The sequence below is a fragment of the Schistocerca serialis genome, chromosome 9, assembly GCF_023864345.2.
Source record: "Schistocerca serialis cubense isolate TAMUIC-IGC-003099 chromosome 9, iqSchSeri2.2, whole genome shotgun sequence".
NCBI lineage: Eukaryota > Metazoa > Arthropoda > Insecta > Orthoptera > Acrididae > Schistocerca > Schistocerca serialis.
Window position 1 is genome coordinate 151,586,182 of NC_064646.1, and position 144,179 is coordinate 151,730,360.

Sequence of the window (144,179 nt, forward strand, 5' to 3'; positions counted from 1 at the left end):
TCACAACGAATGTATCTACGTAAAGGGGATCACAGCATGTGTAATATGTTTTTTGATAAGAAACAGCTCGATGTTCAAATTGTTTTCATTATGCTATACAATACAGATAAAATTACACATTGTGGCGACTTTGGATTGCGCTAATGATTGCATTTTCTTTCGTTAGCAGGTTGACAAGAGATGTGTGGGAGCGGCGACATATTCTAGAAGAAAATCGCTAGTGCTGTGCACATAGCATTCTTCACACCGAATGTATCTACGTACAGGGGATCACTGCATGAGTAATAAGTTTTTTGGTAAAAAACAGCTCGATGTTTAAATTGTTTTCATTATGCTTTAGAATACAGATAAAATTACACATTGTGGCGACTTTGGATTGCGCTAATGAATGCATTTTCTTTCGTTAGCAGGTTGACAAGAGATGTGTGGGAGCGGCGACATATTCTAGAAGAAAATCGCTAGTGCTGTGCACATAGCATTCTTCACACCGAATGTATCTACGTACAGGGGATCACTGCATGAGTAATAAGTTTTTTGGTAAGAAACAGCTCGATGTTTAAATTGTTTTCATTATGCTTTAGAATACAGATAAAATTACACATTGTGGCGACTTTGGATTGCGCTAATGATTGCATTTTCTTTCGTTAGCAGGTTGACAAGAGATGTGTGGGAGCGGCGACATATTCTAGAAGAAAATCGCTAGTGCTGTGCACATAGCATTCTTCACACCGAATGTATCTACGTACAGGGGATCACTGCATGAGTAATAAGTTTTTTGGTAAGAAACAGCTCGATGTTTAAATTGTTTTCATTATGCTTTAGAATACAGATAAAATTACACATTGTGGCGACTTTGGGTAGCGCTATTGAATGCATTTTCTTTCTTTAGCAGGTTGACAAGAGATGTGTGGGAGCGGCGACATAATCTAGAAGAAAATCGCTAGTGCTGTGCACATAGCATTCTTCACAACGAATGTATCTACGTAAAGGGGATCACAGCATGTGTAATATGTTTTTTGGTAAGAAACAACTCGATGTTCAAATTGTTTTCTTTATGCTATACAATGCAGATAAAATTACACATTGTGGCGACTTTGGATTGCGCAAATGAATGCATTTTCTTTCGTTAGCAGGTTGACAATAGATGTGTGGGAGGGGCGACATATTCTAGAAGGAAATCGCTAGTGCCGTGCACATAGCATTCTTCACACCGAATGTATCTACGTACAGGGGATCACTGCATGAGTAATAAGTTTTTTGGTTAGAAACAGCTCGATGTTTAAATTTTTTTCATTATGCTTTAGAATACAGATAAAATTACACATTGTGCCGACTTTGGATTGCGCTAATGAATGCATTTTCTTTCGTTAGCAGGTTGACAAGAGATGTGTGGGAGCGGCGACATATTCTAGAAGAAAATCGCTAGTGCTGTGCACATAGCATTCTTCACACCGAAAGTATCTACGCACAGGGGATCACTGCATGAGTAATAAGATTTTTTTGGAAGAAACAGCTCGATGTTTAAACTGTTTTCATTATGCTTTAGAATACAGATAAAATTACACATTGTGGCGACTTTGGATTGCGCTAATGAATGCATTTTCTTTCGTTAGCAGGTTGACAAGAGATGTGTGGGAGAGGCGACATATTCTAGAAGAAAATCGCTAGTGCTGTGCACATTGCATTCTTCACACAGAATGTATCTACGTAAAGGGGATCACAGCATGTGTAATAAGTTTTTTGGTAAGAAACAGCTCGATGTTTAAATTGTTTTCATTATGCTTTAGAATACAGATAAAATTACAGATTGTGGCGACTTTGGATTGCGCTAATGAATGCATTTTCTTTCGTTAGCAGGTTGACAAGAGATGTGTGGGAGCGGCGACATATTCTAGCAGAAAATCGCTAGTGCTGTGCAGATAGCATTCTTCACACCGAATGTATCTACGTACAGGGGATCACTGCATGAGTAATACGTTTTTTGGTAAGAAACAGCTCGATGTTTAAATTGCTTTCATTATACTTTAGAATACAGATAAAATTACACATTGTGGCGACTTTGGATTGCGCTAATGAATGCATTTTCTTTCGTTAGCAGGTTTACAAGAGATGTGTGGGAGCGGCGACATATTCTAGGAGAAAATCGCTAGTGCTGTGCACATAGCATTCTTCACACCGAATGTATCTACGTACAGGGGATCACTGCATGAGTAATAAGTTTTTTGGTAAGAAACAGCTCGATGTTTAAATTGTTTTCATTATGCTTTAGAATACAGATAAAATTACACATTGTGGTGACTTTGGATTGCGCTAATGAATGCATTTTCTCTCGTTAGCAGGTTGACAAGAGATGTGTGGGAGCGGCGACATATTCTAGAAGAAAATCGCTAGTGCTGTGCACATAGCCTTCTTCACACCGAATGTATCTACGTACAGGGGATCAATGCGTGAGTAATAAGTTTTTTGGTAAGAATAAACTCGATGTTTAAATTGTTTTCATTATGCTTTAGAATACAGATATAATTACACATTGTGGCGACTCTGGATTGCGCTAATGAATGCATTTTCTTTCGTTACCAGGTTGACAAGAGATGTGTGGGAGCGGCGACATATACTAGCAGAAAATCGCTAGTGCTGTGCACATAGCATTCTTCACACTGAATGTATCTACGTACAATGGATCACTGCATGAGTAATAAGTTTTTTGGTAAGAAACAGCTCGATGTTTAAATTGTTTTCATTATGCTTTGGAATACAAATTAAATTACACATTGTGGCGACTTTGGATTGCGCTAATGAATGCATTTTCTTTCGTTAGCAGGTTGACAAGAGATGTGTGGGAGAGGCGACATATTCTAGAAGAAAATCGCTAGTGCTGTGCACATAGCATTCTTCACACCGAATGTATCTACGTAAAGGGGTTCACAGCATGTGTAATAAGTTTTTTGGTAAGAAACAGCTCGATGTTTAAATTGTATTCATTATGCTTTAGAATACAGATAAAATTACAGAATGTGGCGACTTTAGATTGCGCTAATGAATGCATTTTCTTTCGTTAGCAGGTTGACAAGAGATGTGTGGGAGCGGCGACATATTCTAGCAGAAAATCGCTAGTGCTGTGCAGATAGCATTCTTCACACCGAAGGTATCTACGTACAGGGGATCACTGCATGAGTAATACGTTTTTTGGTAAGAAACAGCTCGATGTTTAAATTGCTTTCATTATACTTTAGAATACAGATAAAATTACACATTGTGGCGACTTTGGATTGCGCTAATGAATGCATTTTCTTTCGTTAGCAGGTTTACAAGAGATGTGTGGGAGCGGCGACATATTCTAGGAGAAAATCGCTAGTGCTGTGCACATAGCATTCTTCACACCGAATGTATCTACGTACAGGGGATCACTGCATGAGTAATAATTTTTTTGGTAAGTAACTGCGCGATGTTTAAATTGTTTTCATTATGCTTTAGAAAACAGATAACATGACACATTGCGGCGACTTTGGATTGCGCTTATGATTGCAATTCCTTTCGTTAGCAGGTTGACAAGAGATGTGTGGGAGCGGCGACATAATCTAGAAGAAAATCGCTAGTGCTGTGCACATAGCATTCTTCACACCGAATGTATCTACGTACAGGGGATCAATGCATGAGTAATAAGTTTTTTGGTAAGAAACAGCTCGATGTTTAAATTGTTTTCATTATGCATTAGAATACAGACAAAATTACACATTGTGGCGAATTTGGATTGCGCTAATGAATGCATTTTCTTTCGTTAGCAGGTTGACAAGAGATGTGTAGGAGCGGCGACATATTCTAGGGGAAAATCGCTAGTGCTGTGCAGATAGCATTCTTCACACCGAATGTACCTACGTACAGGGGATCACTGCATGAGTAATACGTTTTTTGGTAAGAAACAGCTCGATGTTTAAATTGCTTTCATTATACTTTAGAATACAGATAAAATTACACATTGTGGCGACTTTGGATTGCGCTAATGAATGCATTTTCTTTCGTTAGCAGGTTTACAAGAGATGTGTGGGAGCGGCGACATATTCTAGGAGAAAATCGTTAGTGCTGTGCACATTGCATTCTTCACACCGAATGTATCTACGTACAGGGGATCACTGCATGAGTAATAATTTTTTTGGTAAGAAACTGCTCGATGTTTAAATTGTTTTCATTATGCTTTAGAAAACAGATAACATGACACATTGCGGCGACTTTGGATTGCGCTAATGATTGCAATTCCTTTCGTTAGCAGGTTGACAAGAGATGTGTGGGAGCGGCGACATAATCTAGAAGAAAATCGCTAGTGCTGTGCACATAGCATTCTTCACACCGAATGTATCTACGTACAGGGGATCACTGCATGAGTAATAAGTTTTTTGGTAAGAAACAGCTCGATGTTTAAATTGTTTTCATTATGCATTAGAATCCAGACAAAATTACACATTGTGGCGAATTTGAATTGCGCTAATGAATGCATTTTCTTTCGTTAGCAGGTTGACAAGAGATGTGTGGGAGCGGCGACATATTCTAGGAGAAAATCGCTAGTGCTGTGCACATAGCATTCTTCACACCGAATGTATCTACGTACAGGGGATCACTGCATGAGTAATAAGTTTGTTGGAAAGAAACAGCTTGATGTTTAAATTGATTTCTTTAAGCTTTAGAATACAGATAAAATTACACATTGTGGCGACTTTGGATTGCGCTAATGAATGCATTTTCTTTCGTTAGCAGGTTGACAAGAGATGTGTAGGAGCGGCGACATATTCTAGGAGAAAATCGCTAGTGCTGTGCACATAGCATTCTTCACACCGAATGTATCTACGTACAGGGGATCACTGCATGTGTAATAAGTTTTTTGGTAAGAAACAGCTCGATGTTTAAATTGTTTTCATTATGCATTAGAATACAGACAAAATTACACATTGTGGCTAATTTGGATTGCGCTAATGAATGCATTTTCTTTCGTTAGCAGGTTGACAAGTGATGTGTAGGAGCGGCGACATATTCTAGGAGAAAATCGCTAGTGCTGTGCAGATAGCATTCTTCACACCGAATGTATCTACGTACAGGGGATCACTGCATGAGTAATACGTTTTTTGGTAAGAAACAGCTCGATGTTTAAATTGCTTTCATTATACTTTAGAATACAGATAAAATTACACATTGTGGCGACTTTGGATTGCGCTAATGAATGCATTTTCTTTCGTTAGCAGGTTTACAAGAGATGTGTGGGAGCGGCGACATATTCTAGGAGAAAATCGCTAGTGCTGTGCACATTGCATTCTTCACACCGAATGTATCTACGTACAGGGGATCACTGCATGAGTAATAAGATTTTTGGTATGAAACAGCTCGCTGTTTAAATTGTTTTCATTATACTTTAGAATACAGATAAAATTACACATTGTGGCGACTTTGGATTGCGCTAATGAATGCATTTTCTTTCGTTAGCAGGTTGACAAGAGATGTGTGGGAGCGGCGACATATTCTAGGAGAAAATCGCTAGTGCTGTGCACATAGCATTCTTCACACCGAATGTATCTACGTACAGGGGATCACTGCATGAGTAATAAGTTTTTTGGTAAGAAACAGCTCGATGTTTAAATTGTTTTCATTATGCTTTAGAATACAGATAAAATTACACATTGTGGCGACTTTGGATTGCGCTAATGAATGCATTTTCTTTCGTTAGCAGGTTGACAAGAGATGTATGGGAGCGGCGACATGTTCTAAAAGAAAATCGCTAGTGCTGTGCACATAGCATTCTTCACACAGAATGTATCTACGTACAGGGGATCAGTGCATGAGTAATAAGGTTTTTGGTAAGAAACAGCTCGATGTTTAGATTGTTTTCATTATGCTTTAGAATAGAGATAAAATTACACATTGTGGCGACTTTGGATTGCGCTAATGATTGCATTTTCTTTCGTTAGCAGGTTGACAAGAGATGTGTGGGAGCGGCGACATATTCTAGAAGAAAATCGCCAGTGCTGTGCACATAGCATTCTTCACACCGAATGTATCTACGTACAGGGGATCACTGCATGAGTAATAAGTTTTTTGGTAAGAAACAGCTCGATGTTTAAATTGTTTTCATTATGCTTTAGAAAACAGATAACATGACACATTGCGGCGACTTTGGGTTGCGCTAATGATTGCAATTCCTTTCGTTAGCAGATTGACAAGAGATGTGTGGGAGCGGCGACATAATCTAGAAGAAAATCGCTAGTACTGTGCACATAGCATTCTTCACACCGAATGTATCTACGTACAGGGGATCACTGCATGAGTAATAAGTTTTTTGGTAAGAAACAGCTCGATGTTTAAATTGTTTTCATTATGCATTAGAATACAGACAAAATTACACATTGTGGCGAATTTGGATTGCGCTAATGAATGCATTTTCTTTCGTTAGCAGGTTGACAAGAGATGTGTGGGAGCGGCGACATATTCTAGAAGAAAATCGCAAGTGCTGTGCACATAGCATTCTTCACACCGAGTGTATCTACGTACAGGGGATCACTGCATGAGTAATAAGTTTGTTGGAAAGAAACAGCTTGATGTTTAAATTGTTTTCATTAAGCTTTAGAATACAGATAAAATTACACATTGTGGCGACTTTGGATTCCGCTAATGAATGCATTTTCTTTCGTTAGCAGGTTGACAAGTGATGTGTAGGAGCGGCGACATATTCTAGGAGAAAATCGCTAGTGCTGTGCACATAGCATTCTTCACACCGAATGTATCTACGTACAGGTGATCACTGCATGAGTAATAAGGTTTTTGGTAAGAAACAGCTCGATGTTTAGATTGTTTTCATTATGCTTTAGAATACAGATAAAATTACACATTGTGGCGACTTTGGATTGCGCTAATGAATGCATTTTCTTTCGTTAGCGGGTTGACAAGAGATGTGTGGGAGCGGCGACATATTCTAGAAGAAAATCGCTAGTGCTGTGCACATAGCATTCTTCACAGCGAATGTATCTACGTAAAGAGGATCTCAGCATGAGTAATAAGTTTTTGGTAAGAAACAGCTCGATGTTTAAATTGTTTTCATTATGCTTTAGAATAGAGATAAAATTACACATTGTGGCGACTTTGGATTGCGCTAATGATTCCATTTTCTTTCGTTAGCAGGTTGACAAGAGATGTGTGGGAGCGGCGACATATTCTAGAAGAAAATCGCCAGTGCTGTGCACATAGCATTCTTCACACCGAATGTATCTACGTACAGGGGATCACTGCATGAGTAATAAGTTTTTTGGTAAGAAACAGCTCGATGTTTAAATTGTTTTCATTATGCTTTAGAATACAGATAAAATTACACATTGTGGCGACTTTGGATTGTGCTAATGAATGCATTTTCTTTCGTTAGCAGGTTGACAATAGATTTGTGGGAGCGGCGACATATTCTAGAAGAAAATCGCTAGTGCAATGCACATAGCATTCTTCACACCGAATGTATCTACGTACAGGGGATCACTGCATGAGTAATAATTTCTTTGGTAAGAAACAGCTCGATGTTTAAATTTTTTTCATTATACTTTAGAAAACAGATAAAATTACACATTGAGGTGATTTTTGGATTGCGCTAATGAATGCATTTCCTTTCGTTAGCAGGTTGACAAGAGATGTGTGGGAGCGGCGACTTTTCTAGAAGAAAATCGCTAGTGCTGTGCACATAGCATTCTTCATACCGAATGTGTCTACGTACAGGGGATCACTGCATGAGTAATAAGTTTTTTGGTAAGAAACAGCTCGATGTTTAAATTTATTTCATTATACTTTAGAAAACAGATAAAATTACACATTGTGGTGATTTTTGGATTGCGCTAATGAACGCATTTTCTTTCGTTAGCAGGTTGACAAGAGATGTGTGGGAGCGGCGACATATTCTAGAAGAAAATCGCTAGTGCTGTGCACATAGCATTCTTCACACCGAATGTATCTACGTACAGGGGATCACTGCATGAGTAATATGTTTTTTGGTCAAAAACAGCTCGATGTTTAAATTGTTTTCATTATGCTTTAGCATACAGATAAAATTACACATTGTGGCGACTTTGGATTGCGCTAATGAATGCATTTTCTTTCGTTAGCAGGTTGACATGAGTTGTGTGGGAGCGGCGACATGTTCTAGAAGAAAATCGCTAGTGCTGTGCATATAGCATTCTTCACACCGAATGTATCTACGTACAGGGGATCACTGCATGAGTAATAAGTTTTTTGGTAAGAAACAGCTCGATGTTTTTTAATTGTTTTCATTATGCTTTAGAATAGAGATAAAATTACACATTGTGGCGACTTTGGATTGCGCTAATGAATGCATTTTCTTTCGTTAGCAGGTTGACAACAGATGTGTGGGAGCGGCGACATATTCTAGAAGAAAATCGCTAGTGCTGTGCACGTAGCATTCTTCACATCGAATGTATTTACGTACAGGGGATCACTGCATGAGTAATAAGTTTTTTGGTAAAAAACAGTTCGATGTTTAAATTGTTTTCATTATGCTTTAGAATACAGATAAAATTACACATTGTTGCGACTTTGGATTGCGCTAATGAATGCATTTTCTTTCGTTAGCAGGTTGACAAGAGATGTGTGGGAGCGGCGACATATTCTAGAAGAAAGTCGCTAGTGCTGTGCACATAGCATTCTTCACACCGAATGTATCTACGTACAGGGGATCACTGCATGAGTAATAAGTTTTTTGGTAAGAAACAGCTCGATGTTTAAATTGTTTTCATTATGCTTTAGAATACAGATAATATTACACATTGTGGCGACTTTGGATTGCGCTAATGAATGCATTTTCTTTCGTTAGCAGGTTGACAAGAGATGTGTGGGAGCGGCGACATATTCTAGAAGAAAATCGCTAGTGCTGTGCACATAGCATTCTTCACACCGAATGTATCTACGTACAGGGGATCACTGCATGAGTAATAAGTTTTTTGGTAAGAAACAGCTCGATGTTTAAATTGTTTCCATTATGCTGTAGAATACAGATAAAATTACACATTGTGGCGACTTTGGATTGCGCTAATGATTGCATTTTCTTTCGTTAGCAGGTTCACAAGAGATGTGTGGGAGCGGCGACATATTCTAGAAGAAAATCGCTAGTGCTGTGCACATAGCATTCTTCACACCGAATGTATCTACGTACAGGGGATCACTGCATGAGTAATAAGTTTTTTGGTAAAAAACAGCTCGATGTTTAAATTGTTTTCATTATGCTTTAGAATACAGATAAAATTACACATTGTGGCGACTTTGGATTGCGCTAATGAATGCATTTTCTTTCGTTAGCAGGTTGACAAGAGATGTGTGGGAGCGGCGACATATTCTAGAAGAAAATCGCTAGTGCTGTGCACATAGCATTCTTCACACCGAATGTATCTACGTACAGGGGATCACTGCATGAGTAATAAGTTTTTTGGTAAGAAACAGCTCGATGTTTAAATTGTTTTCATTATGCTTTAGAATACAGACAAAATTACACATTGCGGCGACTTTGGATTGCGCAAATGATTGCATTTTCTTTCGTTAGCAGGTTGACAGGAGATGTGTGGGAGCGGCGACATATTCTAGAAGAAAATCGCTGGTGCTGTGCACATAGCATTCTTCACACCGAATGTATCTACGTACAGGGGATCACTGCATGAGTAATAAGTTTTTTAATAAGAAACAGCTCGTTGTTTAAATTGTTTTCAGTATGCTTTAGAATACACATAAAATTACACATTGTGACGACTTTGGATTGCGCTAATGAATGCATTTCTTTAGTTAGCAGGTTGAAAAGTAATGTGTGGGAGCGGCGACATATTGTAGAAGATAATCGCTAGTGCTGTGCACATAGCATTCTTCACACCGAATGTATCTACGTACAGGGGATCACTGCATGAGTAATAAGTTTTTTGGTAAGAACAGCTCGATGTTTAAATTGTTTTCATTATGCTTTAGAATACAGTCAAAATTACACATTGTGGCGATTTTGGATTGCGCTAATGATTGCATTTTCTTTCGTTAGCAGGTTAACAAGAGATGTGTGGGAGCGGCGACATATTCTAGAAGAAAATCGATAGTGCTGTGCACATAGCATTCTTCACACCGAATGTATCTACGTACAGGGGATCACTGCATGAGTAATAAGTGTTTTGGTAAGAACAGCTCGATGTTTAAATTGTTTTCATTATGCTTTAGAATACAGATAAAATTACACATTGTGGCGACTTTGGATTGCGATAATGATTGCATTTACTTTCGTTAGCAGGTTGACAAGAGATGTGTGGGAGCGGCGACATATTCTAGAAGAAAATCGCTAGTGCTGTGCACATAGCATTCTTCACACCGAATGTATCTACGTACAGGGGATCACTACATGAGTAATAAGTTTTTTGGTAAGAAACAGCTCGATGTTTAAATTGTTTTCATTATACTTTAGAATACAGATAAAATTACACATTGTGGCGACTTTGGATTGCGCTAATGATTGCATTTTCTTTCGTTAGCAGGTTGACAGGATATGTGTGGGAGCGGCGACATATTCTAGAAGAAAATCGCTAGTGCTGTGCACACAGCATTCTTCACACCGAATGTATCTACGTACAGGGGATCACTGCATGAGTAATAAGTTTTTTGGTAAGAAACAGCTCGATGTTTAAATTGTTTTCATTATGCTTTAGAATACAGATAAAATTACACATTGCGGCGACTTTGGATTGCGCAAATGATTGCATTTTCTTTCGTTAGCAGGTTGACAGGAGATGTGTGGGAGCGGCGACATATTCTAGAAGAAAATCGCTAGTGCTGTGCACATAGCATTCTACACACCGAATGTATCTACGTACAGGGGATCACTGCATGAGTAATAAGTTTTTTAATAAGAAACAGCTCGTTGTTTAAATTGTTTTCATTATGCTTTAGAATACACATAAAATTACACATTGTGACGACTTTGGATTGCGCTAATGAATGCATTTCTTTAGTTAGCAGGTTGACAAGAAATGTGTGGGAGCGGCGACATATTGTAGAAGATAATCGCTAGTGCTGTGCACATAGCATTCTTCACACCGAATGTATCTACGTACAGGGGATCACTGCATGAGTAATAAGTTTTTTGGTAAGAACAGCTCGATGTTTAAATTGTTTTCATTATGCTTTAGAATACAGATAAAATTACACATTGTGGCGACTTTGGATTGCGCTAATGATTGCATTTTCTTTCGTTAGCAGGTTAACAAGAGATGTGTGGGAGCGGCGACATATTCTAGAAGAAAATCGATAGTGCTGTGCATATAGCATTCTTCACACCGAATGTATCTACGTACAGGGGATCACTGCATGAGTAATAAGTTTTTTGGTAAGAACAGCTCGATGTTTAAATTGTTTTCATTATGCTTTAGAATACAGATAAAATTACACATTGTGGCGACTTTGGATTGCGCTAATGATTGCATTTACTTTCGTTAGCAGGTTGACAAGAGATGTGTGGGAACGGCGACATATTCTAGAAGAAAATCGCTAGTGCTGTGCACATAGCATTCTTCACACCGAATGTATCTACGTACAGGGGATCACTACATGAGTAATAAGTTTTTTGGTAAGAACAGCTTAATGTTTAAATTGTTTTCCTTATGCTTTAGAATACAGGTTAAATTACACATTGTGGCGACTTTGGATTGCGCTAATGATTGCATTTTCTTTCGTTAGCAGGTTGACAAGAGATGTGTGGGAACGGCGACATATGCTAGAAGAAAATCGCTAGTGCTGTGCACATAGCATTCTTCACACCGAATGTATCTACGTACAGGGGTCACTGTATGAGTAATAAGTTTTTTGGTAAGAAACAGCTCGATGTTTAAATTGTTTACATTATGCTTTAGAATACTGATAAAACTACACATTGTGGCGACTTTGGATTGCGCTAATGATTGCATTTTCTTTCGTTAGCAGGTTGACAGGATATGTGTGGGAGCGGCGACATATTCGAGAAGAAAATCGCTAGTGCTGTGCACATGGCATTCTCCACACCGAATGTATCTACGTACAGGGGATCGCTGCATGAGTAATAATTTTTTTGGTAAGAAACCGCTCGATGTTTAAATTGTTTTCATTATGCTATAGAATACAGATGAAATTACACATTGTGGCGACTTTGGATTGCGCTAATGATTGCATTTTCTTTCGTTAGCAGGTTGACAAGAGATGTGTGGGAGCGGCGACATATTCTAGAAGAAAATCGCTAGTGCTGTGCACATAGCATTGTTCACACCGAATGTATCTACGTACAGGGGATTACTGGATGAGCAATAAGTTTTTTGGTAAGAACAGCTCGATGTTTAAATTGTTTTCATTATGCTTTAGAATACATATAAAATTACACATTGTGGCGACTTTGGATTGCGCTAATGATTGCATTTTCTATCATTAGCAGGTTGACAGGATATATGTGGGAGCGGCGACATATTCTAGAAGAAAATCGCTAGTGCTGTGCACATAGCATTCTTCACACCGAATGTATCTACGTACAGGGGATCACTGCATGAGTAATAAGTTTTTTGGTAAGAACAGCTCGATGTTTAAATTGTTTTCATTATGCTTTAGAATTCAGATAAAATTACACATTGTGGCGACTTTGGATTGCGCTAATGAATGCATTTTCTTTCGTTAGCAGGTTGACAGGATATGTGTGATAGCGGCGACATATTCTAGAAGAAAATCGCTAGTGCTGTGCACATAGCATTCTTCACACCGAATGTATCTACGTACAGGGGATCACTGCATGAGTAATAAGTTTTTTGGTAAGAACAGCTCGATGTTTATATTGTTTTCATTATGCTTTAGAATACATATAATATTACACATTGTGGCGACTTTGGATTGCGCTAATGATTGCATTTTCTTTCATTAGCAGGTTGACAGAATATGTGTGGGAGCGGCGACATATTCTAGAAGAAAATCGCTAGTGCTGTGCACATAGCATTCTTCACACCGAATGTATCTACGTACAGGGGATCACTGCATTAGTAATAAGTTTTTTGGTAAGGAACAGCTCGATGTTTAAATTGTTTTCATTATGTTTTAGAATACAGATAAAATTACACATTGTGGCGACTTTGGATTGCGCTAATGATTGCTTTTTCTTTCGTTAGCAGGTTGACAGGATATGTGTGATAGCGTCGACATATTCTAGAAGAAAATCGCTAGTGCTGTGCACATAGCATTCTTCACACCGAATGTATCTACGTACAGGGGATCACTGCATGAGTAATAAGTTTTTTGGTAAGAACAGCTCGATGTTTAAATTGTTTTCATTATGCTTTAGAATACATATAAAATTACACATTGTGGCGACTTTGGATTGCGCTAATGATTGCATTTTCTTTCATTAGCAGGTTGACAGGATATGTGTGGGAGCGGCGACATATTCTAGATGAAAATCGCTAGTGCTGTGCACATAGCATTCTTCACACCGAATGTATCTACGTACAGGGGATCACTGCATGAGTAATAAGTTTTTTGGTAAGAACAGCTCGATGTTTAAATTGTTTTCATTATGCTTTAGAATACAGATAAAATTACACATTGTGGCGACTTTGGATTGCGCTAATGAATGCATTTTCTTTCGTTAGCAGGTTGACAGGATATGTGTGATAGCGGCGACATATTCTAGAAGAAAATCGCTAGTGCTGTGCACATAGCATTCTTCACACCGAATGTATCTACGTACAGGGGATCACTGCATGAGTAATAAGTTTTTTGGTAAGAACAGCTCGATGCTTAAATTGTTTTCATTATGCTTTAGAATACATATAAAATTACACATTGTGGCGACTTTGGATTGCGCTAATGATTGCATTTTCTTTCATTAGCAGGTTGACAGGATATGTGTGGGAGCGGCGACATATTCTAGATGAAAATCGCTAGTGCTGTGCACATAGCAATCTTCACACCGAATGTATCTACGTACAGGGGATCACTACATGAGTAATAAGTTTTTTGGTAAGAAACAGCTCGATGTTTAAATTGTTTTCATTATGCTTTAGAATACAGATAAAATTACACATTGTGGCGACTTTGGATTGCGCTAATGATTGCATTTTCTTTCATTAGTAGGTTAACAGGATATGTGTGGGAGCGGCGACATATTCTAGAAGAAAATCGCTAGTGCTGTGCACATAGCATTCTTCACACCGAATGTATCTACGTACAGGGGATCACTGCATGAGTAATAAGTTTTTTGGTAAGAACAGCTCGATGTTTAAATTGTTTTCATTATGCTTTAGAATACAGATAAAATTACACATTGTGGCGACTTTGGATTGCGCTAATGATTGCATTTTCTTTCGTTAGCAGTTTGACAAGAGATGTGTGGGAGCGGCGACATATTCTAGGAGAAAATCGCTAGTGCTGTGCACATAGCTTTCTTCACACCGAATGTGTCTACGTACAGGGGATCACTGCATGAGTAATATGTTTTTTGGTAAGAAACAGCTCGATGTTTAAATTGTTTTCATTATGCTTTAGGATACAGATAAAATTACACATTGTGGCAACTTTGGATTGCGCTAATGAATGCATTTTCTTTCGTTAGCAGATTGACAAGGGATGTGTGAGAGCGGCGACATATTCTAGAAGAAAATCGCTAGTGCTGTGCACATAGCATCCTTCACACCGTATGTATCTACGTACAAGGGATCACTGCTTGAGTAATGATTTATTGGTAAGAAACAGCTCGATGTTTAAATTGTTTTCATTATTGTTTAGAATACAGATAAAATTACAGATTGTGGCGACTTTGGATTGCCCTAATGATTGCATTTTCTTTCGTTAGCAGGTTGACAAGAGATGTGTGGGAGCGGCGACATATTCTAGAAGAAAATCGCTAGTGCTGTGAACATAGCATTCTTCACACCGAATGTATCTACGTACAGGGGATCACTGCATGAGTAATATGTTTTTTGGTAAGAAACAGCTCGATGTTTAAATTGTTTTCATTATGCTTTAGAATACAGAAAAAATTACACATTGTGGCAACTTTGGATTGCGCTAATGAATGCATTTTCTTTCGTTAGCAGATTGACAAGGGATGTGTGGGAGCGGCGACATATTCTAAAAGAAAATCGCTAGTGCTGTGCACATAGCATTCTTCACACCGAATGTATCTTCGTACAGGGGATTCACTGCATGAGTAATAAGTTTTTTGGTAAGAAACAGCTCGATGTTTAAATTGTTTTCATTATGCTTTAGAATACAGATAAAATTACACATTGTGGCGACTTTGGATTGCGCTAATGATAGCATTTTCTTTCGTTAGCAGGTTGACAAGAGATGTGTGGGAGCGGCGACATATTCTAGAAGAAAATCGCTAGTGCTCTGCACATAGCATTCTTCACACCGAATGTATCTACGTACAGGGGATCACTGTATGAGTAATAAGTATTTTGGTAAGAAACAGCTCGAGGTTTAAATTGTTTTCATTATTCTTTAGAATACAGATATAATTACACATTGTGGCGTCTTTGATTTGCGTTAATGATTGCATTTTCTTTCGTTAAGAGGTTGACAAGAGATGTGTGGGAGCGGCCACATATTCTAGAAGAAAATCGCTAGTGCTGTGCACATAGCATTCTTCACACCGAATGTATCTACGTACAGGGGATCACTGCATGTGTAATAAGTGTTTGGTAAGAAACAGCTCGATGTTTAAATTGTATTCATTACGTTTTAGAATACAGATATAATTACACATTGTGGCGACTTTGGATTGCGCTAATGATTGCATTTTCTTTTGTTAGCAGGTTGACAAGAGATGTGTGGGAGCGGCGACATATTCTAGAAGAAAATCGCTAGTGCTGTGCACATAGCATTCTTCACACCGAATGTATCTACGTACACGGGTCACTGCATGAGTAATACGTTTTTTGGTAAGAAACAGCGCGATGTTTAAATTGTTTCCATTATGCTTTAGAATACAGATAGAACTACACATTGTGGCGACTTTGGATTGCGCTAATGAATGCATTTTCTTTCGTGAGCAGGTTGACAAGGGATGTGTGGGAGCGGCGACATATTCTAGAAGAAAATCGCTAGTGCTGTGCACATAGCATTCTTCACACCGAATGTATCTACGTACAGGGGATTCACTGCATGAGTAATGAGTTTTTTGGTAAGAAACAGCTCGATGTTTAAATTGTTTTCATTATGCTTTAGAATACAGATAAAATTACACATTGTGGCGACTTTAGATTACGCTAATGAATGCATTTTCTTTCGTTAGCAGGTTGACAAGTGATGTGTGGGAGCGGCGACATATTCTAGAAGAAAATCGCTAGTGCTGTCCACATAGCATTCTTCACACCGATTGTATCTACGTACAGGGGATCACTGCATGAGTAATAAGTTTTTTGGTAAGAAACAGCTCGTTGTTTAAATTGTTTTCATTATGCTTTAGAATACAGGTTACATTACACATTGTGGCGACTTTGGATTGCGCTAATGATTGCATTTTCTTCGTTAGCAGGTTGACAAGAGATGTGTGGGAGCGGCGACATATTCTAGAAGAAAATCGCTAGTGCTGTCCACATGGCATTCTTCAAACCGATTGTATCTACGTACAGGGGATCACTGCATGAGTAATAAGGTTTTTGGTAAGAAACAGCTAGATGTTTGCATTGTTTTCATTATGCTTTAGAATACAGATAAAATTACACATTGTGGCGACTTTGGATTGCGATAATGATTGCATTTCCTTTCGTTAGCAGGTTGACAAGAGATGTGTGGGAGCGGCGACATATTCTAGAAGAAAATCGCTAGTGCTGTGCACATAGCATTCTTCACACCGAATGTATCTACGTACAGGGGATCACAGCATGAGTAATAATTTTTTTGGAAAGAAGCGGCTCGATGTTTAAATTGTTTTCATTATGCTTTAGAATACAGATAAAATTAACACATTGTGGCGACTTTGGATTGCGCTAATGAATGCATTTTCTTTCGTTAGCAGGTTGCCAAGAGATGTGTGGGAGCGGCGACATATTCTAGAAGAAAATCGCTAGTGCTGTGCACGTAGCATTCTTCACACCGAATGTATCTACGTACAGGGGATCACTGCACGAGTAATAAGTTTTTTGGTAAGAAACAGCTCGATGTTTAAATTGTTTTCATTATACTTTAGAATACAGATAAAATTATACATTGTGGCGACTTTGGATTGCGCTAATGAATGCATTTTCTTTCGTTAGCTGGTTGACGAGAGATGTGTGGGAGCGGCGACATATTCTAGGAGAAAATCGCTAGTGCTGTGCACATAGCATTCTTCACACCGAATCTATCTACGTACAGGGGATCACTGCATGAGTAATAAGTTTTTTGGTAAGAAACAGCTCGATGTTTAAATTGTTTTCATTATACTTTAGAATATAGATAAAATTACACATTGTGTCGTCTTTGATTTGCGCTAATGATTGCATTTTCTTTCGTTAAGAGGTTGACAAGAGATGTGTGGGAGCGGCGACATATTCTAGAAGAAAATCGCTAGTGCTGTGCACATAGCATTCTTCACACCGAATGTATCTACGTACATGGGTCACTGCATGAGTAATAAGTTTTTTGGTAAGAAACAGCTCGATGTTTAAATTGTTTTCATTATGCTTTAGAATACAGATAAAATTACAGATTGTGGCGACTTTGGATTGCGCTAATGATTGCATTTTCTTTCGTTAGCAGGTTGACAAGAGATGTGTGGGAGCGGCGACATATTCTAGAAGAAAATCGCTAGTGCTGTGCACATAGCATTCTTCACACCGAATGTATCTACGTACAGGGGTCACTGCATGAGTAATAAGTTTTTTGGTAAGAAACAGCTCAATGTTTAAATTGTTTTCATTATGCTTTAGAATACAGATAAAACTACACATTGTGGCGAGTTTGGATTGCGCTAATGATTGCATTTTTTTTCGTTAGCAGGTTGACAGGATATGTTTGGGAGCGGCGACATGTTCTAGAAGAAAATCGCTAGTGCTGTGCACATAGCATTCTTCACACCGAATGTATCTACGTACAGGGGATCACTGCATGAGTAATAAGTTTTTTGGTAAGAACAGCTCGATGTTAAATTGTTTTCATTATGCTTTAGAATACAGATAAAATTATACATTGTGGCGACTTTGGATTGCGCTAATGATTGCATTTTCTTTCGTTAGCAGGTTAACAAGAGATGTGTGGGAGCGGCGACATATTCTAGGAGACAATCGCTAGTGCTGTTCACATAGCATTCTTCACACCGAATGTATCTACGTACAGTGGCTCACAGCATGAGTAATAAGTTTTTTGGTAAGAAACCTCTCGATGTTTAAATTGTTTTCATTATGGTTTAGAATACAGATAAAATTACACATTGTGGCGACTTTCGATTGCGCTAATGAATGCACTTTCTTTCGTTAGCAGGTTGACAAGATATGTATGGAAGCGGCGACATATTCTAGAAGAAAATCACTAGTCCTGTGCAAGTAGCATTCTTCACACCGAAAGTATCTACGTACAGGGGATCACTGCATGAGTAATAATTTTTTGGTAAGAACATCTAGATATTTAAATTGTTTTCATTATGCTTTAGAATACAGATAAAATTACACATTGTGGCGACTTTGGATTGCGCTAATGATTGCATCTTCTTTCGTTAGCAGGTTGACAGGATATGTGTGGGAGCGGCGACATATTCTAGAAGAAAATCGCTAGTGCTGTGCACATAGCATTCTTCACACCGAATGTATCTACGTACAGGGGATCACTGCATGAGTTATAAGTTTTTTGGTAAGAAACAGCTCGATGTTTGAATTGTTTTCATTGTTGTTGTTGTGGTCTTCAGTCCTGAGACTGGTTTGATGCAGCTCTCCATGCTACTCTATCCTGTGCAAGCTTTTTCATCTCCCAGTACCTCCTGCAACCTACATCCTTCTGAATCTGCTTAGTGTATTCATCTCTTGGTCTCCCTCTACGATTTTTACCCTCCACGCTGCCCTCCAATACTAAATTGGTGATCCCTTGATGCCTCAGAACATGTCCTACCAACCGATCCCTTCTTCTGGTCAAGTTGTGCTACAAACTTCTCTTCTCCCCAATCCTATTCAATACTTCCTCATTAGTTACGTGATCTACCCATCTAATCTTCAGCATTCTTCTGTAGCACCACATTTCGAAAGCTTCTATTCTCTTCTTGTCCAAACCATTTATCGTCCATGTTTCACTTCCACACATGGCTACACTCCATACGAATACTTTCAGAAATGACTTCCTGACACTTAAATCAATACTGGATGTTAACAAATTTCTCTTCTTCAGAAACGCTTTCCTTGCCATTGCCAGTCTACATTTTATATCCTCTCTACTTCGACCATCATCAGTTATTTTGCTCCCCAAATAGCAAAACTCCTTTACTACTTTAAGTGCCTCATTTCCTAATCTAATTCCCTCAGCATCACACGACTTAATTAGACTACATTCCATTATCCTTGTTTTGCTTTTGTTGATGTTCATCTTATATCCTCCTTTCAAGACACTGTCCATTCCATTCAACTGCTCTTCCAAGTCCTTTGCTGTCTCTGACAGAATTACAATGTCATCGGCGAAACTCAAAGTTTTTACTTCTTCTCCATGAATTTTTATACCTACTCCGAATTTTTCTTTTGTTTCCTTTACTGCTTGCTCAATATACAGATTGAACAACATCGGGGAGAGGCTACAACCCTGTCTTACTCCCTTCCCAACCACTGCTTCCCTTTCATGTCCCTCGACTCTTATAACTGCCATCTGGTTTCTGTACAAATTGTAAATAGCCTTTCGCTCCCTGTATTTTACCCCTGCCACCTTTAGAATTTGAAAGAGAGTATTCCAGTCAACATTGTCAAAAGCTTTCTCTAAGTCTACAAATGCTAGAAACGTAGGTTTGCCTTTCCTTAATCTAGCTTCTAAGATAAGCCGTAGGGTCAGTATTGCCTCACGTGTTTCAATATTTCTACGGAATCCAAACTGATCTTCCCCAAGGTCAGCTTCTACTAATTTTTCCATTCATCTGTAAAGAATTCGTGTTAGTATTTTGCAGCTGTGACTTATTAAGCTGATAGTTCGGTAATTTTCACATCTGTCAACACCTGCTTTCTTTGGGATTGGAATTATTATATTCTTCTTGAAGTCTGAGGGTATTTCGCCTGTTTCATACATCTTGCTCACCAGATGGTAGATTTTTGTTATGACTGGCTCTCCCACGGCCGTCAGTAGTTCCAATGGAATATTGTCTACTCCGGGGGCCTTGTTTCGACTCAGGTCTTTCAGTGCTCTGTCAAACTCTTCACGCAGTATCATATCTCCCATTTCATCTTCATCTACATCCTCTTCCATTTCCATAATATTGTCCTCAAGTACATCGCCCTTGTATAAACCCTCTATATACTCCTTCCACCTTTCTGCCTTCCCTTCTTTGCTTAGAACTGGGTTGCCATCTGAGCTCTTGATATTCATACAAGTGGTTCTCTTATCTCCAAAGGTCTCTTTAATTTTCCTGTAGGCGGTATCTATCTTACCCCTAGTGAGATAGGCCGCTACATCCTTACATTTGTCCTCTAGCCATCCCTGCTTAGCCATTTTGCACTTCCTGTCGATCTCATTTTTGAGACGTTTGTATTCCTTTTTGCCTCTTTCACTTACTGCATTTTTATATTTCCTCCTTTCATCAATTAAATTCAATATTTCTTCTGTTACCCAAGGATTTGTACTAGCCCTCGTCTTTTTACCTACTTGATCCTCTGCTGCCTTCGCTACTTCATCCCTCAAAGCTACCCATTCTTCTTCTACTGTATTTATTTCCCCCATTCCTGTCAATTGCTCCCTTATGCTCTCCCTGAATCTCTGTATAACCTCCGGTTCTTTTAGTTTATCCAGGTCCCATCTCCTTAAATTCCCACCTTTTTGCAGCTTCTTCAGTTTTAATCTACAGGTCATAACCAATAGATTGTGGTCAGAGTCCACATCTGCCACTGGAAATGTCTTACAATTTAATACCTGGTTCCTAAATCTCTGTCTTACCACTATATAATCTATCTGATACCTTTTAGTATCTCCAGGGTTCTTCCATGTATACAACCTTCTTTCATGATTCTTAAACCAAGTGTTAGTTATGATTATGTTGTGCTCTGTGCAAAATTCTACCAGGCGGCTTCCTCTTTCATTTCTGTCCCCCAATCCATATTCACCTACTATGTTTCCTTCTCTCCCTTTTCCTACACTCGAATTCCAGTCACCCATGACTATTAAATTTTCGTCTCCCTTCACAATCTGAATAATTTCTTTTATTTCATCATACATTTCTTCAATTTCTTCGTCATCTGCAGAGCTAGTTGGCATATAAACTTGTACTACTGTAGTAGGTGTGGGCTTCGTATCTATCTTGGCCACAATAATGCGTTCACTATGCTGTTTGTAGTAGCTTACCCGCATTCCTATTTTCCTATTCATTATTATACCTACTCCTGCATTACCCCGATTTGATTTTGTGTTTATAACCCAGTAGTCACCTGACCAGAAGTCTTGTTCCTCCTGCCACCGAACTTCACTAATTCCCACTATATCTAACTTCAACCTATCCATTTCCCTTTTTAAATTTTCTAACCTACCTGCCCGATTAAGGGATCTGACATTCCACGCTCCGATCCGTAGAACGCCGTTTTCCTTTCTCCTGATAACGACATCCTCTTGAGTAGTCCCCGCCCGGAGATCCGAATGGGGGACTATTTTACCACCGGAATATTTTACCCAAGAGGACGCCATCATCATGTAATCATACAGTAAAGCTGCATGCCCTCGGGAAAAATTACGGCTGTAGTTTCCCCTTGCTTTCAGCCGTTCGCAGTACCAGCACAGCAAGGCCGCTTTGGTTATTGTTACAAGGCCAGATCAGTCAATCATCCAGACTGTTGCCCTTGCAACTACTGAAAAGGCTGCTGCCCCTCTTCAGGAACCACACGTTTGTCTGGCCTCTCAACAGATACCCCTCCGTTGTGGTTGCACCTACGGTACGGCTATCTGTATCGCTGAGGCACGCAAGCCTCCCCACCAACGGCAAGGTCCATGGTTCATTATGCTTTAGAATACAGATAAAATTACACATTGTGGCGACTTTGGATTGCGCCAATGATTGCATTTCCTTTCGTTAGCGGGTTGACAAGAGATGTGTGGGAGCGGCGACATATTCTAGAAGAAAATCGATAGTGCTGTGCACATAGCATTCTTCACACCGAATGTATCTACGTACAGGGGATCACAGCATCAGTAATAAGTTTTTTGGAAAGAAACCGCTCGATGTTTAAAATGTTTTCATTATGCTTTAGAATACAGATAATATTACACATTGTGGCGACTTTGTATTGCGCTAATGAATGCATTTTCTTTCGTTAGCAGGTTGACAAGAGATGTGTGGGAGTGGCGACATATTCTAGAAGAAAATCGCTAGTGCTGTGCACGTAGCATTCTTCACACCGAATGTATCAACGTACAGGGGATCACTGCATGAGTAATAAGTTTTTTGGTAAGAAACAGCTCGTTGTTTAAATTGTTTTCATTATACTTTAGAATACAGATAAAATTATAGATTGTGGCGACTTTGGATTGCGCTAATGAATGCAATTTCTTTCGTTAGCAGGTTGACAAGAGATGTGTGGGAGCGGCGACATATTCTAGGAGAAAGTCGCTAGTGCTGTGCACATAGCATTCTTTACACCGAATGTATCTACGTACAGAGGATCACTGCATGAGTAATATGTTTTTGGTAAGAAACAGCTCGATGTTTAAATTGTTTTCATTATGCTTTAGAATACAGATAAAATTACACATTGTGGCGACTTTGTATTGCGCTAATGATTGCATTTTCTTTCGTTAGCAGATTGACAAGAGATGTGTGGGAGCGGCGACATACCCTAGAAGAAAATCGCTAGTGCTGTGCACATAGCATTCTTCACAACGAATGTATCTACGTACAGGGGTCACTGCATGAGTAATAAGATTTTTGGTAAGAAACAATTCGATGTTTAAATTGTTTTCATTATGCTTTAGAATACAGATGAAATTACACATTGTGGCGACTTTGTATTGCGCTAATGATTGCATTTTCTTTCGTTAGCAGGTTCACTAGAGATGTGTGGGAGCGGCGACATATTCTAGAAGAAAATCGCTAGTGCTGTGCACATAGCATTCTTCACACCGAATGTATCAACGTACAGGAGATCACTGCATGGGTAATAAGTTTTTTGGTAAGAAACAGCTCGATGTTTAAATTGTTTTCATTATGCTTTAGAATACAGATAAAATTACACATTGTGGCGACTTTGTATTGCGCTAATGATTGCATTTTCTTTCGTTAGCAGGTTGACAAGAGATGTGTGGGAGCGGCGACATTTTCTAGAAGAAAATCGCTAGTGCTGTGCCCATAGCATTCTGCACACCGAATGTATCTACGTACAGGGGATCACTGCATGAGTAATAAGAATTTTGGTAAGAAACAGCTCGATGTTTAAATTGTTTTCATTATGGCTTTGAATACAGACAAAATTACAGATTGCGGCGACCTTGGATTGCGCTAATGATTGCATTTGCTTTCGTTAGCAGGTTGACAAGAGATGTGTGGGAGCGGCGACATATTCTAGAAGAAAATCGCTAGTGCTGTGCACGTAGCATTCCTCACACCGAATGTATCTACGTACAGGGGATCACTGCATGAGTAATAAGTTTTTTGGTAAGAAACAGCTCGATGTTTAAATTGTTTTCTTTATACTTTAGAATACAGATAAAATTATACATTGTGGCGACTTTGGATTGCGCTAATGAATGCATTTTCTTTCGTTAGCAGGTTGACAAGAGATGTGTGGGAGCGGCGACATATTCTAGAAGAAAATCGCTAGTGCTGTGCACATAGCATTCTTCACACGGAATGTATCTACGTACAGGGGATCACTGCATGAGTAATAAGTTTTTTGGGAAGAAACAGCTCGTTGTTTAAATTGTTTTCATTATGCTTTAGAATACACAAAAAATTACACATTGTGGCGACTTTGGATTGCGCTAATGAATGCATTTTCTTTCGTTAAGAGGTTGACAAGAGATGTGTGGGAGCGTCGACATATTCTAGAAGAAAATCGCTAGTGCTGTGCACATAGCATTCTGCACACCGAATGTATCTACCTACAGGGGATCACTGCATGAGTAATAAGATTTATGGTAAGAAACAGCTCGATGTTTAAATTGTTTCATTACGCTTTAGAACACAGATGAAATTACACATTGTGGCATCTTTAAATTGCGCTAATGATTGCATTTTCTTTTGTTAGCAGGTTGACAAGAGATGTGTAGGAGCGGCGACATATTCTAGAAGAAAATTGCTAATGCTGTGCACATAGCATTCTTCACACCGAATGTATCTACGTACAGGGGATCACTGCATGAGTAATAAGTCTTTTGGGAAGAAACAGCTCGTTGTTTAAATTGTTTTCATTATGCTTTAGAATACACATAAAATTACACATTGTGGCGACTATGGATTGCGCTAATGAATGCATTTTCTTTAGTTAGCAGGTTGACAAGAGATGTGTGGGAGCGGCGCCATATTGTAGAAGATAATCGCTAGTGCTGTGCACATAGCATTCTTCACACCGAATGTATCTACATACAGGGGTCACTGCATGAGTAATAAGATTTTTGGTAAGAAACAATTCGATGTTTAAATTGTTTTCATTATGCTTTAGAATACAGATGAAATTACACATTGTGGCGACTTTGTATTGCGCTAATGATTGCATTTTCTTTCGTTAGCAGGTTCACTAGAGATGTGTGGGAGCGGCGACATATTCTAGAAGAAAATCGCTAGTGCTGTGCACATAGCATTCTTCACACCGAATGTATCAACGTACAGGAGATCACTGCATGGGTAATAAGTTTTTTGGTAAGAAACAGCTCGATGTTTAAATTGTTTTCATTATGCTTTAGAATACAGATAAAATTACACATTGTGGCGACTTTGTATTGCGCTAATGATTGCATTTTCTTTCGTTAGCAGGTTGACAAGAGATGTGTGGGAGCGGCGACATTTTCTAGAAGAAAATCGCTAGTGCTGTGCCCATAGCATTCTGCACACCGAATGTATCTACGTACAGGGGATCACTGCATGAGTAATAAGAATTTTGGTAAGAAACAGCTCGATGTTTAAATTGTTTTCATTATGGCTTTGAATACAGACAAAATTACAGATTGCGGCGACCTTGGATTGCGCTAATGATTGCATTTCCTTTCGTTAGCAGGTTGACAGGAGATGTGTGGGAGCGGCGACATATTCTAGAAGAAAATCGCTAGTGCTGTGCACGTAGCATTCCTCACACCGAATGTATCTACGTACAGGGGATCACTGCATGAGTAATAAGTTTTTTGGTAAGAAACAGCTCGATGTTTAAATTGTTTTCTTTATACTTTAGAATACAGATAAAATTATACATTGTGGCGACTTTGGATTGCGCTAATGAATGCATTTTCTTTCGTTAGCAGGTTGACAAGAGATGTGTGGGAGCGGCGACATATTCTAGAAGAAAATCGCTAGTGCTGTGCACATAGCATTCTTCACACGGAATGTATCTACGTACAGGGGATCACTGCATGAGTAATAAGTTTTTTGGGAAGAAACAGCTCGTTGTTTAAATTGTTTTCATTATGCTTTAGAATACACAAAAAATTACTCATTGTGGCGACTTTGGATTGCGCTAATGAATGCATTTTCTTTCGTTAAGAGGTTGACAAGAGATGTGTGGGAGCGTCGACATATTCTAGAAGAAAATCGCTAGTGCTGTGCACATAGCATTCTGCACACCGAATGTATCTACCTACAGGGGATCACTGCATGAGTAATAAGATTTATGGTAAGAAACAGCTCGATGTTTAAATTGTTTCATTATGCTTTAGAACACAGATGAAATTACACATTGTGGCATCTTTAAATTGCGCTAATGATTGCATTTTCTTTTGTTAGCAGGTTGACAAGAGATGTGTAGGAGCGGCGACATATTCTAGAAGAAAATTGCTAATGCTGTGCACATAGCATTCTTCACACCGAATGTATCTACGTACAGGGGATCACTGCATGAGTAACAAGTTTTATGGTAAGAAACAGCTCGATGTTTTAATTGTTTTCATTATGCTTTAGAATACAGATAAAATTACACATTCTGGCGACTTTGGATTGCGCTAATGATTGCATTTCCTTTCGTTAGCAGGTTGACAAGAGATGTGTGGGAGCGGCGACATATTCTAGAAGAAAATCGCTAGTGCTGTGCACATAGCATTCTTCACACCGAATGTATCTACGTACAGGGGATCACTGCATGAGTAATAAGTTTTTTGGTAAGAAACAGCTCAATGTTTAAATTGTTTTCATTATGCTTTAGAATACAGATAAAATTGTACATTGTGGCGACTTTGGATTGCGCTAATGATTGCATTTTCTTTCGTTAGCAGGTTGACAAGAGATGTGTGGGAGCGGCGACATATTCTAGAAGAAAATCGCTAGTGCTGTGCACATAGCATTCTTCACACCGAATGTATCTACGTACAGGGGATCACTGCATGAGTAATAAGATTTTTGGTAGGAAACAGCTCGATGTTTAAATTGTTTTCATTATGCTTTAGAATACAGATAAAATTATACATTGTGGCGACTTTGGATTGCGCTAATGAATGCATTTTCTTTCGTTAGCAGGTTGACAGGAGATGTGTAGGAGCGGCGACATTTTCTAGAAGAAAATCGCTAGTGCTGTGCACATAGCATTCTTCACACCGAATGTATCTACGTACAGGGGATCACTGATGAGTAATAAGATTTTTGGTAAGAAACAGCTCGATGTTTAAATTGTTTTCATTATGCTTTAGAATACAGCACTAGCGATTTTCTTCTTGAATATGTCGCCGCTCCCACACGTCTCTTGTCAACCTGCTAACGAAAGAAAATGCAAACATTAGCGCAATCCAAAGTCGCCACAATGTGTAATTTTATCTGTATTCTAAAGCATAATGAAAACAATTTAAACATCGAGCTCTTTCTTACCAAAAAACTTATTACTCATGCAGTGATCCCCTGTACGTAGATACATTCGGTGTGCAGAATGCTATGAGCACAGAACTAGCGATTTTCTTCTAGAATCCGTCGCAGCTCCCACACATCTCTTGTCAACCTGCTAACGAAAGAAAATGCAATCATTAGCGCAATCCAAAGTCGCCACAATGTGTAATTTTATGTGTATTCTAAAGCATAATGAAAACAATTTAAACATCGAGCTGTTTCTTACCAAAATTCTTATTACTCATGCAGTGATCCCCTGTACGTAGATACATTCGGTGTGCAGAATGCTATGTGCACAGCACTAGCGATTTTCTTCTAGAATATGTCGCTGCTCCCACACATCTCTTGTCAACCTGCTAACGAAAGAAAATGCAATCATTAGCGCAATACAAAGTCGCCACAATGTGTAATTTTATCTGTATTCTAAAGCATAATGAAAACAATTTAAACATCGAGCTGTTTCTTACCAAAATTCTTATTACTCACGCAGTGATCCTCTGTACGTAGATACATTCGGTGTGCAGAATGCTATGTGCACAGCACTAGCGATTTTCTTCTAGAAAATGTCGCCGCTCCCACACATCTCTTGTCAACCTGCTAACGAAAGAAAATGCATTCATTAGCGCAATCCAAAAATCACCACAATGTGTAATTTTATGTGTATTCTAAATCATAATGAAAACAATTTAAACATCGAGCTGTTTCTTACCAAAATTCTTATTACTCATACAGTGATCCCCTGTACGTAGATACATTCGGTGTGAAGAATGCTATGTGCACAGCACTATCGATTTTCTTCTAGAATATGTCGCCGCTCCCACACATCTCTTGTCAACCTGCTAACGAAAGAAAATGCAATCATTAGCGCAATCCAAAGTCGCCACAATGTTTAATTTTAACTGTATTCTAAAGCATAATGAAAACAATTTAAACATCGAGCTGTTTCTTACCAAAAAACTTATTACTCATGCAGTGATCTCCTGTACGTAGATACATTCGGTGTGAAGAATGCTATGTGCACAGCACTAGCGATTTTCTTCTAGAATATGTCGCCGCTCCCACACATCTCTAGTGAACCTGCTAACGAAAGAAAGTGCAATCATTAGCGCAATACAAAGTCGCCACAATGTGTAATTTTATCTGTATTCTAAAGTAGAATGAAAACAATTTAAACATCGAGCTGTTTCTTACCAAAAATCTTATTACTCATGCAGTGACCCCTGTACGTAGATACATTCGGTGTGAAGAATGCTATGTGCACAGCACTAGCGATTTTCTTCTACAATATGTCGCCGCTCCCACACATCTGTCAACCTGCTAACTAAAGAAAATGCATTCATTAGCGCAATACAAAGTCGCCACAATGTGTAATTTTATCTGTATTCTAAAGCGTAATGAAAACAATTTAAACAGCGAGCTGTTTCTTACCAAAAACTTATTACTCATGCAGTGATCCCCTGTACGTAGATACATTCGGTGTGAAGAATGCTATGTGCACAGCACTAGCGATTTTCTTCTACAATATGTCGCCGCTCCCACACATCTCTTGTCAACCTGCTAACGAAAGAAAATGCAATCATTAGCGCAATCCAAAGTCGCCAGAATGTGTAATTTTATCTGTATTCTAAAGCATAATGAAAACAATTTAAACATCGAGCTGTTTCTTACCAAAAAACTTATTACTCATGCAGTGATCCCCTGTACGTAGATACATTCGGTGTGAAGAATGCTATGTGCACAGCACTAGCGATTTTCTTATACAATATGTCGCCGCTCCCACACATCTCTTGTCAACCTGCTAACGAAAGAAAATGCAATCATTAGCGCAATACAAAGTCGCCACAATGTGTAATTTTATCTGTATTCTAAAGCATAATGAAAACAATTTAAACATCGAGCTGTTTCATACCAAAAAACTTATTACTCATGCAGTGATCCCCTGTACGTTGATACATTCCGTGTGAAGAATGCTATGTGCACAGCACTAGCGATTTTCTTCTACAATATGTCGCCGCTCCCACACATCTCTTGTCAACCTGCTAACGAAAGAAAATGCAATCATTAGCGCAATACAAAGTCGCCAGAATGTGTAATTTTATCTGTATTCTAAAGCATAATGAAAACAATTTAAACATCGAGCTGTTTCTTACCAAAAAACTTATTACTCATGCAGTGATCCCCTGTACGTAGATACATTCGGTGTGAAGAATGCTATGTGCACAGCACTATCGATTTTCTTCTACAATATGTCGCCGCTCCCACACATCTCTTGTCAACCTGCTAACGAAAGAAAATGCAATCATTAGCGCAATACAAAGTCGCCAGAATGTGTATTATTATCTGTATTCTAAAGCATAATGAAAACAATTTAAACATCGAGCTGTTTCTTACCGAAAAACTTATTACTCATGCAGTGATCCCCTGTACGTAGATACATTCGGTGTGAAGAATGCTATGTGCACAGCACTAGCAATTTTCTCCTAGAATATGTCGCCGCTCCCACACATCTCTTGTCAACCCGCTAACTAAAGAAAATGCAATCATTAGCGCAATCCAAAGTCGCCACAATGTGTAATTTAACCTGTATTCTAAAGCATAATGAAAACAAATTAAACAACGAGCTGTTTCTTACCAAAAAACTTATTACTCATGCAGTGATCCCCTGTACGTAGATACAATTGGTGTGAAGAATGCTATGTGCACAGCACTAGCGATTTTCTTCTAGAATATGTCGCCGCTCTCACACATCTCTTGTCAACCAGCTAACGAAAGAAAATGCAATCATTAGCGCAATCCAAAGTCGCCACAATCTGTAATTTTATCTGTATTCTAAACCATAATGAAAACAATTTAAACATCGAGCTTTTTCTTACCAAAAAATTATTACTCAAGCAGTGATCCCCTGTACGTAGATACATTCGGTGTGAAGAATGCTATGTGCACAGCACTAGCGATTTTCTTCTAGAATATGTCGCCGCTCCCACACATCTCTTGTCAACCCGCTAACGAAAGAAAATGCAATCATTAGCGCAATACAAAGTCGCCACAATGTGTCAATTTATTTGTTTGCTAAAGCATAATGAAAACAATTTAAACATCGAGCTGTTTCTTACCATAAAACTTATTACTCATGCAGTGAACCCTGTACGTAGATACATTCGGTGTGAAGAATGCTATGTGCACAGCACTAGCGATTTTCTTCTAGAATATGTCGCCGCTCCCACACATCTCTTGTCAACCTGCTAACGAAAGAAAATGCAATCATTAGCGCAATCCAAAGTCGCCACAATGTGTAATTTAATCTGTATTCTAAAGCATAATGAAAACAATTTAAACATCGAGCTGTTTCTTACCAAAAAACTTATTACTCATGCAGTGACCCCTGTACGTAGATACATTCGGTGTGAAGAATGCTATGTGCACAGCACTAGCGATTTTCTTCTAGAATATGTCGCCGCTCCCACACATCTCTTGTCAACCTGCTAACGAAAGAAAATGCAATCATTAGCGCAATACAAAGTCGCCACAATGTGTAATTTTATCTGGATTCTAAAGCACAATGAAAACAATTTAAATATCGAGCAGTTTCTTACCAAAAAACTTATTACTCTTGCAGTGACCCCTGTACGTAGATACATTCGGTGTGAAGAATGCTATGTGCACAGCACTAGCGATTTTCTTCTAGAATATGTCGCCGCTCCCACACATCTCTTGTCAACCTGCTAACGAAAGAAAATGCAATCATTAGCGCAATCCAAAGTCGCCAGAATGTGTAATTTTATCTGTATTCTAAAGCATAATGAAAACAATTTAAACATCGAGCTGTTTCTTACCATAAAACTTATTACTCATGCAGTGATCCCCTGTACGTAGATACATTCGGTGTGAAGAATGCTATGTGCACAGCACTAGCGATTTTCTTCTACAATATGTCGCCGCTCCCACACATCTCTTGTCAACCTGCTAACTAAAGAAAATGCATTCTTTAGCGCAATCCAAAGTCGCCACAATGTGTAATTTTATCTGTATTCTAAAGCGTAATGAAAACAATTTAAACATCGAGCTGTTTCTTACCAAAAAACTTATTACTCATGCAGTGATCCCCTGTACGTAGATACATTCGGTTGTGAAGAATGCTATGTGCACAGCACTATCGATTTTTTTCTACAATATGTCGCCGCTCCCACACATCTCTTGTCAACCTGCTAACGAAAGAAAATGCAATCATTAGCGCAATCCAAAGTCGCCAGAATGTGTAATTTTATCTGTATTCTAAAGCATAATGAAAACAATTTAAACATCGAGCTGTTTCTTACCAAAAAACTTATTACTCATGCAGTGATCCCCTGTACGTAGATACATTCGGTGTGAAGAATGCTATGTGCACAGCACTAGCGATTTTCTTATACAATATGTCGCCGCTCCCACACATCTCTTGTCAACCTGCTAACGAAAGAAAATGCAATCATTAGCGCAATACAAAGTCGCCACAATGTGTAATTTTATCTGTATTCTAAAGCATAATGAAAACAATTTAAACATCGAGCTGTTTCATACCAAAAAACTTATTACTCATGCAGTGATCCCCTGTACGTTGATACATTCCGTGTGAAGAATGCTATGTGCACAGCACTAGCGATTTTCTTCTACAATATGTCGCCGCTCCCACACATCTCTTGTCAACCTGCTAACGAAAGAAAATGCAATCATTAGCGCAATACAAAGTCGCCAGAATGTGTAATTTTATCTGTATTCTAAAGCATAATGAAAACAATTTAAACATCGAGCTGTTTCTTACCAAAAAACTTATTACTCATGCAGTGATCCCCTGTACGTAGATACATTCGGTGTGAAGAATGCTATGTGCACAGCACTATCGATTTTCTTCTACAATATGTCGCCGCTCCCACACATCTCTTGTCAACCTGCTAACGAAAGAAAATGCAATCATTAGCGCAATACAAAGTCGCCAGAATGTGTATTATTATCTGTATTCTAAAGCATAATGAAAACAATTTAAACATCGAGCTGTTTCTTACCGAAAAACTTATTACTCATGCAGTGATCCCCTGTACGTAGATACATTCGGTGTGAAGAATGCTATGTGCACAGCACTAGCAATTTTCTCCTAGAATATGTCGCCGCTCCCACACATCTCTTGTCAACCCGCTAACTAAAGAAAATGCAATCATTAGCGCAATCCAAAGTCGCCACAATGTGTAATTTAACCTGTATTCTAAAGCATAATGAAAACAAATTAAACAACGAGCTGTTTCTTACCAAAAAACTTATTACTCATGCAGTGATCCCCTGTACGTAGATACAATTGGTGTGAAGAATGCTATGTGCACAGCACTAGCGATTTTCTTCTAGAATATGTCGCCGCTCTCACACATCTCTTGTCAACCAGCTAACGAAAGAAAATGCAATCATTAGCGCAATCCAAAGTCGCCACAATCTGTAATTTTATCTGTATTCTAAACCATAATGAAAACAATTTAAACATCGAGCTTTTTCTTACCAAAAAATTATTACTCAAGCAGTGATCCCCTGTACGTAGATACATTCGGTGTGAAGAATGCTATGTGCACAGCACTAGCGATTTTCTTCTAGAATATGTCGCCGCTCCCACACATCTCTTGTCAACCCGCTAACGAAAGAAAATGCAATCATTAGCGCAATACAAAGTCGCCACAATGTGTCAATTTATTTGTTTGCTAAAGCATAATGAAAACAATTTAAACATCGAGCTGTTTCTTACCATAAAACTTATTACTCATGCAGTGAACCCTGTACGTAGATACATTCGGTGTGAAGAATGCTATGTGCACAGCACTAGCGATTTTCTTCTAGAATATGTCGCCGCTCCCACACATCTCTTGTCAACCTGCTAACGAAAGAAAATGCAATCATTAGCGCAATCCAAAGTCGCCACAATGTGTAATTTAATCTGTATTCTAAAGCATAATGAAAACAATTTAAACATCGAGCTGTTTCTTACCAAAAAACTTATTACTCATGCAGTGACCCCTGTACGTAGATACATTCGGTGTGAAGAATGCTATGTGCACAGCACTAGCGATTTTCTTCTAGAATATGTCGCCGCTCCCACACATCTCTTGTCAACCTGCTAACGAAAGAAAATGCAATCATTAGCGCAATACAAAGTCGCCACAATGTGTAATTTTATCTGGATTCTAAAGCACAATGAAAACAATTTAAATATCGAGCAGTTTCTTACCAAAAAACTTATTACTCTTGCAGTGACCCCTGTACGTAGATACATTCGGTGTGAAGAATGCTATGTGCACAGCACTAGCGATTTTCTTCTAGAATATGTCGCCGCTCCCACACATCTCTTGTCAACCTGCTAACGAAAGAAAATGCAATCATTAGCGCAATCCAAAGTCGCCAGAATGTGTAATTTTATCTGTATTCTAAAGCATAATGAAAACAATTTAAACATCGAGCTGTTTCTTACCATAAAACTTATTACTCATGCAGTGATCCCCTGTACGTAGATACATTCGGTGTGAAGAATGCTATGTGCACAGCACTAGCGATTTTCTTCTACAATATGTCGCCGCTCCCACACATCTCTTGTCAACCTGCTAACTAAAGAAAATGCATTCTTTAGCGCAATCCAAAGTCGCCACAATGTGTAATTTTATCTGTATTCTAAAGCGTAATGAAAACAATTTAAACATCGAGCTGTTTCTTACCAAAAAACTTATTACTCATGCAGTGATCCCCTGTACGTAGATACATTCGGTTGTGAAGAATGCTATGTGCACAGCACTATCGATTTTTTTCTACAATATGTCGCCGCTCCCACACATCTCTTGTCAACCTGCTAACGAAAGAAAATGCAATCATTAGCGCAATCCAAAGTCGCCAGAATGTGTAATTTTATCTGTATTCTAAAGCATAATGAAAACAATTTAAACATCGAGCTGTTTCTTACCAAAAAACTTATTACTCATGCAGTGACCCCTGTACGTAGATACATTCGGTGTGAAGAATGCTATGTGCACAGCACTAGCGATTTTCGTCTAGAATATGTCGCCGCCCCCACACATCACTTGTCAACCTGCTAACGAAAGAAAATGCAATCATTAGCGCAATACAAAGTCGCCACAATGTGTAATTTTATCTGTATTCTAAAACATAATGAAAACAATTTAAACATCGAGCTGTTTCTTACCAAAAAACTTATTACTCTTGCAGTGACCCCTGTACGTAGATACATTCGGTGTGAAGAATGCTATGTGCACAGCACTAGCGATTTTCTTCTAGAATATGTCGCCGCTCCCACACATCTCTTGTCAACCTGCTAACGAAAGAAAATGCAATCTTTAGCGCAATACAAAGTCGCCACAATGTGTAATTTTATCTGGATTCTATAGCACAATGAAAACAATTTAAATATCGAGCAGTTTCTTACCAAAAAACTTATTCCTCTTGCAGTGACCCCTGTACGTAGATACATTCGGTGTGAAGAATGCTATGTGCACAGCACTAGCGACTTTCTTCTAGAATATGTCGCCGCTCCCACACATCTTTTGTCAACCTGCTACCGAAAGAAAATGCAATCATTAGCGCAATCCAAAGTCGCCACAATGTGTAATTTTATCTGTATTCTAAAGCATAATGAAAACAATTTAAACATCGAGCTGTTTCTTACCATAAAACTTATTACTCATGCAGTGATCCCCTGTACGTAGATACATTCGGTGTGAAGAATGCTATGTGCACAGCACTAGCGATTTTCTTCTACAATATGTCGCCGCTCCCACACATCTGTCAACCTGCTAACTAAAGAAAATGCATTCATTAGCGCAATACAAAGTCGCCACAATGTGTAATTTTATCTGTATTCTAAAGCGTAATGAAAACAATTTAAACATCGAGCTGTTTCTTACCAAAAAACTTATTACTCATGCAGTGATCCCCTGTACGTAGATACATTCGGTGTGAAGAATGCTATGTGCACAGCACTAGCGATTTTCTTCTACAATATGTCGCCGCTCCCACACATCTCTTGTCAACCTGCTAACGAAAGAAAATGCAATCATTAGCGCAATACAAAGTCGCCACAATGTGTAATTTTATCTGTATTCTAAAGCATAATGAAAACAATTTAAACATCGAGCTGTTTCTTACCATAAAACTTATTACTCATGCAGTGATCCCCTGTACGTAGATACATTCGGTGTGAAGAATGCTATGTGCACAGCACTAGCGATTTTCTTCTACAATATGTCGCCGCTCCCACACATCTGTCAACCTGCTAACTAAAGAAAATGCATTCATTAGCGCAATACAAAGTCGCCACAATGTGTAATTTTATCTGTATTCTAAAGCGTAATGAAAACAATTTAAACATCGAGCTGTTTCTTACCAAAAAACTTATTACTCATGCAGTGATCCCCTGTACGTAGACACATTCGGTGTGAAGAATGCTATGTGCACAGCACTAGCGATTTTCTTCTACAATATGTCGCCGCTCCCACACATCTCTTGTCAACCTGCTAACGAAAGAAAATGCAATCATTAGCGCAATCCAAAGTCGCCAGAATGTGTAATTTTATCTGTATTCTAAAGCATAATGAAAACAATTTAAACATCAAGCTGTTTCTTACCAAAAAACTTATTACTCATGCAGTGATCCCATGTACGTAGATACATTCGGTGTGAAGAATGCTATGTGCACAGCACTAGCGATTTTCTTCTACAATATGTCGCCGCTCCCACACATCTCTTGTCAACCTGCTAACGAAAGAAAATGCAATCATTAGCGCAATCCAAAGTCGCCAGAATGTGTAATTTTATCTGTATTCTAAAGCATAATGAAAACAATTTAAACATCAAGCTGTTTCTTACCAAAAAACTTATTACTCATGCAGTGATCCCATGTACGTAGATACATTCGGTGTGAAGAATGCTATGTGCACAGCACTAGCGATTTTCTTCTACAATATGTCGCCGCTCCCACACATCTCTTGTCAACCTGCTAACGAAAGAAAATGCAATCATTAGTGCAATCCAAAGTCGCCAGAATGTGTAATTTTATCTGTATTCTAAAGCATAATGAAAACAATTTAAACATCGAGCTGTTTCATACCAAAAAACTTATTACTCATGCAGTGATCCCCTGTACGTAGATACATTCGGTGTGAAGAATGCTATGTGCACAGCACTAGCGATTTTCTTCTACAATATGTCGCCGCTCCCACACATCTGTCAACCTGCTAACTAAAGAAAATGCATTCATTAGCGCAATACAAAGTCGCCACAATGTGTAATTTTATCTGTATTCTAAAGCGTAATGAAAACAATTTAAACATCGAGCTGTTTCTTACCAAAAAACTTATTACTCATGCAGTGATCCCCTGTACGTAGACACATTCGGTGTGAAGAATGCTATGTGCACAGCACTAGCGATTTTCTTCTACAATATGTCGCCGCTCCCACACATCTCTTGTCAACCTGCTAACGAAAGAAAATGCAATCATTAGCGCAATCCAAAGTCGCCAGAATGTGTAATTTTATCTGTATTCTAAAGCATAATGAAAACAATTTAAACATCAAGCTGTTTCTTACCAAAAAACTTATTACTCATGCAGTGATCCCATGTACGTAGATACATTCGGTGTGAAGAAGGCTATGTGCACAGCACTATCGATTTTCTTCTACAATATGTCGCCGCTCCCACACATCTCTTGTCAACCTGCTAACGAAAGAAAATGCAATCATTAGCGCAATACAAAGTCGCCAGAATGTGTATTATTATCTGTATTCTAAAGCATAATGAAAACAATTTAAACATCGAGCTGTTTCTTACCGAAAAACTTATTACTCATGCAGTGATCCCCTGTACGTAGATACATTCGGTGTGAAGAATGCTATGTGCACAGCACTAGCAATTTTCTCCTAGAATATGTCGCCGCTCCCACACATCTCTTGTCAACCCGCTAACTAAAGAAAATGCAATCATTAGCGCAATCCAAAGTCGCCACAATGTGTAATTTAACCTGTATTCTAAAGCATAATGAAAACAAATTAAACAACGAGCTGTTTCTTACCAAAAAACTTATTACTCATGCAGTGATCCCCTGTACGTAGATACAATTGGTGTGAAGAATGCTATGTGCACAGCACTAGCGATTTTCTTCTAGAATATGTCGCCGCTCTCACACATCTCTTGTCAACCAGCTAACGAAAGAAAATGCAATCATTAGCGCAATCCAAAGTCGCCACAATCTGTAATTTTATCTGTATTCTACACCATAATGAAAACAATTTAAACATCGAGCTTTTTCTTACCAAAAAATTATTACTCAAGCAGTGATCCCCTGTACGTAGATACATTCGGTGTGAAGAATGCTATGTGCACAGCACTAGCGATTTTCTTCTAGAATATGTCGCCGCTCCCACACATCTCTTGTCAACCCGCTAACGAAAGAAAATGCAATCATTAGCGCAATACAAAGTCGCCACAATGTGTCAATTTATTTGTTTGCTAAAGCATAATGAAAACAATTTAAACATCGAGCTGTTTCTTACCATAAAACTTATTACTCATGCAGTGAACCCTGTACGTAGATACATTCGGTGTGAAGAATGCTATGTGCACAGCACTAGCGATTTTCTTCTAGAATATGTCGCCGCTCCCACACATCTCTTGTCAACCTGCTAACGAAAAAAAATGCAATCATTAGCGCAATCCAAAGTCGCCACAATGTGTAATTTAATCTGTATTCTAAAGCATAATGAAAACAATTTAAACATCGAGCTGTTTCTTACCAAAAAACTTATTACTCATGCAGTGACCCCTGTACGTAGATACATTCGGTGTGAAGAATGCTATGTGCACAGCACTAGCGATTTTCTTCTAGAATATGTCGCCGCTCCCACACATCTCTTGTCAACCTGCTAACGAAAGAAAATGCAATCATTAGCGCAATACAAAGTCGCCACAATGTGTAATTTTATCTGGATTCTAAAGCACAATGAAAACAATTTAAATATCGAGCAGTTTCTTACCAAAAAACTTATTACTCTTGCAGTGACCCCTGTACGTAGATACATTCGGTGTGAAGAATGCTATGTGCACAGCACTAGCGATTTTCTTCTAGAATATGTCGCCGCTCCCACACATCTCTTGTCAACCTGCTAACGAAAGAAAATGCAATCATTAGCGCAATCCAAAGTCGCCAGAATGTGTAATTTTATCTGTATTCTAAAGCATAATGAAAACAATTTAAACATCGAGCTGTTTCTTACCATAAAACTTATTACTCATGCAGTGATCCCCTGTACGTAGATACATTCGGTGTGAAGAATGCTATGTGCACAGCACTAGCGATTTTCTTCTACAATATGTCGCCGCTCCCACACATCTCTTGTCAACCTGCTAACTAAAGAAAATGCATTCATTAGCGCAATCCAAAGTCGCCACAATGTGTAATTTTATCTGTATTCTAAAGCGTAATGAAAACAATTTAAACATCGAGCTGTTTCTTACCAAAAAACTTATTACTCATGCAGTGATCCCCTGTACGTAGATACATTCGGTTGTGAAGAATGCTATGTGCACAGCACTATCGATTTTTTTCTACAATATGTCGCCGCTCCCACACATCTCTTGTCAACCTGCTAACGAAAGAAAATGCAATCATTAGCGCAATCCAAAGTCGCCAGAATGTGTAATTTTATCTGTATTCTAAAGCATAATGAAAACAATTTAAACATCGAGCTGTTTCTTACCAAAAAACTTATTACTCATGCAGTGACCCCTGTACGTAGATACATTCGGTGTGAAGAATGCTATGTGCACAGCACTAGCGATTTTCGTCTAGAATATGTCGCCGCCCCCACACATCACTTGTCAACCTGCTAACGAAAGAAAATGCAATCATTAGCGCAATACAAAGTCGCCACAATGTGTAATTTTATCTGTATTCTAAAACATAATGAAAACAATTTAAACATCGAGCTGTTTCTTACCAAAAAACTTATTACTCTTGCAGTGACCCCTGTACGTAGATACATTCGGTGTGAAGAATGCTATGTGCACAGCACTAGCGATTTTCTTCTAGAATATGTCGCCGCTCCCACACATCTCTTGTCAACCTGCTAACGAAAGAAAATGCAATCATTAGCGCAATACAAAGTCGCCACAATGTGTAATTTTATCTGGATTCTAAAGCACAATGAAAACAATTTAAATATCGAGCAGTTTCTTACCAAAAAACTTATTCCTCTTGCAGTGACCCCTGTACGTAGATACATTCGGTGTGAAGAATGCTATGTGCACAGCACTAGCGACTTTCTTCTAGAATATGTCGCCGCTCCCACACATCTCTTGTCAACCTGCTACCGAAAGAAAATGCAATCATTAGCGCAATCCAAAGTCGCCACAATGTGTAATTTTATCTGTATTCTAAAGCATAATGAAAACAACTTAAACATCGAGCTGTTTCTTACCATAAAACTTATTACTCATGCAGTGATCCCCTGTACGTAGATACATTCGGTGTGAAGAATGCTATGTGCACAGCACTAGCGATTTTCTTCTACAATATGTCGCCGCTCCCACACATCTGTCAACCTGCTAACTAAAGAAAATGCATTCATTAGCGCAATACAAAGTCGCCACAATGTGTAATTTTATCTGTATTCTAAAGCGTAATGAAAACAATTTAAACATCGAGCTGTTTCTTACCAAAAAACTTATTACTCATGCAGTGATCCCCTGTACGTAGATACATTCGGTGTGAAGAATGCTATGTGCACAGCACTAGCGATTTTCTTCTACAATATGTCGCCGCTCCCACACATCTCTTGTCAACCTGCTAACGAAAGAAAATGCAATCATTAGCGCAATACAAAGTCGCCACAATGTGTAATTTTATCTGTATTCTAAAGCATAATGAAAACAATTTAAACATCGAGCTGTTTCTTACCATAAAACTTATTACTCATGCAGTGATCCCCTGTACGTAGATACATTCGGTGTGAAGAATGCTATGTGCACAGCACTAGCGATTTTCTTCTACAATATGTCGCCGCTCCCACACATCTGTCAACCTGCTAACTAAAGAAAATGCATTCATTAGCGCAATACAAAGTCGCCACAATGTGTAATTTTATCTGTATTCTAAAGCGTAATGAAAACAATTTAAACATCGAGCTGTTTCTTACCAAAAAACTTATTACTCATGCAGTGATCCCCTGTACGTAGATACATTCGGTGTGAAGAATGCTATGTGCACAGCACTAGCGATTTTCTTCTACAATATGTCGCCGCTCCCACACATCTCTTGTCAACCTGCTAACGAAAGAAAATGCAATCATTAGCGCAATCCAAAGTCGCCAGAATGTGTAATTTTATCTGTATTCTAAAGCATAATGAAAACAATTTAAACATCAAGCTGTTTCTTACCAAAAAACTTATTACTCATGCAGTGATCCCATGTACGTAGATACATTCGGTGTGAAGAATGCTATGTGCACAGCACTAGCGATTTTCTTCTACAATATGTCGCCGCTCCCACACATCTCTTGTCAACCTGCTAACGAAAGAAAATGCAATCATTAGCGCAATACAAAGTCGCCACAATGTGTAATTTTATCTGTATTCTAAAGCATAATGAAAACAATTTAAACATCGAGCTGTTTCATACCAAAAAACTTATTACTCATGCAGTGATCCCCTGTACGTTGATACATTCCGTGTGAAGAATGCTATGTGCACAGCACTAGCGATTTTCTTCTACAATATGTCGCCGCTCCCACACATCTCTTGTCAACCTGCTAACGAAAGAAAATGCAATCATTAGCGCAATACAAAGTCGCCAGAATGTGTATTATTATCTGTATTCTAAAGCATAATGAAAACAATTTAAACATCGAGCTGTTTCTTACCAAAAAACTTATTACTCATGCAGTGATCCCCTGTACGTAGATACATTCGGTGTGAAGAATGCTATGTGCACAGCACTAGCAATTTTCTCCTAGAATATGTCGCCGCTCCCACACATCTCTTGTCAACCCGCTAACTAAAGAAAATGCAATCATTAGCGCAATCCAAAGTCGCCACAATGTGTAATTTAACCTGTATTCTAAAGCATAATGAAAACAAATTAAACAACGAGCTGTTTCTTACCAAAAAACTTATTACTCATGCAGTGATCCCCTGTATGTAGATACAATTGGTGTGAAGAATGCTATGTGCACAGCACTAGCGATTTTCTTCTAGAATATGTCGCCGCTCTCACACATCTCTTGTCAACCAGCTAACGAAAGAAAATGCAATCATTAGCGCAATTCAAAGTCGCCACAATCTGTAATTTTATCTGTATTCTAAACCATAATGAAAACAATTTAAACATCGAGCTTTTTCTTACCAAAAAATTATTACTCAAGCAGTGATCCCCTGTACGTAGATACATTCGGTGTGAAGAATGCTATGTGCACAGCACTAGCAATTTTCTCCTAGAATATGTCGCCGCTCCCACACATCTCTTGTCAACCCGCTAACTAAAGAAAATGCAATCATTAGCGCAATCCAAAGTCGTCACAATGTGTAATTTAACCTGTATTCTAAAGCATAATGAAAACAAATTAAACAACGAGCTGTTTCTTACCAAAAAACTTATTACTCATGCAGTGATCCCCTGTACGTAGTTACAATTGGTGTGAAGAATGCTATGTGCACAGCACTAGCGATTTTCTTCAAGAATATGTCGCCGCTCTCACACATCTCTTGTCAACCAGCTAACGAAAGAAAATGCAATCATTAGCGCAATCCAAAGTCGCCACAATGTGTCATTTTATTTGTTTGCTAAAGCATAATGAAAAAAATTTAAACATCGAGCTGTTTCTTACCAAAAAAACTTATTACTCATGCAGTGAATCCCCTGTACGTAGATACATTCGGTGTGAAGAATGCTATGTGCACAGCACTAGCGATTTTCTCCTAGAATATGTCGCCGCTTCCACACAGCTCTTGTCAACCTGCTAACGAAAGAAGATGCATTCATTAGCGCAATCCAAAGTCGCCACAATGTGTAAATTTATCTGTATTTTAAAGTATAATGAAAACAATTTAAACATCGAGCGGTTTCTTACCAAAAAACTTATTACTCATGCTGTGATCCCCTGTACGTAGATACATTCGGTGTGAAGAATGCTATGTGCACAGCACTAGCGATTTTCTTCTAGAATATGTCGCCGCTCCCACACATCTCTTGTCAAACCGCTAACTAAAGAAAATGCAATCATTAGCGCAATCCAAAGTCGCCAGAATGTGTATTATTATCTGTATTCTAAAGCATAATGAAAACAATTTAAACATCGAGCTGTTTCTTACCGAAAAACTTATTACTCATGCAGTGATCCCCTGTACGTATATACATTCGGTGTGAAGAATACTATGTGCACAGCACTATCGATTTTCTTCTAGAATATGTCGCCGCTCCCACACATCTCTTGTCAACCTGCTAACTAAAGAAAATGCAATCATTAGCGCAATCCAAAGTCGCCACAATCTGTAATTTTATCTGTATTCTAAACCATAATGAAAACAATTTAAACATCGAGCTTTTTCTTACCAAAAAATTATTACTCAAGCAGTGATCCCCTGCACGTAGATACATTCGGTGTGAAGAATGCTATAAGCACAGCACTAGCAATTTTCTCCTAGAATATGTCGCCGCTCCCACACATCACTTGTCAACCCGCTAACTAAAGAAAATGCAATCATTAGCGCAATCCAAAGTCGCCACAATGTGTAATTTAACCTGTATTCTAAAGCATAATGAAAACAATTTAAACAACGAGCTGTCTCTTACCAAAAAACTTATTACTCATGCAGTGATCCCCTGTACGTAGATACAATCGGTGTGAAGAATGCTATGTGCACAGCACTAGCGATTTTCTTCTAGAATATGTCGCCGCTCTCACACATCTCTTGTCAACCAGCTAACGAAAGATAATGCAATCATTAGCGCAATCCAAAGTCGCCACAATGAGTCATTTTATTTGTTTGCTAAAGCATAACGAAAACAATTTAAACATCGAGCTGTTTCTTACCAAAAAACTTATTACTCATGCAGTGAATCCCCTGTAGGTAGATACATTCGGTGTGAAGAATGCTATGTGCACAGCACTAGCGATTTTCTCCTAGAATATGTCGCCGCTTCCACACATCTCTTGTCAACCTGCTAACGAAAGAAGATGCATTCATTAGCGCAATCCAAAGTCGCCACAATGTGTAAATTTATCTGTATTCTAAAGTATAATGAAAACAATTTAAACATCGAGCGATTTCTTACCAAAAAACTTATTACTCATGCTGTGATCCCCTGTACGTAGATACATTCGGTGTGAAGAATGCTATGTGCACAGCACTAGCGATTTTCATCTAGAATATGTCGCCGCTCCCACACATCTCTTGTCAACCCGCTAACTAAAGAAAATGCAATCATTAGCGCAATCCAAAGTCGCCACAATGTGTAATTTAACCTGTTTTCTAAAGCATAATGAAAACAATTTAAACAACGACCTGTTTCTTACCAAAATACTTATTACTCATGCAGTGATCCCCTGTACGTAGATACAATCGGTGTGAAGAATGCTATGTGCACAGCACTAGCGATTTTCTTCTAGAATATGTCGCCGCTCCCACACATCTCTTGTCAACCTGCTAACGAAAGAAAATGCAATCATTAGCGCAATCCAAAGTCGCCACAATGTGTAATTTTATTTGTTTCCAAAGCATAATGAAAACAATTTAAACATCGAGCAGTTTCTTACCAAAAAACTTATTACTCATGCAGTGAATCCCCTGTACGTAGATACATTCGGTTTGAAGAATGCTATGTGCACAGCACTAGCGATTTTCTTCTAGAATATGTCGCAGCTCCCACACATCTATTGTCAACCTGCTAACGAAAGAAAATGTAATCATTAGCGCAATCCAAAGTCGCCACATTGTGTAATTTAACCTGTATTCTAAAGCATAATGAAAACAATTTAAACATCGAGCTTATTCTTACCAAAAAACTTATTACTCATGCAGTGAATCCCCTGTACGTAGATACATTCGGTGTGAAGAATGCTATGTGCAGAGCACTAGCGATTTTCTCCTAGAATATGTCGCCGCTCCCACACATCTCTTGTCAACCTGCTAACGAAAGAAGATGCATTCATTAGCGCAATCCAAAGTCGCCACAATGTGCAATTTTATCTGTATTCTAAAGCATAATGAAAACAATTTAAACATCGAGCGGTTTCTTACCAAAAAACTTATTACTCATGCTGTGATCCCCTGTACGTAGATACATTCGGTGAGAAGAATGCTATGTGCACAGCACTAGCGATTTTCTTCTAGAATATGTCGCCGCTCCCACACATCTCTTGTCAACCCGCTAACTAAAGAAAATTCAATCATTAGCGCAATCCAAAGTCGCCACAATGTGTAATTTAACCTGTATTCTAAAGCATAATGAAAACAATCTAAACAACGAGCTGTTTCTTACCAAAAAACTTATTACTCATGCAGTGATCCCCTGTACGTAGATACAATCGGTGTGAAGAATGCTATGTGCATAGAACTAGCGATTTTCTTCTAGAATATGTCGCCGCTCCCACACATCTCTTGTCAACCTGCGAACGAAAGAAAATGCAATCATTAGCGCAATCCAAAGTCGCCACAATCTGTAATTTAATCTGTATTCTAAACCATAATGAAAACAATTTAAACATCGACCTTTTTCTTACCAAAAAATTATTACTCAAGCAGTGATCCCCTGTACGTAGATACATTCGGTGTGAAGAATGCTATGTGCACAGCACTAGCGATTTTCTTCTAGAATATGTCGCCGCTCCCACACATCTCTTGTCAACCTGCTAACTAAAGAAAATGCAATCATTAGCGCAATCCAAAGTCGACACAATGTGTAATTTAACCTGTTTCTAAAGCATAATGAAAACATTTTAAACAACGAGCTGTTTCTTACCAAAAAACTTATTACTCATGAGTGATCCCCTGTACGTAGATACATTCGGTGTGAAGAATGCTATGTGCACAGCACTAGCAATTTTCTCCTAGAATATGTCGCCGCTCCCACACATCTCTTGTCAACCTGCTAACGAAAGAAAATGCATTCATTAGCGCAATCCAAAGTCGCCACAATGTGTAATTTTATCTGTATTCTAAAGTATAATGAAAACAATTTAAACTTCGAGCTGTTTCTTACCAAAAAACTTATTACTCATGCAGTGATCCCCTGTACGTAGATACATTCGGTGTGAAGAATGCTATGTGCACAGCACTAGCGATTTTCTTCTAGAATATGTCGCCGCTCCCACACATCTCTTGTCAACCCGCTAACTAAAGAAAATGCAATCATTAGCGCAATCCAAAGTCGCCACAATGTGTAATTTAACCTGTATTCTAAAGCATAATGAAAACAAATTAAACAACGAGCTGTTTCTTACCAAAAAACTTATTACTCATGCAGTGATCCCCTGTACGTAGATACATTCGGTGTGAAGAATGCTATGTGCACAGCACTAGCGATTTTCTTCTAGAATATGTCGCCGCTCACACACATCTCTTGTCAACCTGCTAACGAACGAAAATGCAATCATTAGCGCAATCCAAAGTCGCCACAATGTGTAATTTTATTTGTTTGCTAAAGCATAATGAAAACAATTTAAACATCGAGCTGTTTCTTACCAGAAAAACTTATTACTCATGCAGTGAATCCCCTGTACGTAGATACATTCGGTGTGAAGAATGCTATGTGCACAGGACTAGCGATTTTCTCCTAGAATATGTCGCCGCTTCCACACATCTCTTGTCAACCTGCTAACGAAAGAAGATGCATTAATTAGCGCAATCCAAAGTCGCCACAATGTGTAAATTTATCTGTATTCTAAAGTAGAATGAAAACAATTTAAACATCGAGCGGTTTCTTACCAAAAAACTTATTACTCATGCTGTGATCCCCTGTACGTAGATACATTCGGTGTGAAGAATGCTATGTGCACAGCACTAGCGATTTTCTTCTAGAATATGTCGCCGCTCCCACACATCTCTTGTCAACCCGCTAACTAAAGAAAATGCAATCATTAGCGCAATCCAAAGTCGCCACAATGTGTAATTTAACCTGTATTCTAAAGCATAATGAAAACAATTTAAACAACGAGCTGTTTCTTACCAAAAAACTTATTACTCATGCAGTGATCCCCTGTACGTAGATACAATCGGTGTGAAGAATGCTATGTGCACAGCACTAGCGATTTTCTTCTAGAATATGTCGCCGCTCCCACACATCTCTTGTGAACCTGCTAACGAAAGAAAATGCAATCATTAGCGCAATCCAAAGTCGCCACAATGTGTAATTTTATTTGTTTCCAAAGCATAATGAAAACAATTTAAACATCGAGCAGTTTCTTACCAAAAAACTTATTACTCATGCAGTGAATCCCCTGTACGTAGATACATTCGATTTGAAGAATGCTATGTGCACAGCACTAGCGATTTTCTTCTAGAATATGTCTCAGCTCCCACACATCTATTGTCAACCTGCTAACGAAAGAAAATGCAATCATTAGCGCAATCCAAAGTCGCCACAATGTGTAATTTAACCTGTATTCTAAAGCATAATGAAAACAATTTAAACATCGAGCTTATTCTTACCAAAAAACTTATTACTCATGCAGTGAATCCCCTGTACGTAGATACATTCGGTGTGAAGAATGCTATGTGCAGAGCACTAGCGATTTTCTCCTAGAATATGTCGCCGCTTCCACACATCTCTTGTCAACCTGCTAACGAAAGAAGATGCATTCATTAGCGCAATCCAAAGTCGCCACAATGTGTAATTTTATCTGTATTCTAAAGCATAATGAAAACAATTTAAACATCGAGCGGTTTCTTACCAAAAAACTTATTACTCATGCTGTGATCCCCTGTACGTAGATACATTCGGTGTGAAGAATGCTATGTGCAGAGCACTAGCGATTTTCTTCTAGAATCTGTCGCCGCTCCCACACATCTCTTGTCAACCCGCTAACTAAAGACAATGCAATCATTAGCGCAATCCAAAGTCGCCACAATGTGTAATTTAACCTGTATTCTAAAGCATAATGAAAACAATTTAAACAACGAGCTGTTTCTTACCAAAAAACTTATTACTCATGCAGTGATCCCCTGTACGTAGATACAATCGGTGTGAAGAATGCTATGAGCATAGAACTAGCGATTTTCTTCTAGAATATGTCGCCGCTCCCACACATCTCTTGTCAACCTGCGAACGAAAGAAAATGCAATCATTAGCGCAATCCAAAGTCGCCACAATCTGTAATTTTATCTGTATTCTAAACCATAATGAAAACAATTTAAACATCGACCTTTTTCTTACCAAAAAATTATTACTCAAGCAGTGATCCCCTGTACGTAGATACATTCGGTGTGAAGAATGCTATGTGCACAGCACTACGATTTTCTTCTAGAATATGTCGCCGCTCCCACACATCTCTTGTCAACCTGCTAACTAAAGAAAATGCAATCATTAGCGCAATCCAAAGTCGCCACAATGTGTAATTTAACCTGTATTCTAAAGCATAATGAAAACATTTTAAACAACGAGCTGTTTCATACCAAAAAACTTATTACTCATGAGTGATCCCCTGTACGTAGATACATTCGGTGTGAAGAATGCTATGTGCACAGCACTAGCAATTTTCTCCTAGAATATGTCGCCGCTCCCACACATCTCTTGTCAACCTGCTAACGAAAGAAAATGCAATCATTAGCGCAATCCAAAGTCGCCACAATGTGTAATTTTATCTGTATTCTAAAGTATAATGAAAACAATTTAAACTTCGAGCTGTTTCTTACCAAAAAACTTATTACTCATGCAGTGATCCCCTGTACGTAGATACATTCGGTGTGAAGAATGCTATGTGCACAGCATTAGCGATTTTCTTCTAGAATATGTCGCCGCTCCCACACATCTCTTGTCAACCCGCTAACTAAAGAAAATGCAATCATTAGCGCAATCCAAAGTCGCCACAATGTGTAATTTAACCTGTATTCTAAAGCATAATGAAAACAATTTAAACAACGAGCTGTTTCTTACCAAAAAACTTATTACTCATGCAGCGATCCCCTATACGTAGATACAATCGGTGTGAAGAATGCTATGTGCACAGCACTAGCGATTTTCTTCTAGAATATGTCGCTGCTCCCACACATCTCTTGTCAACCTGCTAACGAAAGAAAATGCATTCATTAGCGCAATCCAAAGTCGCCACAATGTGTAATTTTATCTGTATTGTAAAGCATAATGAAAACAATTTAAACATCTAGCGGTTTCTTATAAAAAAACTTATTACTCATGCTGTGATCCCCTGTACGTAGATACATTCGGTGTGAAGAATGCTATGTGCACAGCACTAGCGATTTTCTTCTAGAATATGTCGCCGCTCCCACACATCTCTTGTCAACCTGCTAACGAAAGAAAATGCAATCATTAGCGCAATCCAAAGTCGCCACAATGTGTCATTTTATCTGTATTCTAAAGCATAATGTAAACAATTTAAACACCGAGCTGTTTCTTACCAAAAAACTTATTACTCATGCAGTGATCCCCTGTACGTAGATACATTCGGTGTGAAGAATGCTATGTGCACAGCACTAGCGATTTTCTTCTAGAATATGTCGCCGCTCCCACACATCTCTTGTCAACCTGCTAACGAAAGAAAATGCAATCATTAGCGCAATCCAAAGTCGCCAGAATCAGTAATTTTATCTGTATTCTAAAGCATAATGAAAACAATTTAAACATCGAACTGTTTCTTACCAAAAAATTATCACTCATGCCGTGATCCCCTGTACGCAGATACATTCGGTGTGAAGAATGCTATGTGCACAGCACTAGCGATTTTCTTCTACAATATGTGCCGCTCCCACACATCCCTTGTCAACCTGCTAACTAAAGAAAATGTAATCATTAGCGCAATCCAAAGTCGCCACAATCTGTAATTTTACCTGTATTCTAAAGCATAATGAAAACAATTTAAACAACGAGCTGTTTCTTACCAAAAAACTTATTACACATGCAGTGATCCCCTGTAAATAGATACATTCGGTGTGAAGAATGCTATGTGCACAGCACTAGCGATTTTCTTCTAGCATATGTCGCCGCTCCCACACATCTCTTGTCAAGCTGCTAACGAAAGAAAATGCATTCATTAGCGCAATGCAAAGACGCCACGATGTGTAATTTTATCTGTATTCTAAAGCATAATGAAAACAATTTAAACATCGTGCTGTTTTTTACCAAAAAACTTATTACTCATGCAGTGATCCCCTGTACGTAGATACATTCGGTGTGAAGAATGCTATGTGCAGAGCACTAGCGATTTTCTTCTAGAATATGTCGCCGCTCCCACACATCTCTTGTCAACCTGATAACGAAAGAAAATGCATTCATTAGCGCAATCCAAAGTCGCCACAATTTGTAATTTTATCTGTATTCTAAGGCATAATGAAAACAATTTAAACATCGAGCTGTTTCTTACCAAAAAACTTATTACTCATGCAGTGATCCCCTGTACGTAGACACATTCGGTGTGAAGAATGCTATGTGCACAGCACTAGCTATTTTCTCCTAGAATATGTCGCCGCTTCAGCACATCTCTTGTCAACCTGCTAACGAAAGAAAATTCATTCATTAGCGCAATCCAAAGTCGCCACAATGTGTAATTTTATCTGTATTCTAAAGCTTAATGAAAACAATTTAAACATCAAGCTGTTTCTTTCCAAAAAACTTATTACTCATGCAGTGATCCCCTGTACGTAGATACATTCGGTGTGAAGAATGCTATGTGCACAGCACTAGCGATTTTCTCCTAGAATATATCGCCGCTCCCACACATCTCTTGTCAACATGCTAACGAAAGAAAATGCATTCGTTAGCGCAATCCAAAGTCGCCACAATGTGTAAATTTATCTGTATTCTAAAGTATAATGAAAACAATTTAAACTTCGAGCTGTTTCTTACCAAAAAACATATTACTAATGCAGTGATCCCGTGTACGTAGATACATTCGGAGTGAAGAATGCTATGTGCACAGCACTAGCGATTTTTTTATAGAATATGTCGCCGCTCCCACACATCTCTTGTCAACCTGATAACGAAAGAAAATGCATTCATTAGCGCAATCCAAAGTCGCAACAATGTGTAATTTCATCTGTAATCTAAAGCATAATGAAAACAATTTAAACATCGAGTTGTTTCTTACCAAAAAACTTATTACTCACGCAGTGATCCCCTGTACGTAGATACATTCGGTGTGAAGAATGCTATGTGCACAGCACTAGCGATTTTCTTCTAGAATATGTCGCCGCTCCCACACATCTCTTGTCAACCTGCTAACGAAAGAACATAAATTCATTAGCGCAATCCAAAGTCGCCACAATGTGTAATTTTACCTGTATTCTAAAGCATAATGAAAACAATTTAAACATCGAGCTGTCTCTTATCAAAAACTTATTACTCATGCAGTGATCCCCTGTACGTAGATACATTCGGTGTGAAGAACGCTATGTGCACAGTACTGGCGATTTTCTCCTAGAATATGTCGCCGCTCCCACACATCTCTTGTAAACCTGCTAACGAAAGAAAATGCATTCATTAGCGCAATCCAAAGTCGCCACAATGTGTAATTTTATCTGTATTCTAAAGCATAATGAAAAAAATTTAAACATCGAGCTGTTTCTTACCAAAAAACTTATTACTCATGCAGTGATCCCCTGTACGTAGATACATTCGGTGTGAAGAATGCTATGTGCACAGCACTTGCGATTTTCTTCTAGAATATGTCGCCGCTCCCACACATCTCTTGTCAACCCGCTAACGAAGGAAAATGCATTCATTAGCGCAATCCAAAGTCGCCACAATGTGTAATTTTATCTGTATTCTAAAGCATAATGAAAACAATTTAAACATCAAGCTGTTTCTTACCAAAAACCTTATTACTCATGCAGTGATCCCCTGTACGTAGATACATTCGGTGTGAAGAATGTTAAGTGCACAGCACTGGCGATTTTCTTCTAGAATAAGTCGCCGCTCCCACACATCTCTTGTCAACCTGCTAACGAAAGAAAATGCAATCATTAGCGCAATCCAAAGTCGCCACAATGTGTAATTCTATCTGTAATCTAAAGCATAATGAAAACAATTTAAACATCAAGCTGTTTCTTACCAAAAAACTTATTACTCATGCAGTGATCCCCTGTACGTAGATACATTCGGTGTGAAGAATGCTATGTGCACAGCACTAGCTATTTTCTCCTAGAATATGTCGCCGCTTCAGCACATCTCTTGTCAACCTGCTAACGAAAGAAAATGCCTTCATTAGCGCAATCCAAAGTCGCCACAATGTGTAATTTTATCTGTATTCTAAAGCTTAATGAAAACAATTTAAACATCAAGCTGTTTCTTTCCAAAAAACTTATTACTCATGCAGTGATCCCCTGTACGTAGATACATTCGGTGTGAAGAATGCTATGTGCACAGCACTAGCGATTTTCTTCTAGAATATATCGCCGCTCCCACACATCTCTTGTCAACCTGCTAACGAAAGAAAATGCATTCGTTAGCGCAATCCAAAGTCGCCACAATGTGTAATTTTATCTGTATTCTAAAGCTTAGTGAAAACAATTTAAACATCAAGCTGTTTCTTTCCAAAAAACTTATTACTCATGCCGTGATCCCCTGTACGCAGATACATTCGGTGTGAAGAATGCTATGTGCACAGCACTAGCGATTTTCTTCTACAATATGTGCCGCTCCCACACATCCCTTGTCAACCTGCTAACTAAAGAAAATGTAATCATTAGCGCAATCCAAAGTCGCCACAATCTGTAATTTTACCTGTATTCTAAAGCATAATGAAAACAATTTAAACAACGAGCTGTTTCTCACCAAAAAACTTATTACACATGCAGTGATCCCCTGTAAATAGATACATTCGGTGTGAAGAATGCTATGTGCACAGCACTAGCGATTTTCTTCTAGCATATGTCGCCGCTCCCACACATCTCTTGTCAAGCTGCTAACGAAAGAAAATGCATTCATTAGCGCAATGCAAAGACGCCACGATGTGTAATTTTATCTGTATTCTAAAGCATAATGAAAACAATTTAAACATCGTGCTGTTTTTTACCAAAAAACTTATTACTCATGCAGTGATCCCCTGTACGTAGATACATTCGGTGTGAAGAACGCTATGTGCAGAGCACTAGCGATTTTCTTCTAGAATATGTCGCCGCTCCCACACATCTCTTGTCAACCTGATAACGAAAGAAAATGCATTCATTAGCGCAATCCAAAGTCGCCACAATGTGTAATTTTATCTGTATTCTAAGGCATAATGAAAACAATTTAAACATCGAGCTGTTTCTTACCAAAAAACTTATTACTCATGCAGTGATCCCCTGTACGTAGACACATTCGGTGTGAAGAATGCTATGTGCACAGCACTAGCGATTTTCTCCTAGAATATGTCGCCGCTCCCACACATCTCTTGTCAGCCTGCTAACGAAAGAAAATGCATTCATTAGCGCAATCCAAAAATCACCACAATGTGTAATTTTATCTGTATTCTAAAGCATAATGAAACCATTTTAAACATCGAGCTGTTTCTACCCAAAAAACTTATTACTCATGCTGTGATCCCCTGTACGTTGATACATTCGGTGTGAAGAATGTTTAGTGCACAGCACTGGCGATTTTCTTCTAGAATAAGTCGCCGCTCCCACACATCTCTTGTCAACCTGCTAACGAAAGAAAATGCAATCATTAGCGCAATCCAAAGTCGCCACAATGTGTAATTTTATCTGTAATCTAAAGCATAATGAAAACAATTTAAACATCAAGCTGTTTCTTACCAAAAAACTTATTACTCATGCAGTGATCCCCTGTACGTAGATACATTCGGTGTGAAGAATGCTATGTGCACAGCACTAGCTATTTTCTCCTAGAATATGTCGCCGCTTCAGCACATCTCTTGTCAACCTGCTAACGAAAGAAAATGCATTCATTAGCGCAATCCAAAGTCGCCACAATGTGTAATTTTATCTGTATTCTAAAGCTTAATGAAAACAATTTAAACATCAAGCTGTTTCTTTCCAAAAAACTTATTACTCATGCAGTGATCCCCTGTACGTAGATACATTCGGTGTGAAGAATGCTATGTGCACAGCACTAGCGATTTTCTCCTAGAATATATCGCCGCACCCACACATCTCTTGTCAACCTGCTAACGAAAGAAAATGCATTCGTTAGCGCAATCCAAAGTCGCCACAATGTGTAAATTTATCTGTATTCTAAAGTATAATGAAAACAATTTAAACTTCGAGCTGTTTCTTACCAAAAAACATATTACTAATGCAGTGATCCCCTGTACGTAGATACATTCGGAGTGAAGAATGCTATGTGCACAGCACTAGCGATTTTTTTATAGAATATGTCGCCGCTCCCACACATCTCTTGTCAACCTGATAACGAAAGAAAATGCATTCATTAGCGCAATCCAAAGTCGCAACAATGTGTAATTTTACCTGTATTCTAAAGCATAATGAAAACAATTTAAACATCGAGCTGTCTCTTATCAAAAACTTATTACTCATGCAGTGATCCCCTGTACGTAGATACATTCGGTGTGAAGAACGCTATGTGCACAGTACTGGCGATTTTCTCCTAGAATATGTCGCCGCTCCCACACATCTCTTGTAAACCTGCTAACGAAAGAAAATGCATTCATTAGCGCAATCCAAAGTCGCCACAATGTGTAATTTTATCTGTATTCTAAAGCATAATGAAAAAAATTTAAACATCGAGCTGTTTCTTACCAAAAAACTTATTACTCATGCAGTGATCCCCTGTACGTAGATACATTCGGTGTGAAGAATGCTATGTGCACAGCACTTGCGATTTTCTTCTAGAATATGTCGCCGCTCCCACACATCTCTTGTCAACCCGCTAACGAAGGAAAATGCATTCATTAGCGCAATCCAAAGTCGCCACAATGTGTAATTTTATCTGTATTCTAAAGCATAATGAAAACAATCCAAACATCGAGCTGTTTCTTACCAAAAACCTTATTACTCATGCAGTGATCCCCTGTACGTAGATACATTCGGTGTGAAGAATGTTAAGTGCACAGCACTGGCGATTTTCTTCTAGAATAAGTCGCCGCTCCCACACATCTCTTGTCAACCTGCTAACGAAAGAAAATGCAATCATTAGCGCAATCCAAAGTCGCCACAATGTGTAATTTTATCTGTAATCTAGTGCATAATGAAAACAATTTAAACATCAAGCTGTTTCTTACCAAAAAACTTATTACTCATGCAGTGATCCCCTGTACGTAGATACATTCGGTGTGAAGAATGCTATGTGCACAGCACTAGCTATTTTCTCCTAGAATATGTCGCCGCTTCAGCACATCTCTTGTCAACCTGCTAACGAAAGAAAATGCCTTCATTAGCGCAATCCAAAGTCGCCACAATGTGTAATTTTATCTGTATTCTAAAGCTTAATGAAAACAATTTAAACATCAAGCTGTTTCTTTCCAAAAAACTTATTACTCATGCAGTGATCCCCTGTACGTAGATACATTCGGTGTGAAGAATGCTATGTGCACAGCACTAGCGATTTTCTCCTAGAATATATCGCCGCTCCCACACATCTCTTGTCAACCTGCTAACGAAAGAAAATGCATTCGTTAGCGCAATCCAAAGTCGCCACAATGTGTAATTTTATCTGTATTCTAAAGCTTAGTGAAAACAATTTAAACATCAAGCTGTTTCTTTCCAAAAAACTTATTACTCATGCAGTGATCCCCTGTACGTAGATACATTCGGTGTGAAGAATGCTATGTGCACAGCACTAGCGATTTTCTTTTAGAATATATCGCCGCTCCCACACATCTCTTGTAAACCTGCTAACGAAAGAAAATGCATTCATTAGCGCAATCCAAAGTCGCCACAATGTGTAATTTTATCTGTATTCTAAAGCATAATGAAAAAAATTTAAACATCAAGCTGTTTCTTACCAAAAAACTTATTACTCATGCAGTGATCCCCTGTACGTAGATACATTCGGTGTGAAGAATGCTATGTGCACAGCACTAGCTATTTTCTCCTAGAATATGTCGCCGCTTCAGCACATCTCTTGTCAACCTGCTAACGAAAGAAAATGCCTTCATTAGCGCAATCCAAAGTCGCCACAATGTGTAATTTTATCTGTATTCTAAAGCTTAGTGAAAACAATTTAAACATCAAGCTGTTTCTTTCCAAAAAACTTATTACTCATGCAGTGATCCCCTGTACGTAGATACATTCGGTGTGAAGAATGCTATGTGCACAGCACTAGCGATTTTCTTTTAGAATATATCGCCGCTCCCACACATCTCTTGTAAACCTGCTAACGAAAGAAAATGCATTCATTAGCGCAATCCAAAGTCGCCACAATGTGTAATTTTATCTGTATTCTAAAGCATAATGAAAAAAATTTAAACATCAAGCTGTTTCTTACCAAAAAACTTATTACTCATGCAGTGATCCCCTGTACGTAGATACATTCGGTGTGAAGAATGCTATGTGCACAGCACTAGCTATTTTCTCCTAGAATATGTCGCCGCTTCAGCACATCTCTTGTCAACCTGCTAACGAAAGAAAATGCCTTCATTAGCGCAATCCAAAGTCGCCACAATGTGTAATTTTATCTGTATTCTAAAGCTTAGTGAAAACAATTTAAACATCAAGCTGTTTCTTTCCAAAAAACTTATTACTCATGCAGTGATCCCCTGTACGTAGATACATTCGGTGTGAAGAATGCTATGTGCACAGCACTAGCGAATTTCTTTTAGAATATATCGCCGCTCCCACACATCTCTTGTAAACCTGCTAACGAAAGAAAATGCATTCATTAGCGCAATCCAAAGTCGCCACAATGTGTAATTTTATCTGTATTCTAAAGCATAATGAAAAAAATTTAAACATCAAGCTGTTTCTTACCAAAAAACTTATTACTCATGCAGTGATCCCCTGTACGTAGATACATTCGGTGTGAAGAATGCTATGTGCACAGCACTAGCTATTTTCTCCTAGAATATGTCGCCGCTTCAGCACATCTCTTGTCAACCTGCTAACGAAAGAAAATGCCTTCATTAGCGCAATCCAAAGTCGCCACAATGTGTAATTTTATCTGTATTCTAAAGCTTAGTGAAAACAATTTAAACATCAAGCTGTTTCTTTCCAAAAAACTTATTACTCATGCAGTGATCCCCTGTACGTAGATACATTCGGTGTGAAGAATGCTATGTGCACAGCACTAGCGATTTTCTTTTAGAATATATCGCCGCTCCCACACATCTCTTGTAAACCTGCTAACGAAAGAAAATGCATTCATTAGCGCAATCCAAAGTCGCCACAATGTGTAATTTTATCTGTAATCTAAAGCATAATGAAAACAATTTAAACATCAAGCTGTTTCTTACCAAAAAACTTATTACTCATGCAGTGATCCCCTGTACGTAGATACATTCGGTGTGAAGAATGCTATGTGCACAGCACTAGCTATTTTCTCCTAGAATATGTCGCCGCTTCAGCACATCTCTTGTCAACCTGCTAACGAAAGAAAATGCATTCATTAGCGCAATCCAAAGTCGCCACAATGTGTAATTTTATCTGTATTCTAAAGCTTAATGAAAACAATTTAAACATCAAGCTGTTTCTTTCCAAAAAACTTATTACTCATGCAGTGATCCCCTGTACGTAGATACATTCGGTGTGAAGAATGCTATGTGCACAGCACTAGCGATTTTCACCTAGAATATATCGCCGCTCCCACACATCTCTTGTCAACCTGCTAACGAAAGAAAATGCATTCGTTAGCGCAATCCAAAGTCGCCACAATGTGTAAATTTATCTGTATTCTAAAGTATAATGAAAACAATTTAAACTTCGAGCTGTTTCTTACCAAAAAACATATTACTAATGCAGTGATCCCCTGTACGTAGATACATTCGGAGTGAAGAATGCTATGTGCACAGCACTAGCGATTTTTTTATAGAATATGTCGCCGCTCCCACACATCTCTTGTCAACCTGATAACGAAAGAAAATGCATTCATTAGCGCAATCCAAAGTCGCAACAATGTGTAATTTCATCTGTAATCTCAAGCATAATGAAAACAATTTAAACATCGAGTTGTTTCTTACCAAAAAACTTATTACTCATGCAGTGATCCCCTGTACGTAGATACATTCGGTGTGAAGAATGCTATGTGCACAGCACTAGCGATTTTCTTCTAGAATATGTCGCCGCTCCCACACATCTCTTGTCAACCTGCTAACGAAAGAACATAAATTCATTAGCGCAATCCAAAGTCGCCACAATGTGTAATTTTACCTGTATTCTAAAGCATAATGAAAACAATTTAAACATCGAGCTGTCTCTTATCAAAAACTTATTACTCATGCAGTGATCCCCTGTACGTAGATACATTCGGTGTGAAGAACGCTATGTGCACAGTACTGGCGATTTTCTCCTAGAATATGTCGCCGCTCCCACACATCTCTTGTAAACCTGCTAACGAAAGAAAATGCATTCATTAGCGCAATCCAAAGTCGCAACAATGTGTAATTTCATCTGTAATCTAAAGCATAATGAAAACAATTTAAACATCGAGTTGTTTCTTACCAAAAAACTTATTACTCATGCAGTGATCCCCTGTACGTAGACACATTCGATGTGAAGAATGCTAAGTGCACAGCACTAGCGATTTTCTTCTAGAATATGTCGCCGCTCTCACACATCTCTTGTCAACCCGCTAACGAAGGAAAATGCATTCATTAGCGCAATCCAAAGTCGCCACAATGTGTAATTTTATCTGTATTCTAAAGCATAATGAAAACAATCCAAACATCGAGCTGTTTCTTACCAAAAACCTTATTACTCATGCAGTGATCCCCTGTACGTAGATACATTCGGTGTGAAGAATGTTAAGTGCACAGCACTGGCGATTTTCTTCTAGAATAAGTCGCCGCTCCCACACATCTCTTGTCAACCTGCTAACGAAAGAAAATGCAATCATTAGCGCAATCCAAAGTCGCCACAATGTGTAATTTTATCTGTAATCTAAAGCATAATGAAAACAATTTAAACATCAAGCTGTTTCTTACCAAAAATCTTATTACTCATGCAGTGATCCCCTGTACGTAGATACATTCGGTGTGAAGAATGCTATGTGCACAGCACTAGCTATTTTCTCCTAGAATATGTCGCCGCTTCAGCACATCTCTTGTCAACCTGCTAACGAAAGAAAATGCCTTCATTAGCGCAATCCAAAGTCGCCACAATGTGTAATTTTATCTGTATTCTAAAGCTTAATGAAAACAATTTAAACATCAAGCTGTTTCTTTCCAAAAAACTTATTACTCATGCAGTGATCCCCTGTACGTAGATACATTCGGTGTGAAGAATGCTATGTGCACGGCACTAGCGATTTTCTCCTAGAATATATCGCCGCTCCCACACATCTCTTGTCAACCTGCTAACGAAAGAAAATGCATTCGTTAGCGCAATCCAAAGTCGCCACAATGTGTAAATTTATCTGTATTCTAAAGTATAATGAAAACAATTTAAACTTCGAGCTGTTTCTTACCAAAAAACATATTACTAATGCAGTGATCCCCTGTACGTAGATACATTCGGAGTGAAGAATGCTATGTGCACAGCACTAGCGTTTTTTTATAGAATATGTCGCCGCTCCCACACATCTCTTGTCAACCTGATAACGAAAGAAAATGCATTCATTAGCGCAATCCAAAGTCGCAACAATGTGTAATTTCATCTGTAATCTAAAGCATAATGAAAACAATTTAAACATCGAGTTGTTTCTTACCAAAAAACTTATTACTCATGCAGTGATCCCCTGTACGTAGATACATTCGGTGTGAAGAATGCTATGTGCACAGCACTAGCGATTTTCTTCTAGAATATGTCGCCGCTCCCACACATCTCTTGTCAACCTGATAACGAAAGAACATAAATTCATTAGCGCAATCCAAAGTCGCCACAATGTGTAATTTTACCTGTATTCTAAAGCATAATGAAAACAATTTAAACATCGAGCTGTCTCTTATCAAAAACTTATTACTCATGCAGTGATCCCCTGTACGTAGATACATTCGGTGTGAAGAACGCTATGTGCACAGTACTGGCGATTTTCTCCTAGAATATGTCGCCGCTCCCACACATCTCTTGTAAACCTGCTAACGAAAGAAAATGCATTCATTAGCGCAATCCAAAGTCGCCACAATGTGTAATTTTATCTGTATTCTAAAGCATAATGAAAAAAATTTAAACATCGAGCTGTTTCTTACCAAAAAACTTATTACTCATGCAGTGATCCCCTGTACGTAGATACATTCGGTGTGAAGAATGCTATGTGCACAGCACTAGCGATTTTCTTCTAGAATATGTCGCCGCTCCCACACATCTCTTGTCAACCTGCTAACGAAAGAACATAAATTCATTAGCGCAATCCAAATTCGCCACAATGTGTAATTTTACCTGTATTCTAAAACATAATGAAAACAATTTAAACATCGAGCTGTCTCTTATCAAAAACTTATTACTCATGCAGTGATCCCCTGTACGTAGATACATTCGGTGTGAAGAATGCTATGTGCACAGCACTAGCGATTTTCTTCTAGAATATGTCGCCGCTCCCACACATCTCTTGTCAACCTGATAACGAAAGAAAATGCATTCATTAGCGCAATCCAAAGTCGCCACAATGTGTAATTTTACCTGTATTCTAAAGCATAATGAAAACAATTTAAACATCGAGCTGTCTCTTATCAAAAACTTATTACTCATGCAGTGATCCCCTGTACGTAGATACATTCGGTGTGAAGAATGCTATGTGCACAGCACTAGCGATTTTCTTCTAGAATATGTCGCCGCTCCCACACATCTCTTGTCAACCTGATAACGAAAGAAAATGCATTCATTAGCGCAATCCAAAGTCGCAACAATGTGTAATTTCATCTGTAATCTAAAGCATAATGAAAACAATTTAAACATCGAGTTGTTTCTTACCAAAAAACTTATTACTCATGCAGTGATCCCCTGTACGTAGATACATTCGGTGTGAAGAATGCTATGTGCACAGCACTAGCGATTTTCTTCTAGAATATGTCGCCGCTCCCACACATCTCTTGTCAACCTGATAACGAAAGAAAATGCATTCATTAGCGCAATCCAAAGTCGCAACAATGTGTAATTTCATCTGTAATCTAAAGCATAATGAAAACAATTTAAACATCGAGTTGTTTCTTACCAAAAAACTTATTACTCATGCAGTGATCCCCTGTACGTAGATACATTCGGTGTGAAGAATGCTATGTGCACAGCACTAGCGATTTTCTTCTAGAATATGTCGCCGCTCCCACACATCTCTTGTCAACCTGATAACGAAAGAAAATGCATTCATTAGCGCAATCCAAAGTCGCAACAATGTGTAATTTCATCTGTAATCCAAAGCATAATGAAAACAATTTAAACATCGAGTTGTTTCTTACCAAAAAACTTATTACTCATGCAGTGATCCCCTGTACGTAGATACATTCGGTGTGAAGAATGCTATGTGCACAGCACTAGCGATTTTCTTCTAGAATATGTCGCCGCTCCCACACATCTCTTGTCAACCTGATAACGAAAGAAAATGCATTCATTAGCGCAATCCAATGTCGCAACAATGTGTAATTTCATCTGTAATCTAAAGCATAATGAAAACAATTTAAACATCGAGTTGTTTCTTACCAAAAAACTTATTACTCATGCAGTGATCCCCTGTACGTAGATACATTCGGTGTGAAGAATGCTATGTGCACAGCACTAGCGATTTTCTTCTAGAATATGTCGCCGCTCCCACACATCTCTTGTCAACCTGCTAACGAAAGAAAATGCATTCATTAGCGCAATCCAAAGTCGCAACAATGTGTAATTTCATCTGTACTCTAAAGCATAATGAAAACAATTTAAACATCGAGTTGTTTCTTACCAAAAAACTTATTACTCATGCAGTGATCCCCTGTACGTAGATACATTCGGTGTGAAGAATGCTATGTGCACAGCACTAGCGATTTTCTTCTAGAATATGTCGCCGCTCCCACACATCTCTTGTCAACCTGATAACGAAGGAAAATGCATTCATTAGCGCAATCCAAAGTCGCAACAATGTGTAATTTCATCTGTAATCTAAAGCATAATGAAAACAATTTAAACATCGAGTTGTTTCTTACCAAAAAACTTATTACTCATGCAGTGATCCCCTGTACGTAGATACATTCGGTGTGAAGAATGCTATGTGCACAGCACTAGCGATTTTCTTCTAGAATATGTCGCCGCTCCCACACATCTCTTGTCAACCTGATAACGAAAGAAAATGCATTCATTAGCGCAATCCAAAGTCGCAACAATGTGTAATTTCATCTGTAATCTAAAGCATAATGAAAACAATATAAACATCGAGTTGTTTCTTACCAAAAAACTTATTACTCATGCAGTGATCCCCTGTACGTAGATACATTCGGTGTGAAGAATGCTATGTGCACAGCACTAGCGATTTTCTACTAGAATATGTCGCCGCTCCCACACATCTCTTGTCAACCTGCTAACGAAAGAAAATGCATTCATTAGCGCAATCCAAAGTCGCAACAATGTGTAATTTCATCTGTAATCTAAAGCATAATGAAAACAATTTAAACATCGAGTTGTTTCTTACCAAAAAACTTATTACTCATGCAGTGATCCCCTGTACGTAGATACATTCGGTGTGAAGAATGCTATGTGCACAGCACTAGCGATTTTCTTCTAGAATATGTCGCCGCTCCCACACATCTCTTGTCAACCTGATAACGAAAGAAAATGCATTCATTAGCGCAATCCAAAGTCGCAACAATGTGTAATTTCATCTGTAATCTAAAGCATAATGAAAACAATATAAACATCGAGTTGTTTCTTACCAAAAAACTTATTACTCATGCAGTGATCCCCTGTACGTAGATACATTCGGTGTGAAGAATGCTATGTGCACAGCACTAGCGATTTTCTTCTAGAATATGTCGCCGCTCCCACACATCTCTTGTCAACCTGATAACGAAAGAAAATGCATTCATTAGCGCAATCCAAAGTCGCAACAATGTGTAATTTCATCTGTAATCTAAAGCATAATGAAAACAATTTAAACATCGAGTTGTTTCTTACCAAAAAACTTATTACTCATGCAGTGATCCCCTGTACGTAGATACATTCGGTGTGAAGAATGCTATGTGCACAGCACTAGCGATTTTCTTCTAGAATATGTCGCCGCTCCCACACATCTCTTGTCAACCTGATAACGAAAGAAAATGCATTCATTAGCGCAATCCAAAGTCGCAACAATGTGTAATTTCATCTGTAATCTAAAGCATAATGAAAACAATTTAAACATCGAGTTGTTTCTTACCAAAAAACTTATTACTCATGCAGTAATCCCCTGTACGTAGATACATTCGGTGTGAAGAATGCTATGTGCACAGCAATTGCGATTTTCTTCTAGAATATGTCGCCGCTCCCACACATCTCTTGTCAACCTGCTAACGAAAGAACATAAATTCATTAGCGCAATCCAAAGTCGCCACAATGTGTAATTTTACCTGTATTCTAAAGCATAATGAAAACAATTTAAACATCGAGCTGTCTCTTATCAAAAACTTATTACTCATGCAGTGATCCCCTGTACGTAGATACATTCGGTGTGAAGAATGCTATGTGCACAGCACTAGCGATTTTCTTCTAGAATATGTCGCCGCTCCCACACATCTCTTGTCAACCTGATAACGAAAGAAAATGCATTCATTAGCGCAATCCAAAGTCGCAACAATGTGTAATTTCATCTGTAATCTAAAGCATAATGAAAACAATTTAAACATCGAGTTGTTTCTTACCAAAAAACTTATTACTCATGCAGTGATCCCCTGTACGTAGATACATTCGGTGTGAAGAATGCTATGTGCACAGCACTAGCGATTTTCTTCTAGAATATGTCGCCGCTCCCACACATCTCTTGTCAACCTGCTAACGAAAGAACATAAATTCATTAGCGCAATCCAAAGTCGCCACAATGTGTAATTTTACCTGTATTCTAAAGCATAATGAAAACAATTTAAACATCGAGCTGTCTCTTATCAAAAACTTATTACTCATGCAGTGATCCCCTGTACGTAGATACATTCGGTGTGAAGAACGCTATGTGCACAGTACTGGCGATTTTCTCCTAGAATATGTCGCCGCTCCCACACATCTCTTGTAAACCTGCTAACGAAAGAAAATGCATTCATTAGCGCAATCCAAAGTCGCCACAATGTGTAATTTTACCTGTATTCTAAAGCATAATGAAAACAATTTAAACATCGAGCTGTCTCTTATCAAAAACTTATTACTCATGCAGTGATCCCCTGTACGTAGATACATTCGGTGTGAAGAATGCTATGTGCACAGCACTAGCGATTTTCTTCTAGAATATGTCGCCGCTCCCACACATCTCTTGTCAACCTGATAACGAAAGAAAATGCATTCATTAGCGCAATCCAAAGTCGCAACAATGTGTAATTTCATCTGTAATCTAAAGCATAATGAAAACAATTTAAACATCGAGTTGTTTCTTACCAAAAAACTTATTACTCATGCAGTGATCCCCTGTACGTAGATACATTCGGTGTGAAGAATGCTATGTGCACAGCACTAGCGATTTTCTTCTAGAATATGTCGCCGCTCCCACACATCTCTTGTCAACCTGATAACGAAAGAAAATGCATTCATTAGCGCAATCCAAAGTCGCAACAATGTGTAATTTCATCTGTAATCTAAAGCATAATGAAAACAATTTAAACATCGAGTTGTTTCTTACCAAAAAACTTATTACTCATGCAGTGATCCCCTGTACGTAGATACATTCGGTGTGAAGAACGCTATGTGCACAGTACTGGCGATTTTCTCCTAGAATATGTCGCCGCTCCCACACATCTCTTGTAAACCTGCTAACGAAAGAACATAAATTCATTAGCGCAATCCAAAGTCGCCACAATGTGTAATTTTACCTGTATTGTAAAGCATAATGAAAACAATTTAAACATCGAGCTGTCTCTTATCAAAAACTTATTACTCATGCAGTGATCCCCTGTACGTAGATACATTCGGTGTGAAGAACGCTATGTGCACAGTACTGGCGATTTTCTCCTAGAATATGTCGCCGCTCCCACACATCTCTTGTAAACCTGCTAACGAAAGAAAATGCATTCATTAGCGCAATCCAAAGTCGCCACAATGTGTAATTTTATCTGTATTCTAAAGCATAATGAAAAAAATTTAAACATCGAGCTGTTTCTTACCAAAAAACTTATTACTCATGCAGTGATCCCCTGTACGTAGATACATTCGGTGTGAAGAATGCTATGTGCACAGCACTAGCGATTTTCTTCTAGAATATGTCGCCGCTCCCACACATCTCTTGTCAACCTGATAACGAAAGAAAATGCATTCATTAGCGCAATCCAAAGTCGCAACAATGTGTAATTTCATCTGTAATCTAAAGCATATTGAAAACAATTTAAACATCGAGTTGTTTCTTACCAAAAAACTTATTACTCATGCAGTGATCCCCTGTACGTAGATACATTCGGTGTGAAGAATGCTATGTGCACAGCACTAGCGATTTTCTTCTAGAATATGTCGCCGCTCCCACACATCTCTTGTCAACCTGATAACGAAAGAAAATGCATTCATTAGCGCAATCCAAAGTCGCAACAATGTGTAATTTCATCTGTAATCTAAAGCATAATGAAAACAATTTAAACATCGAGTTGTTTCTTACCAAAAAACTTATTACTCATGCAGTGATCCCCTGTACGTAGATACATTCGGTGTGAAGAATGCTATGTGCACAGCACTTGCGATTTTCTTCTAGAATATGTCGCCGCTCCCACACATCTCTTGTCAACCTGCTAACGAAAGAACATAAATTCATTAGCGCAATCCAAAGTCGCCACAATGTGTAATTTTACCTGTATTCTAAAGCATAATGAAAACAATTTAAACATCGAGCTGTTTCTTACCAAAAAACTTATTACTCATGCAGTGATCCCCTGTACGTAGATACATTCGGTGTGAAGAATGCTATGTGCACAGCACTTGCGATTTTCTTCTAGAATATGTCGCCGCTCCCACACATCTCTTGTCAACCTGCTAACGAAAGAACATAAATTCATTAGCGCAATCCAAAGTCGCCACAATGTGTAATTTTACCTGTATTCTAAAGCATAATGAAAACAATTTAAACATCGAGCTGTTTCTTACCAAAAAACTTATTACTCATGCAGTGATCCCCTGTACGTAGATACATTCGGTGTGAAGAATGCTATGTGCACAGCACTTGCGATTTTCTTCTAGAATATGTCGCCGCTCCCACACATCTCTTGTCAACCTGCTAACGAAAGAACATAAATTCATTAGCGCAATCCAAAGTCGCCACAATGTGTAATTTTACCTGTATTCTAAAGCATAATGAAAACAATTTAAACATCGAGCTGTTTCTTACCAAAAAACTTATTACTCATGCAGTGATCCCCTGTACGTAGATACATTCGGTGTGAAGAATGCTATGTGCACAGCACTTGCGATTTTCTTCTAGAATATGTCGCCGCTCCCACACATCTCTTGTCAACCTGCTAACGAAAGAACATAAATTCATTAGCGCAATCCAAAGTCGCCACAATGTGTAATTTTACCTGTATTCTAAAGCATAATGAAAACAATTTAAACATCGAGCTGTTTCTTACCAAAAAACTTATTACTCATGCAGTGATCCCCTGTACGTAGATACATTCGGTGTGAAGAATGCTATGTGCACAGCACTTGCGATTTTCTTCTAGAATATGTCGCCGCTCCCACACATCTCTTGTCAACCTGCTAACGAAAGAACATAAATTCATTAGCGCAATCCAAAGTCGCCACAATGTGTAATTTTACCTGTATTCTAAAGCATAATGAAAACAATTTAAACATCGAGCTGTTTCTTACCAAAAAACTTATTACTCATGCAGTGATCCCCTGTACGTAGATACATTCGGTGTGAAGAATGCTATGTGCACAGCACTTGCGATTTTCTTCTAGAATATGTCGCCGCTCCCACACATCTCTTGTCAACCTGCTAACGAAAGAACATAAATTCATTAGCGCAATCCAAAGTCGCCACAATGTGTAATTTTACCTGTATTCTAAAGCATAATGAAAACAATTTAAACATCGAGCTGTTTCTTACCAAAAAACTTATTACTCATGCAGTGATCCCCTGTACGTAGATACATTCGGTGTGAAGAATGCTATGTGCACAGCACTTGCGATTTTCTTCTAGAATATGTCGCCGCTCCCACACATCTCTTGTCAACCTGCTAACGAAAGAACATAAATTCATTAGCGCAATCCAAAGTCGCCACAATGTGTAATTTTACCTGTATTCTAAAGCATAATGAAAACAATTTAAACATCGAGCTGTTTCTTACCAAAAAACTTATTACTCATGCAGTGATCCCCTGTACGTAGATACATTCGGTGTGAAGAATGCTATGTGCACAGCACTTGCGATTTTCTTCTAGAATATGTCGCCGCTCCCACACATCTCTTGTCAACCTGCTAACGAAAGAACATAAATTCATTAGCGCAATCCAAAGTCGCCACAATGTGTAATTTTACCTGTATTCTAAAGCATAATGAAAACAATTTAAACATCGAGCTGTTTCTTACCAAAAAACTTATTACTCATGCAGTGATCCCCTGTACGTAGATACATTCGGTGTGAAGAATGCTATGTGCACAGCACTTGCGATTTTCTTCTAGAATATGTCGCCGCTCCCACACATCTCTTGTCAACCTGCTAACGAAAGAACATAAATTCATTAGCGCAATCCAAAGTCGCCACAATGTGTAATTTTACCTGTATTCTAAAGCATAATGAAAACAATTTAAACATCGAGCTGTTTCTTACCAAAAAACTTATTACTCATGCAGTGATCCCCTGTACGTAGATACATTCGGTGTGAAGAATGCTATGTGCACAGCACTTGCGATTTTCTTCTAGAATATGTCGCCGCTCCCACACATCTCTTGTCAACCTGCTAACGAAAGAACATAAATTCATTAGCGCAATCCAAAGTCGCCACAATGTGTAATTTTACCTGTATTCTAAAGCATAATGAAAACAATTTAAACATCGAGCTGTTTCTTACCAAAAAACTTATTACTCATGCAGTGATCCCCTGTACGTAGATACATTCGGTGTGAAGAATGCTATGTGCACAGCACTTGCGATTTTCTTCTAGAATATGTCGCCGCTCCCACACATCTCTTGTCAACCTGCTAACGAAAGAACATAAATTCATTAGCGCAATCCAAAGTCGCCACAATGTGTAATTTTACCTGTATTCTAAAGCATAATGAAAACAATTTAAACATCGAGCTGTTTCTTACCAAAAAACTTATTACTCATGCAGTGATCCCCTGTACGTAGATACATTCGGTGTGAAGAATGCTATGTGCACAGCACTTGCGATTTTCTTCTAGAATATGTCGCCGCTCCCACACATCTCTTGTCAACCTGCTAACGAAAGAACATAAATTCATTAGCGCAATCCAAAGTCGCCACAATGTGTAATTTTACCTGTATTCTAAAGCATAATGAAAACAATTTAAACATCGAGCTGTTTCTTACCAAAAAACTTATTACTCATGCAGTGATCCCCTGTACGTAGATACATTCGGTGTGAAGAATGCTATGTGCACAGCACTTGCGATTTTCTTCTAGAATATGTCGCCGCTCCCACACATCTCTTGTCAACCTGCTAACGAAAGAACATAAATTCATTAGCGCAATCCAAAGTCGCCACAATGTGTAATTTTACCTGTATTCTAAAGCATAATGAAAACAATTTAAACATCGAGCTGTTTCTTACCAAAAAACTTATTACTCATGCAGTGATCCCCTGTACGTAGATACATTCGGTGTGAAGAATGCTATGTGCACAGCACTTGCGATTTTCTTCTAGAATATGTCGCCGCTCCCACACATCTCTTGTCAACCTGCTAACGAAAGAACATAAATTCATTAGCGCAATCCAAAGTCGCCACAATGTGTAATTTTACCTCTATTCTAAAGCATAATGAAAACAATTTAAACATCGAGCTGTTTCTTACCAAAAAACTTATTACTCATGCAGTGATCCCCTGTACGTAGATACATTCGGTGTGAAGAATGCTATGTGCACAGCACTTGCGATTTTCTTCTAGAATATGTCGCCGCTCCCACACATCTCTTGTCAACCTGCTAACGAAAGAACATAAATTCATTAGCGCAATCCAAAGTCGCCACAATGTGTAATTTCATCTGTAATCTAAAGCATAATGAAAACAATTTAAACATCGAGCTGTTTCTTACCAAAAAACTTATTACTCATGCAGTGATCCCCTGTACGTAGATACATTCGGTGTGAAGAATGCTATGTGCACAGCACTTGCGATTTTCTTCTAGAATATGTCGCCGCTCCCACACATCTCTTGTCAACCTGCTAACGAAAGAACATAAATTCATTAGCGCAATCCAAAGTCGCCACAATGTGTAATTTTACCTGTATTCTAAAGCATAATGAAAACAATTTAAACATCGAGCTGTTTCTTACCAAAAAACTTATTACTCATGCAGTGATCCCCTGTACGTAGATACATTCGGTGTGAAGAATGCTATGTGCACAGCACTTGCGATTTTCTTCTAGAATATGTCGCCGCTCCCACACATCTCTTGTCAACCTGCTAACGAAAGAACATAAATTCATTAGCGCAATCCAAAGTCGCCACAATGTGTAATTTTACCTCTATTCTAAAGCATAATGAAAACAATTTAAACATCGAGCTGTTTCTTACCAAAAAACTTATTACTCATGCAGTGATCCCCTGTACGTAGATACATTCGGTGTGAAGAATGCTATGTGCACAGCACTTGCGATTTTCTTCTAGAATATGTCGCCGCTCCCACACATCTCTTGTCAACCTGCTAACGAAAGAACATAAATTCATTAGCGCAATCCAAAGTCGCCACAATGTGTAATTTTACCTGTATTCTAAAGCATAATGAAAACAATTTAAACATCGAGCTGTTTCTTACCAAAAAACTTATTACTCATGCAGTGATCCCCTGTACGTAGATACATTCGGTGTGAAGAATGCTATGTGCACAGCACTTGCGATTTTCTTCTAGAATATGTCGCCGCTCCCACACATCTCTTGTCAACCTGCTAACGAAAGAACATAAATTCATTAGCGCAATCCAAAGTCGCCACAATGTGTAATTTTACCTGTATTCTAAAGCATAATGAAAACAATTTAAACATCGAGCTGTTTCTTACCAAAAAACTTATTACTCATGCAGTGATCCCCTGTACGTAGATACATTCGGTGTGAAGAATGCTATGTGCACAGCACTTGCGATTTTCTTCTAGAATATGTCGCCGCTCCCACACATCTCTTGTCAACCTGCTAACGAAAGAACATAAATTCATTAGCGCAATCCAAAGTCGCCACAATGTGTAATTTCATCTGTAATCTAAAGCATAATGAAAACAATTTAAACATCGAGCTGTTTCTTACCAAAAAACTTATTACTCATGCAGTGATCCCCTGTACGTAGATACATTCGGTGTGAAGAATGCTATGTGCACAGCACTTGCGATTTTCTTCTAGAATATGTCGCCGCTCCCACACATCTCTTGTCAACCTGCTAACGAAAGAACATAAATTCATTAGCGCAATCCAAAGTCGCCACAATGTGTAATTTTACCTGTATTCTAAAGCATAATGAAAACAATTTAAACATCGAGCTGTTTCTTACCAAAAAACTTATTACTCATGCAGTGATCCCCTGTACGTAGATACATTCGGTGTGAAGAATGCTATGTGCACAGCACTTGCGATTTTCTTCTAGAATATGTCGCCGCTCCCACACATCTCTTGTCAACCTGCTAACGAAAGAACATAAATTCATTAGCGCAATCCAAAGTCGCCACAATGTGTAATTTTACCTGTATTCTAAAGCATAATGAAAACAATTTAAACATCGAGCTGTTTCTTACCAAAAAACTTATTACTCATGCAGTGATCCCCTGTACGTAGATACATTCGGTGTGAAGAATGCTATGTGCACAGCACTTGCGATTTTCTTCTAGAATATGTCGCCGCTCCCACACATCTCTTGTCAACCTGCTAACGAAAGAACATAAATTCATTAGCGCAATCCAAAGTCGCCACAATGTGTAATTTTACCTGTATTCTAAAGCATAATGAAAACAATTTAAACATCGAGCTGTTTCTTACCAAAAAACTTATTACTCATGCAGTGATCCCCTGTACGTAGATACATTCGGTGTGAAGAATGCTATGTGCACAGCACTTGCGATTTTCTTCTAGAATATGTCGCCGCTCCCACACATCTCTTGTCAACCTGCTAACGAAAGAACATAAATTCATTAGCGCAATCCAAAGTCGCCACAATGTGTAATTTCATCTGTAATCTAAAGCATAATGAAAACAATTTAAACATCGAGCTGTTTCTTACCAAAAAACTTATTACTCATGCAGTGATCCCCTGTACGTAGATACATTCGGTGTGAAGAATGCTATGTGCACAGCACTTGCGATTTTCTTCTAGAATATGTCGCCGCTCCCACACATCTCTTGTCAACCTGCTAACGAAAGAACATAAATTCATTAGCGCAATCCAAAGTCGCCACAATGTGTAATTTTACCTGTATTCTAAAGCATAATGAAAACAATTTAAACATCGAGCTGTTTCTTACCAAAAAACTTATTACTCATGCAGTGATCCCCTGTACGTAGATACATTCGGTGTGAAGAATGCTATGTGCACAGCACTTGCGATTTTCTTCTAGAATATGTCGCCGCTCCCACACATCTCTTGTCAACCTGCTAACGAAAGAACATAAATTCATTAGCGCAATCCAAAGTCGCCACAATGTGTAATTTCATCTGTAATCTAAAGCATAATGAAAACAATTTAAACATCGAGCTGTTTCTTACCAAAAAACTTATTACTCATGCAGTGATCCCCTGTACGTAGATACATTCGGTGTGAAGAATGCTATGTGCACAGCACTTGCGATTTTCTTCTAGAATATGTCGCCGCTCCCACACATCTCTTGTCAACCTGCTAACGAAAGAACATAAATTCATTAGCGCAATCCAAAGTCGCCACAATGTGTAATTTCATCTGTAATCTAAAGCATAATGAAAACAATTTAAACATCGAGCTGTTTCTTACCAAAAAACTTATTACTCATGCAGTGATCCCCTGTACGTAGATACATTCGGTGTGAAGAATGCTATGTGCACAGCACTTGCGATTTTCTTCTAGAATATGTCGCCGCTCCCACACATCTCTTGTCAACCTGCTAACGAAAGAACATAAATTCATTAGCGCAATCCAAAGTCGCCACAATGTGTAATTTTACCTGTATTCTAAAGCATAATGAAAACAATTTAAACATCGAGCTGTTTCTTACCAAAAAACTTATTACTCATGCAGTGATCCCCTGTACGTAGATACATTCGGTGTGAAGAATGCTATGTGCACAGCACTTGCGATTTTCTTCTAGAATATGTCGCCGCTCCCACACATCTCTTGTCAACCTGCTAACGAAAGAACATAAATTCATTAGCGCAATCCAAAGTCGCCACAATGTGTAATTTTACCTGTATTCTAAAGCATAATGAAAACAATTTAAACATCGAGCTGTTTCTTACCAAAAAACTTATTACTCATGCAGTGATCCCCTGTACGTAGATACATTCGGTGTGAAGAATGCTATGTGCACAGCACTTGCGATTTTCTTCTAGAATATGTCGCCGCTCCCACACATCTCTTGTCAACCTGCTAACGAAAGAACATAAATTCATTAGCGCAATCCAAAGTCGCCACAATGTGTAATTTTACCTGTATTCTAAAGCATAATGAAAACAATTTAAACATCGAGCTGTTTCTTACCAAAAAACTTATTACTCATGCAGTGATCCCCTGTACGTAGATACATTCGGTGTGAAGAATGCTATGTGCACAGCACTTGCGATTTTCTTCTAGAATATGTCGCCGCTCCCACACATCTCTTGTCAACCTGCTAACGAAAGAACATAAATTCATTAGCGCAATCCAAAGTCGCCACAATGTGTAATTTCATCTGTAATCTAAAGCATAATGAAAACAATTTAAACATCGAGCTGTTTCTTACCAAAAAACTTATTACTCATGCAGTGATCCCCTGTACGTAGATACATTCGGTGTGAAGAATGCTATGTGCACAGCACTTGCGATTTTCTTCTAGAATATGTCGCCGCTCCCACACATCTCTTGTCAACCTGCTAACGAAAGAACATAAATTCATTAGCGCAATCCAAAGTCGCCACAATGTGTAATTTTACCTGTATTCTAAAGCATAATGAAAACAATTTAAACATCGAGCTGTTTCTTACCAAAAAACTTATTACTCATGCAGTGATCCCCTGTACGTAGATACATTCGGTGTGAAGAATGCTATGTGCACAGCACTTGCGATTTTCTTCTAGAATATGTCGCCGCTCCCACACATCTCTTGTCAACCTGCTAACGAAAGAACATAAATTCATTAGCGCAATCCAAAGTCGCCACAATGTGTAATTTCATCTGTAATCTAAAGCATAATGAAAACAATTTAAACATCGAGCTGTTTCTTACCAAAAAACTTATTACTCATGCAGTGATCCCCTGTACGTAGATACATTCGGTGTGAAGAATGCTATGTGCACAGCACTTGCGATTTTCTTCTAGAATATGTCGCCGCTCCCACACATCTCTTGTCAACCTGCTAACGAAAGAACATAAATTCATTAGCGCAATCCAAAGTCGCCACAATGTGTAATTTTACCTGTATTCTAAAGCATAATGAAAACAATTTAAACATCGAGCTGTTTCTTACCAAAAAACTTATTACTCATGCAGTGATCCCCTGTACGTAGATACATTCGGTGTGAAGAATGCTATGTGCACAGCACTTGCGATTTTCTTCTAGAATATGTCGCCGCTCCCACACATCTCTTGTCAACCTGCTAACGAAAGAACATAAATTCATTAGCGCAATCCAAAGTCGCCACAATGTGTAATTTCATCTGTAATCTAAAGCATAATGAAAACAATTTAAACATCGAGCTGTTTCTTACCAAAAAACTTATTACTCATGCAGTGATCCCCTGTACGTAGATACATTCGGTGTGAAGAATGCTATGTGCACAGCACTTGCGATTTTCTTCTAGAATATGTCGCCGCTCCCACACATCTCTTGTCAACCTGCTAACGAAAGAACATAAATTCATTAGCGCAATCCAAAGTCGCCACAATGTGTAATTTCATCTGTAATCTTTAGCATAATGAAAACAATTTAAACATCGAGCTGTTTCTTACCAAAAAACTTATTACTCATGCAGTGATCCCCTGTACGTAGATACATTCGGTGTGAAGAATGCTATGTGCACAGCACTTGCGATTTTCTTCTAGAATATGTCGCCGCTCCCACACATCTCTTGTCAACCTGCTAACGAAAGAACATAAATTCATTAGCGCAATCCAAAGTCGCCACAATGTGTAATTTTACCTGTATTCTAAAGCATAATGAAAACAATTTAAACATCGAGCTGTTTCTTACCAAAAAACTTATTACTCATGCAGTGATCCCCTGTACGTAGATACATTCGGTGTGAAGAATGCTATGTGCACAGCACTTGCGATTTTCTTCTAGAATATGTCGCCGCTCCCACACATCTCTTGTCAACCTGCTAACGAAAGAACATAAATTCATTAGCGCAATCCAAAGTCGCCACAATGTGTAATTTCATCTGTAATCTAAAGCATAATGAAAACAATTTAAACATCGAGCTGTTTCTTACCAAAAAACTTATTACTCATGCAGTGATCCCCTGTACGTAGATACATTCGGTGTGAAGAATGCTATGTGCACAGCACTTGCGATTTTCTTCTAGAATATGTCGCCGCTCCCACACATCTCTTGTCAACCTGCTAACGAAAGAACATAAATTCATTAGCGCAATCCAAAGTCGCCACAATGTGTAATTTTACCTGTATTCTAAAGCATAATGAAAACAATTTAAACATCGAGCTGTTTCTTACCAAAAAACTTATTACTCATGCAGTGATCCCCTGTACGTAGATACATTCGGTGTGAAGAATGCTATGTGCACAGCACTTGCGATTTTCTTCTAGAATATGTCGCCGCTCCCACACATCTCTTGTCAACCTGCTAACGAAAGAACATAAATTCATTAGCGCAATCCAAAGTCGCGACAATGTGTAATTTCATCTGTAATCTAAAGCATAATGAAAACAATTTAAACATCGAGCTGTTTCTTACCAAAAAACTTATTACTCATGCAGTGATCCCCTGTACGTAGATACATTCGGTGTGAAGAATGCTATGTGCACAGCACTTGCGATTTTCTTCTAGAATATGTCGCCGCTCCCACACATCTCTTGTCAACCTGCTAACGAAAGAACATAAATTCATTAGCGCAATCCAAAGTCGCGACAATGTGTAATTTCATCTGTAATCTAAAGCATAATGAAAACAATTTAAACATCGAGCTGTTTCTTACCAAAAAACTTATTACTCATGCAGTGATCCCCTGTACGTAGATACATTCGGTGTGAAGAATGCTATGTGCACAGCACTTGCGATTTTCTTCTAGAATATGTCGCCGCTCCCACACATCTCTTGTCAACCTGCTAACGAAAGAACATAAATTCATTAGCGCAATCCAAAGTCGCGACAATGTGTAATTTCATCTGTAATCTAAAGCATAATGAAAACAATTTAAACATCGAGCTGTTTCTTACCAAAAAACTTATTACTCATGCAGTGATCCCCTGTACGTAGATACATTCGGTGTGAAGAATGCTATGTGCACAGCACTTGCGATTTTCTTCTAGAATATGTCGCCGCTCCCACACATCTCTTGTCAACCTGCTAACGAAAGAACATAAATTCATTAGCGCAATCCAAAGTCGCCACAATGTGTAATTTCATCTGTAATCTAAAGCATAATGAAAACAATTTAAACATCGAGCTGTTTCTTACCAAAAAACTTATTACTCATGCAGTGATCCCCTGTACGTAGATACATTCGGTGTGAAGAATGCTATGTGCACAGCACTTGCGATTTTCTTCTAGAATATGTCGCCGCTCCCACACATCTCTTGTCAACCTGCTAACGAAAGAACATAAATTCATTAGCGCAATCCAAAGTCGCCACAATGTGTAATTTTACCTGTATTCTAAAGCATAATGAAAACAATTTAAACATCGAGCTGTTTCTTACCAAAAAACTTATTACTCATGCAGTGATCCCCTGTACGTAGATACATTCGGTGTGAAGAATGCTATGTGCACAGCACTTGCGATTTTCTTCTAGAATATGTCGCCGCTCCCACACATCTCTTGTCAACCTGCTAACGAAAGAATATAAATTCATTAGCGCAATCCAAAGTCGCCACAATGTGTAATTTCATCTGTAATCTAAAGCATAATGAAAACAATTTAAACATCGAGCTGTTTCTTACCAAAAAACTTATTACTCATGCAGTGATCCCCTGTACGTAGATACATTCGGTGTGAAGAATGCTATGTGCACAGCACTTGCGATTTTCTTCTAGAATATGTCGCCGCTCCCACACATCTCTTGTCAACCTGCTAACGAAAGAACATAAATTCATTAGCGCAATCCAAAGTCGCCACAATGTGTAATTTTACCTGTATTCTAAAGCATAATGAAAACAATTTAAACATCGAGCTGTTTCTTACCAAAAAACTTATTACTCATGCAGTGATCCCCTGTACGTAGATACATTCGGTGTGAAGAATGCTATGTGCACAGCACTTGCGATTTTCTTCTAGAATATGTCGCCGCTCCCACACATCTCTTGTCAACCTGCTAACGAAAGAACATAAATTCATTAGCGCAATCCAAAGTCGCCACAATGTGTAATTTCATCTGTAATCTAAAGCATAATGAAAACAATTTAAACATCGAGCTGTTTCTTACCAAAAAACTTATTACTCATGCAGTGATCCCCTGTACGTAGATACATTCGGTGTGAAGAATGCTATGTGCACAGCACTTGCGATTTTCTTCTAGAATATGTCGCCGCTCCCACACATCTCTTGTCAACCTGCTAACGAAAGAACATAAATTCATTAGCGCAATCCAAAGTCGCCACAATGTGTAATTTCATCTGTAATCTAAAGCATAATGAAAACAATTTAAACATCGAGCTGTTTCTTACCAAAAAACTTATTACTCATGCAGTGATCCCCTGTACGTAGATACATTCGGTGTGAAGAATGCTATGTGCACAGCACTTGCGATTTTCTTCTAGAATATGTCGCCGCTCCCACACATCTCTTGTCAACCTGCTAACGAAAGAACATAAATTCATTAGCGCAATCCAAAGTCGCCACAATGTGTAATTTTACCTGTATTCTAAAGCATAATGAAAACAATTTAAACATCGAGCTGTTTCTTACCAAAAAACTTATTACTCATGCAGTGATCCCCTGTACGTAGATACATTCGGTGTGAAGAATGCTATGTGCACAGCACTTGCGATTTTCTTCTAGAATATGTCGCCGCTCCCACACATCTCTTGTCAACCTGCTAACGAAAGAACATAAATTCATTAGCGCAATCCAAAGTCGCCACAATGTGTAATTTCATCTGTAATCTAAAGCATAATGAAAACAATTTAAACATCGAGCTGTTTCTTACCAAAAAACTTATTACTCATGCAGTGATCCCCTGTACGTAGATACATTCGGTGTGAAGAATGCTATGTGCACAGCACTTGCGATTTTCTTCTAGAATATGTCGCCGCTCCCACACATCTCTTGTCAACCTGCTAACGAAAGAACATAAATTCATTAGCGCAATCCAAAGTCGCCACAATGTGTAATTTTACCTGTATTCTAAAGCATAATGAAAACAATTTAAACATCGAGCTGTTTCTTACCAAAAAACTTATTACTCATGCAGTGATCCCCTGTACGTAGATACATTCGGTGTGAAGAATGCTATGTGCACAGCACTTGCGATTTTCTTCTAGAATATGTCGCCGCTCCCACACATCTCTTGTCAACCTGCTAACGAAAGAACATAAATTCATTAGCGCAATCCAAAGTCGCGACAATGTGTAATTTCATCTGTAATCTAAAGCATAATGAAAACAATTTAAACATCGAGCTGTTTCTTACCAAAAAACTTATTACTCATGCAGTGATCCCCTGTACGTAGATACATTCGGTGTGAAGAATGCTATGTGCACAGCACTTGCGATTTTCTTCTAGAATATGTCGCCGCTCCCACACATCTCTTGTCAACCTGCTAACGAAAGAACATAAATTCATTAGCGCAATCCAAAGTCGCGACAATGTGTAATTTCATCTGTAATCTAAAGCATAATGAAAACAATTTAAACATCGAGCTGTTTCTTACCAAAAAACTTATTACTCATGCAGTGATCCCCTGTACGTAGATACATTCGGTGTGAAGAATGCTATGTGCACAGCACTTGCGATTTTCTTCTAGAATATGTCGCCGCTCCCACACATCTCTTGTCAACCTGCTAACGAAAGAACATAAATTCATTAGCGCAATCCAAAGTCGCGACAATGTGTAATTTCATCTGTAATCTAAAGCATAATGAAAACAATTTAAACATCGAGCTGTTTCTTACCAAAAAACTTATTACTCATGCAGTGATCCCCTGTACGTAGATACATTCGGTGTGAAGAATGCTATGTGCACAGCACTTGCGATTTTCTTCTAGAATATGTCGCCGCTCCCACACATCTCTTGTCAACCTGCTAACGAAAGAACATAAATTCATTAGCGCAATCCAAAGTCGCCACAATGTGTAATTTCATCTGTAATCTAAAGCATAATGAAAACAATTTAAACATCGAGCTGTTTCTTACCAAAAAACTTATTACTCATGCAGTGATCCCCTGTACGTAGATACATTCGGTGTGAAGAATGCTATGTGCACAGCACTTGCGATTTTCTTCTAGAATATGTCGCCGCTCCCACACATCTCTTGTCAACCTGCTAACGAAAGAACATAAATTCATTAGCGCAATCCAAAGTCGCCACAATGTGTAATTTTACCTGTATTCTAAAGCATAATGAAAACAATTTAAACATCGAGCTGTTTCTTACCAAAAAACTTATTACTCATGCAGTGATCCCCTGTACGTAGATACATTCGGTGTGAAGAATGCTATGTGCACAGCACTTGCGATTTTCTTCTAGAATATGTCGCCGCTCCCACACATCTCTTGTCAACCTGCTAACGAAAGAACATAAATTCATTAGCGCAATCCAAAGTCGCCACAATGTGTAATTTCATCTGTAATCTAAAGCATAATGAAAACAATTTAAACATCGAGCTGTTTCTTACCAAAAAACTTATTACTCATGCAGTGATCCCCTGTACGTAGATACATTCGGTGTGAAGAATGCTATGTGCACAGCACTTGCGATTTTCTTCTAGAATATGTCGCCGCTCCCACACATCTCTTGTCAACCTGCTAACGAAAGAACATAAATTCATTAGCGCAATCCAAAGTCGCCACAATGTGTAATTTCATCTGTAATCTAAAGCATAATGAAAACAATTTAAACATCGAGCTGTTTCTTACCAAAAAACTTATTACTCATGCAGTGATCCCCTGTACGTAGATACATTCGGTGTGAAGAATGCTATGTGCACAGCACTTGCGATTTTCTTCTAGAATATGTCGCCGCTCCCACACATCTCTTGTCAACCTGCTAACGAAAGAACATAAATTCATTAGCGCAATCCAAAGTCGCCACAATGTGTAATTTCATCTGTAATCTAAAGCATAATGAAAACAATTTAAACATCGAGCTGTTTCTTACCAAAAAACTTATTACTCATGCAGTGATCCCCTGTACGTAGATACATTCGGTGTGAAGAATGCTATGTGCACAGCACTTGCGATTTTCTTCTAGAATATGTCGCCGCTCCCACACATCTCTTGTCAACCTGCTAACGAAAGAACATAAATTCATTAGCGCAATCCAAAGTCGCCACAATGTGTAATTTCATCTGTAATCTAAAGCATAATGAAAACAATTTAAACATCGAGCTGTTTCTTACCAAAAAACTTATTACTCATGCAGTGATCCCCTGTACGTAGATACATTCGGTGTGAAGAATGCTATGTGCACAGCACTTGCGATTTTCTTCTAGAATATGTCGCCGCTCCCACACATCTCTTGTCAACCTGCTAACGAAAGAACATAAATTCATTAGCGCAATCCAAAGTCGCCACAATGTGTAATTTCATCTGTAATCTAAAGCATAATGAAAACAATTTAAACATCGAGCTGTTTCTTACCAAAAAACTTATTACTCATGCAGTGATCCCCTGTACGTAGATACATTCGGTGTGAAGAATGCTATGTGCACAGCACTTGCGATTTTCTTCTAGAATATGTCGCCGCTCCCACACATCTCTTGTCAACCTGCTAACGAAAGAACATAAATTCATTAGCGCAATCCAAAGTCGCCACAATGTGTAATTTCATCTGTAATCTAAAGCATAATGAAAACAATTTAAACATCGAGCTGTTTCTTACCAAAAAACTTATTACTCATGCAGTGATCCCCTGTACGTAGATACATTCGGTGTGAAGAATGCTATGTGCACAGCACTTGCGATTTTCTTCTAGAATATGTCGCCGCTCCCACACATCTCTTGTCAACCTGCTAACGAAAGAACATAAATTCATTAGCGCAATCCAAAGTCGCCACAATGTGTAATTTCATCTGTAATCTAAAGCATAATGAAAACAATTTAAACATCGAGCTGTTTCTTACCAAAAAACTTATTACTCATGCAGTGATCCCCTGTACGTAGATACATTCGGTGTGAAGAATGCTATGTGCACAGCACTTGCGATTTTCTTCTAGAATATGTCGCCGCTCCCACACATCTCTTGTCAACCTGCTAACGAAAGAACATAAATTCATTAGCGCAATCCAAAGTCGCCACAATGTGTAATTTCATCTGTAATCTAAAGCATAATGAAAACAATTTAAACATCGAGCTGTTTCTTACCAAAAAACTTATTACTCATGCAGTGATCCCCTGTACGTAGATACATTCGGTGTGAAGAATGCTATGTGCACAGCACTTGCGATTTTCTTCTAGAATATGTCGCCGCTCCCACACATCTCTTGTCAACCTGCTAACGAAAGAACATAAATTCATTAGCGCAATCCAAAGTCGCCACAATGTGTAATTTCATCTGTAATCTAAAGCATAATGAAAACAATTTAAACATCGAGCTGTTTCTTACCAAAAAACTTATTACTCATGCAGTGATCCCCTGTACGTAGATACATTCGGTGTGAAGAATGCTATGTGCACAGCACTTGCGATTTTCTTCTAGAATATGTCGCCGCTCCCACACATCTCTTGTCAACCTGCTAACGAAAGAACATAAATTCATTAGCGCAATCCAAAGTCGCCACAATGTGTAATTTCATCTGTAATCTAAAGCATAATGAAAACAATTTAAACATCGAGCTGTTTCTTACCAAAAAACTTATTACTCATGCAGTGATCCCCTGTACGTAGATACATTCGGTGTGAAGAATGCTATGTGCACAGCACTTGCGATTTTCTTCTAGAATATGTCGCCGCTCCCACACATCTCTTGTCAACCTGCTAACGAAAGAACATAAATTCATTAGCGCAATCCAAAGTCGCCACAATGTGTAATTTCATCTGTAATCTAAAGCATAATGAAAACAATTTAAACATCGAGCTGTTTCTTACCAAAAAACTTATTACTCATGCAGTGATCCCCTGTACGTAGATACATTCGGTGTGAAGAATGCTATGTGCACAGCACTTGCGATTTTCTTCTAGAATATGTCGCCGCTCCCACACATCTCTTGTCAACCTGCTAACGAAAGAACATAAATTCATTAGCGCAATCCAAAGTCGCCACAATGTGTAATTTCATCTGTAATCTAAAGCATAATGAAAACAATTTAAACATCGAGCTGTTTCTTACCAAAAAACTTATTACTCATGCAGTGATCCCCTGTACGTAGATACATTCGGTGTGAAGAATGCTATGTGCACAGCACTTGCGATTTTCTTCTAGAATATGTCGCCGCTCCCACACATCTCTTGTCAACCTGCTAACGAAAGAACATAAATTCATTAGCGCAATCCAAAGTCGCCACAATGTGTAATTTCATCTGTAATCTAAAGCATAATGAAAACAATTTAAACATCGAGCTGTTTCTTACCAAAAAACTTATTACTCATGCAGTGATCCCCTGTACGTAGATACATTCGGTGTGAAGAATGCTATGTGCACAGCACTTGCGATTTTCTTCTAGAATATGTCGCCGCTCCCACACATCTCTTGTCAACCTGCTAACGAAAGAACATAAATTCATTAGCGCAATCCAAAGTCGCCACAATGTGTAATTTTACCTGTATTCTAAAGCATAATGAAAACAATTTAAACATCGAGCTGTTTCTTACCAAAAAACTTATTACTCATGCAGTGATCCCCTGTACGTAGATACATTCGGTGTGAAGAATGCTATGTGCACAGCACTTGCGATTTTCTTCTAGAATATGTCGCCGCTCCCACACATCTCTTGTCAACCTGCTAACGAAAGAACATAAATTCATTAGCGCAATCCAAAGTCGCCACAATGTGTAATTTTACCTGTATTCTAAAGCATAATGAAAACAATTTAAACATCGAGCTGTTTCTTACCAAAAAACTTATTACTCATGCAGTGATCCCCTGTACGTAGATACATTCGGTGTGAAGAATGCTATGTGCACAGCACTTGCGATTTTCTTCTAGAATATGTCGCCGCTCCCACACATCTCTTGTCAACCTGCTAACGAAAGAACATAAATTCATTAGCGCAATCCAAAGTCGCCACAATGTGTAATTTTACCTGTATTCTAAAGCATAATGAAAACAATTTAAACATCGAGCTGTTTCTTACCAAAAAACTTATTACTCATGCAGTGATCCCCTGTACGTAGATACATTCGGTGTGAAGAATGCTATGTGCACAGCACTTGCGATTTTCTTCTAGAATATGTCGCCGCTCCCACACATCTCTTGTCAACCTGCTAACGAAAGAACATAAATTCATTAGCGCAATCCAAAGTCGCCACAATGTGTAATTTTACCTGTATTCTAAAGCATAATGAAAACAATTTAAACATCGAGCTGTTTCTTACCAAAAAACTTATTACTCATGCAGTGATCCCCTGTACGTAGATACATTCGGTGTGAAGAATGCTATGTGCACAGCACTTGCGATTTTCTTCTAGAATATGTCGCCGCTCCCACACATCTCTTGTCAACCTGCTAACGAAAGAACATAAATTCATTAGCGCAATCCAAAGTCGCCACAATGTGTAATTTTACCTGTATTCTAAAGCATAATGAAAACAATTTAAACATCGAGCTGTTTCTTACCAAAAAACTTATTACTCATGCAGTGATCCCCTGTACGTAGATACATTCGGTGTGAAGAATGCTATGTGCACAGCACTTGCGATTTTCTTCTAGAATATGTCGCCGCTCCCACACATCTCTTGTCAACCTGCTAACGAAAGAACATAAATTCATTAGCGCAATCCAAAGTCGCCACAATGTGTAATTTTACCTGTATTCTAAAGCATAATGAAAACAATTTAAACATCGAGCTGTTTCTTACCAAAAAACTTATTACTCATGCAGTGATCCCCTGTACGTAGATACATTCGGTGTGAAGAATGCTATGTGCACAGCACTTGCGATTTTCTTCTAGAATATGTCGCCGCTCCCACACATCTCTTGTCAACCTGCTAACGAAAGAACATAAATTCATTAGCGCAATCCAAAGTCGCCACAATGTGTAATTTTACCTGTATTCTAAAGCATAATGAAAACAATTTAAACATCGAGCTGTTTCTTACCAAAAAACTTATTACTCATGCAGTGATCCCCTGTACGTAGATACATTCGGTGTGAAGAATGCTATGTGCACAGCACTTGCGATTTTCTTCTAGAATATGTCGCCGCTCCCACACATCTCTTGTCAACCTGCTAACGAAAGAACATAAATTCATTAGCGCAATCCAAAGTCGCCACAATGTGTAATTTTACCTGTATTCTAAAGCATAATGAAAACAATTTAAACATCGAGCTGTCTCTTATCAAAAACTTATTACTCATGCAGTGATCCCCTGTACGTAGATACATTCGGTGTGAAGAACGCTATGTGCACAGTACTGGCGATTTTCTCCTAGAATATGTCGCCGCTCCCACACATCTCTTGTAAACCTGCTAACGAAAGAAAATGCATTCATTAGCGCAATCCAAAGTCGCCACAATGTGTAATTTTATCTGTATTCTAAAGCATAATGAAAAAAATTTAAACATCGAGCTGTTTCTTACCAAAAAACTTATTACTCATGCAGTCATCCCCTGTACGTAGATACATTCGGTGTGAAGAATGCTATGTGCACAGCACTAGCGATTTTCTTCTAGAATATGTCGCCGCTCCCACACATCTCTTGTCAACCTGCTAACGAAAGAACATAAATTCATTAGCGCAATCCAAAGTCGCAACAATGTGTAATTTCATCTGTAATCTAAAGCATATTGAAAACAGTTTAAACATCGAGTTGTTTCTTACCAAAAAACTTATTACTCATGCAGTGATCCCCTGTACGTAGATACATTCGGTGTGAAAAATGCTATGTGCACAGCACTAGCGATTTTCTTCTAGAATATGTCGCCGCTCCCACACATCTCTTGTCAACCTGATAACGAAAGAAAATGCATTCATTAGCGCAATCCAAAGTCGCAACAATGTGTAATTTCATCTGTAATCTAAAGCATATTGAAAACAATTTAAACATCGAGTTGTTTCTTACCAAAAAACTTATTACTCATGCAGTGATCCCCTGTACGTAGATACATTCGGTGTGAAAAATGCTATGTGCACAGCACTAGCGATTTTCTTCTAGAATATGTCGCCGCTCCCACACATCTCTTGTCAACCTGATAACGAAAGAAAATGCATTCATTAGCGCAATCCAAAGTCGCAACAATGTGTAATTTCATCTGTAATCTAAAGCATAATGAAAACAATTTAAACATCGAGTTGTTTCTTACCAAAAAACTTATTACTCATGCAGTGATCCCCTGTACGTAGATACATTCGGTGTGAAGAATGCTATGTGCACAGCACTTGCGATTTTCTTCTAGAATATGTCGCCGCTCCCACACATCTCTTGTCAACCTGCTAACGAAAGAACATAAATTCATTAGCGCAATCCAAAGTCGCCACAATGTGTAATTTTACCTGTATTCTAAAGCATAATGAAAACAATTTAAACATCGAGCTGTTTCTTACCAAAAAACTTATTACTCATGCAGTGATCCCCTGTACGTAGATACATTCGGTGTGAAGAATGCTATGTGCACAGCACTTGCGATTTTCTTCTAGAATATGTCGCCGCTCCCACACATCTCTTGTCAACCTGCTAACGAAAGAACATAAATTCATTAGCGCAATCCAAAGTCGCCACAATGTGTAATTTTACCTGTATTCTAAAGCATAATGAAAACAATTTAAACATCGAGCTGTTTCTTACCAAAAAACTTATTACTCATGCAGTGATCCCCTGTACGTAGATACATTCGGTGTGAAGAATGCTATGTGCACAGCACTTGCGATTTTCTTCTAGAATATGTCGCCGCTCCCACACATCTCTTGTCAACCTGCTAACGAAAGAACATAAATTCATTAGCGCAATCCAAAGTCGCCACAATGTGTAATTTTACCTGTATTCTAAAGCATAATGAAAACAATTTAAACATCGAGCTGTTTCTTACCAAAAAACTTATTACTCATGCAGTGATCCCCTGTACGTAGATACATTCGGTGTGAAGAATGCTATGTGCACAGCACTAGCGATTTTCTTCTAGAATATGTCGCCGCTCCCACACATCTCATGTCAACCTGATAACGAAAGAAAATGCATTCATTAGCGCAATCCAAAGTCGCAACAATGTGTAATTTCATCTGTAATCTAAAGCATAATGAAAACAATTTAAACATCGAGTTGTTTCTTACCAAAAAACTTATTACTCATGCAGTGATCCCCTGTACGTAGATACATTCGGTGTGAAGAATGCTATGTGCACAGCACTTGCGATTTTCTTCTAGAATATGTCGCCGCTCCCACACATCTCTTGTCAACCTGCTAACGAAAGAACATAAATTCATTAGCGCAATCCAAAGTCGCCACAATGTGTAATTTTACCTGTATTCTAAAGCATAATGAAAACAATTTAAACATCGAGCTGTTTCTTACCAAAAAACTTATTACTCATGCAGTGATCCCCTGTACGTAGATACATTCGGTGTGAAGAATGCTATGTGCACAGCACTTGCGATTTTCTTCTAGAATATGTCGCCGCTCCCACACATCTCTTGTCAACCTGCTAACGAAAGAACATAAATTCATTAGCGCAATCCAAAGTCGCCACAATGTGTAATTTTACCTGTATTCTAAAGCATAATGAAAACAATTTAAACATCGAGCAGTTTCTTACCAAAAAACTTATTACTCATGCAGTGATCCCCTGTACGTAGATACATTCGGTGTGAAGAATGCTATGTGCACAGCACTTGCGATTTTCTTCTAGAATATGTCGCCGCTCCCACACATCTCTTGTCAACCTGCTAACGAAAGAACATAAATTCATTAGCGCAATCCAAAGTCGCCACAATGTGTAATTTTACCTGTATTCTAAAGCATAATGAAAACAATTTAAACATCGAGCTGTTTCTTACCAAAAAACTTATTACTCATGCAGTGATCCCCTGTACGTAGATACATTCGGTGTGAAGAATGCTATGTGCACAGCACTTGCGATTTTCTTCTAGAATATGTCGCCGCTCCCACACATCTCTTGTCAACCTGCTAACGAAAGAACATAAATTCATTAGCGCAATCCAAAGTCGCCACAATGTGTAATTTTACCTGTATTCTAAAGCATAATGAAAACAATTTAAACATCGAGCTGTTTCTTACCAAAAAACTTATTACTCATGCAGTGATCCCCTGTACGTAGATACATTCGGTGTGAAGAATGCTATGTGCACAGCACTTGCGATTTTCTTCTAGAATATGTCGCCGCTCCCACACATCTCTTGTCAACCTGCTAACGAAAGAACATAAATTCATTAGCGCAATCCAAAGACGCCACAATGTGTAATTTTACCTGTATTCTAAAGCATAATGAAAACAATTTAAACATCGAGCTGTTTCTTACCAAAAAACTTATTACTCATGCAGTGATCCCCTGTACGTAGATACATTCGGTGTGAAGAATGCTATGTGCACAGCACTAGCGATTTTCTTCTAGAATATGTCGCCGCTCCCACACATCTCATGTCAACCTGATAACGAAAGAAAATGCATTCATTAGCGCAATCCAAAGTCGCAACAATGTGTAATTTCATCTGTAATCTAAAGCATAATGAAAACAATTTAAACATCGAGTTGTTTCTTACCAAAAAACTTATTACTCATGCAGTGATCCCCTGTACGTAGATACATTCGGTGTGAAGAATGCTATGTGCACAGCACTTGCGATTTTCTTCTAGAATATGTCGCCGCTCCCACACATCTCTTGTCAACCTGCTAACGAAAGAACATAAATTCATTAGCGCAATCCAAAGTCGCCACAATGTGTAATTTTACCTGTATTCTAAAGCATAATGAAAACAATTTAAACATCGAGCTGTTTCTTACCAAAAAACTTATTACTCATGCAGTGATCCCCTGTACGTAGATACATTCGGTGTGAAGAATGCTATGTGCACAGCACTTGCGATTTTCTTCTAGAATATGTCGCCGCTCCCACACATCTCTTGTCAACCTGCTAACGAAAGAACATAAATTCATTAGCGCAATCCAAAGTCGCCACAATGTGTAATTTTACCTGTATTCTAAAGCATAATGAGAACAATTTAAACATCGAGCTGTTTCTTACCAAAAAACTTATTACTCATGCAGTGATCCCCTGTACGTAGATACATTCGGTGTGAAGAATGCTATGTGCACAGCACTTGCGATTTTCTTCTAGAATATGTCGCCGCTCCCACACATCTCTTGTCAACCTGCTAACGAAAGAACATAAATTCATTAGCGCAATCCAAAGTCGCCACAATGTGTAATTTTACCTGTATTCTAAAGCATAATGAAAACAATTTAAACATCGAGTTGTTTCTTACCAAAAAACTTATTACTCATGCAGTGATCCCCTGTACGTAGATACATTCGGTGTGAAGAATGCTATGTGCACAGCACTTGCGATTTTCTTCTAGAATATGTCGCCGCTCCCACACATCTCTTGTCAACCTGCTAACGAAAGAACATAAATTCATTAGCGCAATCCAAAGTCGCCACAATGTGTAATTTTACCTGTATTCTAAAGCATAATGAAAACAATTTAAACATCGAGCTGTTTCTTACCAAAAAACTTATTACTCATGCAGTGATCCCCTGTACGTAGATACATTCGGTGTGAAGAATGCTATGTGCACAGCACTTGCGATTTTCTTCTAGAATATGTCGCCGCTCCCACACATCTCTTGTCAACCTGCTAACGAAAGAACATAAATTCATTAGCGCAATCCAAAGTCGCCACAATGTGTAATTTTACCTGTATTCTAAAGCATAATGAAAACAATTTAAACATCGAGTTGTTTCTTACCAAAAAACTTATTACTCATGCAGTGATCCCCTGTACGTAGATACATTCGGTGTGAAGAATGCTATGTGCACAGCACTTGCGATTTTCTTCTAGAATATGTCGCCGCTCCCACACATCTCTTGTCAACCTGCTAACGAAAGAACATAAATTCATTAGCGCAATCCAAAGTCGCCACAATGTGTAATTTTACCTGTATTCTAAAGCATAATGAAAACAATTTAAACATCGAGCTGTTTCTTACCAAAAAACTTATTACTCATGCAGTGATCCCCTGTACGTAGATACATTCGGTGTGAAGAATGCTATGTGCACAGCACTTGCGATTTTCTTCTAGAATATGTCGCCGCTCCCACACATCTCTTGTCAACCTGCTAACGAAAGAACATAAATTCATTAGCGCAATCCAAAGTCGCCACAATGTGTAATTTTACCTGTATTCTAAAGCATAATGAAAACAATTTAAACATCGAGCTGTTTCTTACCAAAAAACTTATTACTCATGCAGTGATCCCCTGTACGTAGATACATTCGGTGTGAAGAATGCTATGTGCACAGCACTTGCGATTTTCTTCTAGAATATGTCGCCGCTCCCACACATCTCTTGTCAACCTGCTAACGAAAGAACATAAATTCATTAGCGCAATCCAAAGTCGCCACAATGTGTAATTTTACCTGTATTCTAAAGCATAATGAAAACAATTTAAACATCGAGCTGTTTCTTACCAAAAAACTTATTACTCATGCAGTGATCCCCTGTACGTAGATACATTCGGTGTGAAGAATGCTATGTGCACAGCACTTGCGATTTTCTTCTAGAATATGTCGCCGCTCCCACACATCTCTTGTCAACCTGCTAACGAAAGAACATAAATTCATTAGCGCAATCCAAAGTCGCCACAATGTGTAATTTTACCTGTATTCTAAAGCATAATGAAAACAATTTAAACATCGAGCTGTTTCTTACCAAAAAACTTATTACTCATGCAGTGATCCCCTGTACGTAGATACATTCGGTGTGAAGAATGCTATGTGCACAGCACTTGCGATTTTCTTCTAGAATATGTCGCCGCTCCCACACATCTCTTGTCAACCTGCTAACGAAAGAACATAAATTCATTAGCGCAATCCAAAGTCGCCACAATGTGTAATTTTACCTGTATTCTAAAGCATAATGAAAACAATTTAAACATCGAGTTGTTTCTTACCAAAAAACTTATTACTCATGCAGTGATCCCCTGTACGTAGATACATTCGGTGTGAAGAATGCTATGTGCACAGCACTTGCGATTTTCTTCTAGAATATGTCGCCGCTCCCACACATCTCTTGTCAACCTGCTAACGAAAGAACATAAATTCATTAGCGCAATCCAAAGTCGCCACAATGTGTAATTTTACCTGTATTCTAAAGCATAATGAAAACAATTTAAACATCGAGCTGTTTCTTACCAAAAAACTTATTACTCATGCAGTGATCCCCTGTACGTAGATACATTCGGTGTGAAGAATGCTATGTGCACAGCACTTGCGATTTTCTTCTAGAATATGTCGCCGCTCCCACACATCTCTTGTCAACCTGCTAACGAAAGAACATAAATTCATTAGCGCAATCCAAAGTCGCCACAATGTGTAATTTTACCTGTATTCTAAAGCATAATGAAAACAATTTAAACATCGAGCTGTTTCTTACCAAAAAACTTATTACTCATGCAGTGATCCCCTGTACGTAGATACATTCGGTGTGAAGAATGCTATGTGCACAGCACTTGCGATTTTCTTCTAGAATATGTCGCCGCTCCCACACATCTCTTGTCAACCTGCTAACGAAAGAACATAAATTCATTAGCGCAATCCAAAGTCGCCACAATGTGTAATTTTACCTGTATTCTAAAGCATAATGAAAACAATTTAAACATCGAGCTGTTTCTTACCAAAAAACTTATTACTCATGCAGTGATCCCCTGTACGTAGATACATTCGGTGTGAAGAATGCTATGTGCACAGCACTTGCGATTTTCTTCTAGAATATGTCGCCGCTCCCACACATCTCTTGTCAACCTGCTAACGAAAGAACATAAATTCATTAGCGCAATCCAAAGTCGCCACAATGTGTAATTTTACCTGTATTCTAAAGCATAATGAAAACAATTTAAACATCGAGCTGTTTCTTACCAAAAAACTTATTACTCATGCAGTGATCCCCTGTACGTAGATACATTCGGTGTGAAGAATGCTATGTGCACAGCACTTGCGATTTTCTTCTAGAATATGTCGCCGCTCCCACACATCTCTTGTCAACCTGCTAACGAAAGAACATAAATTCATTAGCGCAATCCAAAGTCGCCACAATGTGTAATTTTACCTGTATTCTAAAGCATAATGAAAACAATTTAAACATCGAGCTGTTTCTTACCAAAAAACTTATTACTCATGCAGTGATCCCCTGTACGTAGATACATTCGGTGTGAAGAATGCTATGTGCACAGCACTTGCGATTTTCTTCTAGAATATGTCGCCGCTCCCACACATCTCTTGTCAACCTGCTAACGAAAGAACATAAATTCATTAGCGCAATCCAAAGTCGCCACAATGTGTAATTTTACCTGTATTCTAAAGCATAATGAAAACAATTTAAACATCGAGTTGTTTCTTACCAAAAAACTTATTACTCATGCAGTGATCCCCTGTACGTAGATACATTCGGTGTGAAGAATGCTATGTGCACAGCACTTGCGATTTTCTTCTAGAATATGTCGCCGCTCCCACACATCTCTTGTCAACCTGCTAACGAAAGAACATAAATTCATTAGCGCAATCCAAAGTCGCCACAATGTGTAATTTTACCTGTATTCTAAAGCATAATGAAAACAATTTAAACATCGAGCTGTTTCTTACCAAAAAACTTATTACTCATGCAGTGATCCCCTCTACGTAGATACATTCGGTGTGAAGAATGCTATGTGCACAGCACTTGCGATTTTCTTCTAGAATATGTCGCCGCTCCCACACATCTCTTGTCAACCTGCTAACGAAAGAACATAAATTCATTAGCGCAATCCAAAGTCGCCACAATGTGTAATTTTACCTGTATTCTAAAGCATAATGAAAACAATTTAAACATCGAGCTGTTTCTTACCAAAAAACTTATTACTCATGCAGTGATCCCCTGTACGTAGATACATTCGGTGTGAAGAATGCTATGTGCACAGCACTTGCGATTTTCTTCTAGAATATGTCGCCGCTCCCACACATCTCTTGTCAACCTGCTAACGAAAGAACATAAATTCATTAGCGCAATCCAAAGTCGCCACAATGTGTAATTTTACCTGTATTCTAAAGCATAATGAAAACAATTTAAACATCGAGCTGTTTCTTACCAAAAAACTTATTACTCATGCAGTGATCCCCTGTACGTAGATACATTCGGTGTGAAGAATGCTATGTGCACAGCACTTGCGATTTTCTTCTAGAATATGTCGCCGCTCCCACACATCTCTTGTCAACCTGCTAACGAAAGAACATAAATTCATTAGCGCAATCCAAAGTCGCCACAATGTGTAATTTTACCTGTATTCTAAAGCATAATGAAAACAATTTAAACATCGAGCTGTTTCTTACCAAAAAACTTATTACTCATGCAGTGATCCCCTGTACGTAGATACATTCGGTGTGAAGAATGCTATGTGCACAGCACTTGCGATTTTCTTCTAGAATATGTCGCCGCTCCCACACATCTCTTGTCAACCTGCTAACGAAAGAACATAAATTCATTAGCGCAATCCAAAGTCGCCACAATGTGTAATTTTACCTGTATTCTAAAGCATAATGAAAACAATTTAAACATCGAGCTGTTTCTTACCAAAAAACTTATTACTCATGCAGTGATCCCCTGTACGTAGATACATTCGGTGTGAAGAATGCTATGTGCACAGCACTTGCGATTTTCTTCTAGAATATGTCGCCGCTCCCACACATCTCTTGTCAACCTGCTAACGAAAGAACATAAATTCATTAGCGCAATCCAAAGTCGCCACAATGTGTAATTTTACCTGTATTCTAAAGCATAATGAAAACAATTTAAACATCGAGCTGTCTCTTATCAAAAACTTATTACTCATGCAGTGATCCCCTGTACGTAGATACATTCGGTGTGAAGAATGCTATGTGCACAGCACTAGCGATTTTCTTCTAGAATATGTCGCCGCTCCCACACATCTCTTGTCAACCTGCTAACGAAAGAACATAAATTCATTAGCGCAATCCAAAGTCGCCACAATGTGTAATTTTACCTGTATTCTAAAGCATAATGAAAACAATTTAAACATCGAGCTGTTTCTTACCAAAAAACTTATTACTCATGCAGTGATCCCCTGTACGTAGATACATTCGGTGTGAAGAATGCTATGTGCACAGCACTAGCGATTTTCTTCTAGAATATGTCGCCGCTCCCACACATCTCTTGTCAACCTGATAACGAAAGAAAATGCATTCATTAGCGCAATCCAAAGTCGCAACAATGTGTAATTTCATCTGTAATCTAAAGCATAATGAAAACAATTTAAACATCGAGTTGTTTCTTACCAAAAAACTTATTACTCATGCAGTGATCCCCTGTACGTAGATACATTCGGTGTGAAGAATGCTATGTGCACAGCACTTGCGATTTTCTTCTAGAATATGTCGCCGCTCCCACACATCTCTTGTCAACCTGCTAACGAAAGAACATAAATTCATTAGCGCAATCCAAAGTCGCCACAATGTGTAATTTTACCTGTATTCTAAAGCATAATGAAAACAATTTAAACATCGAGCTGTTTCTTACCAAAAAACTTATTACTCATGCAGTGATCCCCTGTACGTAGATACATTCGGTGTGAAGAATGCTATGTGCACAGCACTTGCGATTTTCTTCTAGAATATGTCGCCGCTCCCACACATCTCTTGTCAACCTGCTAACGAAAGAACATAAATTCATTAGCGCAATCCAAAGTCGCCACAATGTGTAATTTTACCTGTATTCTAAAGCATAATGAAAACAATTTAAACATCGAGCTGTCTCTTATCAAAAACTTATTACTCATGCAGTGATCCCCTGTACGTAGATACATTCGGTGTGAAGAATGCTATGTGCACAGCACTAGCGATTTTCTTCTAGAATATGTCGCCGCTCCCACACATCTCTTGTCAACCTGATAACGAAAGAAAATGCATTCATTAGCGCAATCCAAAGTCGCAACAATGTGTAATTTCATCTGTAATCTAAAGCATAATGAAAACAATTTAAACATCGAGTTGTTTCTTACCAAAAAACTTATTACTCATGAAGTGATCCCCTGTACGTAGATACATTCGGTGTGAAGAATGCTATGTGCACAGCACTTGCGATTTTCTTCTAGAATATGTCGCCGCTCCCACACATCTCTTGTCAACCTGCTAACGAAAGAAAATGCATTCATTAGCGCAATCCAAAGACGCCACAATGTGTAATTTTATCTGTATTCTAAAGCATAATGAAAAAAATTTAAACATCGAGCTGTTTCTTACCAAAAAACTTATTACTGATGCAGTGATCCCCTGTACGTAGATACATACGGTGTGAAGAATGCTATGTGCACAGCACTAGCGATTTTCTCCTACAATATGTCGCCGCTCCCACACATCTCTTGTCAACCCGCTAACGAAAGAAAGTGCAATCATTAGCGCAATACATAGTCGCCACAATGTGTAATTTTATCTGTATTCTAAAGTATAATGAAAGCAATTTAAACATCGAGCTGTTTCCTACCAAAAAACATATTACTCATGCAGTGATCCCCTGTACGTAGATACATTCGGTGTGAAGAATGCTATCTGCACAGCACTAGCGATTTTTTCATAGAATATGTCGCCGCTCCCACACATCTCTTGTCAACCTCCTAACAGAAGAAAATGCATTCATTAGCGCAATCCAATGTCGCCACAATGTGAAATTTTATCTGTATTCTAAAGTATAATGAAAACAATTTAAACATCGAGCTGTTTCATACCAAAAAACTTATTACTCATGCAGTGATCCCCTGTACGTAGATACATTCGGTGTGAAGAATGCTATGTGCACCGCACTAGCAATTTTCTTCTAGAATATGTCGACGCTCCCACACATCTCTTGTCAACCTGCTAACGAAAGAAAATGCAATCATTAGCGCAATTCAAAGTCGCCACAATGTGTAATTTTATCTGTAATCTAAAGCATAATGAAAACAATTTAAACATCGAGTTGTTTCTTACCAAAAAACTTATTACTCATGAAGTGATCCCCTGTACGTAGATACATTCGGTGTGAAGAATGCTATGTGCACAGCACTTGCGATTTTCTTCTAGAATATGTCGCCGCTCCCACACATCTCTTGTCAACCTGCTAACGAAAGAAAATGCATTCATTAGCGCAATCCAAAGACGCCACAATGTGTAATTTTATCTGTATTCTAAAGCATAATGAAAAAAATTTAAACATCGAGCTGTTTCTTACCAAAAGACTTATTACTGATGCAGTGATCCCCTGTACGTAGATACATACGGTGTGAAGAATGCTATGTGCACAGCACTAGCGATTTTCTCCTACAATATGTCGCCGCTCCCACACATCTCTTGTCAACCCGCTAACGAAAGAAAGTGCAATCATTAGCGCAATACATAGTCGCCACAATGTGTAATTTTATCTGTATTCTAAAGTATAATGAAAGCAATTTAAACATCGAGCTGTTTCCTACCAAAAAACATATTACTCATGCAGTGATCCCCTGTACGTAGATACATTCGGTGTGAAGAATGCTATCTGCACAGCACTAGCGATTTTTTCATAGAATATGTCGCCGCTCCCACACATCTCTTGTCAACCTCCTAACAGAAGAAAATGCATTCATTAGCGCAATCCAATGTCGCCACAATGTGAAATTTTATCTGTATTCTAAAGTATAATGAAAACAATTTAAACATCGAGCTGTTTCATACCAAAAAACTTATTACTCATGCAGTGATCCCCTGTACGTAGATACATTCGGTGTGAAGAATGCTATGTGCACCGCACTAGCAATTTTCTTCTAGAATATGTCGACGCTCCCACACATCTCTTGTCAACCTGCTAACGAAAGAAAATGCAATCATTAGCGCAATTCAAAGTCGCCACAATGTGTAATTTTATCTGTATTCTAAAGCATAATGAAAACAATTTAAACATTGTGCTGTTTCTTTCCAAAAAACTTATTACACATGTAGTGATCCCCTTTACGTAGATACATTCGGTGTGAAGAATGCTATGTGCACATCACTAGCGATTTTCTTCTAGAATATGTCGCCGCTCCCACACATCTCTTGTCAACCTGCTAACGAAAGAAAATGCATTCATTAGCGCAATCCAAAGTCGCCATATTGTGTAATTTTATCTGTATTCTAAAGCATAATGAAAACAATTTAAACTTCGAGCTGTTTCTTACCAAAAATCTTATTACTCATGCTGTGATCCCCTGTACGTAGATACTTTCGGTGTGAAGAATGCTATGTGCACAGCACTAGCGATTTTCTTCTAGAATATGTCGCCGCTCCAACACATCTCTTGTCAACCAGCTAACGAAAGAAAATGCATTCATTAGCGCAATCCAAAGTCGCCACATTGTGTAATTTTATCTGTATTCTAAAGCATAATGAAAAAAATTTAATCATCGAGCTGTTTCTTACCAAAAAACTTATTACTCATGCAGTGATCCCCTGTACGTAGATACATTCGGTGTGAAGAATGCTATGTGCACGGCACTAGCGATTTTCTTCTAGAATATGTCGCCCCTTCCACACATCTCTTGTCAACCTGCTAACGAAAGAAAATGCATTCATAAGCGCAATCCAAACTCGCCACAATATGTAATTTTATCTGTATTGTAATGCATAATGAAAACAATTTAAACATGGAGCTGTTTCGTACAAAAAAACTTGTTACACATGCTGTGATCCCCTTTACGTAGATACATTCGGTGTGAAGAATGCTATGTGCACAGCACTAGCGATTTTCTTCCAGATTATGTCGCCGTTCCCACACATCTCTTGTCAACCTGCTAACGAAAGAAAATGCATTCATTAGCGCTATCCAAAGTCGCCACAATGTGTAATTTTATCTGTATTCTAAAGCATAATGAAAACAATTTAAACATCGAGCTGTTTCTTACCAAAAAACTTATTACTCATGCAGTGATCCCCTGTACGTAGATACATTCGGTGTGAAGAATGCTATGTGCACAGCACTAGCGATTTTCTTCTTGAATATGACGCCGCTCCCACACATCTCATGTCAACCTGCTAACGAAAGAAAATGCATTCATTAGCGCAATCCAAAGTCGCCACAATGTGTAATTTTATCTGTATTCTAAAGCATAATGAAAACAATTTAAACATCGAGCTGTTTCTTACCAAAAAACTTATTACTCGTGCAGTGATCCCCTGTACGTAGATACTTTCGGTGTGAAGAATGCTATGTGCACTGCACTAGCGCTTTTCTTCTAGAATATGTCACCGCTCCCCCACATCCCTTGTCAACCTGCTAACGAAAGGAAATGCATTCATTAGCGCAATCCAAAGCCGCCACAATGTGTAATTTTATCTGTATTCTAAAGCATAATAAAAGCAAATTAAACATCGAGCTGTTTCTTACCAAAATAATTATTACTCATGCAGTGATCCCCTGTACGTAGATACATTCGGTGTGAAGAATGCTATGTGCACAGCACTAGCGATTTTCTTCTAGAATATGTCGCCGCTCCCACACATCTCTTTTAAACCTGCTAACGAAAGAAAATGCATTCATTAGCGCAATCCAAATACACCACAATGTGTAATTTTATCTGTATTCTAAAGTATAATGAAAACATATTAAACAGCGAGCTGTTTCCTACCGAAAAACGTATTACTCATGCAGTGATCCCCTGTACGTAGATACATTCGGTGTGAAGAATGCTATGTGCACAGCACTAGCGATTTTCTTCTAATATATGTCGCCGATCCCACACATCTCTTGTCAACCTGCTAACGAAAGAAAATTAAATCATCAGCGCAATCCAAAGTCGCCACAATGTGTAATTTTATCTGTATTCTAAAGCATAATGAAATCAATTTAAACATCGAGCTGTTTCTTACCAAAAAACTTATTACTCATGCAGTGATCCCCTGTACGTAGATACATACTGTGTGAAGAATGCTATGTGCACAGCACTAGCGATTTTCTTCTAGTATATGTCGCCGCTCACACACATCTCTTGTCAACCTGCTAACGAAAGAAAATGCATTCATCAGCGCAATCCAAAGGCGACACAATGTGTAATTTTATCTGTATTCTAAAGCATAATGAAAACAATTTAAACATCGAGCTGTTTCTTACCAAAAAACTTATTACTCATGCAGTGATCCCCTATACGTAGATACATACGATGTGAAGAATGCTATGTGCACAGCACTAGCGATTTTCTTCTAGAATATGTCGCCGCTCCCACACATCTCTTGTCAACCTGCTAACTAAAGAAAATGCATTCATTAGCGCAATCCAAAGTCGCCACAATGTGTAATTTTATGTGTATTCTAAATCATAATGAAAACAATTTAAACATCGAGCTGTTTCTTACCAAAATACTTATTACTCATGCAGTGATCCCCTGTTCGTAGATACATTCGGTGTGAAGAATGCTATGTGCACAACACTAGCGATTTTCTTCTAGAATATGTCGCCGCTCCCACACATCTCTTGTTAACCTGCTTACGAAAGAAAATGCAATCATTAGCGCAATCCAAAGTCGCCACAATGTGTTATTTTGTCTGAATTCTAAAGCATAATGAAAATAATTTAAACATCGAGCTGTTTCTTACCAAAAAACGTATTACTCATGCAGTGATCCCCTGTACGTAGATACATTCGGTGTGAAGAATGCTATGTGCGCAGCATTAGCGATTTTCTTCTAAAAAATGTCGCCGCTCCCACACATCTCTTGTCAACCTGCTAACGAAAGAAAATGCATTCATTAGCGCAATCCAAAGTCGCCACAATGTGTAATTTTATCTGTATTCTAAAGTATAATGAAAACAATTTAAACTTCGAGCTGTTTCTTATCAAAAAACTTATAACTCATGCTGTGATCCACTTTACGTAGATACATTCGGTGTGAAGAATGCTATGTGCACAGCACTAGCGACTTTCTTCTAGATTATGTCGCCGCTCCCACACATCTTTTGTCAACCTGCTAACGAAAGAAAATGCATTCATTAGCGCTATCCAAAGTCGCCACAATGAGTAATTTTATCTGTATTTTAAACCATAATGAAAACAATTTAAACATCGAGCTGTTTCTTACCAAAAAACTTATTACTCATGCAGTGATCCCCTGTACGTAGATACATTCGGTGTGAAGAACGCTATGTGCACAGCACTAGCGATTTTCTTCTTGAATATGTCGCCGCTCCTACACATCTCCTGTCAACCTGCTAACGATAGAAGATGCATTCATTTGCGCAATCCAAAGTCGCCACAATGTGTAATTTTATCTGTGTTTTAAAGCATAATTGAAACAATTTAAACATCCAGCTGTTTCTTACCAAAAAACTTATTACTCATGCAGTGATCCCCTGTACGTAGATACATTCGGTGTGAAGAATGCTATGTGCACATCACTAGCGATTTTCTTCTACAATATGTCGCCGCTCCCACACATCTCTTGTCAACCTGCCAACGAAAGAAAATGCATTCATTAGCCCAATCCGAAGTTGACACAATGCGTAATTTTATCTGTACTCTAAAGCATAATGAAAACAATTTAAACATCGAGCTTTTTCTTACCAAAAAACTTATTACTCATGCAGTGATCCCCTGTACGTAGATACATTCGGGGTGAAGAATGCTATGTGCACAGCACTAGCGATTTTCTTCTTGAATATGTCGCCGCTCCCACACATCTCTTGTCAACCTGCTAACGAAAGAAAATGCAAACATTAGTGCAATCCAAAGTTGCCACAATGTGTAATTTTATCTGTATTCTAAAGCATAATGAAAACAATTTAAACATCGAGCTTTATCTTACCAAAAAACTTATTACTCATGCAGTGATCCCCTGTACGTAGATACATTCGGTGTGAAGAATGCTATGTGCACAACACTAGCGATTTTCTTCTAGAATATGTTGCCGCTCCCACACATCTCTCGTCAAACTGCTAACGATAGAAAATGCATTCATTAGCGCAATCCAAAGTCGCCACAATGTGTAATTTTATCTGTATTCTAAAGTATAATGAAAACAATGTAAACATCGAGCTGTTTCTTACCAAAAAACTTATTACTCATGCAGTGATCCCCTGTACGTAGATACATTCGGTGTGAAGAATGCTATGTGCACAGCACTAGCGATTTTCTTCTAGAATATGTCGCCGCTCCCACACATCTCTTGTCAAACTGCTAACGAAAGAAAATGCATTCATTAGCGCAATCCAAAGTCGCCACAATGTGTAATTTTATCTGTATTCTAAAGTATAATGAAAACAATGTAAACATCGAGCTGTTTCTTACCAAAAAACTTATTACTCATGCAGTGATCCCCTGTACGTAGATACATTCGGTGTGAAGAATGCTATGTGCACAGCACTAGCGATTTTCTTCTAGAATATGTCGCCGCACCCACACATCTCTTGTCAACCTGCTAACGAAAGAAAATGCAAACATTAGTGCAATCCAAAGTTGCCACAATGTGTAATTTTATCTGTATTCTAAAGCATAATGAAAACAATTTAAACATCGAGCTTTATCTTACCAAAAAACTTATTACTCATGCAGTGATCCCCTGTACGTAGATACATTCGGTGTGAAGAATGCTATGTGCACAACACTAGCGATTTTCTTCTAGAATATGTCGCCGCTCCCACACATCTCTTGTCAACTTGCTATTCAAAGAAAATGCAATCATTAGCGCAATCCAAAGTCGCCACAATGTGCAATTTTATCTGTATTCTAAAGGATAATGAAAACAATTTAAACATCGAGCTGTTGCTTACCAAAAAACTTATTGCTCATGCAGTGATCCCCACTACGTAGATACATACGGTGTGGAGAATGCTATGTGCACAGCACTAGCGATTTTCTTCTTGAATATGTCGCCGCTCCCACACATCTCTTGTCAACCTGCTAACGAAAGAAAATGCAAACATTAGTGCAATCCAAAGTTGCCACAATGTGTAATTTTATCTGTATTCTAAAGCATAATGAAAACAATTTAAACATCGAGCTTTATCTTACCAAAAAACTTATTACTCATGCAGTGATCCCCTGTACGTAGATACATTCGGTGTGAAGAATGCTATGTGCACAACACTAGCGATTTTCTTCTAGAATATGTCGCCGCTCCCACACATCTCTTGTCAACTTGCTATTCAAAGAAAATGCATTCATCAGCGCAATCCAAAGTCGCCACAATGTGCAATTTTATCTGTATTCTAAAGGATAATGAAAACAATTTAAACATCGAGCTGTTGCTTACCAAAAAACTTATTGCTCATGCAGTGATCCCCACTACGTAGATACATACGGTGTGAAGAATGCTATGTGCACAGCACTAGCGATTTTCTTCTTGAATATGTCGCCGCTCCCACACATCTCTTGTCAACCTGCTAACGAAAGAAAATGCAAACATTAGTGCAATCCAAAGTTGCCACAATGTGTAATTTTATCTGTATTCTAAAGCATAATGAAAACAATTTAAACATCGAGCTTTATCTTACCAAAAAACTTATTACTCATGCAGTGATCCCCTGTACGTAGATACATTCGGTGTGAAGAATGCTATGTGCACAACACTAGCGATTTTCTTCTAGAATATGTCGCCGCTCCCACACATCTCTTGTCAACTTGCTATTCAAACAAAATGCATTCATCAGCGCAATCCAAAGTCGCCACAATGTGCAATTTTATCTGTATTCTAAAGGATAATGAAAACAATTTAAACATCGAGCTGTTGCTTACCAAAAAACTTATTGCTCATGCAGTGATCCCCACTACGTAGATACATACGGTGTGAAGAATGCTATGTGCACAGCACTAGCGATTTTCTTCTTGAATATGTCGCCGCTCCCACACATCTCTTGTCAACCTGCTAACGAAAGAAAATGCAAACATTAGTGCAATCCAAAGTTGCCACAATGTGTAATTTTATCTGTATTCTAAAGCATAATGAAAACAATTTAAACATCGAGCTTTATCTTACCAAAAAACTTATTACTCATGCAGTGATCCCCTGTACGTAGATACATTCGGTGTGAAGAATGCTATGTGCACAACACTAGCGATTTTCTTCTAGAATATGTCGCCGCTCCCACACATCTCTTGTCAACTTGCTATTCAAAGAAAATGCATTCATCAGCGCAATCCAAAGTCGCCACAATGTGCAATTTTATCTGTATTCTAAAGGATAATGAAAACAATTTAAACATCGAGCTGTTGCTTACCAAAAAACTTATTGCTCATGCAGTGATCCCCACTACGTAGATACATACGGTGTGAAGAATGCTATGTGCACAGCACTAGCGATTTTCTTCTTGAATATGTCGCCGCTCCCACACATCTCTTGTCAACCTGCTAACGAAAGAAAATGCAAACATTAGTGCAATCCAAAGTTGCCACAATGTGTAATTTTATCTGTATTCTAAAGCATAATGAAAACAATTTAAACATCGAGCTTTATCTTACCAAAAAACTTATTACTCATGCAGTGATCCCCTGTACGTAGATACATTCGGTGTGAAGAATGCTATGTGCACAACACTAGCGATTTTCTTCTAGAATATGTCGCCGCTCCCACACATCTCTTGTCAACTTGCTATTCAAAGAAAATGCATTCATCAGCGCAATCCAAAGTCGCCACAATGTGCAATTTTATCTGTATTCTAAAGGATAATGAAAACAATTTAAACATCGAGCTGTTGCTCACCAAAAAACTTATTGCTCATGCAGTGATCCCCACTACGTAGATACATACGGTGTGAAGAATGCTATGTGCACAGCACTAGCGATTTTCTTCTTGAATATGTCGCCGCTCCCACACATCTCTTGTCAACCTGCTAACGAAAGAAAATGCAAACATTAGTGCAATCCAAAGTTGCCACAATGTGTAATTTTATCTGTATTCTAAAGCATAATGAAAACAATTTAAACATCGAGCTTTATCTTACCAAAAAACTTATTACTCATGCAGTGATCCCCTGTACGTAGATACATTCGGTGTGAAGAATGCTATGTGCACAACACTAGCGATTTTCTTCTAGAATATGTTGCCGCTCCCACACATCTCTCGTCAAACTGCTAACGAAAGAAAATGCATTCATTAGCGCAATCCAAAGTCGCCACAATGTGTAATTTTATCTGTATTCTAAAGCATAATGAAAACAATTTAAACATCGAGCTGTTTCTTACCAAAGAACTTATTACTCATGCAGTGATCCCCTGTACGTAGATACAATCGGTGTGAAGAATGCTGTGTGCACAGCACTAGCGATTTTCTTCTAGAATATGTCGCCGCTCCCACACATCTCTAGTCAACCTGCTAACGAAAGAAACTGCATTCATTAGCGCAATCCAAAGTCGCCACAATGTGTAATTTTATCTGCATTCTAAAGCATAATGTAAACAATTTAAACAACGAGCTGGTTCTTACCAAAAAACTTATTACTCATGCAGTGATCCCCTGTACGTAGATACATTCGGTGTGAAGAATGCTATGTGCACAGCACCAGCGATTTTCTTCTAGAATATGTCTCCGTTCCCACACATCTCTTGTCAACCTGCTAACGAAAGAAAATGCATTCATTAGCGCATTCCAAAGTCGCCACAATGTGTAATTTTATCTGTATTCTAAAGCATAATGAAAACAATTTAAACATCGAGCTTTATCTTACCAAAAAACTTATTACTCATGCAGTGATCCCCTGTACGTACATACAATTGGTGTGAAGAATGCTATGTGCACAACACTAGCGATTTTCTTCTAGAATATGTTGCCGCTCCCACACATCTCTCGTCAAACTGCTAACGAAAGAAAATGCATTCATTAGCGCAATCCAAAGTCGCCACAATGTGTAATTTTATCTGTATTCTAAAGCATAATGAAAACAATTTAAACATCGAGCTGTTTCTTACCAAAGAACTTATTACTCATGCAGTGATCCCCTGTACGTAGATACAATCGGTGTGAAGAATGCTATGTGCACAGCACTAGCGATTTTCTTCTAGAATATGTCGCCGCTCCGACGCATCTCTTGTCAACCTGCTAACGAAAGAAAATGCAATCATTAGCTCAATTCAAAGTCGCCACAATGTGTAATTTTATCTGTATTCTAAAGCATAATGAAAACAATTGAAACATCGAGCTGTTGCTTACTAAAAAACTTATTACTCATGCAATGATCCCCTGTACGTAGATACATTCGGTGTGAAGAATGCTATGTGCACAGCACTAGCGATTTTCTTCTAGAATATGTCGCCGCTCCGACGCATCTCTTGTCAACCTGCTAACGAAAGAAAATGCAATCATTAGCGCAATTCAAAGTCGCCACAATGTGTAATTTTATCTGTATTCTAAAGCATAATGAAAACAATTTAAACATCGAGCTGTTTCTTACCAAAAAACTCATTACTCATGCAGTGCTCCCCTGTACGTAGATACATTCGGTGTGAAGAATGCTATGTGCACAGCACTAGCGATTTTCTTCTAGAATATGTCGCCGCTCCCACACATCTCTTGTCAACCTGCTAACGGAAGAAAATGCATTCATTAGCGGAATATAAAGTCGGCACAATGTGTAATTTTATCTGTATTCTAAAGCATAATGAAAACAATTTAAACATCGACCTGTTTCTTACCAAAAAACTTATTACTCATGCAGTGATCCCCTGTACGTAGATACATTCCGTGTGAAGAATGCTATGTGCACAGCACTAGCGATTTTCTTCTAGAATATGTCGCAGCTCCCACACATCTCTTGTTAACCTGCTTACGAAAGAAAATGCAATCATTAGCGCAATCCAAAGTCGCCACAATGTGTTATTTTGTCTGAATTCTAAAGCATAATGAAAATAATTTAAACATCGAGCTGTTTCTTACCAAAAAACGTATTACTCATGCAGTGATCCCCTGTACGTAGATACATTCGGTGTGAAGAATGCTATGTGCACAGCATTAGTGATTTTCTTCTAAAAAATGTCGCCGCTCCCACACATCTCTAGTCAACCTGCTAACGAAAGAAAATGCATTCATTAGCGCTATCCAAAGTCGCCACAATGTGTAATTTTATCTGTATTCTAAAGCATAATGAAAACAATTTAAACATCGAGCTGTTTCTTACCAAAGAACTTATTACTCATGCAGTGATCCCCTGTACGTAGATACAATCGGTGTGAAGAATGCTATGTGCACAGCACTAGCGATTTTCTTCTAGAATATGTCGCCGCTCCCACACATCTCTAGTCAACCTGCTAACGAAAGAAACTGCATTCATTAGCGCAATCCAAAGTCGCCACAATGTGTAATTTTATCTGCATTCTAAAGCATAATGTAAACAATTTAAACAACGAGGTGGTTCTTACCAAAAAACTTATTACTCATGCAGTGATCCCCTGTACGTAGATACATTCGGTGTGAAGAATGCTATGTGCACAGCACTAGCGATTTTCTTCTAGAATATGTCGCCGCTCCCACATATCTCTTGTAAACCTGCTAACGAAAGAAAATGTATTCATTAGCGCATTCCAAAGTCGCCACAATGTGTAATTTTATCTGTATTCTAAAGCATAATGTAAACAATTTAAACATCGAGCAGTTTCTTACCAAAAAACTTATTACTCATGCAGTTATCCCCAGTATGTAGATACATTCGGTGTGAAGAATGCTATGTGCACAGCACTAGCGATTATCTTCTAGAATATGTCGCCGCTCCCACACATCTCTTGTCAACCTGCTAACGAAAGAAAATGCATTCATTAGCGCAATCCAAAGTCGCCAAAATGTATAATTTTATCTGTATTCTAAAGCATAATGAAAACAATTGACACATCGAGCTGTTGCTTACTAAAAAACTTATTACTCATGCAATGATCCCCTGTACGTAGATACATTCGGTGTGAAGAATGCTATGTGCACAGCACTAGCGATTTTCTTCTAGAATATGTCGCCGCTCCGACGCATCTCTTGTCAACCTGCTAACGAAAGAAAATGCAATCATTAGCGCAATTCAAAGTCGCCACAATGTGTAATTTTATCTGTATTCTAAAGCATAATGAAAACAATTTAAACATCGAGCTGTTTCTTACCAAAAAACTCATTACTCATGCAGTGCTCCCCTGTACGTAGATACATTCGGTGTGAAGAATGCTATGTGCACAGCACTAGCGATTTTCTTCTAGAATATGTCGCCGCTCCGACGCATCCCTTGTCAAACTGCTAACGAAAGAAAATGCAATCATTAGCGCAATTCAAAGTCGCCACAATGTGTAACTTTATCTGTATTCTAAAGCATAATGAAAAAAATTTAAACATCGAACTGTTTCCTATCAAAAAACTTATTACTCATGCAGTGATCCCCTGTACGTAGATACATTCGGTGTGAAGAATGCTATGTGCACAGCACTAGCGATTTTCTTCTAGAATATGTCGCCGCTCCCACACATCTCTTGTCAACACGCTAACGAAAGAAATTGCATTCATTAGCGCAATCCAAAGTCACCACAATGTGTAGTTTTATCTGTATTCTAAAGTATAATGAAAACAAATTAAACATCGAGCTGTTGCTTACCAAAAAAACTTATTACTCATGCAGTGATCCCCTGTACGTAGATACATTCGGTGTGAAGAATGCTATGTGCACAGCACTAGCGATTTTCTTCTAGAATATGTCGCCGCTCCCACACATCTCTTGTCAACCTGCTAACGGAAGAAAATGCATTCATTAGCGCAATACAAAGTCGGCACAATGTGTAATTTTATCTGTATTCTAAAGGATAATGAAAACAATTTAAACATCGACCTGTTTCTTACCAAAAAACTTATTACTCATGCAGTGATCCCCTGTACGTAGATACATTCGGTGTGAAGAATGCTATGTGCACAGCACTAGCGATTTTCTTCTAGAATATGTCGCAGCTCCCACACATCTCTTGTTAACCTGCTTACGAAAGAAAATGCAATCATTAGCGCAATCCAAAGTCGCCACAATGTGTTATTTTGTCTGAATTCTAAAGCATAATGAAAACAATTTAAACATCAGAGCTGTTTCTTACCAAAAAACGTATTACTCATGCAGTGATCCCCTGTACGTAGATACATTCGGTGTGAAGAATGCTATGTGCACAGCACTAGCGATTTTCTTCTAGAATATGTCGCCGCTCCCACACATCTCTTGTCAATCTGCTAACGAAAGAAAATGCAATCATTAGCGCAATCCAAAGTCGCCACAATGTGTAATTTTATCTGTATTCTAAAGCATAATGAAAACAATTTAAACATCGAGCTGTTTCTTACCAAAGAACTTATTACTCATGCAGTGATCCCCTGTACGTAGATACAATCGGTGTGAAGAATGCTATGTGCACAGCACTAGCGATTTTCTTCTAGAATATGTCGCCGCTCCCACACATCTCTTGTCAACCTGCTAACGAAAGAAAATGCATTCATTAGCGCTATCCAAAGTCGCCAAAATGTATAATTTTATCTGTATTCTAAAGCATAATGAAAACAATTGAAACATCGAGCTGTTGCTTACTAAAAAACTTATTACTCATGCAATGATCCCCTGTACGTAGATACAATCGGTGTGAAGTATGCTATGTGCACAGCACTAGCGATTTTCTTCTAGAATATGTCGCCGCTCCGACGCATCTCTTGTCAACTTGCTAACGAAAGAAAATGCAATCATTAGCGCAATTCAAAGTCGCCACAATGTGTAATTTTATCTGTATTCTAAAGCATAATGAAAAAAATTTAAACATCGAACTGTTTCCTATCAAAAAACTTATTACTCATGCAGTGATCCCCTGTACGTAGATACATTCGGTGTGAAGAATGCTATGTGCACAGCACTAGCGATTTTCTTCTAGAATATGTCGACGCTCCCACACATCTCTTGTCAACCCGCTAACGAAAGAAAATGCATTCATTAGCGCAATCCAAAGTCACCACAATGTGTAGTTTTATCTGTGTTCTAAAGTATAATGAAAACAATTTGAACATCGAGCTGTTGCTTACCAAAAAAACTTATTACTCATGCAGTGATCCCCTGTACGTAGATACATTCGGTGTGAAGAATGCTATGTGCACAGCACTAGCGATTTTCTTCTAGAATATGTCGCCGCTCCCACACATCTCTTGTCAACCTGCTAACGAAAGAAAATGCATTCATTAGCGCAATACAAAGTCGGCACAATGTGTAATTTTATCTGTATTCTAAAGCATAATGAAAACAATTTAAACATCGACCTGTTTCTTACCAAAAAACTTATTACTCATGCAGTGATCCCCAGTACGTAGATACATTCGGTGTGAAGAATGCTATGTGCACAGCACTAGCGATTTTCTTCTAGAATATGTCGCCGCTCCCACACATCTCTTGTCAACCTGCTAACGAAAGAAAATGCATTCATTAGCGCAATCCAAAGTGGCCACAATGTGTAATTTTATCTGTATTCTAAAGTATAATGAAAACAATTTAAACATCGAGCTGTTTCTTACCAAAAAACGTATTACTCATGCAGTGATCCAGTGTACGTAGATACATTCGGGGTGAAGAATGCTATGTGCACAGCACTAGCGATTTTCCTCTAGAATATGTCGCCGCTCCCACACATCTCTTGTCAACCCGCTAACGAAAGAAAATGCATTCATTAGCGCAATCCAAAGTCACCACAATGTGTAGTTTTATCTGTATTCTAAAGCTTAATGAAAAAAATTTATACATCGAGCTGTTTCTTACCAAAAAACTTATTACTCGTGCAGTGATCCCCTGTACGTAGATACATTCGGTGTGAAGAATGCTATGGGCACAGCACTAGCGATTTTCTTCTAGAATATGTCGCCGCTCCCACGCATCTCTTGTCAACCTGCTAACGAAAGAAAATGCAATCATTAGCGCAATCCAAATTCGCCACAATGTGTAATTCTATCTGTATTCTAAAGCATTATGAAAACAATTTTAACATCGAGCTGTTTCTTACCAAAAAACTTATTACTCATGCAGTGATCCCCTGTACGTAGATACATTCGGTGTGAAGAATGCTATGAGCACAGCACTAGCGATTTTCTTCTAGAATATGTCGCCGCTCACACACATCTCTTGTTAATCTGCGAACGAAGGAGAATGCAACCATTAGCGCAATCCAAAGTCGCCACAATGTGTAATTTTATCTGTATTCTAATGCATAATGAAAACAATTTAAACATCGAGCTGATTCTTACCAAAAAACATATTACTCATGCAGTGATCCCCATTACGTAGATACATTCGGTGTGAAGAATGCTATGTGCACAGCACTAGCGATTTCTTCTAGAATATGTCGCCGCTCCTACGCATCTCTTGTCAACCTGCTAACCAAAGAAAATGCATTCATTAGCGCAATCCAAAGTCGCCACAATGTGTAATTTTATCTGTATTCTAAAGTATAATGAAAACAATTTAAACATCGTGCTGTTTCTTACCAAAAAACGTATTACTCATGCAGTGATCCAGTGTACGTAGATATCTTCGGGGTGAAGAATGCTATGTGCACAGCACTAGCGATTTTCCTCTAGAATATGTCGCCGCTCCCACACATCTCTTGTCAATCTGCTAACGAAAGAAAATGCAGTCATTAGCGCAATCCAAAGTCGCCACAATGTGTAATTTTATCTGTATTCTAAAGCATAGTGAAAACAATTTAAACATCGAGCTGTTTCTTACCAAAGAACTTATTACTCATGCAGTGATCCCCTGTACGTAGATACAATCGGTGTGAAGAATGCTATGTGCACAGCACTAGCGATTTTCTTCTAGAATATGTCGCCGCTCCCACACATCTCTTGTCAACCTGCTAACGAAAGAAAATGCATTCATTAGCGCTATCCAAAGTCGCCAAAATGTATAATTTTATCTGTATTCTAAAGCATAATGAAAACAATTGAAACATCGAGCTGTTGCTTACTAAAAAACTTATTACTCATGCAATGATCCCCTGTACGTAGATACAATCGGTGTGAAGTATGCTATGTGCACAGCACTAGCGATTTTCTTCTAGAATATGTCGCCGCTCCGACGCATCTCTTGTCAACTTGCTAACGAAAGAAAATGCAATCATTAGCGCAATTCAAAGTCGCCACAATGTGTAATTTTATCTGTATTCTAAAGCATAATGAAAAAAATTTAAACATCGAACTGTTTCCTATCAAAAAACTTATTACTCATGCAGTGATCCCCTGTACGTAGATACATTCGGTGTGAAGAATGCTATGTGCACAGCACTAGCGATTTTCTTCTAGAATATGTCGACGCTCCCACACATCTCTTGTCAACCCGCTAACGAAAGAAAATGCATTCATTAGCGCAATCCAAAGTCACCACAATGTGTAGTTTTATCTGTGTTCTAAAGTATAATGAAAACAATTTAAACATCGAGCTGTTGCTTACCAAAAAAACTTATTACTCATGCAGTGATCCCCTGTACGTAGATACATTCGGTGTGAAGAATGCTATGTGCACAGCACTAGCGATTTTCTTCTAGAATATGTCGCCGCTCCCACACATCTCTTGTCAACCTGCTAACGAAAGAAAATGCATTCATTAGCGCAATACAAAGTCGGCACAATGTGTAATTTTATCTGTATTCTAAAGCATAATGAAAACAATTTAAACATCGACCTGTTTCTTACCAAAAAACTTATTACTCATGCAGTGATCCCCAGTACGTAGATACATTCGGTGTGAAGAATGCTATGTGCACAGCACTAGCGATTTTCTTCTAGAATATGTCGCCGCTCCCACACATCTCTTGTCAACCTGCTAACGAAAGAAAATGCATTCATTAGCGCAATCCAAAGTGGCCACAATGTGTAATTTTATCTGTATTCTAAAGTATAATGAAAACAATTTAAACATCGAGCTGTTTCTTACCAAAAAACGTATTACTCATGCAGTGATCCAGTGTACGTAGATACATTCGGGGTGAAGAATGCTATGTGCACAGCACTAGCGATTTTCCTCTAGAATATGTCGCCGCTCCCACACATCTCTTGTCAACCCGCTAACGAAAGAAAATGCATTCATTAGCGCAATCCAAAGTCACCACAATGTGTAGTTTTATCTGTATTCTAAAGCTTAATGAAAAAAATTTATACATCGAGCTGTTTCTTACCAAAAAACTTATTACTCGTGCAGTGATCCCCTGTACGTAGATACATTCGGTGTGAAGAATGCTATGTGCACAGCACTAGCGATTTTCTTCTAGAATATGTCGCCGCTCCCACGCATCTCTTGTCAACCTGCTAACGAAAGAAAATGCAATCATTAGCGCAATCCAAATTCGCCACAATGTGTAATTCTATCTGTATTCTAAAGCATTATGAAAACAATTTAAACATCGAGCTGTTTCTTACCAAAAAACTTATTACTCATGCAGTGATCCCCTGTACGTAGATACATTCGGTGTGAAGAATGCTATGAGCACAGCACTAGCGATTTTCTTCTAGAATATGTCGCCGCTCACACACATCTCTTGTTAATCTGCGAACGAAGGAGAATGCAACCATTAGCGCAATCCAAAGTCGCCACAATGTGTAATTTTATCTGTATTCTAATGCATAATGAAAACAATTTAAACATCGAGCTGATTCTTACCAAAAAACATATTACTCATGCAGTGATCCCCATTACGTAGATACATTCGGTGTGAAGAATGCTATGTGCACAGCACTAGCGATTTCTTCTAGAATATGTCGCCGCTCCTACGCATCTCTTGTCAACCTGCTAACCAAAGAAAATGCATTCATTAGCGCAATCCAAAGTCGCCACAATGTGTAATTTTATCTGTATTCTAAAGTATAATGAAAACAATTTAAACATCGTGCTGTTTCTTACCAAAAAACGTATTACTCATGCAGTGATCCAGTGTACGTAGATATCTTCGGGGTGAAGAATGCTATGTGCACAGCACTAGCGATTTTCCTCTAGAATATGTCGCCGCTCCCACACATCTCTTGTCAACCCGCTAACGAAAGAAAATGCATTAATTAGCGCAATCCAAAGTCACCACAATGTGTAGTTTTATCTGTATTCTAAAGCTTAATGAAAAAAATTTATACATCGAGCTGTTTCTTACCAAAAAACTTATTACTCATGCGGTGATCCCCTGTACGTAGATACATTCGGTGTGAAGAATGCTATGAGCACAGCACTAGCGATTTTCTTCTAGAATATGTCGACGCTCACACACATCTCTTGTTAATCTGCGAACGAAGGAGAATGCAACCATTAGCGCAATCCAAAGTCGCCACAATGTGTAATTTTATCTTTATTCTAATGCATAATGAAAACAATTTAAACATCGAGCTGATTCTTACCAAAAAACATATTACTCATGCAGTGATCCCCATTACGTAGATACATTCGGTGTGAAGAATGCTATGTGCACAGCACTAGCGATTTCTTCTAGAATATGTCGCCGCTCCTACGCATCTCTTGTCAACCTGCTAACGAAAGAAAATGCAATCATTAGCGCAATTCAAAGTCGCCACAATGTGTAATTTTATCTGTATTCTAAAGCATAATGAAAACAAATTAAACATCGAACTGTTTCTTACAAAAAACTTATTACTCATGCAGTGATCCCCTGTACGTGGATACATACGGTGTGAAGAATGCTATGTGCACAGCACTAGCGATTTTCTTCTAGAATATGTCGCTGCTCCCACACATCTCTTGAGAACCTGCTAACGAAGGAAAATGCAATCATTAGCGCAGTACAAAGTCGCCACAATGTGTAATTTTATCTGTATTCTAAAGCATAATGAAAACAATTTAAACATCGAGCTGTTTCTTACCAAAAAACTTATTACTCATGCAGTGATCCCCTGTACGTAGATACATTCGGTGTGAAGAATGCTATGTGCACAGCACTAGCGATTTTCTTCTAGAATATGTCGCCGCTCCCACACATCTCTTGTCAACCTGCTAACGAAAGAAAATGCAATCATTAGCGCAATCCAAAGTCGCCACAATGTGTAATTTTATCTGTATTCTAAAGCATAATGAAAACAATTTAAACATCGAGCTGTTCCTTACCAAAAGACTTATTACTCATGCAGTGATCCCCTGTACGTAGATAAATTAGGTGTGAAGAATGCTATGTGCACAGCACTAGCGATTTTCTTCTAGAATATGTCGCCGCTCCCACACATCTCTTGTCAACCTGCTAACGAAAGAAAATGCAATCATTAACGCAATCCATAGTCGCCACAATGTGTAATTTTATCTGTATTCTAAAGCATATTGAAAAAAATTTAAACATCTAGCTGTTTCTTACGTAAAAACTTATTACTCATGCAGTGATCCCCTGTACGTAGATACATTCGGTGTGAAGAATGCTATGAGCACAGCACTAGCGAATTTCTTCTGGAATATGTCGCCGCTCCCACACATCTTTTGCAACCTGCGAACGAAAGAGAATGCAAACATTAGCGCAATCCAAAGTCGCCGCAATGTGTAATTTTATCTGTATTCTAAAGCATAATGAAAACAATTTAAACATCGAGCTGATTCTTACCAAAAAACATATTACTCATGCAGTGATCCCCATTACGTATATACATTCGGTGTGAAGAATGCTATGTACACAGCACTAGCGATTTTCTTCTAGAATATGTCGCTGCTCCCACACATCTCTTGTGAACCTGCTAACGAAGGAAAATGCAATCATTAGCGCAGTACAAAGTCGCCACAATGTGTAATTTTATCTGTATTCTAAAGCATAATGAAAACAATTTAAACATCGAGCTGTTTCTTACCAAAAAACCTATTACTCATGCAGTGATCCCCTGTACGTAGATACATTCGGTGTGAAGAATGCTATGTGCACAGCACTAGCGATTTTCTTCTAGAATATGTCGCCGCTCCCACACATCTCTTGTCAACCTGCTAACGAAAGAAAATGCAATCATTAGCGCAATCCAAAGTCGCCACAATGTGTAATTTTATCTGTATTCTAAAGCATAATGAAAACAATTTAAAAATCGAACTGTTTCTTACCAAAAAACTTATTACTCATGCAGTGATCCCCTGTACGTAGATACATTCGGTGTGAAGAATGCTATGTGCACAGCACTAGCGATTTTCTTCTAGAATATGTCGCCGCTCCCACACATCTCTTGTCAACCTGCTAACGAAAGAAAATGCATTCATTAGCGAAATACAAAGTCGCCACAATGTGTAATTTTATCTGTATTCTAAAGCATAATGAAAACAATTTAAACAACGAGCTGTTTCTTACCAAAAACCTTATTACTCATGCAGTGATCCCCATTACGTATATACATTCGGTGTGAAGAATGCTATGTGCACAGCACTAGCGATTTTCTTCTAGAATATGTCGCCGCTCCTACGCATCTCTTATCAACCTGCTAACGAAAGAAAATGCAATCATTAGCGCAATCCAAAGTCGCCACAATGTGTAATTTTATCTGTATTCTAAAGCATAATGAAAACAATTTAAACATCGAGCTGTTTCTTACCAAAAAACTTATTACTCATGCAGTGATCCCCTGTACGTAGATACATTCGGTGTGAAGAATGCTATGTGCACAGCACTAGCGATTTTCTTCTAGAAATGTCGCCGCTCCCACACATCTCTTGTCAACCTGCTAACGAAAGAAAATGCAATCATTAACGCAATCCATAGTCGCCACAATGTGTAATTTTATCTGTATTCTAAAGCATATTGAAAAAAATTTAAACATCGAGCTGTTTCTTACCAAAAAACTTATTACTGATGCAGTGATCCCCTGTACGTAGATACATTCGGTGTGAAGAATGCTATGAGCACAGCACTAGCGATTTTCTTCTAGAATATGTCGCCGCTCCCACACATCTTTTGCAACCTGCGAACGAAAGAGAATGCAAACATTAGCGCAATCCAAAGTCGCCACAGTGTGTAATTTTATCTGTATTCTAAAGCATAATGAAAACAATTTAAACATCGAGCTGATTCTTACCAAAAAACATATTACTCATGCAGTGATCCCCATTACGTATATACATTCGGTGTGAAGAATGCTATGTGCACAGCACTAGCGATTTTCTTCTAGAATATGTCGCCGCTCCCACACATCTCTTGTCAACCTGCTAACGAAAGAAAATGCAATCATTAGCGCAATCCAAATTCGCCACAATGTGTAATTTTATCTGTATTCTAAAGCATAATGAAAACAATTTAAACATCGAGCTGTTTCTTACCAAAAAACTTATTACTCATGCAGTGATCCCCTGTACGTAGATACATTCGGTGTGAAGAATGCTATGAGCACAGCACTAGCGATTTTCTTCTAGAATATGTCGCCGCTCACACACATCTCTTGTTAATCTGCGAACGAAGGAGAATGCAACCATTAGCGCAATCCAAATTCGCCACAATGTGTAATTTTATCTGTATTCTAAAGCATAATGAAAACAATTTAAACATCGAGCTGTTTCTTACCAAAAAACTTATTACTCATGCAGTGATCCCCTGTACGTAGATACATTCGGTGTGAAGAATGCTATGTGCACAGCACTAGCGATTTACTCATAGAATATGTCACCGCTCCCACACATCTCTTGTCAACCTGCTAACGAAAGAAAATGCATTCATTAGCCCAATCCAAAGTCGCCACAATGTGTAATTTTATCTGTATTCTAAAGCATAATGAAAACAATTTAAACATCGAGCTGTTCCTTACCAAAAGACTTATTACTTATGCAGTGATCCCCTGTACGTAGATACATTCGGTGTGAAGAATGCTATGTGCACAGCACTAGCGATTTACTCATAGAATATGTCGCCGCTCCCACACATCTCTTGTCAACCTGCTAACGAAAGAAAATGCATTCATTAGCCCAATCCAAAGTCGCCACAATGTGTAATTTTATCTGTATTCTAAAGTATAATGAAAACAATTTAAACATCGAGCTGTTTCTTACCAAAAAACGTATTACTCATGCAGTGATCCAGTGTACGTAGATACATTCGGGGTAAAGAATGCTATGTGCACAGCACTAGCGATTTTCCTCTAGAATATGTCGCCGCTCCCACACATCTCTTGTCAACCCGCTAACGAAAGAAAATGCATTCATTAGCGCAATCCAAAGTCACCACAATGTGTAGTTTTATCTGTATTCTAAAGCTTAATGAAAAAAATTTATACATCGAGCTGTTTCTTACCAAAAAACTTATTACTCATGCAGTGATCCCCTGTACGTAGATACATTCGGTGTGAAGAATGCTATGTGCACAGCACTAGCGATTTTCTTCTAGAATATGTCGCCGCTCCCAAACATCTCTTGTCAACCTGCTAACGAAAGAAAATGCAATCATTAGCGCAATCCAAATTCGCCACAATGTGTAATTTTATCTGTATTCTAAAGCATAATGAAAACAATTTAAACATCGCACTGTTTCTTACAAAAAACTTATTACTCATGCAGTGATCCCCTGTACGTAGATACATACGGTGTGAAGAATGCTATGTGCACAGCACTAGCGATTTTCTTCTAGAATATGGCGCTGCTCCCACACATCTCTTGTGAACCTGCTAACGAAGGAAAATGCAATCATTAGCGCAGTACAAAGTCGCCACAATGTGTAATTTTATCTGTATTCTAAAGCATAATGAAAACAATTTAAACATCGAGCTGTTTCTTACCAAAAAACTTATTACTCATGCAGTGATCCCCTGTACGTAGATACATTCGGTGTGAAGAATGCTATGTGCACAGCACTAGCGATTATCTTCTACAATATGTCGCCGCTCCCACACATTACTTTTCAACCTGCTAACTAAAGAAATGCATTCATTAGCGCAATCCAAAGTCGTCACAATGTGTAATTTTATGTGTATTCTAAAGCATACTGAAAACAATTTAAACAACGAGCTGTTTCTTATTAAAAAACTTATTACTCATGCAGTGATCCCCTGTACGTAGATACATTCGGTGTGAAGAATGCTATGTGCACAGCACTAGCGATTTACTCATAGAATATGTCACCGCTCCCACACATCTCTTGTCAACCTGCTAACGAAAGAAAATGCATTCATTAGCCCAATCCAAAGTCGCCACAATGTGTAATTTTATCTGTATTCTAAAGCATAATGAAAACAATTTAAACATCGAGCTGTTCCTTACCAAAAGACTTATTACTTATGCAGTGATCCCCTGTACGTAGATACATTCGGTGTGAAGAATGCTATGTGCACAGCACTAGCGATTTACTCATAGAATATGTCGCCGCTCCCACACATCTCTTGTCAACCTGCTAACGAAAGAAAATGCATTCATTAGCCCAATCCAAAGTCGCCACAATGTGTAATTTTATCTGTATTCTAAAGTATAATGAAAACAATTTAAACATCGAGCTGTTGCTTACCAAAAAAACTTATTACTCATGCAGTGATCCCCTGTACGTAGATACATTCGGTGTGAAGAATGCTATGTGCACAGCACTAGCGATTTCTTCTAGAATATGTCGCCGCTCCTACGCATCTCTTGTCAACCTGCTAACGAAAGAAAATGCAATCATTAGCGCAATTCAAAGTCGCCACAATGTGTAATTTTATCTGTATTCTAAAGCATAATGAAAACAAATTAAACATCGAACTGTTTCTTACAAAAAACTTATTACTCATGCAGTGATCCCCTGTACGTGGATACATACGGTGTGAAGAATGCTATGTGCACAGCACTAGCGATTTTCTTCTAGAATATGTCGCTGCTCCCACACATCTCTTGAGAACCTGCTAACGAAGGAAAATGCAATCATTAGCGCAGTACAAAGTCGCCACAATGTGTAATTTTATCTGTATTCTAAAGCATAATGAAAACAATTTAAACATCGAGCTGTTTCTTACCAAAAAACTTATTACTCATGCAGTGATCCCCTGTACGTAGATACATTCGGTGTGAAGAATGCTATGTGCACAGCACTAGCGATTTTCTTCTAGAATATGTCGCCGCTCCCACACATCTCTTGTCAACCTGCTAACGAAAGAAAATGCAATCATTAGCGCAATCCAAAGTCGCCACAATGTGTAATTTTATCTGTATTCTAAAGCATAATGAAAACAATTTAAACATCGAGCTGTTCCTTACCAAAAGACTTATTACTCATGCAGTGATCCCCTGTACGTAGATAAATTAGGTGTGAAGAATGCTATGTGCACAGCACTAGCGATTTTCTTCTAGAATATGTCGCCGCTCCCACACATCTCTTGTCAACCTGCTAACGAAAGAAAATGCAATCATTAACGCAATCCATAGTCGCCACAATGTGTAATTTTATCTGTATTCTAAAGCATATTGAAAAAAATTTAAACATCTAGCTGTTTCTTACGTAAAAACTTATTACTCATGCAGTGATCCCCTGTACGTAGATACATTCGGTGTGAAGAATGCTATGAGCACAGCACTAGCGAATTTCTTCTGGAATATGTCGCCGCTCCCACACATCTTTTGCAACCTGCGAACGAAAGAGAATGCAAACATTAGCGCAATCCAAAGTCGCCGCAATGTGTAATTTTATCTGTATTCTAAAGCATAATGAAAACAATTTAAACATCGAGCTGATTCTTACCAAAAAACATATTACTCATGCAGTGATCCCCATTACGTATATACATTCGGTGTGAAGAATGCTATGTACACAGCACTAGCGATTTTCTTCTAGAATATGTCGCTGCTCCCACACATCTCTTGTGAACCTGCTAACGAAGGAAAATGCAATCATTAGCGCAGTACAAAGTCGCCACAATGTGTAATTTTATCTGTATTCTAAAGCATAATGAAAACAATTTAAACATCGAGCTGTTTCTTACCAAAAAACCTATTACTCATGCAGTGATCCCCTGTACGTAGATACATTCGGTGTGAAGAATGCTATGTGCACAGCACTAGCGATTTTCTTCTAGAATATGTCGCCGCTCCCACACATCTCTTGTCAACCTGCTAACGAAAGAAAATGCAATCATTAGCGCAATCCAAAGTCGCCACAATGTGTAATTTTATCTGTATTCTAAAGCATAATGAAAACAATTTAAAAATCGAACTGTTTCTTACCAAAAAACTTATTACTCATGCAGTGATCCCCTGTACGTAGATACATTCGGTGTGAAGAATGCTATGTGCACAGCACTAGCGATTTTCTTCTAGAATATGTCGCCGCTCCCACACATCTCTTGTCAACCTGCTAACGAAAGAAAATGCATTCATTAGCGAAATACAAAGTCGCCACAATGTGTAATTTTATCTGTATTCTAAAGCATAATGAAAACAATTTAAACAACGAGCTGTTTCTTACCAAAAACCTTATTACTCATGCAGTGATCCCCATTACGTATATACATTCGGTGTGAAGAATGCTATGTGCACAGCACTAGCGATTTTCTTCTAGAATATGTCGCCGCTCCTACGCATCTCTTATCAACCTGCTAACGAAAGAAAATGCAATCATTAGCGCAATCCAAAGTCGCCACAATGTGTAATTTTATCTGTATTCTAAAGCATAATGAAAACAATTTAAACATCGAGCTGTTTCTTACCAAAAAACTTATTACTCATGCAGTGATCCCCTGTACGTAGATACATTCGGTGTGAAGAATGCTATGTGCACAGCACTAGCGATTTTCTTCTAGAAATGTCGCCGCTCCCACACATCTCTTGTCAACCTGCTAACGAAAGAAAATGCAATCATTAACGCAATCCATAGTCGCCACAATGTGTAATTTTATCTGTATTCTAAAGCATATTGAAAAAAATTTAAACATCGAGCTGTTTCTTACCAAAAAACTTATTACTGATGCAGTGATCCCCTGTACGTAGATACATTCGGTGTGAAGAATGCTATGAGCACAGCACTAGCGATTTTCTTCTAGAATATGTCGCCGCTCCCACACATCTTTTGCAACCTGCGAACGAAAGAGAATGCAAACATTAGCGCAATCCAAAGTCGCCACAGTGTGTAATTTTATCTGTATTCTAAAGCATAATGAAAACAATTTAAACATCGAGCTGATTCTTACCAAAAAACATATTACTCATGCAGTGATCCCCATTACGTATATACATTCGGTGTGAAGAATGCTATGTGCACAGCACTAGCGATTTTCTTCTAGAATATGTCGCCGCTCCCACACATCTCTTGTCAACCTGCTAACGAAAGAAAATGCAATCATTAGCGCAATCCAAATTCGCCACAATGTGTAATTTTATCTGTATTCTAAAGCATAATGAAAACAATTTAAACATCGAGCTGTTTCTTACCAAAAAACTTATTACTCATGCAGTGATCCCCTGTACGTAGATACATTCGGTGTGAAGAATGCTATGAGCACAGCACTAGCGATTTTCTTCTAGAATATGTCGCCGCTCACACACATCTCTTGTTAATCTGCGAACGAAGGAGAATGCAACCATTAGCGCAATCCAAATTCGCCACAATGTGTAATTTTATCTGTATTCTAAAGCATAATGAAAACAATTTAAACATCGAGCTGTTTCTTACCAAAAAACTTATTACTCATGCAGTGATCCCCTGTACGTAGATACATTCGGTGTGAAGAATGCTATGTGCACAGCACTAGCGATTTACTCATAGAATATGTCACCGCTCCCACACATCTCTTGTCAACCTGCTAACGAAAGAAAATGCATTCATTAGCCCAATCCAAAGTCGCCACAATGTGTAATTTTATCTGTATTCTAAAGCATAATGAAAACAATTTAAACATCGAGCTGTTCCTTACCAAAAGACTTATTACTTATGCAGTGATCCCCTGTACGTAGATACATTCGGTGTGAAGAATGCTATGTGCACAGCACTAGCGATTTACTCATAGAATATGTCGCCGCTCCCACACATCTCTTGTCAACCTGCTAACGAAAGAAAATGCATTCATTAGCCCAATCCAAAGTCGCCACAATGTGTAATTTTATCTGTATTCTAAAGTATAATGAAAACAATTTAAACATCGAGCTGTTTCTTACCAAAAAACGTATTACTCATGCAGTGATCCAGTGTACGTAGATACATTCGGGGTAAAGAATGCTATGTGCACAGCACTAGCGATTTTCCTCTAGAATATGTCGCCGCTCCCACACATCTCTTGTCAACCCGCTAACGAAAGAAAATGCATTCATTAGCGCAATCCAAAGTCACCACAATGTGTAGTTTTATCTGTATTCTAAAGCTTAATGAAAAAAATTTATACATCGAGCTGTTTCTTACCAAAAAACTTATTACTCATGCAGTGATCCCCTGTACGTAGATACATTCGGTGTGAAGAATGCTATGTGCACAGCACTAGCGATTTTCTTCTAGAATATGTCGCCGCTCCCAAACATCTCTTGTCAACCTGCTAACGAAAGAAAATGCAATCATTAGCGCAATCCAAATTCGCCACAATGTGTAATTTTATCTGTATTCTAAAGCATAATGAAAACAATTTAAACATCGCACTGTTTCTTACAAAAAACTTATTACTCATGCAGTGATCCCCTGTACGTAGATACATACGGTGTGAAGAATGCTATGTGCACAGCACTAGCGATTTTCTTCTAGAATATGGCGCTGCTCCCACACATCTCTTGTGAACCTGCTAACGAAGGAAAATGCAATCATTAGCGCAGTACAAAGTCGCCACAATGTGTAATTTTATCTGTATTCTAAAGCATAATGAAAACAATTTAAACATCGAGCTGTTTCTTACCAAAAAACTTATTACTCATGCAGTGATCCCCTGTACGTAGATACATTCGGTGTGAAGAATGCTATGTGCACAGCACTAGCGATTTTCTTCTAGAATATGTCGCCGCTCCCACACATCTCTTGTCAACCTGCTAACGAAAGAAAATGCAATCATTAGCGCAATCCAAAGTCGCCACAATGTGTAATTTTATCTGTATTCTAAAGCATAATGAAAACAATTTAAAAATCGAACTGTTTCTTACCAAAAAACTTATTACTCATGCAGTGATCCCCTGTACGTAGATACATTCGGTGTGAAGAATGCTATGTGCACAGCACTAGCGATTTTCTTCTAGAATATGTCGCCGCTCCCACAAATCTCTTGTCAACCTGCTAACGAAAGAAAATGCATTCATTAGCGCAATACAAAGCCGCCACAATGTGTAATTTTATCTGTATTCTAAAGCATAATGAAAACAATTTAAACAACGAGCTGTTTCTTACCAAAAACCTTATTACTCATGCAGTGATCCCCATTACGTATATACATTCGGTGTGAAGAATGCTATGTGCACAGCACTAGCGATTTTCTTCTAGAATATGTCGCCGCTCCTACGCATCTCTTATCAACCTGCTAACGAAAGAAAATGCAATCATTAGCGCAATCCAAAGTCGCCACAATGTGTAATTTTATCTGTATTCTAAAGCATAATGAAAACAATTTAAACATCGAGCTGTTTCTTACCAAAAAACTTATTACTCATGCAGTGATCCCCTTTACGTAGATACATTCGGTGTGAAGAATGCTATGTGCACAGCACTAGCGATTTTCTTCTAGAATATGTCGCCGCTCCCACACATCTCTTGTCAACCTGCTAACGAAAGAAAATGCAATCATTAACGCAATCCATAGTCGCCACAATGTGTAATTTTATCTGTATTCTAAAGCATATTGAAAAAAATTTAAACATCGAGCTGTTTCTTACCAAATAACTTATTACTGATGCAGTGATCCCCTGTACGTAGATACATTCGGTGTGAAGAATGCTATGAGCACAGCACTAGCGATTTTCTTCTAGAATATGTCGCCGCTCCCACACATCTTTTGCAACCTGCGAACGAAAGAGAATGCAAACATTAGCGCAATCCAAAGTCGCCACAATGTGTAATTTTATCTGTATTCTAAAGCATAATGAAAACAATTTAAACATCGAGCTGATTCTTACCAAAAAACATATTACTCATGCAGTGATCCCCATTACGTATATACATTCGGTGTGAAGAATGCTATGTGCACAGCACTAGCGATTTTCTTCTAGAATATGTCGCCGCTCCCACACATCTCTTGTCAACCTGCTAACGAAAGAAAATGCAATCATTAGCGCAATTTAAATTCGCCACAATGTGTAATTTTAACTGTATTCTAAAGCATAATGAAAACAATTTAAACATCGAGCTGTTTCTTACCAAAAAACTTATTACTCATGCAGTGATCCCCTGTACGTAGATACATTCGGTGTGAAGAATGCTATGAGCACAGCAATAGCGATTTTCTTCTAGAATATGTCGCCGCTCACACACATCTCTTGTTAATCTGCGAACGAAGGAGAATGCAACCATTAGCGCAATCCAAATTTTCCACAATGTGTAATTTTATCTGTATTCTAAAGCATAATGAAAACAATTTAAACATCGAGCTGTTTCTTACCAAAAAACTTATTACTCATGCAGTGATCCCCTGTACGTAGATACATTCGGTGTGAAGAATGCTATGTGCACAGCACTAGCGATTTACTCATAGAATATGTCACCGCTCCCACACATCTCTTGTCAACCTGCTAACGAAAGAAAATGCATTCATTAGCCCAATCCAAAGTCGCCACAATGTGTAATTTTATCTGTATTCTAAAGCATAATGAAAACAATTTAAACATCGAGCTGTTCCTTACCAAAAGACTTATTACTTATGCAGTGATCCCCTGTACGTAGATACATTCGGTGTGAAGAATGCTATGTGCACAGCACTAGCGATTTACTCATAGAATCTGTCACCGCTCCCACACATCTCTTGTCAACCTGCTAACGAAAGAAAATGCATTCATTAGCCCAATCCAAAGTCGCCACAATGTGTAATTTTATCTGTATTCTAAAGTATAATGAAAACAATTTAAACATCGAGCTGTTTCTTACCAAAAAACGTATTACTCATGCAGTGATCCAGTGTACGTAGATACATTCGGGGTAAAGAATGCTATGTGCACAGCACTAGCGATTTTCCTCTAGAATATGTCGCCGCTCCCACACATCTCTTGTCAACCCGCTAACGAAAGAAAATGCATTCATTAGCGCAATCCAAAGTCACCACAATGTGTAGTTTTATCTGTATTCTAAAGCTTAATGAAAAAAATTTATACATCGAGCTGTTTCTTACCAAAAAACTTATTACTCATGCAGTGATCCCCTGTACGTAGATACATTCGGTGTGAAGAATGCTATGTGCACAGCACTAGCGATTTTCTTCTAGAATATGTCGCCGCTCCCACACATCTCTTGTCAACCTGCTAACGAAAGAATATGCAATCATTAGCGCAATCCAAATTCGCCACAATGTGTAATTTTATCTGTATTCTAAAGCATAATCAAAACAATTTAAACATCGAACTGTTTCTTACAAAAAACTTATTACTCATGCAGTTATCCCCTGTACGTAGATACATACGGTGTGAAGAATGCTATGTGCACAGCACTAGCGATTTTCTTCTAGAATATGGCGTTGCTCCCACACATCTCTTGTGAACCTGCTAACGAAGGAAAATGCAATCATTAGCGCAGTACAAAGTCGCCACAATGTGTAATTTTATCTGTATTCTAAAGCATAATGAAAACAATTTAAACATCGAGCTGTTTCTTACCAAAAAACTTATTACTCATGCAGTGATCCCCTGTACGTAGATACATTCGGTGTGAAGAATGCTATGTGCACAGCACTAGCGATTTTCTTCTAGAATATGTCGCCGCTCCCACACATCTCTTGTCAACCTGCTAACGAAAGAAAATGCAATCATTAGCGCAATCCAAAGTCGCCACAATGTGTAATTTTATCTGTATTCTAAAGCATAATGAAAACAATTTAAAAATCGAACTGTTTCTTACAAAAAACTTATTACTCATGCAGTTATCCCCTGTACGTAGATACATACGGTGTGAAGAATGCTATGTGCACAGCACTAGCGATTTTCTTCTAGAATATGGCGTTGCTCCCACACATCTCTTGTGAACCTGCTAACGAAGGAAAATGCAATCATTAGCGCAGTACAAAGTCGCCACAATGTGTAATTTTATCTGTATTCTAAAGCATAATGAAAACAATTTAAACATCGAGCTGTTTCTTACCAAAAAACTTATTACTCATGCAGTGATCCCCTGTACGTAGATACATTCGGTGTGAAGAATGCTATGTGCACAGCACTAGCGATTTTCTTCTAGAATATGTCGCCGCTCCTACGCAGCTCTTATCAACCTGCTAACGAAAGAAAATGCAATCATTAGCGCAATTCAAAGTCGCCACAATGTGTAATTTTATCTGTATTCTAAAGCATAATGAAAACAATTTCAACATCGAGCTGTTTCTTACCAAAAAACTTATTACTCATGCAGTGATCCCCTGTACGTAGATACATACGGTGTGAAGAATGCTATGCGCACAGCACTAGCGATTTTCTTCTAGGATATGTCGCCGCTTCCACACATCTCTTGTCAACCTGCTAACGAAAGAAAATGCAATCATTAGCGTAATCCAAAGTCGCCACAATGTGTAATTTTATCTGTATTCTAAAGCATAATGAAAACAATTTAAACATCGAGCTGTTCCTTACCAAAAGACTTATTACTCATGCAGTGATCCCCTGTACGTAGATAAATTCGGTGTGAAGAATGCTATGTGCACAGCACTAGCGATTTTCTTCTAGAATATGTCGCCGCTCCCACACATCTCTTGTCAACCTGCTAACGAAAGAAAATGCAATCATTAACGCAATCCATAGTTGCCACAATGTGTAATTTAATATGTATTCTAAAGCATATTGAAAAAAATTTAAACATCTAGCTGTTTCTTACGTAAAAACTTATTACTCATGCAGTGATCCCCTGTACGTAGATACATTCGGTGTGAAGAATGCTATGAGCACAGCACTAGCGATTTTCTTCTAGAATATGTCGCCGCTCCCACACATCTTTTGCAACCTGCGAACGAAAGAGAATGCAAACATTAGCGCAATCCAAAGCCGCCACAATGTGTAATTTTATCTGTATTCTAAAGCATAATGAAAACAATTTAAACATCGAGCTGATTCTTACCAAAAACCATATTACTCATGCAGTGATCCCCATGACGTATATACATTCGGTGTGAAGAATGCTATCTGCACAGCACTAGCGATTTTCTTCTAGAATATGTCGCCGCTCCTACGCATCTCTTATCAACCTGCTAACGAAAGAAAATGCAATCATTAGCGCAATTCAAAGTCGCCACAATGTGTAATTTTATCTGTATTCTAAAGCATAATGAAAACAATTTAAACATCGAGCTGTTTCTTACAAAAAACTTATTACTCATGCAGTGACCCCCTTTACGTAGATACATACGGTGTGAAGAATGCTATGTGGACAGCACTAGCGATTTTCTTCTAGAATATGTCGCCGCTGCCACACATCTCTTGTCAACCTGCTAACGAAAGAAAATGCAATCATTAGCGCAATCCAAAGTCGCCACAATGTGTAATTTCATCTGTATTCTAAAGCATAATGAAAACAATTTATACATCGAGCTGCTTCTTACCAAAAACTTATTACACATGCAGTGATCCCCATTACGTAGATACCTTAAGTGTGAAGAATGCTATGTGCACAGCACTAGCGATTATCTTCTAGAATATGTCGATGCTCCTACGCATCTCTTGTCAACCTGCTAACGAAAGAAAATGCAATCATTAGCGCAATTCAAAGTCGCCACAATGTGTAATTTTATCTGTATTCTAAAGCATAATGAAAACAATTTAAACATCGAGCTGTTTCTTACCAAAAAACTTATTACTCATGCAGTGATCCACTGTACGTAGATACATTCGGTGTGAAGAATGCTATGAGCACAGCACTAGCGATTTTCTTCTAGAATATGTCGCCGCTCCCACACATCTCTTGTCAACCTGCGAACGAAAGAGAATGCAAACATTAGCGCAATCCAAAGTCGGCAAATGTGTAATTTTATCTGTATTCTAAATCATAATGAAAACAATTTAAACATCGAGCTGATTCTTACCAAAAAACATATTACTCATGCAGTGATCCCCATTACGTATATACCTTCGGTGTGAAGAATGCTATGTGCACAGCACTAGCGATTTTCTTCTAGAATATGTCGATGTTCCTACGCATCTCTTGTCAACCTGCTAACGAAAGAAAATGCAATCATTAGCGCAATTCAAAGTCGCCACAATGAGTAATTTTTTCTGTATTCTAAAGCATAATGAAAACAATTTAAACATCGAGCTGTTTCTTACCAAAAAACTTATTACTCATGCAGTGATCCCCTGTACGTAGGTACATACGGTGTGAAGAATGCTATGTGCACACCACTAGCGATTTTCTTCTAGAATATGTCGCCCCTCCCACACATCTCTTGTAAACCTGCTAACGAAAGATAATGCAATCATTAGCGCAATACAAAATCGCCACAATGTGTAATTTTATCTGTATTCCAATGCAGAATGAAAACAATTTAAACATCGAGCTGTTTCCTATCAAAAAACTTATTAATCATGCAGTGATCCCCTGTACATAGATACATTCGGTGTGAACAATGCAATGTGCACAGCACTAGCGTTTTTCTTCTAGAATATGTCGCCGCTCCCACACATCTCTTGTCAACCTGCTAACGAAAGAAAATGCAATCATTAGTGCAATCCAAAGTCGCCACAATGTGTAATTTTATCTGTATTCTAAAGCATAATGAAAACAATTTAAACATCGAGCTGTTACTTACCAAAAAACTTATTACTCATGCAGTGATCCCCTGTACGTAGATACATTCGGTGTGAAGAATGCTATGTGCACAGCACTAGCGATTTTCTTCTACAATATGTCGCCGCTCCCACACATCTCTTGTCAACCTGCTAACGAAAGAAAATGCATTCATTAGCCCAATCCGAAGTAGCCACAATGCGTAATTTTATCTGTACTCTAAAGCAAAATGAAAACAATTTAAACATCGAGCTTTTTCTTACCAAAAAACTTATTACTCATGCAGTGATCCCCTGTACGTAGATACATTCGGTGTGAAGAATGCTATGTGGACAACACTAGCGATTTTCTTCTAGAATATGTCGCCGCTCCCACACATCTCTTGTGAACCTGCTAACGAAGGAAAATGCAATCATTAGCGCAGTACAAAGTCGCCACAATGTGTAATTTTATCTGTATTCTAAAGCATAATGAAAACAATTTAAACATCGAGCTGTTTTTTACCAAAAAACTTATTACTCATGCAGTGATCCCCTGTACGTAGATACATTCGGTGTGAAGAATGCTATGTGCACAGCATTAGCGATTTTCTTCTAGAATATGTCGCCGCTCCCACACATCTCTTGTCAACCTGCTAACGAAAGAAAATGCAATCATTAGCGCAATCCAAAGTCGCCACAATGTGTAATTTTATCTGTATTCTAAAGCATAATGAAAACAATTTAAACATCGAGCTGATTCTTACCAAAAAACATATTAATCGTGCAGTGATCCCCATTACGTATATACATTCGGTGTGAAGAATGCTATGTGCACAGCACTAGCGATTTTCTTCTAGAATATGTCGCCGCTCCCACACATCTCTTGTCAACCTGCTAACGAAACAAAATGCAATCATTAGCGCAATCCAAAGTCGCCACAATGTGCAATTTCATCTGTATTCTAAAGCATAATGAAAACAATTTAAACATCGAGCTGTTTCTTACCAAAAACTTATTACACATGCAGTGATCCCCATTACGTAGATACCTTCGGTGTGAAGAATGCTATGCGCACAGCACTAGCGATTTTCTTCTAGGATATGTCGCCGCTTCCACACATCTCTTGTCAACCTGCTAACGAAAGAAAATGCAATCATTAGCGCAATCCAAAGTCGCCACAATGTGTAATTTTATCTGTATTCTAAAGCATAATGAAAACAATTTAAACATCGAGCTGTTCCTTACCAAAAGACTTATTACTGATGCAGTGATCCCCTGTACGTAGATACATTCGGTGTGAAGAATGCTATGTGCACAGCACTAGCGATTTTCTTCTAGAATATGTCGCCGCTCCCACACATCTCTTGTCAACCTGCTAACGAAAGAAAATGCAATCATTAACGCAATCCATAGTCGCCACAATGTGTAATTTTATCTGTATTCTAAAGCATATTGAAAAAAATTTAAACATCTAGCTGTTTCTTACCAAAAAACTTATTACTGATGCAGTGATCCCCTGTACGTAGATACATTCGGTGTGAAGAATGCTATGAGCACAGCACTAGCGATTTTCTTCTAGAATATGTCGCCGCTCCCACACATCTCTTGCAACCTGCGGACGAAAGAGAATGCAAACATTAGCGCAATCCAAAGTCGCCACAATGTGTAATTTTATCTGTATTCTAAAGCATAATGAAAACAATTTAAACATCGAGCTGATTCTTACCAAAAAACATATTACTCATGCAGTGATCCCCATGACGTATATACATTCGGTGTGAAGAATGCTATGTGCACAGCACTAGCGATTTTCTTCTAGAATATGTCGCCGCTCCTATGCATCTCTTATCAACCTGCTAACGACAGAAAATGCAATCATTAGCGCAATCCTAAGTCGCCACAATGTGTAATTTTATCTGTATTCTAAAGAATAATGAAAACAATTTAAACATCGAGCTGTTTCTTACCAAAAAACTTATTACTCATGCAGTGACCCCCTTTACGTAGATACATACGGTGTGAAGAATGCTATGTGGACAGCACTAGCGATTTTCTTCTAGAATATGTCGCCGCTCCCACACATCTCTTGTCAACCTGCTAACGAAAGAAAATGCAATCATTAGCGCAATCCAAAGTCGCCACAATGTGTAATTTCATCTGTATTCTAAAGCATAATGAAAACAATTTATACATCGAGCTGCTTCTTACCAAAAACTTATTACACATGCAGTGATCCCCATTACGTAGATACCTTCGGTGTGAAGAATGCTATGTGCACAGCACTAGCGATTTTCTTCTAGAATATGTCGATGCTCCTACGCATCTCTTGTCAACCTGCTAACGAAGGAAAATGCAATCATTAGCGCAATTCAAAGTCGCCACAATGAGTAATTTTATCTGTATTCTAAAGCATAATGAAAACAATTTAAACATCGAGCTGTTTCTTACCAAAAAACTTATTACTCATGCAGTGATCCCCTGTACGTAGGTACAAACGGTGTGAAGAATGCTATGTGCACACCACTAGCGATTTTCTTCTAGAATATGTCGCCGCTCCCACACATCTCTTGTCATCCTGCTTACGAAAGAAAATGCAATCATTAGCGCAATCCTAAGTCGCCACAATGTGTAGTTTTGTCTGTAATCTAAAACATAATGAAAATAATTTAAACATCGAGCTGTTTTTTCTTACCAAAAAACGTATTACTCATGCAGTGATCCCCTGTACGTAGATACATTCGGTGTGAAGAATGCTATGTGCACAGCACTAGCGATTTTCTTCTAGAATATGTCGCCGCTCCTACGCATCTCTTGTCAACCTGCTAACGAAAGAAAATGCAATCATTAGCGCAATTCAAAGTCGCCACAATGTGTAATTTTATCTGTATTCTAAAGCATAATGAAAACAATTTTAACAACGAGCTGTTTCTTACCAAAAAACTTATTACTCATGCAGTGATCCACTGTTCGTAGATACATTCGGTGTGAAGAATGCTTTGAGCACAGTACTAGCTATTTTCTTCTAGAATATGTCGCCGCTCCCACACATCTCTTGTCAACCGGCGAACGAAAGAGAATGCAAACATTAGCGCAATCCAATGTCGCCACAATCTGTAATTTCATCTGTATTCTAAATCATAATGAAAACAATTTAAACATCGAGCTGATTCTTACCAAAAAACATATTACTCATGCAGTGAACCCCATTACGTATATACATTCGGTGTGAAGAATGCTATGTGCACAGCACTAGCGATTTTCTTCTAGAATATGTCGCCGCTCCTACGCATCTCTTGTCAACCTGCTAACGAAAGAAAATGCAATCATTAGCGCAATTCATAGTCGCCACAATGAGTAATTTTATCTGTATTCTAAAGCATAGTGAAAACAATTTGAACATCGAGCTGTTTCTTACCAAAAAACTTATTACTCATGCAGTGATCCCCTGTACGTAGGTACATACAGTGTGAAGAATGCTATGTGCACACCACTAGCGATTTTCTTCTAGAATATGTCGCCGCTCCCACACAACACTTGTGAACCTGCTAACGAAAGAAAATGCAATCATTAGCGCAATACAACATCGCCACAATGTGTAATTTTATCTGTATTCCAATGCTTAATGAAAACAATTTAAACATCGAGATGTTTCATACCAAAAAACGTATTACTCATGCAGTGATCCCCTGTACGTAGATACATTCGGTGTGAAGAAAGCTATGTGCGCAGCTCTAGCAATTTTCTTCTAGAGAATGTCGCCGCTCCCACACAGCTCTTAGCGCAATTCATAGTCGCCACAATGTGTAATTTTATCTGTATTCTAAAGCATAATGAAAACAATTTAAACAACGAGCTGTTTCTTACCAAAAACCTTATTACTCATGCAGTGATCCCCTGTACGTAGATACATACGGTGTGAAGAATGCTATGTGCACAGCACTAGCGATTTTCTTCTAGAATATGTCGCTGCTCCCACACATCTCTTGTGAACCTGCTAACGAAGGAAAATGCAATCATTAGCGCAGTACAAAGTCGCCACAATGTGTAATTTTATCTGTATTCTAAAGCATAATGAAAACAATTTAAAAATCGAACTGTTTCTTACCAAAAACTAATTACTCATGCAGTGATCCCCTGTACGTAGATACATTCGGTGTGAAGAATGCTATGTGGACAGCACTAGCGATTTTCTTCTAGAATATGTCGCCGCTCCCACACATCTCTTGTCAACCTGCTAACGAAAGAAAATGCATTCAATAGCGCAATACAAAGTCGCCACAATGTGTAATTTTATCTGTATTCTAAAGCATAATGAAAACAATTTAAACAACGAGCTGTTTCTTACCAAAAACCTTATTACTCATGCAGTGATCCCCTGTACGTAGATACATACGGTGTGAAGAATGCTATGTGCACAGCACTAGCGATTTTCTTCTAGAATATGTCGCTGCTCCCACACATCTCTTGTGAACCTGCTAACGAAGGAAAATGCAATCATTAGCGCAGTACAAAGTCGCCACAATGTGTAATTTTATCTGTATTCTAAAGCATAATGAAAACAATTTAAAAATCGAACTGTTTCTTACGAAAAACTAATTACTCATGCAGTGATCCCCTGTACGTAGATACATTCGGTGTGAAGAATGCTATGTGGACAGCACTAGCGATTTTCTTCTAGAATATGTCGCCGCTCCCACACATCTCTTGTCAACCTGCTAACGAAAGAAAATGCATTCAATAGCGCAATACAAAGTCGCCACAATGTGTAATTTTATCTGTATTCTAAAGCATAATGAAAACAATTTAAACATCGAGCTGTTTCTTACCAAAAAACTTATTACTCATGCAGTGATCCCCTGTACGTAGATACATACGGTGTGAAGAATGCTATGTGCACAGCACTAGCGATTTTCTTCTAGAATATGTCGCTGCTCCCACACATCTCTTGTGAACCTGCTAACGAAGGAAAATGCAATCATTAGCGCAGTACAAAGTCGCCACAATGTGTAATTTTATCTGTATTCTAAAGCATAATGAAAACAATTTAAACATCGAGCTGTTTCTTACCAAAAAACTTATTACTCATGCAGTGATCCCCTGTACGTAGATACATACGGTGTGAAGAATGCTATGTGGACAGCACTAGCGATTTTCTTCTAGAATATGTCGCCGCTCCCACACATCTCTTGTCAACCTGCTAACGAAACAAAATGCAATCATTAGCGCAATCCAAAGTCGCCACAATGTGCAATTTCATCTGTATTCTAAAGCATAATGAAAACAATTTAAACATCAAGCTGTTTCTTACCAAATCTTATTACACATGCAGTGATCCCCTGTACGTAGATACATTCGGTGTGAAGAATGCTATGAGCACAGCACTAGCGATTTTCTTCTAGAATATGTCGCCGCTCCCACACATCTCTTGTGAACCTGCTAACGAAGGAAAATGCAATCATTAGCGCAGTACAAAGTCGCCACAATGTGTAATTTTCTCTGTATTCTAAAGCATAATGAAAACAATTTAAAAATCGAACTGTTTCTTACCAAAAACTAATTACTCATGCAGTGATCCCCTGTACGTAGATACATTCGGTGTGAAGAATGCTATGTGGACAGCACTAGCGATTTTCTTCTAGAATATGTCGCCGCTCCCACACATCCCTTGTCAACCTGCTAACGAAGGAAAATGCAATCATTAGCGCAGTACAAAGTCGCCACAATGTGTAATTTTATCTGTATTCTAAAGCATAATGAAAACAATTTAAACAACGAGCTGTTTCTTACCAAAAACCTTATTACTCATGCAGTGATCCCCTGTACGTAGATACATACGGTGTGAAGAATGCTATGTGCACAGCACTAGCGATTTTCTTCTAGAATATGTCGCTGCTCCCACACATCTCTTGTGAACCTGCTAACGAAGGAAAATGCAATCATTAGCGCAGTACAAAGTCGCCACAATGTGTAATTTTATCTGTATTCTAAAGCATAATGAAAACAATTTAAAAATCGAACTGTTTCTTACCAAAAACTAATTACTCATGCAGTGATCCCCTGTACGTAGATACATTCGGTGTGAAGAATGCTATGTGGACAGCACTAGCGATTTTCTTCTAGAATATGTCGCCGCTCCCACACATCCCTTGTCAACCTGCTAACGAAGGAAAATGCAATCATTAGCGCAGTACAAAGTCGCCACAATGTGTAATTTTATCTGTATTCTAAAGCATAATGAAAACAATTTAAACAACGAGCTGTTTCTTACCAAAAACCTTATTACTCATGCAGTGATCCCCTGTACGTAGATACATTCGGTGTGAAGAATGCTATGTGCGCAGCACTAGCCATTTTCTTCTAGAATATGTCGCCGCTCCCACACATCTCTTGTCAACCTGCTAACGAAAGAAAATGCATTCATTAGCGCAATCCAAAGTCGCCACAATGTGTAATTTTATCTGTATTCTAAAGCATAATGAAAACAATTTAAACATCAATCTGTTTCTTACCAAAAAACTTATTACTCATGCAGTGATCCCCTGTACGTAGATACATTCGGTGTGAAGAATGCTATGTGCGCAGCACTAGCGATTTTCTTCTAGAATATGTCGCCGCTCCCACACATCTCTTGTCAACCTGCTAACGAAAGAAAATGCATTCATTAGCGCAATCCAAAGTCGCCACAATGTGTAATTTTATCTGTATTCTAAAGAATAATGAAAACAATTTAAACATCAATCTGTTTCTTACCAAAAAACTTATTACTCATGCAGTGATCCCCTGTACGTAGATACATTCGGTGTGAAGAATGCTATGTGCGCAGCACTAGCGATTTTCTTCTAGAATATGTCGCCGCTCCCACACATCTCTTGTCAACCTGCTAACGAAAGAAAATGCAATCACTAGCGCAATCCAAAGTCGCCACAATGTGTAATTTTAACTGTATTCTAAAGCATAATGAAAACAATTTAAACATCCAGCTGTTTCTTACCAAAAAACTTATTACTCATGCAGTGATCCCCTGTACGTCGACACATTCGGTGTGAAGAATGCTATGTGCGCAGCACTAGCCATTTTCTTCTAGAATATGTCGCCGCTCCCACACATCTCTTGTCAACCTGCTAATGAAAGAAAATGCATTCATTAGCGCAATCCAAAGTCGCCACAATGTGTAATTTTAGCTGTATTCTAAAGCATAATGAAAACAAGTTAAACATCGAGCTGTTTCTTGCCAAAAAACTTATTACTCATGCAGTGATCCCCTGTACATAGATACATTCGGTGTGAAGAATGCTATGTGCGCAGCACTAGCGATTTTCTTCTAGAATATGTCGCCGCTCCCACACATCTCTTGTCAACCTGCTAACGAAAGAAAATGCATTCATTAGCGCAATCCAAAGTCGCCACAATGTGTAATTTTATCTGTATTCTAAAGCATAATGAAAACAATTTAAACATCAATCTGTTTCTTACCAAAAAACTTATTACCCATGCAGTGATCCCCTGTACGTAGATACATTCGGTGTGAAGAATGCTATGTGCGCAGCACTAGCGATTTTCTTCTAGAATATGTCGCCGCTCCCACACATCTCTTGTCAACCTGCTAACGAAAGAAAATGCAATCACTAGCGCAATCCAAAGTCGCCACAATGTGTAATTTTAACTGTATTCTAAAGCATAATGAAAACAATTTAAACATCCAGCTGTTTCTTACCAAAAAACTTATTACTCATGCAGTGATCCCCTGTACGTCGACACATTCGGTGTGAAGAATGCTATGTGCGCAGCACTAGCCATTTTCTTCTAGAATATGTCGCCGCTCCCACACATCTCTTGTCAACCTGCTAATGAAAGAAAATGCATTCATTAGCGCAATCCAAAGTCGCCACAATGTGTAATTTTATCTGTATTCTAAAGCATAATGAAAACAATTTAAACATCCAGCTGTTTCTTACCAAAAAACTTATTACTCATGCAGTGATCCCCTGTACGTAGATACATTCGGTGTGAAGAATGCTATGTGCGCAGCACTAGCGATTTTCTTCTAGAATATGTCGCCGCTCCCACACATCTCTTGTCAACCTGCTAACGAAAGAAAATGCAATCACTAGCGCAATCCAAAGTCGCCACAATGTGTAATTTTAACTGTATTCTAAAGCATAATGAAAACAATTTAAACATCCAGCTGTTTCTTACCAAAAAACTTATTACTCATGCAGTGATCCCCTGTACGTCGACACATTCGGTGTGAAGAATGCTATGTGCGCAGCACTAGCGATTTTCTTCTAGAATATGTCGCCGCTCCCACACATCTCTTGTCAACCTGCTAATGAAAGAAAATGCATTCATTAGCGCAATCCAAAGTCGCCACAATGTGTAATTTTAGCTGTATTCTAATGCATAATGAAAACAATTAAACATCGAGCTGTTTCTTGCCAAAAAACTTATTACTCATTCAGTGATCCCCTGTACATAGATACATTCGGTGTGAAGAATGCTATGTGCGCAGCACTAGCGATTTTCTTCTAGAATATGTCGCCGCTCCCACACATCTCTTGTCAACCTGCTAACGAAAGAAAATGCAATCACTAGCGCAATCCAAAGTCGCCACAATGTGTAATTTTAACTGTATTCTAAAGCATAATGAAAACAATTTAAACATCCAGCTGTTTCTTACCAAAAAACTTATTACTCATGCAGTGATCCCCTGTACGTCGACACATTCGGTGTGAAGAATGCTATGTGCGCAGCACTAGCCATTTTCTTCTAGAATATGTCGCCGCTCCCACACATCTCTTGTCAACCTGCTAATGAAAGAAAATGCATTCATTAGCGCAATCCAAAGTCGCCACAATGTGTAATTTTAGCTGTATTCTAAAGCATAATGAAAACAAGTTAAACATCGAGCTGTTTCTTGCCAAAAAACTTATTACTCATGCAGTGATCCCCTGTACATAGATACATTCGGTGTGAAGAATGCTATGTGCGCAGCACTAGCGATTTTCTTCTAGAATATGTCGCCGCTCCCACACATCTCTTGTCAACCTGCTAACGAAAGAAAATGCATTCATTAGCGCAATCCAAAGTCGCCACAATGTGTAATTTTATCTGTATTCTAAAGCATAATGAAAACAATTTAAACATCAATCTGTTTCTTACCAAAAAACTTATTACTCATGCAGTGATCCCCTGTACGTAGATACATTCGGTGTGAAGAATGCTATGTGCGCAGCACTAGCGATTTTCTTCTAGAATATGTCGCCGCTCCCACACATCTCTTGTCAACCTGCTAACGAAAGAAAATGCAATCACTAGCGCAATCCAAAGTCGCCACAATGTGTAATTTTAACTGTATTCTAAAGCATAATGAAAACAATTTAAACATCCAGCTGTTTCTTACCAAAAAACTTATTACTCATGCAGTGATCCCCTGTACGTCGACACATTCGGTGTGAAGAATGCTATGTGCGCAGCACTAGCCATTTTCTTCTAGAATATGTCGCCGCTCCCACACATCTCTTGTCAACCTGCTAATGAAAGAAAATGCATTCATTAGCGCAATCCAAAGTCGCCACAATGTGTAATTTTAGCTGTATTCTAAAGCATAATGAAAACAAGTTAAACATCGAGCTGTTTCTTGCCAAAAAACTTATTACTCATGCAGTGATCCCCTGTACATAGATACATTCGGTGTGAAGAATGCTATGTGCGCAGCACTAGCGATTTTCTTCTAGAATATGTCGCCGCTCCCACACATCTCTTGTCAACCTGCTAACGAAAGAAAATGCATTCATTAGCGCAATCCAAAGTCGCCACAATGTGTAATTTTATCTGTATTCTAAAGCATAATGAAAACAATTTAAACATCAATCTGTTTCTTACCAAAAAACTTATTACTCATGCAGTGATCCCCTGTACGTAGATACATTCGGTGTGAAGAATGCTATGTGCGCAGCACTAGCGATTTTCTTCTAGAATATGTCGCCGCTCCCACACATCTCTTGTCAACCTGGTAACGAAAGAAAATGCAATCACTAGCGCAATCCAAAGTCGCCACAATGTGTAATTTTAACTGTATTCTAAAGCATAATGAAAACAATTTAAACATCAATCTGTTTCTTACCAAAAAACTTATTACTCATGCAGTGATCCCCTGTACGTAGATACATTCGGTGTGAAGAATGCTATGTGCGCAGCACTAGCGATTTTCTTCTAGAATATGTCGCCGCTCCCACACATCTCTTGTCAACCTGCTAACGAAAGAAAATGCATTCATTAGCGCAATCCAAAATCGCCACAATGTGTAATTTTAGCTGTATTCTAAAGCATAATGAAAACAAGTTAAACATCGAGCTGTTTCTTGCCAAAAAACTTATTACTCATTCAGTGATCCCCTGTACGTAGATACATTCGGTGTGAAGAATGCTATGTGCGCAGCACTAGCGACTTTCTTCTAGAATATGTCGCCGCTCCCACACATCTCTTGTCAACCTGCTAACGAAAGAAAATGCAATCACTAGCGCAATCCAAAGTCGCCACAATGTGTAATTTTAGCTGTATTCTAAAGCATAATGAAAACAAGTTAAACATCGAGCTGTTTCTTGCCAAAAAACTTATTACTCATGCAGTGATCCCCTGTACATAGATACATTCGGTGTGAAGAATGCTATGTGCGCAGCACTAGCGATTTTCTTCTAGAATATGTCGCCGCTCCCACACATCTCTTGTCAACCTGCTAACGAAAGAAAATGCATTCATTAGCGCAAACCAAAGTCGCCACAATGTGTAATTTTATCTGTATTCTAAAGCATAATGAAAACAAGTTAAACATCGAGCTGTTTCTTGCCAAAAAACTTATTACTCATGCAGTGATCCCCTGTACATAGATACATTCGGTGTGAAGAATGCTATGTGCGCAGCACTAGCGATTTTCTTCTAGAATATGTCGCCGCTCCCACACATCTCTTGTCAACCTGCTAACGAAAGAAAATGCAATCACTAGCGCAATCCAAAGTCGCCACAATGTGTAATTTTAGCTGTATTCTAAAGCATAATGAAAACAAGTTAAACATCGAGCTGTTTCTTGCCAAAAAACTTATTACTCATGCAGTGATCCCCTGTACATAGATACATTCGGTGTGAAGAATGCTATGTGCGCAGCACTAGCGATTTTCTTCTAGAATATGTCGCCGCTCCCACACATCGCTTGTCAACCTGCTAACGAAAGAAAATGCATTCATTAGCGCAATCCAAAGTCGCCACAATGTGTAATTTTATCTGTATTCTAAAGCATAATGAAAACAATTTAAACATCCAGCTGTTTCTTACCAAAAAACTTATTACTCATGCAGTGATCCCCTGTACGTAGATACATTCGGTGTGAAGAATGCTATGTGCGCAGCACTAGCGATTTTCTTCTAGAATATGTCGCCGCTCCCACACATCTCTTGTCAACCTGCTAACGAAAGAAAATGCATTCATTAGCGCAATCCAAAGTCGCCACAATGTGTAATTTTAGCTGTATTCTAAAGCATAATGAAAACAAGTTAAACATCGAGCTGTTTCTTGCCAAAAAACTTATTACTCATTCAGTGATCCCCTGTACGTAGATACATTCGGTGTGAAGAATGCTATGTGCGCAGCACTAGCGATTTTCTTCTAGAATATGTCGCCGCTCCCACACATCTCTTGTCTACCTGCTAACGAAAGAAAATGCATTCATTAGCGCAATCCAAAGTCGCCACAATGTGTAATTTTATCTGTATTCTAAAGCATAATGAAAACAATTTAAACATCAATCTGTTTCTTACCAAAAAACTTATTACTCATGCAGTGATCCCCTGTACGTAGATACATTCGGTGTGAAGAATGCTATGTGCGCAGCACTAGCGATTTTCTTCTAGAATATGTCGCCGCTCCCACACATCTCTTGTCAACCTGCTAACGAAAGAAAATGCAATCACTAGCGCAATCCAAAGTCGCCACAATGTGTAATTTTAACTGTATTCTAAAGCATAATGAAAACAATTTAAACATCAATCTGTTTCTTACCAAAAAACTTATTACTCATGCAGTGATCCCCTGTACGTAGATACATTCGGTGTGAAGAATGCTATGTGCGCAGCACTAGCGATTTTCTTCTAGAATATGTCGCCGCTCCCACACATCTCTTGTCAACCTGCTAACGAAAGAAAATGCATTCATTAGCGCAATCCAAAGTCGCCACAATGTGTAATTTTAGCTGTATTCTAAAGCATAATGAAAACAAGTTAAACATCGAGCTGTTTCTTGCCAAAAAACTTATTACTCATTCAGTGATCCCCTGTACGTAGATACATTCGGTGTGAAGAATGCTATGTGCGCAGCACTAGCGACTTTCTTCTAGAATATGTCGCCGCTCCCACACATCTCTTGTCAACCTGCTAACGAAAGAAAATGCAATCACTAGCGCAATCCAAAGTCGCCACAATGTGTAATTTTAGCTGTATTCTAAAGCATAATGAAAACAAGTTAAACATCGAGCTGTTTCTTGCCAAAAAACTTATTACTCATGCAGTGATCCCCTGTACATAGATATATTCGGTGTGAAGAATGCTATGTGCGCAGCACTAGCGATTTTCTTCTAGAATATGTCGCCGCTCCCACACATCTCTTGTCAACCTGCTAACGAAAGAAAATGCATTCATTAGCGCAATCCAAAGTCGCCACAATGTGTAATTTTATCTGTATTCTAAAGCATAATGAAAACAAGTTAAACATCGAGCTGTTTCTTGCCAAAAAACTTATTACTCATGCAGTGATCCCCTGTACATAGATACATTCGGTGTGAAGAATGCTATGTGCGCAGCACTAGCGATTTTCTTCTAGAATATGTCGCCGCTCCCACACATCTCTTGTCAACCTGCTAACGAAAGAAAATGCAATCACTAGCGCAATCCAAAGTCGCCACAATGTGTAATTTTAGCTGTATTCTAAAGCATAATGAAAACAAGTTAAACATCGAGCTGTTTCTTGCCAAAAAACTTATTACTCATGCAGTGATCCCCTGTACATAGATACATTCGGTGTGAAGAATGCTATGTGCGCAGCACTAGCGATTTTCTTCTAGAATATGTCGCCGCTCCCACACATCGCTTGTCAACCTGCTAACGAAAGAAAATGCATTCATTAGCGCAATCCAAAGTCGCCACAATGTGTAATTTTATCTGTATTCTAAAGCATAATGAAAACAATTTAAACATCAATCTGTTTCTTACCAAAAAACTTATTACTCATGCAGTGATCCCCTGTACGTAGATACATTCGGTGTGAAGAATGCTATGTGCGCAGCACTAGCGATTTTCTTCTAGAATATGTCGCCGCTCCCACACATCTCTTGTCAACCTGCTAACGAAAGAAAATGCATTCATTAGCGCAATCCAAAGTCGCCACAATGTGTAATTTTATCTGTATTCTAAAGCATAATGAAAACAATTTAAACATCAATCTGTTTCTTACCAAAAAACTTATTACTCATGCAGTGATCCCCTGTACGTAGATACATTCGGTGTGAAGAATGCTATGTGCGCAGCACCAGCGATTTTCTTCTAGAATATGTCGCCGCTCCCACACATCGCTTGTCAACCTGCTAACGAAAGAAAATGCATTCATTAGCGCAATCCAAAGTCGCCACAATGTGTAATTTTATCTGTATTCTAAAGCATAATGAAAACAATTTAAACATCAATCTGTTTCTTACCAAAAAACTTATTACTCATGCAGTGATCCCCTGTACGTAGATACATTCGATGTGAAGAATGCTATGTGCGCAGCACTAGCGATTTTCTTCTAGAATATGTCGCCGCTCCCACACATCTCTTGTCAACCTGCTAACGAAAGAAAATTCAATCACTAGCGCAATCCAAAGTCGCCACAATGTGTAATTTTAGCTGTATTCTAAAGCATAATGAAAACAAGTTAAACATCGAGCTGTTTCTTGCCAAAAAACTTATTACTCATGCAGTGATCCCCTGTACATAGATACATTCGGTGTGAAGAATGCTATGTGCGCAGCACTAGCGATTTTCTTCTAGAATATGTCGCCGCTCCCACACATCGCTTGTCAACCTGCTAACGAAAGAAAATGCATTCATTAGCGCAATCCAAAGTCGCCACAATGTGTAATTTTATCTGTATTCTAAAGCATAATGAAAACAATTTAAACATCCAGCTGTTTCTTACCAAAAAACTTATTACTCATGCAGTGATCCCCTGTACGTCGACACATTCGGTGTGAAGAATGCTATGTGCGCAGCACTAGCCATTTTCTTCTAGAATATGTCGCCGCTCCCACACATCTCTTGTCAACCTGCTAACGAAAGAAAATGCATTCATTAGCGCAATCCAAAGTCGCCACAATGTGTAATTTTATCTGTATTCTAAAGCATAATGAAAACAATTTAAACATCCAGCTGTTTCTTACCAAAAAACTTATTACTCATGCAGTGATCCCCTGTACGTCGACACATTCGGTGTGAAGAATGCTATGTGCGCAGCACTAGCCATTTTCTTCTAGAATATGTCGCCGCTCCCACACATCTCTTGTCAACCTGCTAATGAAAGAAAATGCATTCATTAGCGCAATCCAAAGTCGCCACAATGTGTAATTTTAGCTGTATTCTAAAGCATAATGAAAACAAGTTAAACATCGAGCTGTTTCTTGCCAAAAAACTTATTACTCATGCAGTGATCCCCTGTACGTAGATACATTCGGTGTGAAGAATGCTATGTGCGCAGCACTAGCGACTTTCTTCTAGAATATGTCGCCGCTCCCACACATCTCTTGTCAACCTGCTAATGAAAGAAAATGCATTCATTAGCGCAATCCAAAGTCGCCACAATGTGTAATTTTATCTGTATTCTAAAGCATAATGAAAACAATTTAAACATCAATCTGTTTCTTACCAAAAAACTTATTACTCATGCAGTGATCCCCTGTACGTAGATACATTCGGTGTGAAGAATGCTATGTGCGCAGCACTAGCGATTTTCTTCTAGAATATGTCGCCGCTCCCACACATCGCTTGTCAACCTGCTAACGAAAGAAAATGCATTCATTAGCGCAATCCAAAGTCGCCACAATGTGTAATTTTATCTGTATTCTAAAGCATAATGAAAACAAGTTAAACATCGAGCTGTTTCTTGCCAAAAAACTTATTACTCATGCAGTGATCCCCTGTACGTAGATACATTCGGTGTGAAGAATGCTATGTGCGCAGCACTAGCCATTTTCTTCTAGAATATGTCGCCGCTCCCACACATCTCTTGTCAACCTGCTAATGAAAGAAAATGCATTCATTAGCGCAATCCAAAGTCGCCACAATGTGTAATTTTAGCTGTATTCTAAAGCATAATGAAAACAAGTTAAACATCGAGCTGTTTCTTGCCAAAAAACTTATTACTCATGCAGTGATCCCCTGTACGTAGATACATTCGGTGTGAAGAATGCTATGTGCGCAGCACTAGCGATTTTCTTCTAGAATATGTCGCCGCTCCCACACATCTCTTGTCAACCTGCTAATGAAAGAAAATGCATTCATTAGCGCAATCCAAAGTCGCCACAATGTGTAATTTTAGCTGTATTCTAAAGCATAATGAAAACAAGTAAAACATCGAGCTGTTTCTTGCCAAAAAACTTATTACTCATGCAGTGATCCCCTGTACATAGATACATTCGGTGTGAAGAATGCTATGTGCGCAGCACTAGCGATTTTCTTCTAGAATATGTCGCCGCTCCCACACATCTCTTGTCAACCTGCTAACGAAAGAAAATGCATTCATTAGCGCAATCCAAAGTCGCCACAATGTGTAATTTTATCTGTATTCTAAAGCATAATGAAAACAATTTAAACATCAATCTGTTTCTTACCAAAAAACTTATTACTCATGCAGTGATCCCCTGTACGTAGATACATTCGGTGTGAAGAATGCTATGTGCGCAGCACTAGCGATTTTCTTCTAGAATATGTCGCCGCTCCCACACATCTCTTGTCAACCTGCTAACGAAAGAAAATGCAATCACTAGCGCAATCCAAAGTCGCCACAATGTGTAATTTTAACTGTATTCTAAAGCATAATGAAAACAATTTAAACATCCAGCTGTTTCTTACCAAAAAACTTATTACTCATGCAGTGATCCCCTGTACGTCGACACATTCGGTGTGAAGAATGCTATGTGCGCAGCACTAGCCATTTTCTTCTAGAATATGTCGCCGCTCCCACACATCTCTTGTCAACCTGCTAATGAAAGAAAATGCATTCATTAGCGCAATCCAAAGTCGCCACAATGTGTAATTTTAGCTGTATTCTAAAGCATAATGAAAACAAGTTAAACATCGAGCTGTTTCTTGCCAAAAAACTTATTACTCATGCAGTGATCCCCTGTACATAGATACATTCGGTGTGAAGAATGCTATGTGCGCAGCACTAGCGATTTTCTTCTAGAATATGTCGCCGCTCCCACACATCTCTTGTCAACCTGCTAACGAAAGAAAATGCATTCATTAGCGCAATCCAAAGTCGCCACAATGTGTAATTTTATCTGTATTCTAAAGCATAATGAAAACAATTTAAACATCAATCTGTTTCTTACCAAAAAACTTATTACTCATGCAGTGATCCCCTGTACGTAGATACATTCGGTGTGAAGAATGCTATGTGCGCAGCACTAGCGATTTTCTTCTAGAATATGTCGCCGCTCCCACACATCTCTTGTCAACCTGGTAACGAAAGAAAATGCAATCACTAGCGCAATCCAAAGTCGCCACAATGTGTAATTTTAACTGTATTCTAAAGCATAATGAAAACAATTTAAACATCAATCTGTTTCTTACCAAAAAACTT